Source organism: Hyperolius riggenbachi, chromosome 12 (assembly GCF_040937935.1).
Source record: "Hyperolius riggenbachi isolate aHypRig1 chromosome 12, aHypRig1.pri, whole genome shotgun sequence".
NCBI lineage: Eukaryota > Metazoa > Chordata > Amphibia > Anura > Hyperoliidae > Hyperolius > Hyperolius riggenbachi.
In genome coordinates, this window is record NC_090657.1 from 96,241,390 (window position 1) to 96,359,508 (window position 118,119).

Consider the following 118,119-nt stretch of genomic DNA (forward strand, 5'->3'; position numbering starts at 1 on the left):
TTACAAGTTGATGGCAACTGCGTCTGCGCACCCCGAGCACCCTAGCATGCTGCGCTATTAGCTATTGCGGAGAAAGATGCACGTGGCCCGGAGTGCACAGAGGCAGTAGGTGAGTCTACCGAACTGAAAGCAGCTGGCGGCGGGAGAATAGAGGACCGGCGTGGGACAGGAAGGCTGCAAGGGGCTGGCAGAAGCCCCAGGTAAGGGAAACTTTTTTTTTTTTTTTTCAGTTCTGCTTTAAGTGCATCGGGCTCCATATCCGTTACTTTACAGATCCAGAGAAATAGGATTGCAGTGTTTCGATGCAATTATATGATCTGTTGCAACGCATAGTGGGAAAGGAGCCTTAAAAATTTTGATTAGTCCACAAGCAGCTGAGGTACATTTCAGGCTCAGTGGGTGGGGCTTGCATTGTATTGGCCTATTGTCCAACCTGCAAGGGGGCAGCACGCACTGAACCCCTCAGAGAAGATTGCAGCCTATAGCAGCGACAGGAAGTGGCCAGTGTCTGTGCTGATGACCAGGTACTTTAAAGGGATACTGTAGGGGGGTCGGGGGAAAATGAGCTGAACTTACCCGGGGCTTCTAATGGTCCCCCGCAGACATCCTGTGCCCGCGCAGCCACTCCCCAATGCTCCGGCCCCGCCTCTGGTTCACTTCTGGAATTTCTGACTTTAAAGTCAGAAAACCACTGCGCCTGCGTTGCCGTGTCCTCGCTCCCGCTGTCACCAGGAGTGTACTGCGCAGACACAGACCATACTGGGCCTGCGCTGTGCGCTCTTGATGACATCAGCGGGATCGAGGACACGGCAACGCAGGCGCAGTGGTTTTCTGACTTTAAGGTCAGAAATTCCAGAAGTGAACCGGAGGCGGGGCCGGAGCATCAGTGAGTGGCTGCGCGGGCACAGGATGTCTGCGGGGGACCATTAGAAGCCCCGGGTAAGTTCAGCTCATTTTCCCCTGACCCCCCCTACAGTATCCCTTTAAGGCTTCTTTTACACTGCAAATCATGATTCAGTTTTGTGATTTTTCACTAGATGCTAGGCAACATATGCAGGACCTTTTTTTTTTTTTTTTTTTTTTTTTTTTTATCATATCAAATTTGGAATTGCATGTAGTGTAAAAGAGCCCTAAAAGGGATTTATTTTACATTAATCAAAGTGTAATATATTTATAAAGCAACAACATGTTGCGCAGCGCTGGACAATAAATATATACAATGATACAAGGATGACAGACATAACAAGATTATGCAACATAGAAAAAAAGTTATACATGCAAATTGTACAAAATACATTATCTTCGTTCCTTTTCTCATAGGTAGATATAGGTCCTCAATACTCAGGATGGCTCTATGGCTATCTAATACTAAGTAGCTAGAGGTGCCCTCAACGAAAGGGAGATCTGGTCAATGGAAAGCTGAGACATCTTATTTACATACAATTTGCAACCAAATACTTGCACAGATCTGTAAAACATTTGTGTCTGGAGAGGGGCTTTGAAGGGATCCTGAAGTCTGAGGAGAGTAAACCATTTGCAGTTTATTCCACAGTTGCCTGCTCCGATTACATATAACAACTTAAATATGTGCTGCAGTATATGACTTCAGGATGGTGGCCTCAGTCAGAGCCACAAACAGGAGGGGCCGAGCAGTGCAACGGAGGGAAGCCAAACCTGAGTTTAATGGCCCATAGTCACGAGGGACTTTTGTCGCCTCAACACGCGGCGCGCGTGTTGCGGCGACAGGTCGCCCGTGAGTATGGCCCGCGCGCACCCCGAACTGTCGCCCGGAACGGGCGCGCAACCCGAACTGTCGCCCGTCGCTGATGTCGCCAGGCGATTGAAATGTTCAATCGCCTGGCGACAGTCTCCGCCGCAGCTGTCGCTAGTCCGCTTGAGTACGCGGACTAGCGACAGCAACCTCCATTGGGATACGCATAGCTTCCGGCGGGGGGAGGAGGAACGTCAGCGACAGCTTCCGTCGCGGCCGCTGGTCCCTCTTCCGCGTGTGTACGCGGCGACGAGCTGTTGCCGGCCTGTCGCCCACACGCTCACGTGTGCTGGCGACAGGCTACTTTTGCTGCCCGTGAGTATGGGCCATTAGGCCCTGTACTACATGTGCTGGTGTATGTAGTTTGAGGCTCCTTTCTCTTGCACAGTTACATCGCATTGCACAATATTGTTGCAGCAGCAATGATTACCCTATGGGCAGGCCTGGATTTACATTTCAGGAGCTTATAGACACCAGATGTCCTGGCACCCTACCCTTCACCCTCCATGAACCTACAAGCCCCTGCAATTGTGCTGGCTGGCCCACCAGTCACTTCTTAGTTCCCTTTCTCATAGGTAGATATAGGTCCCCCTTAATACTCAGGATAGCTCTGGCTACCTAATACTAAGTAGCTAGCCGGTGCCCCAACTAAAGGGAAATCTGGTAAATGGAATGCTGAGACCTTCTTTACGCTCACATCGGGACTCTGCATAGGGAAGGAGGGGGAGGGAGGAAGAGGAGAGAGGGGAATGAGACGCCTTTCCATCATCAGGTGCCTGTAGGCACCTGCCTACAGTGCCTTATGGTCAATCCGGGCCCTGCCTATGGGGCGATCACATTGATTGTGGTGCAGCGGGACCTGATGCAGTAACACACTTCACATTAACAGTATGGCAAGCATATTTATCACATGAAGTGGTGACCATGGGACAGAGGGAACTTGTCAGGATTTTGGCAGTATGTTTTTTTTTTTGTTTACGTTTCAAACTCGCTCAGGTTTGCGTTAAATAGTTTTGATCTTTCTGACAGCAAAATAAACCCTACTGCAGTATCCAATAAAAGCCAAGCTATTGGGAGGTGTTTATAACAAGATACAAGATACAAGATAGATTTATTCACCAAGTACGGTGGTGCCGTACTCAGAATTGCTTGTGGTACACATGGCTTGGCAAGTACACGACAACAGTTGTACATACACACATTACATATACAGCAAAATTACACATATTGACAACATTAACAATGCATTTACATCTGCAGTTACCCTTACACAGTATTAACATTACGATAACATCTATGTAAGTGTGCTAGAGGTCTAGAAGAGAGGGCGGAAGGGCAGCACCTATGGCACGCATGTTGATTACAGACTAGGAGAGAGGAGTCAGGGGTCGGTGTTGTTGAGCAGTAGAACTGCCTGGGGGAAGAAAGAGTTCCTGCGCCTGCTGGTCTTGGAACGGATAGTTCGGAAGCGCAGTCCGGATGGGAGGAGCTCAAAGAAGAGGCTGCCAGGGTGGGAGGGGTCTCTGGAGATCTTGGTTGCCTTCTTCCTCATCCTAGCAGTGTGGAGGAGATCAAGAGGTGGCAGGGGCAATCCAATGATCTTTTCTGCCTCACTGATGATTCTTTGCAGTTTGTGTCTGTCGCTGGCCGTCGCGCCAGCATACCAGACGATGACTGAGGAGCAAAGTATGGACTCCGTGGTGGCGGTGTAGAAGCTGGTCAGCAGCTCCCGGGGCATGCCGAATTTTTTAAGTTGCCGCAGGAAAAATAGCCTCTGCTGTGCCTTCTTTTGGATTTTGATGGTGTTTTGCCCCCATCTTAGGTCAGTGGATAGGGTTGTGCCAAGGAACCTGGCTGATGGTACTCTGGAGACCTCGGTCTCACCTATGTGGACTGGTGGGGGAGTGGGAGGGTTTTTCCTGAAGTCAACAATCAGCTCTACAGTCTTTGTTGCGTTAAGGACAAGGTTGTTGTTCTTGCACCAGTTGCAAATTCTCTCTATCTCACTGCGGTAGTCTTGCTCTCCATTGCTGCCAATGAGGCCGATGATGGTTGTGTCATCGGCAAACTTGATGATCTTGACGGACTCCGAAGAGGAGGTGCAGTTATTGGTGTACATGGAGAACAGAAGCGGGGACAGTACACATCCTTGAGGTGCCCCTGTATTGGTAGTTCTCTCGCTGGAGGAGCAGATACCTAGCTTGACCCGTTGTGTCCTGTCTGAGAGGAAGCTCTTGACCCATGCGCAGAGTATGGGGTCAATACCAAGCTGCGTCAGGTTATCGACCAGGGTGTCTGGGCAGATCGTGTTGAAGGCCGAGCTGAAATCCAGGAACAGGATTCTAACGTAGGAGTCAGGCTTGTCAAGGTGCTCCATGATGTAAGCCAGGCTGACATTTAAGGCATCCTCTATGGACCTGTTGGCCCTGTATGCAAATTGGAGTGGATCTAGCAGTGCATCGGTCGTGCGTTTGAGGTGAGTGAGGACTAGCCGTTCAAGAACCTTCATTATGGTAGGTGTTAAAGCCACAGGTCTGAAGTTGTTGAGGTCTGTTGTGCCTGGCTTTTTGGGGACAGGTACGATTGTGGACCTCTTGAGACAGGAGGGGACCGTGCCTTCCGCTAGTGACTTGCTGAACAAAGAGGTGAGCACCGGAGCCAGCTGATCCGCACAGGTCCTAAGGCAGTTCGATGAGACACCATCCGGGCCTGTGGCCTTCCTGGGGTTGAGCATGCGTAGCAGCCTGAGAACTTCCGCTTCCTGTACTTCGACTGGTGCAGCAATATCACGGTCTTTCAGTGTGTAGGGTGTCGCTGTCATTGTTGACCTCGGGGCCCCTAGCTGCTGTGGCTGTTTCTCAAACCTGCAGTAGAACTCATTGAGTTCTTCGGCCAATTGCGTGCTCGGGATCACCTGCTGAGGAGGAGGTTTGAAGTTTGTGACTGCCCTAAGGCCTTGCCATGCCTCCCTCGGGTTGTTGGACTGGAGGCGGAGTCCCAGCTTGTCGGAGTAGGCTCTCTTTGCAACTCGCATTTCCCGTTTCAGAGCGTACCTGGCCTCCTTGAATGCTTCTGGGGAGCCGGACTTGTGCGCCTGCTCCTTGCGTTTACGAAGCTGGCGCAGCTTATTGTTGAACCAAGGCTTGTTATTGGGGAAGACCTTGAAGGTCTTGGAAGGAATGCACATTTCTTCGCAAAAGCTAATGTAAGAGGTGACATTCTCTGACCATTCGTCAAGGGTAGGTGCCTCCAGGGATGACCAGTCTGTGCATTCAAAGCACGCTTGCAGCTCCAGCTTGGCCTCTTCTGTCCATTTTTTGACAGACTTGACAGTGGGCTTGGCAGTCTCAAGGAGCCTCCTGTAGGTTGGGATCAGGTGGATTAGGTTGTGATCGGAATTCCCCAGTGGGGCACCCTGGGTGGCCTTGTATGCGTCCTTGTGGACCGTGTAGCAGTGATCCAGGGTGTTGTGGTGCCTGGTGGGGCAGGTGATGTGCTGCTTATAGCGGGGCATCTCCTGACGCAGATTTGCATTGTTGAAGTCGCCCAGGATGATGAAGAGGGCCTCTGGATGGGCGGTCTCCCACCGAGAGATGCTGTCGCCGAGTGTTCGCAGAGCATCCTTGGTGCTGGCGTCAGGTGGGATGTAGACTCCGACCATAACGAGGGATGAGAACTCCCTGGGGGAGTATTGTGGTCTGCAGTTGATGGCTAGGAACTCGACTTTTGGCGTGCAAACCCTGCTGAGGATGGTGGTGTTGGTGCACCAGGTAGTGTTTATGTAAAAACATAATAACAAAATAACTGCCTCATAGCAACATTTTATTGCACACAGGACTATGCTTCCCATAATGCCTAGTGGCTAAACACAAATATTGAGCTGCACTTGCTAAACCTAAAAAATTGTACTGTTTAACCACTTCACCCCAAAGGTGGTTTTACCCTAATGGACAAGGGTGATTTTCACCATCTTGTTTTTTGGGGTTGATATTTGTTTTCAGTAATTACTTTATTTTCTATGCATTTTAAAGGGAAAAAAACTATGAAAAAAATACACTATTTCTCTAATTTCATCCCCTATAGTTTTAATATACTCACTGCTACTGTGCAAAAAACCTACACATTTTATCTGCCTATTTGTTCTAATTACAAGATTTTAATTATGTCCCTAGTACAAAGTATAGTGACAATATAGTATTTGGAAATAAAGGTGCATATTTTTTCTTTGTTTTTTTTCACGTGCACGGGAATGCACGTGCACAGCGGCAGCAGCAATGTCTGACTTGTAAAAATGTCTTGGATCCATTAAGAGGCTCTACCAGGGTGTTTTTATGTCAGCATGTTAACCACTTAAGGACCACAGTCTTTTCGCCCCTTAAGGACCAGAGCCTTTTTCTCCATTCAGACCACTGCAGCTTTCACGGTTTATTGCTCGGTCATACAACCTACCACCTAAAGGAATTTTACCTCCTTTTCTTGTCACTAATACAGCTTTCTTTTGCTGCTATTTGATTGCTGCTGCGAGTTTTAGTTTTTATTATATTCATCAAAAAAGACATGAATTTTGGCAAAAAAATGACTTTTTTAACTTGCTGTGCTGACATTTTTCAAATAAAGTAAAATTTCCTATACATTTGAGCGCGAAAGTTATTCTGCTACATTTGATAAAAAAAAAAACATTCAGTGTATATTTATTGGATTGGGTAAAAGTTATAGCGTTTACAAACTATGGTGCCAAAAGTGAATTTTCCCATTTTCAAGCATCTCTGACTTTTCTGCGCACCTGTCAGGTTTCATGAGGGGCTAAAATTCCAGGATAGTACAAATACCCCCCAAATGACCCCATTTTGGAAAGAAGACATCCCAAAGTATTCAGTGAGAGGCATGGTGAGTTCATAGAAGATTTTATTTTTTGCCACAAGTTAGCGGAAAATGACACTTTGTGACAAAAAAAAGAAAGTTTCCATTTCTTCTAACTTGCGACAAAAAAAAATTAAATCTGCCACGGACTCACTATGCTCCTCTCTGAATACCTTGAAGTGTCTACTTTCCAAAATGGGGTCATTTGTGGGGTGTGTTCACTGTCCTGGCATTTTGGGGGGTGCCTAATTGTAAGCACCCCTGTAAAGCCTAAAGATGCTCATTGGACTTTGGGCCCCTTAGCGCAGTTAGGCTGCAAAAAAGTGCCACACATGTGGTATTGCCGTACTCAGGAGAAGTAGTATAATGTGTTTTGGGGTGTATTTTTACACATACCCATGCTGGGTGGGAGAAATATCTCTGTAAATGACAATTTTTTAATTTTTTTTACACACAATTGTCCATTTACAGAGATCTTTCTCCCACTCAGCATGGGTATGTGTAAAAATACACCCCAAAACACATTATACTACTTCTCCTGAGTACGGCGATACCACATGTGTGGCACTTTTTTGCACCCTAACTGCACTAAAGGGCCCAAAGTCCAATGAGTACCTTTAGGATTTCACAGGTCATTTTGAGAAATTTCGTTTCAAGACTACTCCTCACGGTTTAGGGCCCCTAAAATGCCAGGACCGTATAGGAACCCCACAAATTACCCCATTTTAGAAAGAAGACACCCCAAGGTATTCCGTTAGGAGGATGGTGAGTTCATAGAAGATTTTTTTTTTTTGTCACAAGTTAGCGGAAATTGATTTTAATTGTTTTTTTTTCACAAAGTGTCATTTTCCGCTAACTTGTGACAAAAAATAAAATCTTCTATGAACTCATCATACTCCTAACGGAATACCTTGGGGTGTCTTCTTTCTAAAATGGGGTCATTTGTGGGGTTCCTATACTGCCCTGGCATTTTAGGGGCCCTAAACCGTGAGGAGTAGTCTAGAAAACAAATGCCTCAAAATGACCTGTGAATAGGACGTTGGGCCCCTTAGCGCACCTAGGCTGCAAAAAAGTGTCACACATGTGGTATCGCCGTACTCAGAAGAAGTAGTATAATGTGTTTTGTGGTGTATTTTTACATATAACCATGCTGGGTGGGAGAAATATCTCTGTAAATGACACATTTTTGATTTTTTTTACACACAATTGTCCATTTACAGAGAGATTTCTCCCACCCAGCATGGGTATGTGTGAGGGCTCGTTTCCACTATCGCGAATCTGCATGCGTCCAACGCATGCAGATCCGCACATGTAATACAAGTGGATGGGCCTGTTTCCACTGTAGCGTTGTTGAGGTGCGTTTTTTTCAGTGTGAAAAAAACGCACAAAAGAGCCAACGATTTCGCCTGCGTCGGGAATCCGTGCGAATCGCCGCTAATGTATTTAATAGTAAAAACGCATGCGTTTGTTACATGCGTTTTTACCCGCGATTTCGCACCTTTTTCAATTTTATTTAGCCCTGGCAGTGTCATGGTTAATTTCGCATGGCACCCTGCCATGCGAAATCGCGGGTAAAAACGCATGTGGAAACGCATCCGCATGCGTTTTTACAAGCGTCGGAATGCGGCCGAAATCGCGTCGCAACAGTGGAAACAAGCCCTAAAAATACACCACAAAACATTATACTACTTCTCCTGAGTATGGCGATATCACATGTGTGACACTTTTTTTTTTTGCAGCCTAGGTGCGCTAAGGGGCCCAACGTCCTATTCACAGGTCATTTTGAGGCATTTGTTTTCTAGACTACTCCTCACGGTTTAGGGCCCCTAAAATGCCAGGGCAGTATAGGAACCCCACAAATGACCCCATTTTAGAAAGAAGACACCCCAAGGTATTCCGTTAGGAGTATGGTGAGTTCATAGAAGATTTTATTTTGTCACAAGGTAGTGAAAAATGACACTTTGTGAAAAAAAAAACAATAAAAATCCAATTTCCGCTAACTTTTGACAAAAAATAAAATTTTCTATGAACTCATCATACACCTAACAGAATACCTTGGGGTGTCTTCTTTCTAAAATGGGGTCACTTGTGGGGTTCCTATACTGCCCTGGCATTTTACGGGCCCAAAACTGTTAGTCTGGAAACCAAATGTCTCAAAATGACTGTTCAGGGGTATAAGCATCTGCAAATTTTGATGACAGGTGGTCTGAGGGGGCAAATTTTGTGGAACCGGTCATAAGCAGGGTGGCCTCTTAGATGACAGGATGTTGTGGGCCTGATCTGATGGATAGGAGTGCTAGGGGGGGTGACAGGAGGTGATTGATGGGTGTCTCGGGGCGGTTAGAGGGGAAAATAGATGCAATCAATGCACTGGGGAGGTGATCGGAAGGGGGATCTGAGGGTTTGGCCGAGTGATCAGGAGCCCACACGGGGCAAATTAGGGCCTGATCTGATGGGTAGGTGTGCTAGGGGGTGACAGGAGGTGATTGATGGGTGTCTCAAGGTGTGATTAGAGGGGGGAAATAGATGCAAGCAATGCACTAGCGAGGTGATCAGGGCTGGGGTCTGAGGGCGTTCTGAGGTGTGGGCGGGTGATTGGGTGCCCGCAAGGGGCAGATTAGGGTCTAATCTGATGGGTAACGGTGACAGGTGGTGATAGGGGGTGATTGATGGGTAATTAGTGGGTGTTTAGAGGAGAGAAGAGATGTGAACACTGCACTTGGGAGGTGATCTGATGTCGGATCTGCGGGCGATCTATTGGTGTGGGTGGGTGATCAGATTGCCCGCAAGGGGCAGGTTAGGGGCTGATTGATGGGTAGCAGTGACGGGGTGATTGATGGGTGATCAGGGGGGATAGATGCATACAGTACACGGGGGGGGGGGTCTGGGGAGAATCTGAGGTGTGGGGGGGTGATCAGGAGGGAGTAGGGGGCAGATTAGAGACTAAAAAAAAAATAGCGTTGACAGATAGTGACAGGGAGTGATTGATGGGTGATTAGGGGGGTGACTGGGTGCAAACAGTGGTCTGGGGGGTGGGCAGAGGGGGGGGGGGGTCTGAGGGGTGCTGTGGGTGATCAGGGGGGGGGGGGGGAATCAGTGTGCTTGGGTGCAGACTGCCCTGGTGGTCCCTCGGACACTGGGACCACCAGGGCAGGAGGCAGCCAGTATAATAGGCTTTGTATACATTACAAAGCCTATTATACATGCGTGTAGCGGCGATCCGGGTGGTAGTAACCAGCCGGCGCTTCCGAACGGCCGGCGGGTTACATCGAACGGTGGGCGGAGCCAGTCTCCGGCGGCTGATCGCGTCACGAATGACGCGATTGCCGCATAGCCACTCCCGCAGCCGCCCCCGCCGATGGGCGTATTGCGGTCGTTTGGGCCCGGACTTTGCCGCCGCCCATCGGCTGGGGGCGGTTCTCAAGTGGTTAAGTGGTTAAGTATTGTAATATATTTGTAATTATTACATAGTTTCAATGACACAAAGACTGTCTATGTGATGTAACATCAGACTTGTTTTTCATAACAAAATTACCAAAAATGTTTTATTCCTGAAAACTACCACTAAGTGCACTCCAATGCCTGGTACACACTTTCAATTATGATTGGCCAATCACCAACCAATTATTACCACCTCCCATGTCAGATACTGAATTCCAGGAGCAGATTGTGTAGGTAAACCTTCATACGATATGGAGGGGGTAAAATTGGTCAGGTATTGGCAGGCCACAAATGAAAGCGTGTACCAGGCTTGAGACTGGAGATTTGTAAACTGCAATGGACAGGTGTGCTCCTTATACACAAACATACACATTAATGCAAAGCCAGCATGCAGCTAGTAAGAATAACACAATCTGTTACAATGCAGAGATTTGAATATGCCCACAGAATTGTATGGGCAGCGAGTTATCATGCAGGATTCATTTGCAATGCAAATGATGCACTGTGACTTCACCCTAAAAAAGATGTGAAAATACATTCACAGTAATATATTTAAACTGACTCCACAAGCTCAGTCATAAAAAAAAGTCCAGAAATTGTTTGTGATAAAGTAAATGAAGCAAATGCTTGACCAGGTGCCAGTTGTACTGCTCAAAAAATAATGGAAACACAAGAATAAGACGTCTTACGCCGGGCATACACTGCTAGATTATGCGCCGGAATCGAGCAAACGGCTCGATGCTGGTTCGTCTCCACGGCTGCCCAGATTCGATTCCCGCTCATCCCCGTGGGCGCTCCTTATCTTTTCATTTTTTGCCATTGTCCGCCCGCGGGTATCGAGGGGGGAATTGATCTGTGCGGTGATCGGACATGTTGGAAATTATCAATCAAGCCATCAGCTGCTCGATTGATAAAAAAAAAAAAACACGAGCTGTGTATGAATGAATATATATATTACTAAATACTTTGTTCTTTACATAGTTGAATGTATTAACAAAATCAAACAAAAATTATCAATGGAAATCAAACGCATCAGCCCATGGAGGTCTGGGTTTGGAGTTCCACTCAAAATTAAAGAGGAAAAATACACTAAAGGCTGATCTTACTTTGATGTAATGTCCTTAAAACAAGACAAATGAGGCTCAGTAGTGCGTGTGGCCCCGTGTGCCTTTATGACCTCCCTACACTGCCTGGGCATGCTCCTGATGAGGTGACGGATGGTCTCTTGAGTGATCTCCTCTCAAACCTGGACTAAAGCATCCAGAAACTCCTGAATAGTCTGTGGAGCAACGTGGCATTAGTGGATGGAGCGAGACATGATGTCCCACATGGGCTCAATTGAATTCAGGTCTGGGGCATGGGTGGGTCAGTCCATAGCATCAATGCCTTTATCTTGCAGGAACTGCTGACACACTCCAGCCACATGAGGTCTTGCATTAGGAGGAACCCATGGCCAAAACTGCACCAGCATATGGTCTCACCGAGATCTCATCTTGGTACTTTATGGCAGTCAGTCTACCTCTGACTGCCAGCAGAATGTTCAGCAGAACGTTCTCCATACCTCCCAACATTTTGAGATCAGAAAGAGGGACACTTAAGCCACACCCCTAGTCACGCATACCATAAATACTTTATAAGAAAAATATATCATTTTATAATTTAGATCACACTGGTCCTTTCTATCCTGGTTCATTTTCCTTCATAACACATGGAAATAAGAAATATGTGAGTTTAAAGAGAACCAGAGACGAAGCACCCTCATGTATTTTATTACATTTATCAATGGGAACATGACAGTAAACACCTACCCTGCTTTTAGTTTAAATCTTCTCTGCTTAATCTGTCTATAATCAGCTGTGATAAGAATCCCTGACTGAGCCAGTCGAGGTTTGACCTGGAATCATTATAGCTGAGTCACTCTTTTGTGGAGTCTTTTCAAGCCCAAGCCTTCCCCCTCCTGGCTCAGATTTCCTGCTTTACATACTGAGAGCTCTGATGACATAGGAGGGGCTTCTGCTGCAGGAAAAATCTCTGAAACAGACAAGTGTGGCTGTGTGATCTGTGTGCTCTGTCTGTGCAGCCAGTCATCATTATTATCTACTGTATGCCGTTTCATTACTATGAGAGATACTTCCTACAGGCAGCCACACAGCATACCAGAATATTAAGTTGAAAGCACACAGATGAAATGCTGCAGCAGCAGCCCTGCTTGTCTATAGTCTCATAGAGGCTAGACAGCACATCCAGAACACCTCATAACCTGGAAGCAGAAGGGATATGAGCCGGCGGCCATATTGGATATTTCCTGGAGCAATAATGGATAAAAAGCCCACAAAAAGGCACACCAGAGTGGCAAAATTATCGGGTAAAATATTTATTCTTTACAAGCTATCAACTGATATGTTTATTTTGTGTGAATCGTTCATCTCTGGTTCCCTTTAAAGGATGAGTATAAAGTTTAGAGTCAATTTAACACATTTTTCACTAGGTCTGTACATCAGTCCTGTAAGAGGGACAAATAAGGAGGAAAGAGCGACAGGGCTCCCAAAGAAACAGGAGTTGGGAGCTATGGGAGAGGAGGACACAGAGCATGTCAGAGGACACTGGAGAGGGGGACACACAGCATGTCAGGGGACACTGGAGCAGGGGACTCACAGCATGGCAGGGGACACTGGAGAGGGGGACACATAGCATGGCAGGGGACACTGGAGAGGGGGACACACAGCATGGCAGGGGGACACTGGAGAGGGGGACACACAGCATGGCAGGGGACACACAGCATGGCAGGGGACACTGGAGAGGGGGACACAGCATGGCAAGGGACACTGGAGAGGGGGACACAGCATGGCAGGGGACACTGGAGAGGGGGACACACAGCATGGCAGGGGACACTGGAGAGGAAGACACACAGCATGGCAGGGGACACTGGAAAGGAAGACACACAGCAGGGCAGGGGACACTGGAGAGGAAGACACACAGCAGGGCAGGGGACACTGGAGAGGGGGACACATAGCATGGCAGGAGACCCTGGAGAGGGGGACACACAGCAGGGCAGGGGACACTGGAGAGGGGGACACACAGCATGGCAGGGGACACTGGAGAGGAAGACACACAGCAGGGCAGGGGACACTGGAGAGGGGGACACATATTATAGCAGGGAACACTGGAGAGGGGGACACAGCAGGGCAGGGGACACTGGAGAGGGGGACACACAGCATGGCAGGGAGGGAAACACAACATGGCAGGGCAGGGGACACACAGCATGGCAAGGGAGGGGACACTGGAGAGGGACACACAGCATGGCAGGACAGGAGGCACTGGAGAGGGACACACAGCATGGCAGGGCAGGGGACACTGGAGAGGGGGACAACAGGGCAGGGAACACTGAAGAGGGGGACACACAGCAGGACAGGGGACACTGAAGAGGGGGGACACAGCAGGGCAGGGGACACTGGAGAGGGGGACCCACAGCATGGCAGGGGACACTGGAGAGGGGGACCCACAGCATGGCAGGGGACACTGGAGAGGGGGACACACAGCATGGCAGGGGACACTGGAGAGAGATTTACAGCAGGGCAGGGGACACTAGAGAGGGGGACTCACAGCAGGGCAGGGGACACTGGAGGGGGGGACCCACAGCATGGCAGGGCAGGGAGCACTGGAGAGAGATTCACAGCAGAGCAGGGGACACTGGAGAGGGGGACACACAGCAGGGCAAGGGACACTGAAGATGGTGACACACAGCATGGCAGGGGACACAGGAGAGGGGTATACACAGCATGGCAGGGCAGGGGACACAGAAGAGGGACACACAGCATGGCGGTGCAGGGGACATTGGAGAGGGGGACACACAGCAGGGCAGGGGACACCGGAGAGGGGGACACACGGCAGGGCAGGGGACACCAGAGAGGAGGACATACAGCAGGGAAAGGCAGGGGACACTGGAGAGCGGGACACACAGTATGGCAGGGAGGGGACACACAGCATGGCAGGGAGGGGACACAGAGAGGGACACACAGCATGGCAGGGAGGGGACACTGAGAGGGACACACAGCATGGCAGGGAGGGGACACTAATAGGGACACACAGCATGGCAGGAAGGGGACACTGAGAGGGACACACATCATGGCAGGGACACAGAGGGACACACAGCATGGCAGGGAGGGGACACTGAGAGGGACACACAGCATGGCAGGGCTGGGGACACACAGCATGGCAGGGAGGGGACACAGAGGGACACACAGCATGGCAGGGAGGGGACACAGAGGGACACGCAGCATGGCAGGGCAGGGGACACTGGAGAGGGACACACAGCATGGCAGGAAGGGGACTATGAGAGGGACACACAGCATGGCAGGGAGGGGACACTGAGAGGGACACACAGCATGGCAGGGGACACGCAGCATGGCAGGGGAGGGGACACTGGAGAGGGACACACAGCATGGCAGGGAGGGGACACTGAGAGGGACACACAGCATGGCAGGGAGGGGACACTAAGAGGGACACACAGCATGGCAGGGAGGGGACACTGAGAGGGACACACAGCATGGCAGGGAGGGGACACTGAGAGGGACACACAGCATGGCAGGGAGGGGACACTAAGAGGGACACACAGCATGGCAGGGAGGGGACACTGAGAGGGACACACAGCATGGCAGGGAGGGGACACTGAGAGGGACACACAGCAGGGCAGGGGACACTGAGAGGGACACACAACATGGCAGGGGAGGGGACACTGGAGAGGGACACACAGCATGGCAGGGAGAGGACACTGAGAGGGACACACAGCATGGCAGGGAGGGGACACTGAGAGGGACACACAGCATGGCAGGGAGGGGACACTGAGAGGGACACAACATGGCAGGGGACACACAGCATGGCAGGGAGGGGACACAGAGGGACACACAGCATGGCAGGGAGGGAAACACAACATGGCAGGGCAGGGGACACACAGCATGGCAGGGAGGGGACACAGAGGGACACACAGCATGACTGAGAGGGACACACAGCATGGCAGGGAGGGGACACTGAGAGGGACACACAGCATGGCAGGGAGGGGACACTGAGAGGGACACACAGCATGGCAGGGAGGGGACACTGAGAGGGACACACAACATGGCAGGGCAGGGGGCACAGCATGGCAGGGGAGGGGACACTGGAGAGGGCCACACAGCATGGCAGGGAGGGGACACAGAGGGACACACAGCATGGCAGGGAGGGAAACACAACATGGCAGGGCAGGGGACACACAGCATGGCAAGGGAGGGGACACTGGAGAGGGCCACACAGCATGGCAGGGAGGGGACACACAGCATGACTGAGAGGGACACACCGCATGGCAGGGAGGGGACACTGAGAGGGACACACAGCATGGCAGGGAGGGGACACTGAGAGGGACACACAGCATGGCAGGGAGGGGATACTGAGAGGGACACACAGCATGGCAGGGAGGGGACACTGAGAGGGACACACAACATGGCAGGGAGGGGACACAGAGGGACACAGAGCATGGCAGGGAGGGACACACAACATGGCAGGGCAGGGGACACTGGAGAGGGCCACACAGCATGGCAGGGAGGGGACACACAGCATGACTGAGAGAGACACACAGCATGGCAGGGAGGGGACACTGAGAGGGACACAGCATGGCAGGGAGGGGACACTGAGAGGGACACACAGCATGGCAGGGAGGGGACACTGAGAGGGACACACAGCATGGCAGGGAGGGGACACTGAGAGGGACACACAACATGGCAGGGCAGGGGACACACAGCATGGAAGGGGACACTGGAGAGGGCCACACAGCATGGCAGGGAGGGGACACAGAGGGACAAACAGCATGGCAGGGAGGAGACACTGAGAGGGACACCCAGCATGGCAGGGAGGGGACACTGAGAGGGACACACAGGCAGCATGGCAGGGCAGGGGACACGGAGAGGGACACACAACATGGCACTATGGCAGAGAGGGGACACACGAGGCAGGGGTCAGAGCACTTATCAGTTGTGTAGCAAGGAACTGCAGGATGTAATACGTTCTGCAGGATCTCTCCTGCACTGTGCAATCACTGTGACAAGGACCATGCCTGGCAGCTGCACTGATTCACTTGCCTCCTCCAGCAGTTTTTAGCTTCCTGCTTCCTCTCTCTGTCTGGGTCATGTGCTCTGCCTGGTCTCTGAAAAGGGGGCGGAGCTAGACGAAGCCCAGTGTCAGTCCACACAGCCAATTAGCTTTAAGCAAGCCAAGCCACAAGTGTGTGTGTGTGATCATCAGACTGTCTCCAGAGCAGGAAGAGAGACAGCAGTTATGGGCATTGAGGCAGAGCAATGTAATTATCCAAAGGGCACCTAGTGTGTCTGCTAAAACGGGACTTGAGGAGTGGGCGGGATCCGGGATGAGGGGGTGGAGCCCGGGATAGTCCCGCCCAAATCGGGACTGTTGGGGACTATGGTTCTCTATAGTATTGCCAGACTGTCATGTCTGATACATGTGCTCATTGTGAACCTGCATTCATCTGTGAAGAGCACAGGGCATGGGTGGCGAATTTGACAATCTTGGTGTTCTCTGGCAAAAGCCAAACATTCTGCATGGTGTTGGGCTGTAAGCACAACCCCCACCTGTGGACATCAGGCCCTCATACCACCCTTATGGTGTCTTTTTCTGACCATTTGAGCAGACACATGCACATTTTTGGTCTGCTGGAGGTCATTTAGCATGGCTCTGGTAGTGCTCCTCCTGCTGCTCCCTGCACAAAGGTGGAGGTAACGGTTCTGCTGCTGGGTGGTTTCCCTCTTACGGCCTACTCCATTCCTCCTGATGTATGTGATGAAACGCGGAAAAGCCGCTGCCTCTCAAGGTGAGGCGGCTGTTTCGGCGTCCAGCATGGCGTCACAACGCGGAAAAAACGCTGCATGCCGCATAGGCAGTGCTGCGGAATTCGCATTGGTAACGGCGGAATCCGCATTGGTAACGGCGGAATCCGCATTGGTAACGGCGGAAGCCGCATTGGAGGCGGCTCCCGCACTCGGTTCACTGGATACATTGCAAAACAGTACTGGTGTGGCTGGGACTGATAGTCCACCTAGATTCAGAGTGACACACGCGCGTGCACAGAGGCAGAGCTTAAATAACAGCAAGAAGGGAGTCAGCTGACCAGGCGGGTCAGCTGACATTTTCTCCTACTCTCATTGGTCCAGCAATTAGGGAGGTCCTGGAGAGGTCCTTGTGTATATATACTGCTGGCTGTTCACTTGCTCTTTGTCTGGCGTTGCGAACACATACGTGGGAGCACTCAGACCCGTAGTCAGATCCTTAAGTGTGCCGGGACCAGCTGGAGCTGTAATCCTACACTTAGCTAGATTCTGTTGATAGCTTAAAGTACTAGTTTGATTGTGATTATCTGTTATGACCTTCTGCCTGCCTGACCATCCTCTTGTATTCTGATCTTGTACCTTGCTATTCTGATACTCTGTTGCCGAACCCCGGCTCGTCCTTAGACTCTGCTTCTGCCTCTTGATCTTGTACCTCGATATTTCTGATACCCTGTTGCCGAACTCTGCCTGTACCTAGACTCCGCCTCTGCCTTCTGAATTTGTACTTTATCTGTCCGTGTGTTACGATCTGGCTTGTCTGACCTCGAGAACCAACCTCACTATTGGAGGCGGTTCCCCGTCCTGTTAGTGACACTTTCTCCTGAGTGTCACTCTCAGACTTACCTTCCTACTCGCAGCCTGACTCCTCCCGCCTTGGAGAGTTCAGGTCTTCGGAAGGAAGCCGTGCAGTACTCCCCACTGCACTGAGGCTCAGTCCTCTTAGTGTTACTGTTACACCAAACACTACACTCTACTCTAGTACAGAGGTTAGCTGGTATATCGGATTATCGGTGATACTGCAGATCACTTATAATCTGGTATACATCTGTATTCCCAGTGATACTGCAGATCACCGGTAATCAGATCCTCTCTGTGCTCCACCGTTCGTTACAATGTACTAACCTGTCTCCTGGTAGTGCCTCCATGCTCTGGACACTACACTGACAGACACAGAAAACCTTGCCACAACTCGCATTGATGTGCCAGCCTGGATGAGCTGCACTACCTGAGGCACTTGTGTGGGTTGTAGACTCCGTCTCATGCTAACATTAGAGTGAAAGCACCGCCGACATTCAAATTGACAAAAACTTCAGCCAGAAAGCATAGGGACTGAGAAGTGGTCTGTGGTCACCACATGCAGAACCACTTCTTTATTGGGGATGTCTTGCTAATTGCCTATAATTTCCACCTGTTGTTTATTCCATTTGCACAACAGCTTGTGATTGATTGATTGATTGTCAGTCAATCATTGTTGCTACCCAAGTGGACAGTTTGATTTCACAGTAGTGTAATTATCTTGGAGTTATATTGTGGTGTTTAAAGGGAACTGTTATAATTTAAGTAGGCCTCAGTTATTCGGACTGAGTTTAGGTAAAAGGCTTGTTCGCAGAATATACCTTGTAAAATAGAGTTTTTTGTGATGTAGGCAGAAGCATCTCAGTGTCTGCTTGAAGCAGATGAATAACAAGCAGATACTGAGAACATGTTCTTGAAGGAAGGCCACAGGCCTACACTGCCCCAGACAAATGGACTACGAGAACAATCAACATAGGCCGTATTTACAAAATACCAAATTAATAGTAAGTGAAAAGTGGTCATTAAATATTAATCGAGTAGGTGTGTATTAGGACACCACGAGGGGTCGAAGCCAATAGCCGGGTCTGGGGGATGGCTAAGATGAGGTCACATTTAACTCTTTCCTAGTCGGTATTAAAGCGCCGGATGGGCTGACGGAGCTCACTCTGATTCCTACTTTCATGCTCTTCTATCTGCTGACTGGAACACTGTGAGGAAACGCGGAAAAGCCGCCGTCTCTCGAGGTGAGGCGGCTGTTTCCGCGTCCAGCATGGCGTCACAACGCGGAAAAAACGCCGCATGCCGCATGGGCAGTGCGGCGGAATCCGCATTGGTAACGGCGGAATCCGCATCAGAGGCGGCCCCCGCACTAGATACATTGCATGACAGTACTGGTGTGGCTGGGACTGATAGTCCACCAGGATTCAGACTTACACGCGCGCGAGCACAGAGGCAGAGTTTAAATAGCAGTTAGAAGGGTGTCGGCTGACCAGCTGGGTCAGCTGACAAATTCCACTGCTCTCATTGGACCAGCAATTAGGGAGGTCCTGGAAAGGTCCTAGAGTATATATACTGCTGGTTGTTCACTTGCTCTTTGTCTGGCATGCGATCACATATGTGGGAGCACTCAGACCTGTAGTCAGATCCTTAAGTGTGCCGGGACCAGCTGGAGCTGTAATCCTACACTTAGCTAGATTCTGTTGATAGCTAAAGTACTAGTTTGATTGTGATTATATGTTATGACTTTTGCCTGCTTTGACTATCCTCCTGAACTCTGATCTTGTACCTCGATATTTCTGATACTCTGTTGCTGAACCCCGGCTCGTTCCTTGACTCTGTTTCTGCCTCCTGATTTTGTACCCCGATATATCTGATACCTCGTTGCTGAACCCTGCCTGTACTTTGACTCCGCCTTTGCCTCCTGATCTTGTACTTTATCTGTCTGTGTGTGTACGACCTGGCTTGTCCGACCTCGAGAACCGACCTTACCGTTAGAGGCGGTTCCTCGCTCTGTTAGCGATCCTTCCTCCTGAGGGTCACTTTCAGATATACCTTCCTACTGTCAGTCTGACTCCTCCCGTCTTGGAGAGCTCAGGTCTGCGGAAGGAATCTGTGCAGTACTCCTTGCTGCATTGAGGCCTTGTCCTCTAAGTGTTACTGTTACACCAAACACTACACTCTACTCAGGTGAACAGAGGTTAGTTTGTATATCGGATTATCGGTGAGACTGCAGATCACTTATAATCTGGTATATATCTGTATTTCCGGTGATACTGCAGATCACCGGTAATCAGATACTCTCTGCGCCCACCGATCGTTACAGAACGCCAGACCAAAATACAAAATGGACGCAAACACTGATTGTCTGGGTGTACTTGCCGCTTCGGTGGACAACATCAATCAAGTACTGGGCACTCACATAACTCTTATTGATGCCCTATCAGGGTCTGTACAAACCCTCCAGACATCAGTGGATCATGTGCGATCCTCTCCTAGCTCTGACATACGTATGCCTGTACCTGAAAGCTTTTCCGGCCACAGATCTGACTTCCGGAATTTTAGGAGTAGGGTGTTGTCCTATTTTGAGTTGAGACCCCAATCTTCGGGTACTGAGACCCAGAGGGTCACGTTTATTAAAACTTTGTTGTCCGGCGACTCCCAGTCTTGGGCGTATAGCCTGCCCGCCGGAGACAAAGCTCTTACCTCTGTAGAGGAATTTTTTAAAGCTATGGCGGTAATTTACGACGATCCGGACCTTGCCTCGACTTCTGAGCGGAAGCTCAAGCTTTTGCGTCAAGGCGAAGGTCCGGTCGAAGATTACGCGGCCGAGTTTAGGAGGTGGTCAGTTACGGCCAGGTGGGACACCTATGCCCTATTAGATCATTTCTTGTCAGGGCTGTCCGATGAGGTCTCTGATTTGATGTTAAGCCAGCCCGAGCCCAGAACAGTCGATGAGGCCATCTCAGCGGCCATCCGAATCGACCGCAGGCTGCGCTACCAAAAACAGACCAGGGGTAGTTCCCGTCTCAGAGGGGTATCTTACACCACGGTCCCAGTGACTCCACCTACTACTATTTCACCTTCTCCTGTCGTGCCTCCTTCCGAGCCGATGCAGATTGCTCGGTCAAAATTAACCCAGGTAGAGCGAAGACGGAGAATGACCGAACAGCTGTGTTTGTACTGCGGTGAAGGGGGGCATATAGTACAGAACTGCCCCAATAAGCCGGGAAAATGCTGCCGCTTAGGAGTGGTGGGGGGTAACACCCTGGGCGTCCGACTTTTACCCCTAGAAGAAAAACGATTGCTTCTTCCCTGTACCGTTACATGGGAAGATAAGACTGAGGTCACGGAAGCCTTTATCGATTCAGGCTCCGCGGCAAATTTTATGGATTCGGAGTTTGCTAAGAGATTGTGTATTCCGCTCACACCAGTACAACCACCCATCCAGGTTACGGCAGTGGATGACTCTCCTCTGCAAGGGAATCACCCACTGTCTCAGACACCAGAGGTGGGGGTCACCATAGGGGTACTGCACTGGGAAAAGTTACAGTTCTTTGTGTTGCATATGACAACCTCCACCATTATACTCGGCATGCCATGGTTGCACCTTCATTCTCCACACATTGATTGGGCCACCGGCCAACTAATTTCTTGGTCAGCACACTGCTTTCAGCGATGTTTAGGGAAGGTGACATTGGGCCAAACCAGGGTTCATGTTCAGGGGGTACCTGAGCAATATGTGGAATATTCTGATGTATTCTGTCCCAAGGCTGCAGACAAGTTACCCCCACATCGCTCTTTCGATTGCCCCATTGATATACGTTCAGGTTGTATGCCCCCTCGGGGTCATTTGTACAATTTATCTGGGCCAGAGAAATTGGCTATGAAGGAATATATCCGTGACAATTTAGCCAAAGGCTTCATCCGGCCGTCCCGATCGCCTGCTGGAGCAGGTTTCTTTTTCGTTAAAAAGAAAGACGGGGGCCTGCAGCCCTGTATTGATTACCGGGGACTAAATAAGATCACGGTAAAGAATCGCTATCCGTTACCCCTGATAGACGATTTATTTACGCAGGTCACCGATGCTAAGATCTTCTCAAAGCTGGATTTACGGGGCGCGTACAACCTGGTGCGCATTAGAAAGGGCGATGAGTGGAAAACGGCCTTTAACACGCCAGACGGGCATTACGAGTATCTGGTGATGCCCTTTGGGTTATGTAATGCCCCGGCCGTTTTCCAGGAACTCATCAACGAGGTCTTCAGAGAGGTGTTGGGGAGATTTGTGCTGGTCTATCTAGACGATATACTTGTTTTCTCCAACAACCTCTCTGAGCACAGAATACATGTGAAATTTGTACTCAACAAATTAAGACAAAACTCACTTTATGCTAAGATTGAGAAGTGTATTTTTGAAGTCACATCTGTCGCCTTTCTGGGGTACATAATTTCCACCACGGGCCTGTCTATGGACCCCGCCAAAGTCTCCGCTGTTTTGGAATGGCCTCAGCCGGTTGGGTTGAAGTCTTTACAGCGGTTTTTAGGCTTTGCGAATTATTATAGAAGGTTCATAAAGGGGTATTCCACGGTTATCGCACCCCTCACCTGTCTTACGAAAAAAGGGGCAGATACCACCCACTGGTCTCCTGATGCATTAAGTGCTTTCTCCACTTTAAAAGATTTGTTTTGTTCCGCACCCATCCTGAGACATGTAGACACCTCTTATCCTTTTATTGTTGAGGTAGACGCCTCGGAGGTTGGGGTAGGGGCTGTGCTGTCTCAGCGGTCAGGCTTGCAGGGAAGGCTACACCCTTGTGCGTATTTCTCTCGTAGGTTCTCTCCGGCAGAGAGAAACTACGATATAGGCAACAGAGAGCTCTTAGCCATTAAACTTGCCTTTGAGGAGTGGCGTCACTGGCTGGAAGGAGCAGAACATACAATTACTGTATACACGGATCACAAGAATCTAGAATACATCGAGGGGGCTAAGAGATTAAGTCCCCGTCAGGCTCGATGGTCTTTGTTTTTTTCGAGGTTCAGGTTCATAATTACGTATACCCCGGGTAGCAAGAACATTAAGGCAGATGCCCTGTCCAGATGCTTTGAGTTGGAGACAGCACAGCCTTCTGCCCCAGAGACCATTGTCCCACAAAATTTGGTGCTGGCCGTAACAGAGACTTGGGAAGACTGGACAGAGACCTTGAGTCCTTTTCAGCAGGATGTCCCTGAGGGGAAGCCTGAGGGGGTTTTATTTGTGCCTCTGCCATTCCGTCTCCGGGTGCTACAGATATTCCATTCACACAAGAATGCGGGACATCCTGGGGCATCTAGAACGCAGGATCTTGTGGCCAGGTGCGCTTGGTGGCCGTCTCTGGCAGCCGACTGCAAAGAATTTGTTAAGGATTGTGCGGTATGTGCTAAAAGCAAACCCTCCCGGCTGGCACCTGTAGGGAGGTTGCAGCCTTTACCCACCCCGAATGAACCATGGACCCACTTGTCCATGGATTTTGTGGGTGAGCTTCCCAGATCAGAGGGCATGTCGGTCATTTGGGTGGTAGTCGACCGCTTCAGCAAGATGGCCCATTTTGTGCCCTTGAAAGGACTCCCCTCGGCCCAGGAATTGGCCGACTTGTTTATCAAACACGTGTTCCGGTTACACGGCATTCCGGAAAACATAGTGTCCGATCGGGGAGTCCAATTCGTATCTAAATTCTGGAGGGCATTCTGTCATCAAATGGGCATGAAGCTGTCGTTTTCATCGGGCTACCACCCACAGACCAACGGTCAGACGGAGAGGGTCAACCAGTCGTTAGAGCAGTTTTTGAGATGCTACGTTGCAGAGGCGCAGAATGACTGGGTCAAATTTCTGCCCTTTGCAGAATTTGCACAAAACAATTTGAAGAGTTCTTCCACTGGATTTTCTCCGTTCCAGGTTGTGTTTGGAAGATTGCCCAAATTTTCACCGTTACCAGTGGCCTCCACTCCGTTTCCAGCTCTGGAGGCTTGGCAAAGGTCTTTTAAAGACATTTGGCGGACGGTGAGAGACAGTTTGGAAAAGGCGTTTCTGAGTCAGAAGGGTCAAGCTGACAAGAAACGGTCTTTGGAGTGGAGATTCCAACCAGGAGACTTGGTTTGGGTATCCACACGTCACTTGGCCCTGAAACAGCCCTCAGACAAGTTGGGTCCCAGGTTTGTCGGGCCTTTCCCGATAGCCAGAAGGATCAACAACGTCACTTACGCTGTTGATCTTCCCGCTAGCATGCGTGGGGTAAGGTCCTTCCACGTATCCCTGCTTAAGCCAGCAGTCCATGTGGGTCCCACTCCTCCTCCTCCTGTGTTGGTGGATGACCAACCTGAGTACGAGGTAGAAAAGATTTTAGATTCACGCGTTGTACAAAACTCGGTACAATATCTCGTACATTGGAAAGGGTACGGCATTGAGGAGAGACAATGGGTACCGGGGAGTCGCATGCATGCGGACGAATTAAGGAGGGAATTTCACGCCTTACATCCCGAGAAACCTGGTAGGAGTTGTCCGGAGTCCACTCCTCGGGAGGGGGGTACTGTGAGGAAACGCGGAAAAGCCGCCGTCTCTCGAGGTGAGGCGGCTGTTTCCGCGTCCAGCATGGCGTCACAACGCGGAAAAAACGCCGCATGCCGCATGGGCAGTGCGGCGGAATCCGCATTGGTAACGGCGGAATCCGCATCAGAGGCGGCCCCCGCACTAGATACATTGCATGACAGTACTGGTGTGGCTGGGACTGATAGTCCACCAGGATTCAGACTTACGCGCGCGCGAGCACAGAGGCAGAGTTTAAATAGCAGTTAGAAGGGTGTCGGCTGACCAGCTGGGTCAGCTGACAAATTCCACTGCTCTCATTGGACCAGCAATTAGGGAGGTCCTGGAAAGGTCCTAGAGTATATATACTGCTGGTTGTTCACTTGCTCTTTGTCTGGCGTGCGATCACATATGTAGGAGCACTCAGACCTGTAGTCAGATCCTTAAGTGTGCCGGGACCAGCTGGAGCTGTAATCCTACACTTAGCTAGATTCTGTTGATAGCTAAAGTACTAGTTTGATTGTGATTATATGTTATGACTTTTGCCTGCTTTGACTATCCTCCTGAACTCTGATCTTGTACCTCGATATTTCTGATACTCTGTTGCTGAACCCCGGCTCGTTCCTTGACTCTGTTTCTGCCTCCTGATTTTGTACCCCGATATATCTGATACCTCGTTGCTGAACCCTGCCTGTACTTTGACTCCGCCTTTGCCTCCTGATCTTGTACTTTATCTGTCTGTGTGTGTACGACCTGGCTTGTCCGACCTCGAGAACCGACCTTACCGTTAGAGGCGGTTCCTCGCTCTGTTAGCGATCCTTCCTCCTGAGGGTCACTTTCAGATATACCTTCCTACTGTCAGTCTGACTCCTCCCGTCTTGGAGAGCTCAGGTCTGCGGAAGGAATCTGTGCAGTACTCCTTGCTGCATTGAGGCCTTGTCCTCTAAGTGTTACTGTTACACCAAACACTACACTCTACTCAGGTGAACAGAGGTTAGTTTGTATATCGGATTATCGGTGAGACTGCAGATCACTTATAATCTGGTATATATCTGTATTTCCGGTGATACTGCAGATCACCGGTAATCAGATACTCTCTGCGCCCACCGATCGTTACAAACACCTAATAATTTCCTTCTTTATGTAATCTGATATAATGTATGCTGTACATAGGTAGTCTAGAAGATGTAACTTAGAATAGACATAAGAGGACCTGATTATCTTCAGCAGGAAGATAATCACGCTGCTGTAACGCAAGATGCAACGCAACATGAGGATTTGCTTGGCTAGGATATGATGAAATCTGTATAGCTGTGTACTTAATAAACTCCATCAAACTTTGAAGAAGCCTGAGAAAGTCTATCTCCTGCTTGCTGTGATGAGTCGTGTGTGCAACTCTCGCTGATGAGTTTGCTGGTGCCGAAGGAAAAGATGATTTATAACAGTTTATAACAGGAACCTGAACCGAGTAAAATTATTTAAAATAAGCACGACGTAGCTGCAAATGAATATTACATACTAACCTCACCGTCAGTTCCTCTCACAAGCTTTTTGTAAGGAAACGCGGAAAGGCCGCCGTCTCTCGAGGTGAGGCAGCTGTTTCCGCGTCCAGCATGGCGTCACAACGCGGAAAAAACACCGCATGCCGCATAGGCAGTACGGCGGAATCCGCATCAGAGGCGGCCCCCGCACTAGATACATTGCATGACAGTACTGGTGTGGCTGGGACTGATAGTCCACCAGGATTCAGACTTACACGCGCGCGAGCACAGAGGCAGAGTTTAAATAGCAGTTAGAAGGGTGTTGGCTGACCAGCTGGGTCAGCTGACAAATTCCACTGCTCTCATTGGACCAGCAATTAGGGAGGTCCTGGAAAGGTCCTAGAGTATATATACTGCTGGTTGTTCACTTGCTCTTTGTCTGGCGTGCGATCACACATGTGGGAGCACCCAGATCCGTAGTCAGATCCGCAAGTGTGCCGGGACCAGCTGGAGCTGTAATCCTACACTTAGCTAGATTCTGTTGATAGCTAAAGTACTAGTTTGATTGTGATTATATGTTATGACTTTTGCCTGCTTTGACTATCCTCCTGAACTCTGATCTTGTACCTCGATATTTCTGATACTCTGTTGCCGAACCCCGGCTCGTTCCTTGACTCTGTTTCTGCCTCCTGATTTTGTACCCCGATATATCTGATACCCCGTTGCTGAACCTTGCCTGTACTTTGACTCCGCCTTTGCCTCCTGATCTTGTACTTTATCTGTCCGTGTGTGTACGACCTGGCTTGTCCGACCTCGAGAACCGACCTTACTGTTAGAGGCGGTTCCTCGTTCTGTTAAGTGACCCTTCCGCCAGAGGGTTACTTTCAGTATATCCTTCCTGCTGGCAGCCTGACTCCTCCCGCCTTGGAGAGCTCAGGTTTGCGGAAGGAATCTGTACAGTACACCTTACTGTACTGAGGCCCTGTCCTCTAAGTGTTACTGTTACACCAAAACACTACACTCTACTCAGGTGAACAGAGGTTAGCTAGTATATCGGATTATCAGTGATACTGCAGATCACGTATAATCTGGTATACATCTGTATTCCCATTGATTCTGCAGATCACTGGTAATCAGATCCTCTCTGTGCTTCACCGATCGTTACAGAACGCCAGACCAAAAATGCAAATGGACGCACACACTGACCGTCTGGGCGCACTTGCCACTTCGGTGGAAAACATCAACCAAGTGCTGGGTAGCCACAAGACTATGATTGATGTCCTATCAGGCTCTGTGCAAACCCTCCAGACGTCAGTTGATTCAGTGCGATCCTCTCCTAGTGCTGACATACGTATGCCAGTACCTGATAAATTTTCCGGCCACAAGTCTGACTTCCGGAATTTTAGGAGTAGAGTGTTGTCATACTTCGAGCTGAGACCCCGATCCTCGGGGACTGAGATTCAACGGGTCATATTTATTAAAACTTTGTTAACCGGTGATTCCCAGACCTGGGCATACAATCTGTCTCCCACTGATACTGCTCTAACTTCGGTGGAGGAATTTTTTAAGGCCATGGCCGTAATATACGACGACCCTGACCTTGCGGCTACCTCTGAGCGCAAGCTCAAACTTTTGCGGCAAGGTAGAGGCTCAGTCGAGGATTACGCGGCAGAATTCCGCAGATGGTCGGTCACTGCCAGATTTGATAATTTTGCCCTGATGGATTACTTCTTGTCTGGGTTGTCGGAGGAGGTCTCCGATTTAATGTTAACTTTGCCCGAACCCAGGACAGTCGATGAGGCCATCACATCGGCAATCCAAATCGACCGTCGATTACGCCATCAGAGGCAAATTCGAGGCAGTCACCGTGTAAGGGCGACATCCTATGCGGCACCTTCTGCTGCACCCTTAGTAACACCGTCTCCCTCTGTCTCATCCCCTCCGGCCTTGCCTCCACCCGAACCAATGCAGATTGGTCGATCGAAATTGACCCGGGTGGAGCGAAGGCGGAGGATGACGGAACAGCTGTGCCTATATTGTGCAACAGCAGGGCATAGGGTGCGAAACTGCCCTAACAGGTCGGGAAACGAGTTTGCCTAGGAGTAGTGGGGGGTGACACCCTGGGCACACAAATTTCACCCCTTAAAGAGAAAAAATTACTTCTCCCTTGTACAGTTACATGGGAGGATAAATCTGTATCCACTGAAGCTTTTATTGACTCTGGCTCAGCGGCTAATTTTATGAATTTCGAATTTGCTTAGGAGTTGGGTCTTCCGCTCACTCCCGTGAGACCCCCCATTCAGGTCACAGCAGTGGTCGATTCCCCTCTGCAACGGAATCGTGCTCTGTCGCAGACTCCGGTGGTGAAGCTCACCATAGGGGTATTGCATGGGGAACAGTTACAATTTTTTGTGTTACACATGTCAACCTCCACTATTATCCTAGGCATGCCGTGGTTGCAGATCCATTCACCACAAATAGACTGGGCCACGGGCCAGTTAACCTCCTGGTCTCCCCATTGTTTTCAGCAGTGTTTGGGGAAGTTAACATTGGGGCAAACCAGAGTTCAGGTGGAAGGTGTACCAGACCAGTATGCTGAATATTCGGATGTATTCTGCCCCAAAGCAGCCGATAAATTACCTCCACATCGCCCTTTCGATTGTCCCATTGATCTCTGTTCTGGTTGTGTACCCCCCCGGGGTCATTTGTACAATTTATCGGGACCCGAAAAAGTGGCTATGCAAGAGTACATCAGGGAGAATCTGGCGAAAGGTTTCATTCGCCCGTCCCGGTCGCCTGCTGGGGCAGGCTTCTTTTTCGTAAAAAGGAAAGACGGAGGCCTGCGGCCTTGCATCGATTACCGCGGTCTCAACAAAATTACAGTAAAGAATCGCTATCCGCTACCCCTGATAGACGATTTATTCACTCAGATCACGGGCGCCCAGATCTTTTCTAAGCTGGATTTACGGGGTGCGTACAACCTGGTACGCATAAGAAAGGGCGATGAGTGGAAAACGGCCTTTAATACACCGGATGGGCATTACGAGTACCTGGTGATGCCCTTCGGGTTATGTAATGCCCCGGCCGTTTTCCAAGAACTCATCAACGAGGTCTTCAGAGAGGTGTTGGGGAGATTTGTTCTAGTCTACCTAGACGATATTCTTATTTTCTCCAAAAATCTCTCTGAACATAGGACCCATGTGAGGTTCGTTTTGAACAAGCTAAGGCAGAACCTATTGTACGCAAAAATAGAAAAGTGTATCTTCGAAGTAACATCTGTCGCTTTTCTGGGGTACATAATATCCACCACAGGCCTGTCTATGGATCCTGCCAAGGTCTCCGCTGTTCTGGAATGGCCTCAGCCGGTAGGCTTGAAATCTCTTCAGCGGTTTCTTGGCTTCGCCAACTATTATAGGAGGTTCATAAAGGGTTACTCTACGGTCATTTCGCCACTTACCAGTCTCACCAAAAAAGGGGCATATACCACTCACTGGTCTCCTGAGGCGTTACAGGCTTTTGCCACCCTGAAGGGCCTATTTTGTTCTGCACCCATCCTCAGACATGTAGATACATCTTTTCCATTTATTGTTGAGGTGGATGCCTCGGAGGTCGGGGTGGGGGCTGTGCTGTCTCAGCGATCTGGCTTGCAGGGTAGAATGCACCCCTGTGCTTACTTCTCCCGTAGGTTCTCCCCTGCGGAAAGGAACTACGATATTGGCAACAGAGAGCTTTTAGTCATTAAGTTAGCTTTCGAGGAATGGCGACATTGGTTAGAGGGAGCGGAGCATACGGTCACGGTCTACACTGACCACAAGAACCTAGAGTACATTGAGGGGGCTAAGAGGTTGAGCCCTCGTCAGGCTCGTTGGTCATTATTTTTCTCTAGGTTCTCTTTCATTATTACGTACACCCCAGGTAGCAAAAATGTCAAGGCGGATGCTTTATCCCGGTGCTTCGAGTCAGAGACAGCACAGCCCTCCATTCCAGAGACTATTATTCCCCAGAGGTTGGTACTAGCCGCAACTGAGACTTGGGAGGATTGGAAGGGGACGTTAATTCCCTTTCAACAAGACATCCCGGAAGGGAAGCCCGCAGGGGTGCTGTTCATTCCGCTACCGTTCCGTCTCCAGGTTCTAGAGATGTTCCATGCACATAAAAATGCTGGGCATCCTGGGGCATCTAGAACACAGGATCTGGTAGCCAGATGCGCCTGGTGGCCGTCCTTGGCAGCAGATTGCAAGGAATACGTGAGGGAATGTGCGATTTGTGCCAAGAGTAAACCCTCCCGGCTGGCACCTGTGGGTACCTTGCAGCCTTTACCCACCCCGAGTGAGCCATGGACTCATTTGTCCATGGATTTTGTGGGTGAACTTCCTAAGTCAGAAGGTATGTCGGTCATTTGGGTGGTAGTCGACCGCTTCAGCAAAATGGCCCATTTCGTGCCCTTGAAAGGACTCCCCTCGGCCCAGGAGTTGGCTGACCTGTTTATTACACATGTGTTCCAGCTGCACGGCATTCCGGAAAACATAGTGTCGGATCGGGGAGTCCAGTTCATTTCTAGATTCTGGAGGGCATTCTGCCAACAAATGGGCATGAAGCTGTCATTCTCATCGGGCTACCACCCACAGACCAATGGGCAGACGGAGAGAATCAACCAGTCATTGGAGCAATTTTTGAGGTGCTATGTTGCGGAGACGCAGAGCGACTGGGTCAAGTTTCTGCCCTTCGCGGAGTTCGCACAAAACAATTTGAAAAGCTCCTCCACCAGATTCTCTCCATTCCAGGTTGTGTCTGGTAGATTGCCCAAGTTCTCACCATTGCCAGTGGCCTCCACCCCGTTTCCAGCTCTGGAGGCCTGGCAGAGGTCTTTTAAGGACATTTGGCGTACGGTGAGAAATAGTTTACAAAAGGCGTTTCTTACTCAGAAGGGTCAAGCTGACAAGAAACGTTCAGTAGAGTGGAGCTTCCAGCCAGGAGACTTGGTTTGGGTGTCCACACGTCATTTGGCCCTGAAACAGCCCTCAGATAAATTGGGCCCCAGGTTTGTCGGTCCATTTCCGGTAGTAAAAAAGATTAATAATGTTACGTATACCGTCGATCTTCCCACCAGCATTCGGGGGGTAAGGTCCTTCCATGTGTCCCTTCTTAAACCAGCAGTCCAGGTGGGTCCCACTCCTCCTCCTCCCGTGTTGGTAGATGCCCAACCTGAGTATGAAGTGGAAAAAATATTAGATTCTCGCAAGGTACAAAACTCGGTACAGTACCTCGTACATTGGAAAGGGTATGGCATCGAGGAGAGGCGATGGGTACCTGGGAACCGTATGCATGCGGATGAGTTGGTGAGGGAGTTTCATGCCTTACACCCTGAGAAACCTGGTAGGAGTTGTCCGGAGTCCACTCCTCGGGGGGAGGGGGGGGGGGTGCTGTAAGGAAACGCGGAAAGGCCGCCGTCTCTCAAGGTGAGGCGGCTGTTTCCGCGTCCAGCATGGCGTCACAACGCGGAAAAAACACCGCATGCCGCATAGGCAGTACGGCGGAATCCGCATCAGAGGCGGCCCCCGCACTAGATACATTGCATGACAGTACTGGTGTGGCTGGGACTGATAGTCCACCAGGATTCAGACTTACACGCGCGCGAGCACAGAGGCAGAGTTTAAATAGCAGTTAGAAGGGTGTCGGCTGACCAGCTGGGTCAGCTGACAAATTCCACTGCTCTCATTGGACCAGCAATTAGGGAGGTCCTGGAAAGGTCCTAGAGTATATATACTGCTGGTTGTTCACTTGCTCTTTGTCTGGCGTGCGATCACACATGTGGGAGCACCCAGATCCGTAGTCAGATCCGCAAGTGTGCCGGGACCAGCTGGAGCTGTAATCCTACACTTAGCTAGATTCTGTTGATAGCTAAAGTACTAGTTTGATTGTGATTATATGTTATGACTTTTGCCTGCTTTGACTATCCTCCTGAACTCTGATCTTGTACCTCGATATTTCTGATACTCTGTTGCCGAACCCCGGCTCGTTCCTTGACTCTGTTTCTGCCTCCTGATTTTGTACCCCGATATATCTGATACCCCGTTGCTGAACCTTGCCTGTACTTTGACTCCGCCTTTGCCTCCTGATCTTGTACTTTATCTGTCCGTGTGTGTACGACCTGGCTTGTCCGACCTCGAGAACCGACCTTACTGTTAGAGGCGGTTCCTCGTTCTGTTAAGTAACCCTTCCGCCAGAGGGTTACTTTCAGTATATCCTTCCCGCTGGCAGCCTGACTCCTCCCGCCTTGGAGAGCTCAGGTTTGCGGAAGGAATCTGTACAGTACGCCTTACTGTACTGAGGCCCTGTCCTCTAAGTGTTACTGTTACACCAAAACACTACACTCTACTCAGGTGAACAGAGGTTAGCTAGTATATCAGATTATCAGTGATACTGCAGATCACGTATAATCTGGTATACATCTGTATTCCCATTGATTCTGCAGATCACTGGTAATCAGATCCTCTCTGTGCTTCACCGATCGTTACACTTTTCTCACAGTGATCCCTTCCAGTTCTGACAAGGAACTGGAAAGGATCAGGAAGTGCATTTAGGGACGTTGTTCCTCGAGCAGTTGAACTGCATGCACAGTGAGCAGTTGCCAGGCAGTAGCAAGCAGTTGTAAGAGTTTGAGAATCTTTTCACTGCCTATCAACTGCGCTTGGAAAAGGGCCTTTACTGGCCCAATTTCAAGCAATATTAGCCATCTTTTCCACGGACTGTTGAGCTGTGTGCTCAGCAAGCAGTTACCAGGCAGCAGTGAGCAGTTAGCAGTTGTGAAAGTTTGAGAGGCATTTCACTGCCTATCAATAGAGATGGCCCGAACGGTACGCCGGCGAACTTCGGTGGTTCGCGTTCGCCAGCGAATGCGAACTTTTTCGGAAGTTCGGTTCACCCCCATAGTGCATCATGAGGGTCAACTTTGACCCTCTACATCACAGTCAACAGGCACATTGTAGCCAATCAGGCTACACTCCCTCCTGGAGCCCCCCCCCCCCTTTATAAAAGGCAGGCAGCGTCAGGCTTTGGACTCAGGGCTGAGACACACCAGAAAAACTCCTGAAACGCTAGAGGTTTCAAAAGCTCTTCCCAATGTAATGCTATGTTTTGTTTTTTTTACAAAACCTCATCGCTCCAGTGTGCATAGACACATAGGATAACATTAGCAGGAGGTTTCAAAAACTCAAAACGCTCAGAAAAACTCCTCTGGTGTGCCCCAGGCCTTACTCGTGTTCCTGCATTAATTAGAGAAGGGAAAGCTGCCCAGACTCTCATAGGGAAAGCTTAGTTAGGCTCTTGTAGGCTTGTTAGCTTGCTCCTTGTTGATTCTTATTGCTAAAAAAGCACCCCTCAACAGCTCTTTTGAGAGCTAATCTTGTTCTTGTGATCTATTTTTTTTTTTTTTTTTTTTTTTTTTTTGTGTGTGTCCCACTGACACTTGTGTTGCATAGACAGCCTTGATAATCCATACTGTGTGTGTGCCACTACCAGGCCCAGCAAATTCAGTGACTACCTGTGTGTGTGACAGGTGCACATTGTAATACCCATCACTGCATATACCTACCTGTTATGCAGGATAACAGAAGCGCCGAGAGGATAAAAGGAAGCTAAATGAGCTTAAAACCACATTTTTGGTAAATAAAGAAGGTAGTGGTGGACTTACCTCCTCCAAGTAGACATACGACTGTAGTAAAGACAGTCAATATATTTTAGGAGTTCATAAATAAAATATATTGACTGTCTTTACTACAGTCGTTGCGTAGCTTCCTTTTATCCTCTTGGCGCCTCTGTTCTCCTGCATAATATTAAGTCCACCCTGGGTGAAGGGTTGAACCCCCTTTTTCTCATCTACAGCGAGCAACTTCTTATTCCTGAGTGGGGTCAGGAAAATCTCCCCACCTGCCTCTACAGTGGTTGCCTAATGGTTACCCTGGTTTGTGAGTATTAATATCTACTCTATCTAGTAACCATTTACCAGTACATATTACACTATTGGGGCTCTTGGTGTTCCTTGTTTTTATACCTACCTGTTGTTCACTTCAGTCAGTGCACCCACCTACCTACACGAGCGCACGCAGTGTCACTGTGCCTGTCCGGTACCTGTCTGTGTGTGACAGGTGCACATTGTAATACCTATTACTGCATATACCTACCTGTTGTGTTCAGTGCACCCACCTACCTACGTGAGTGCACGCAGTGTGATATACCACTCCGTGCATACCTGTTAACTGCACCTGTGTGACTGCACATTGTATTAGTCGTCAGTGCATACCTTTCACTTCATCCCCCCAATATGGACAAAACAAAAGGCAGAGGCAGGCCACCTGGCAGGTCTGTTCGAGGTCGCGCTGTCGTGATTTTGTGCGGTCCTCGACCAAAGTACAGTTTTCAGAAGAAGGCACGTGCCATCAACCCCCAATATTGTCAGGACGTAGTTGACTATTTAACACAAAACACCTCATCTTTCTCAGCTTCCGCACCGAAGGTGACATATCTACCTCCTCCTGCTCTGATTCTAGCACCCCACTTAACACTCAGTCGGCCGCCACCACCAAAGTGCCATCACCCCAGGGCTCAGCGGTGTGGAAATTTTTGTGTGTGTCTGCCTCAGATGAGAGCAATGCCATCTGAACTCTCTGCCACCGAAAATTGAGCCATGGACAGACCAAGACCCGCGTAGGGACAACTACCTTACGAAGGCACATGATTACAAAGCACAAACTGCAATGGGATGACCACCTGAGGAAAAGCAGTATACAAAAGCAAAGCCACACACCGCAGTGGAAGATAACAGGCCGCAATTTTTTCTTAAAAAAGGTGATACTTAAACTGTACCGTGATGTTGAAAGGCAAGTGGTGAAATCTCTGGCACACAGCGTTGGGTCAAGGGTCCACTTGACCACGGATGCCTGGTCTGCAAAGCACGCTCAGGCCTGCCCGAAGACTAAGTCAGTCCCCACACACAGCATCTCTGCCTGCACGCCGTGTGACTGCCTGCCCCAAGACAAAGTCAGTCCCCACACAGCATCTCTGCCGGCAGGCCAGTTGACTGCCTTCTCCGCCACCACCAACAGGGTGCAGGACTCCAGGTGGATTCCTGCATTTTTAAGGCAGCTGCTAGAACAATTTTTCTGGTGCGTGTACATGCCTGCCTATTTTTTCTGGCTGCACTGCAGCTGCAACAACAAAACAAAAGGCATGTACATGTGCCAAATCCCCTTCTTGATCATCACCTTGCCGCGGTGAAGGGGCTTGCGTATCACACACCCACGATAATAAGGTCGTTGCTTCATTGTGGACAGGCAAATTCGATCAGCTGGACAGTCACTGTTCTGTCATTCAGCTACCTCAGCCCGGCAACCATATGGGCTTGAAAACCGCCACGGCCTGCACTCTCGCCATGGTGGGCACCAGTCCAGCACAGCCATCACTACACAAACAGCTGTTTGCGGTGCGTTACACAGTGAGTTTGGTGTGTCAGTGTGAAGCAGTACTCTAATTACACTACCTGATTGATGTATACACATGCAAGATGCTTTAAAGCACTTTAGGCCTGCAATTTAGCATTCATTGTGATTTCTGCCCTTAAAACGCTGCTTTGCGTCTAATACAGATTTTTTCCCCCGGGACTTTTGGCGTCTATCCCACTCCGCCATGCCCCCCTCCAGGTGTTAGACCCCTTGAAACATCTTTTCCATCACTTTTCTGGCCAGCATAAGTGTTTCTAGTTTTCAAAGTTCACCTCCCCATTGAAGTCGATTGCGGTTTGCGAAAGTTCGTGAACCGAAAATCGGAGGTTCGGGCCATCTCTACCTATCAACAGTCTGTGGAAAAGAGGCCTTAAATTTCCATGCAAGCAGAAACTATTTCTATTCATTGCCCATCCCTACTCAGCAGCCAAGAGCATTGGGGCCCTTTTCCCCAAGCAGTTGAACTGCGTGCTCAGTGAGCAGTTACCAAGCAGTTGTGAGAGTTTGACTATATTTTCAATGCCTATCATCTGTTCGTGTGAAAGGGCCTTTAGGTAGAGAGCCTTCAAGGGTGGACTAAGCAGAAATGCTGGGTGGATAATAAGGCCTCTTTTCCACGGAAAGTCGAAAGGCAGAGAAATGCTGCTCATACTCTCACAACTGGTGACTGCTCACTGCTGCCTGGCAACTGCTTCTTTTTAAGAAGGCAACCTTTTGTTTTACATAACATTTTAGTAAGAGGGCTTTTTGGTCCTTTGTAGCCCCTTACACACTCCTAGGAGTTCTGGTTCACCATGGGAAAGTCTGCAAGTTTCGATTATTTCAACTAAGCAGAGAGGTTATGTTCTGTCCGCTGATAAATATACCTTTGTGCACTGTCTGTTGCCCTGTGCGTTCCCCCATGCCTCCACAATCGCTGCATAAAGCCGTTTTGTGAGCGTTTATCGCTCTTCCTATACCTTCCATTATACAGTGGGATGTGAAAGTTTGGGCAACGTTGTTAATCGTCATGATTTTCCTGCATAAATTGTTGGTTGTTAGGATAAAAAATGTCAGTTAAACATATAGGAGACACACACAGTGATATTTGAGAAGCGAAATTAAGTTTATTGCATTTACAGAAAGCGCACAATAATTATTTAAACAAAGTGAGGCAGGTGCATAAATTTGGGCACCACAAAAAAGAAATGAAATCAATATTTAGCAGATGCTCCTTTTGCAGAGATTACAGCCTCTAAATGCTTCCTGCAGGTTCCAATGAGAGTCTGGATTCTGGTTCAAGGTATTTTGGACCATTCCTCTTTACAAAGCATCTCAAGTTCATTCAGGTTTGATGGCTTCTGAGCATGGACAGCTCTCTTTAACTCACACCACAGATTTTCAATTATATTCAGGTCTGGGGGGACTGAGATGGCCATTCCAGAACGTTGTACTTGTTCCTCTGCATGAATGCCTTAGTTGATTTTGAGCAGTGTTTAGGGTCGTTGTCTTGTTGAAAGATCTAGCCATGGCGCAGCTTCAGCTTTGTCTCTAATTCCTGGACATTGGTCTCCAGAATCTGCTGATAGGCCTGAAACACACCAGAGGAGTTTTTCTGAGCGTTTTGAGTTTTTAAATCTGCTGCTAAGGTTATCCTATGTGTCTGTGCACACTGGAGCGATGAGGTTTTGTAAAAAACCCCATAGCATTACATTGGGAAGAGGTTTTGAAACCTCTAAAAGCTCTTCCCAATGTAATGCTATGGGGTTTTTTACAAAACCTCATTGCTCCAGTGTGCACAGACACATAGGATAACATTAGCAGCAGATTTAAAAACTCAAAACGCTCAGAAAAACTCCTCTGGTGTGTTTCAGGCCATACTGAGTGGAATCCATGCACCCCTCAACTTTGACAAGATTCCCAGTCCCCGCACTGACCACACAGCCCCACAGCATGATGGAACCACCACCATATTTTACTGTAGGTAGCAGGTGTTTTTCATGAAATGCTGTGTTGTTTTTCCTCCATGCATAACGCCCCTTGTTATGCCCAAATAACTCAATTTTAGTTTCAGCAGTCCACAGCACCTTATTCCAAAATGAAGATGGCTTGTCCAAATGTACTTTAGCATACCTGCCTCAAGCGGCTCTGTTTGTGCTGTGGGCGGAGAAAAGGCTTCCTCTGCATACAGCATCTCCTTGTGTAAAGTGCGTCGAATGGTGGAACAGTGCACAGTGACCCCATCTGCAGCAAGATGATGTTGTAGGTCTTTGGTGCTGGTCTGTGGGTTGACTGACTGTTCTCACCATTCGTTGCTTCTGTTTATCCGAGATTATTCTTAGTCTGTCACTTCAAACCTTAACTTGAACTGAGCCTGTGGTCTTCCATTTCCTCAATATGTTCCTAATTGTGGAAACAGACAGCTGCAATCTCTGAGACAGCTTTCTGTATCCTTCCCCTAAACCATGATGGTGAACATCATTTGTCTTCAGGCCATTTGAGAGTTGTTTTGAGACCCCCATGTTGCTACTCTTCAGAGAAAATTAAAAGAGGAGGTAAACTTACAAATGACCCCCTTAAATACTCTTTCTTATAATTGGATTCACCTATGTATGTAGGTCAGGGGTCACTGAGCTTACCAAGCCAATTTGAGTTCCAATAATTAGTTCTAAAGGTTTTGAAATCAATAAAATGCCCAAATGTATGCATCTGCCTAATTTTATTTAAACAATTATTGCACACTTTCTGTGAATGCAATAAACTTAATTTCACTTTTCAAATATCACTGTGTGTGTCTCCTATAGGATATATTTAACTGACATTTTTTTTTTATTGTAACAACCAACGATTTATACAGGAAAATCATAATGATTAACAACGTTGCCCAAACTTTCGCATCCCACTGTAGTAAAAACGCCCCAAAAATGGTACAGACACCGCTTTGTGGACCGCAAAGCAGACGCAATGTGCTGATATGAACCTTCTCATAGAGATTCATTGCACAAGCATTTTGTGGGCGATTTTGAAAATCGCCTGCGCTGGAAAAAAGGGGAAGTGCAAGTATATGGCAGTGATCTCACTCCGGCAATTTGCAATTAGCGGCAATGGCGCTACATACAGCATTTGACCGCGATTTTAGAACAATCGTGACTAGAATGCTAAAAAGTGCTAATTGCAATCGCTCAAAAATCGTGAAAGTGTACAGTGATTTTACCGCGCTAATCACAGTAAAATTACCAGTGCAAAACGCTAGCATTTTGCGAATACAAGTGGGAACGGGCCCTTAGAGCCAAAAATACTTTTTTATATGCAACGCTAGATTTTAGGCCTCATTTCCGCGAGCAACTGAAAGCCTGTCATCTGCTCCTATCCACTGGCCGGGTGCCTGGTAGTGCTTGGCACAAGTAGTACCCCCATATAGTCGCCTGCGCTGGAAAAAGGGCAAAAACGCCCTTAGTGTGAACTAGCCCTCAAAGAAATAAAAGATACGTTGAACTGTTTTTCTTAACATCACGCACTTTGGGACCAATAATGACACAGACAAAATCATCAATTTAACATAATAACTTCTATGTGTGTTAATTCAAACCTTACAATGCCCCATTGTACACACACTGAGCACTTTATTAGAAACACCTGTGCGCCTGTTACATTATACAGTAGTCTAATCAGCCAATAATGCGGAAGAAATGCAATGCTTATAAGTGTGCAAATACAGGTCAGAAGCTTTAATTAATTTGTGCATCAAACACCAGAACGGGGAAGAAATGTGATCTCAGTAATTTTGACTGAGAAATTATTGTGGGTGGCAGTTCTGCTGACAAAAATGTCTTGTTGATAAAAGTCTTCAGAGGATGGCCAGTTTAAGCTGAAAGAAAGGCTGTAGTGCCCATGCTTTTCAACTGTGGAGAGCAGAAAAGCATCTCAGAACAGCATAAGAACAGATGTTGAGGCTGCAGTGGATGCAGGCTCACAGAAAAATGGATAGCTGAAGACTGGAAGAACAGCCTAGTCTCAAAATCATGACTTCTGCCTGGTCACAAAGATTGTAGGGTTGTAATTTGGCAGGAGTAGCATGAATCCACTGACTCAACCTGCCTTGTGTCAGCAATCAAGGCTAGTGGTGGCTTGTGGTGTGGTAGAAGATATTTGTGTCATGAATGTGCAGTTGACAAATCTGCACAAATTGCTTGATACAATCATGTCAACATGAACCAGAATCTCAAACAAATTTTTTGAGCAGATAGCGTAGTCCATACGATAAAGAAATGAGGTTACTTTGAAGACAAAAAGAGGCCCAAGCCAGTATTTAGCTTAGTTTAATTTATAGTTTCTTAATACTAAAAACATGTTACACACATAATTATGAGACTTTCGTCCATCAAGTTCAACCAGAAAGTATGGTAGCATAACACTAGCCTTCACCCTTACCTTACTCTCAGTTGACACAGTGCACACTATTCATGGAACGGACCACAATGGACAAAACAAAGTTGAAGGATGCTATGTTAAAGAAAACCAGAGCTGACCTAAAACAAAGATTTGATTCTTACCCGCGGCTTCCTCCTGCAACATAAACACATGCAAGTCCTGTGCCATCCTCCCGCAGTCTGCCGTTCAGTCGCGATCAGCCCCAGTAATAGGCTCAATCGGGTCCAGTCTGGGTCTTCTGCGCATGCACAGACCTCCCACGCATGTTCAGTACACCCAGACTGACGCGACTGAGCCTATTACCGGGGCTGATCGCGGCTGAACAGCAGACCGCGGGAGGATGGCGTGGAACTCAGGCGGGTTTATGCTGCAGGAGGAGGCAGCGAGCAAGTATCAAATCTTCGTTTTAGGTCAGCTCTGGTACACTTTAAACATAGGATCCATTTAGATCTGTGACATGTCCATTCAGTTTGATGCTCACTGTGTCCATTAGAGACAGAATGCAAAGTCCCGACCTGCACATTTTTTCTGGATATCGGACAGAAGTCAGTCATGTGATAATAGAAATGCTATGTATGACATATCCAATGCAACGGACTAATGGAGAATCTCTGAACAAGGGGTTGGACCATGGGTGGTGACTGTGCATGTGCTATCACCCTGCACAGCATAAACCATCATAATGTGGACCAAGTGGTAATGCAGAGTGCCAGCGGTTATGAGAAGAGACTCACCGGCTTTCGTCATTCCAGTGATGATGTTCAGCAGCCGCAGCACGTCCAGCACTGTCTCCATAGCTCTATAGTCTCTGTGTGTGTGACTCGGAGTCATGTAACAGTGTGTCACAAGACTCATCATGTGACTCGCTGTTAGCACCTATAGCTGGCTAACCTATACTGGAGCACCTATATCACGCAAGCCTATATTGGGACACCTATGTCTGACTATCTGTACAGGGGCACCTATAGCTGACTACCTTTACTGGGGGTACCTATAGCTGGATAACCTATACTGGGGCACCTATACCTGGCAAACCTATACTGGGCTAACTCATACTGGGGCACATATAGCTGGGCAACTTATACTGGGGCACCTATAGTTGGCACATCTGACTATGGGGGGGGGGGGGAAGCCCATCTGAATGTCTATGAGGGGTGTGTGGCGGGGTTTAGTGCGCCGAAGCTTATGTCCCTATGGATAACTGAGTATCATTTTAGAAGTTGGGGATTAAATTAGGCTGTACACTGAGAAGGGATGTCACGGTAATTTCGGCTCAGTTTCGTTACTGCACGTTGCCGTCCACTGCAATCATTTTTTTGCATTGCAGGTTTACTTTAAAGGGAACCTGAAGCGAGTAAAATTATTTAAAATAAACACATGATGTAGCTGCAAATGAATATTACATACTTACATCACCTCAGTTCCTCTCAGAGGCTCACCATTTTCTTCTTACAGTGATCCCTTCCAGTTCTGACAATATTTTGTCAGAAACAAAGGCGTATCTAAAGGGGTACAGGCATGGCTTGTGCCATGGGCGTCACAGCTCAATGGGCGCCATTCCTACCCCTGTTCTGCACTGCCATGCCTGCCCATATGCTGTGCCGCCATACCTGCCTACATGGCTCCCTGTCATTCAGACCTTAGATCAGATTAATGTGGATATCTGAGGAACATGGCTACTTAACTATGTAGGGTGCACTTTGCTTAGTGTTAGAAAAGAGGACAGAGAGTGAATAAGAAGAGCCATTTCCAAAAAAAACCTCAGCAAAATCCTGAGCCCAAAAAATACAGGCCACCATAACACATTTACAGAGCAAGAAAAGTTTTTAGAGAAGGGGACTCTGACTTAAGGGGGGTGGGGGGCAATTACAGTGCTTGCCATAGGCGCTATATTACCCAGATCCGTCTCTGGTCAGAAATGAAATATACCAGTGGCTGCCAGTTATATATCAGTAGCTGTCCGTTACAACTGAATGTGCAAGGTAATGTCCATGTTTCCCTATGGCTCAAGTGGGTGATATTACAGTTTAACAGTGTGCTGACCAGGAAGCTGTTATGGGGTAATGGCCAATTTTAAAATGGAGGAAGGAGAATGTCATTGATCACAGTGGACAAATGGGACACAGGAGAGGAGAAAGAGATTGAGGAGTAGACTACACAGGAAGTAAGTATGACCTGAGTATGGTTATTTTGGCTTTTTACTTTCAGTTCAGGTTATCTTAAGTAAGCTGAACTAGTTTCCGATAACCTTGCAGGGATTGCTTTCTCCTTTTGTGACTACCACACACCCATTCATGAGGCAGAAACTCATATAGTGTTGCAGTTGACTATGCAAGTGATACACCGTACATCCCACGAGCTAAGCCACTGCCAGGTTTGCCGGATTGCCGCTACAGGACCCCACTTGACCAAAATACTCGGCCGTTTCTCCGAGTGTGACAGAGAAGCCACGCCCCCGACAGAAAGATCAAAGTCACAAGCCCCGCCCACTCACTGGTGTTCCTCTCCTGCGTAACGGAACGATCTGAAGGAGGTTTTGAAGCTGCGTCATCCGTGTTCCCGGAGAGTGTTGTGTGTTTGTGTTCAGCTTTTATCCCGTCGCCAGTAAGGGACCCTGTCATCCTTGTGGCTGGCTGTTTACAGATGACCTAGTAGGCAGCTAGTTGGGTGGATCACTGCATATACTACTTACTTGTTCTATGGATGGCAGTGGGTGTGGAGTGGACGGTTACATGAGATCATTGCTTTACTGGTGAACAGGTGTTGACAAACATGACCCAGCAAATCGATCTATGTTTGTTTTTATATAACAATTATATCCAGTATAACATGTCATACAAACTAGATCTGCTGCAAATAGTGTTGATTGGTGCTGAATAGAGAAGGTCGTTGTGATGCAAATAATACCAGCTTGCTTGCAAGATTGTCAGATCGATGGGTTGTATCGATATTTTCTAGAAGGTCCGGTCAAGTGTTTGATTTTTGTGCAGATGTGATTGGAAACTTGATTGGACCTTTCGTTGATTCGACCCATGGATCTGATGGAAAATTACACAGTGTATACCAGTATGCAGCTTGGATTTGGGCTCATCAGATTCAGCAGGATGTGAATCTGATTGATCCAGTTTTAAGCTTCATACAATTTGAATGAAAATTGCATGCAAGCCGGTATTGCATCTCACTGACTTGTGCTAAATATACGTTTCATTATGTAGTTGTGAGACTTTACTGTGCATTTATGCAGTAGGATCACTGCCATTCCTACTGTTAGACATTGCAGTCTTACCTGCAATACATGCAGAGATCATAATTCGCAACCTTCCGCATATGACTGTACTGCTGTCAGAGCCTTGGCAGAAGTGGCCAAAGTCAGCTGACCCTAGCCCCCATATGAACCAGAGCTGTGGAGTTGGTACAAAGATCATCCGACTCTTCAGTTTATGAATCCACTGACTCCAGGTACCCAAAATGACTCCTACTCCACAGCCCTTGCATGGCTATTGAGTGAGTACAAAAATCAAAAAATCATCCGATTCCTCAGTTTATGAAAACTCTGACTTCAGGTACCCAAACATTTCTCCGACTCGACTCCAGCCCTGATATGAACTCAGATCCATCAAATGCTATCTATCAACAATAATGATAGTAATAGAAGGTGGGCAAATGACTTGTTAACACACTTCAGCTGGTACATATTTTAAGTGCTTCTAGCTGATAAAAAAAAATACATTGTATATACAACAAGACCCATGGCACACAGATAACAGATGTTATTTATGAAGAAACTCAATCCAGTAGTTTTATTTCTTTAGACTGGGGAAGTGATAATAACCTGTTGTTTTATTGCTGTCTTTGGCCCAGTGCACACCACAACCACTAGCAGATCCACAAAACGCTAGCGGTTTTGGGTGCGGAGTGCAGATAAATGGCGCAGTGCACACCGAGCGGATTTGGATGCGATCCGCTGGCCGCATCCGCCTGTTAATCCGTGTGGCTAATGTATATGAATGGACTGGTCCACACTGGCGGTTTGAGGTTTTTTGCAAACTGCAAATGTGCAGCAGGAGGCATGTTTGCGATTTGCAAAAAACTTCAAACCGCCGGTGTGCACCAGCCAATTCATATACATTAGCCACGCGGATTAACAGGCGGATGTGGCCGGCGGATCCACTCAGTGTGCACTGGGCCTTAGTTCCCAGTGTAGAGCATGGCTTTACACTTTCTGTCCAAGAGATACAATTAAAAAAATAATAATACAATTCTCGCCAAAGCAAGGGAAACCCCACCCCCTGATATAAAGCACTGGAGAATGTTTTTGCTTGGAGCAGAGCTGGTTAATAAGATGCAAATAATTTTGGCTTGCATTAACATTTCATTTAAATTGTATGCACCTTGCAATTGGATCAAAATAACTTTCTGACAGTATTATTTGAAGCTGCATACTGTCTACATCAAATATGAAAGCAAGTCAAAATTATTTGCATACCATTGACCATAACAACCCAGTACCCCCCACCCCACCCGAAATCACTGCAAAATTACTTCAATGCGATTTTGCAGCGTTTCTATACATAGCATTGAGCGCTCAGAATGTTAGGGCGGCCGTCCGTGTGAACCAATCCTAATATCAGCACTCAATGCAAAGCTATATGTAGATCCGCAAGCTTTTCTTTGAGTCATTGTTGAAATTATTAAAGGACACCTGAAGTGAGAGGGCTATAGAGCATGCCATCTTTAGTTCCTTTAACCTCCTTAGCGGTAACCCCGTGCTGGGGTAAGCCGCCGCGGAGGATTTCTCAGGCCTTGCTGGGCCGATTTGCATAATTTTTTTTTCAAACACGTGATACAGCCCCCCCCCCCCCCCTGGATACCCCTTGCGCAGCCTGGCCAATCGCCGCCAGGCTGCGCTATGGGGTGGATCGGGATTCCCTATGACGTCATGACCAGGGCTGTGGAGTCGGTACAAAAATCTTCCAACTCCGACTCCTCAGTTTATGAAACCACGACTCCGACTCCGGGTGCCCAAAATTTCCTCGACTCCACAGCCCTTTCATGACGTCGATGTCACTCCGCTCGTTGCCAAAGAGACGGGGGAAGCCCTCAAGGAGATCCCGTTCAGAAACGGATTTCCGGATGGGCAGGATCGCCGGCGGCGATCGGACGGTACGGGGTTACGCCGCAGGGAGGGGGGAAGCATGTAGCTAGCGCTAGGCTAGCTACATGCTAAAAACAAAAATAAGTTAAAAAAAAAAATCATACCGCCAGGGAGGTTAAACAATGCTAGTTGTCTGGCTGTCCTGCTAATCTTTCTAATATCAGCAGTGTCTGAATCACACATCTGAAAGAAGCACGCAGCTAATTACAGTCAAACATCTGATCCGCATGCTTGTTAGGGGCTATGGTTACATTTATTAGAGACAGAGGATTTGAAGGACAGTCAGGCAATGTCCATTGTTTAAAATGAAATAAATATGGCAACCTCCGTATCCCTCTCGCTTCCGGTGTAATGAGCTCCTGCTTCTGAGGTGAAGGTTCTGCTCTTTCCTCTCTCTCAGCCAGGGGTCACACTTGCTAGATTTGCATGTGTTAATTCACACCACCACGATCACCATTGAAATCAAAGGGTCACTTGGGAATAGAATTTTTTTTTGTGCCACTTAGTTCCTCTTTTTCAAATAGTACAGCTTTCTGCTTCTTTCAGCACAGTGCACGTGTTTCCAATTGCATTGTATTTTGCCGCAATACAGAAAATCGCAAATGAACGTGCACAATCGCAGATGGAGTAACTGGATCGCCGAGCACTGAAACCCGAAATTGCACAGAACACACAGGCGCAAGTGTGACCCCTGCCTCAGTGTTACCAGCAGATAATGTAAGTTTTCCTCTCAGCATATTAGTTTTTAACCGGAGATGATCATGCATCTTTGTTTTACTGTGAGGGCCTGTTTCCACTATCGTGAATTCGCATGCATTTGCCGCATGCAAATTCGCATAGCCAATACAAGTGGATGGGACGGTTTCCACTTGTCAGGATTCCTTTGCGTTTTTCTGTGCAGAAAAAATCTGCACGGCAGAGCCATCAGAATTCGCATACCGCTATGCAATTCACATACAATGTATTTAATAGGGAATTCGCATGCGGTTTTGGTATGCGAATTTTCATGCGAATTCGCATACAATTTCGCATGGAATCAATGGAAAAGCACACAGGCACTGCCATGGTTAAATTCGCATACATCGTCATCCATGCGAAATCGTATGCGACTTTGCATGAAAATTTGCATATAACCGCGTGCAAAATTTGCAACCGCATGCAAATCTTTACCACGGCGATTCCCACCGCACAAGTGGAAACGGGCCCTAAAGGCAAAATAGCCTGTGCTTACATCCTTCAGCAATTATATACCTTTGGCAATAATTGCTGAACAATGTGAGTAATATGAAGGCTGCCATATTTATTTCCTAATAGACTTCCAAGCTCCATCCCAACCTGTTGACAAATCCACAATGGTATAAATAATCCTTTCTAAAAATTGTACAATATACAGTTTAATAGGTAGGTAGATTTGCCAAGTAGAATTGGACTTACTATACGAAATACAATGTCACCATTGCTGAGCTTAGCCGTTATTGCAGTATTGTGGCCATAATCCCTTTTTTTTCTAGCAGATGGGTTTATCCAGTTCCAATTAATTTTTTTTTTATTTTTTTTGCTCCTTCAATTTATAAACACTTTTTTTTTTTTTTTTGGCAAGAATGATCAGATAGTCCCTGGTTTTATGCAGAGGTAGTTGTTGACTAAAACATTGCGGGATATAGAGCGTTAACTTACTATGATCATTTCAGCTGTGGAAAAATCTTAAAGGACACCTGAACTGTGAGGGGTATGGAGGCTGACATATTGGTTTCCTTTTGCCAGTCTGTCCTGCTGATCCTTTGTCTCTAATACCCTTAGGCCCCGTACTCAGGCTAGATTAAAGTCAGCTGAAGGCTGATAATGACCGGCTCAGCTGATAATCCAGCATGTGTACAGTGTCCCCTGACAGCTGCTCGGCAAGCGATCAGCCAGGTGGATCAGTTTGCTCAAGTGACGGCCAATACCTTTGTGCACGCCACACCCGCTGCATGATGTCAGGTCTTGTTCGCCATCCCTCCATTGCCCCTCCGCCTCCCGCATAGCAACAGAAAGCATCATCAGCTATACAGCTGACTCCGCATGTGTACAGCATCGGCCCAACTATGTCGTCCAGGGGAACGGCTTCTGATGCCAGACTGGCAACATTAGTCACCTGTGTGTATGGGCCTTTAGCCATAGGCACTGAACAAGCATACAGATCAAAGGTTTCTGACTGAAATTTGACTGGATTTGCTGCATGCTTGTTTCAAGTGTGACACTACTGCAGCCAAAAGATTAGCAGGACTGCCAGGCAACTGGTATGATTTAAACCAGAACAAATATAGAAGCCTCTATATCCCTTTAGTTCAGGTGTACTGTAATGCTGGGCATACACAAGTCGATCCGGCGGCTCAATTAGCCGCCGGATCGACTCCCGCCGCGTCCCCGCTTGTCCGCGCGTGCGCCCGGATCGATTCCCGCTCGTCCCCGCCGGTGCTTCTTATCTCCCGCTTGATTCGCCGCCATTGTCTGCCTGCGGGGGTCGAGCGCGGAAACGATCCCCGCGGTGATCAGACACGTTGGATATTATCAATCGAGCCATCAGGCGGGGACGAGCGGTAATCGATCCGCGGGGACGCGGCGGGAGTCGATCCGGCTCGACTCGTGTATGCCCAGCATTAGTGTGTACTTAGCTTTACAGTGTACATAGCCCATCTTTTTATAATCTATTTTATTTACTTGATTGTCCTCAAGCACTGTAATTACAGCACAGGAGATTTGGGCGCAGCCTGCGCCACCATAGACCGTAATACGAATTACGGCTATAGCGGCGCTCAGTGAGTAACTTCAGCGCCGTCAGAAGACGGAGCTGAAGTTACTTTTAAAACGCTGTAATTTGCCCTCCAGCGATAGCTGTAAGCCGAATTACATCATTCCCCACTATCCACGTTGACCTAGAGGGGGAATAGTATTTAACGCCTCCGGGAACTTGTGCAGCAGCAGGATAAGCCATATCCTGCACCCAAGTCTCCCGGCAGCTAATTCATATGTATGCGATTGTCCTAAGAAAAAAAAAAATGCAACTCGCTCAAGTGCTTGATCGAGCTGTTGGAGAAATGTATAAGTTGTTGAAAGTTGAAGTGTGTTTTTGTTTGAATAATGCTTTTTCAGACAACAATGAATGCAACTGGTACAGGATACCCTCTGGCCTCCCTCTATGTAGGTGACCTGCATCCAGATGTCACGGAAGCAATGCTTTATGAGAAGTTCTCGCCCGTAGGCCCAATAATATCCATCAGAGTCTGTCGGGACATTTCAACTCGGCGATCCCTTGGGTATGCTTATATCAATTTCCAGCAGCCTGCTGATGGTAAGCTTGCCATGTTTCCACTACAGTTTCAGTTGTGTTGTACTCTAGAGGTCCATTAGTAAGAATTAATGATAACTGGTAACAAAAAAAACCCTTATGATATAATTGTATGTGCAGTACGCATAATGAATAGAACATTAGTATCAAAGAAAAGAGTCTCCTATTTTTATTTTCAGATAGTTTTCTTTCTCTAATTGTCATCCGGGACAACCTGAGATCCGGTCCCGCCCAGGATCTGGGGAAACACACCAACAAGAAGTTTAAAAGCCCCCGCCCACCCTCCATCCTCAGTTCATCTGTGTTTCCGTGACGGAAACACCTAAAGGAAGCAAGCTCCCGTTTGTTATTTTTCTTGTACTCACCAGAGGGTGAGTCTTTTTCCCAGAGGAGGCAGAGGACGGTGGCGAGGCGTACAGGAGGTAACGCTAGCTGCGGACCTCCTCTAAGATACATTTCAGCCAGGTATTTGGTCTCCGTGCGGAGTGTGGCCAGAATACCCTCCCTTCCTCCGTCAGACGCCGGCCCTGCAAGGCGCATCCAGTCTGACAGCCGATCCAGCCAATCCAGAGAGGCGGAAGTGATGCGGCGGAAGTAGTCACGCGGCTAGGGGAGGAGGCGGAATTCGGAGAGCCATGAAGTTGAGCCAGCGTGTTCCTGGCGTCTCCACGAGTGCACTGCTAGCCAGAGAGGATGTCGCAACCTCAGCCGCAGCAGCAGCAGACACAGCGGGAGGCAGATGCGGCGGCCAAATCCTCTTCCCAGGTGCAGCCATCCGGGTCTGGGGTGGTAAGTCCTCCAGTGGAGGATATGTTGTGACTTTACTTATCACCTCAATATGGCATATCTCAGTGGATGTCTTGTCATGTGTTTTTTTCCAGGCAAAGACTGAGCCCAAAGTTACTGCACCACCTAAATATAAAAGATGTGGTTTATGTAACACAAAAATTGCCCTAGAGACCCCTAGGAATATATGTCAGGCCTGCACTGACGCTATTGTGGTTTCAGAGACTTCTAATATTTTGAAGGGAGTAATGGAATCAGTAAATAAAAACATGCAGGAAACTTTGGACAAATTTAAAGAAAGTTTTGTGCCACCTGCTAGGGATCCTCTTCCAGGTTCTTCCAATATTGCTCCCTCTCAACCTTCCATTATTCCCGACATTTTAGGGGTTGAGGAGGAAGAGGAAGATAGAGAGGAGGAGGAGGGGGAGGATTTATCAGAGAATATGTCACAGGAGGAAGGAGAGCAGCCCAGATCAGAGGGAGAGGAAACAGTTAAAACTCCCAGATTTTTAATTTCTCCTGTCTTCTGAATTGCTTAAAGCTGTGTATGTTACAGAGCAAAATAAGGAGGCAGTTCCTGAACTTACCCCTCAGGATCAGGTGTATTCAGGTCTGGGTCAGGCCACGGGCAGGGTATTTCCTATCCATAAAACTCTGCAGGAAATTATTACATCCCAGTGGCAAAATCCAGAGAGACCCTTGTTTATCCCAAAATCGGCAAAAAGAAAGTTCCCTTTTTCACAGTCAGAAATTGATAAATGGACTAAATGTCCTAAATTAGATGCGTCCCTATCCAAATATTCCAAGGATTCGGACTTATCCTTTGAGGATGCTGGAGTCCTTAAAGAGAACCCGAGGTGTGTTTAAAGAATGTTATCTGCATACAGAGGCTGGATCTGCCTATACAGCCCAGCCTCTGTTGCTATCCCAAACCCCACTAAGGTCCCCCTGAACTCTGCAATCCCTCATAAATCACAGCCGTGCTCTGAGGCTGTGTTTACATCTGTAGTGTCAGTCTCAGCTGCTCCCCCGCCTCCTGCATAGCTCCGGTCCCTGCCCCCGTCCCTTCCCTCCAATCAGCAGAGAGGGAAGGGATGCAGGCGGGGACCAGATTTCTGCAGGAGGCGGGGAGAGCAGCAGACTGACACTATAGAGATAAACACAGCCAGCTCTGACAAGCTGTTTGTCAGCAGCGTGGCTGTGATTTATGAGGGATTGTAGAGTGCAGGGGGACCTTAGGGGGGTTTGGGATAGCAACAGAGGCTGGGCTGTATAGGCAGATCCAGCCTCTGTATGCAGATAATATTCTTCAAACCCACCTCGGGTTCTCTTTAAGGATGTGATGGATAAAAAAGTAGATTCACTTCTCAGGAAAGCATGGGAATCTGCTGCGTTTGGCTTCATCCCAGGTATTTCGGCCACCTGCATTTCCCGTAATCTTAGAATATGGATGGACAATTTGAACAAATTTCTAAAGGAGTTCCACTAAAAAATTATGCAGCCTCTCTTCCAGTAGTTCTTAAGGCGGTAGCCTTTTTAGCCGACGCAGTTACAGAACTTATTCGTGTATCAGCCCGTATGACAGCACTTATTAATTCGGCTAGGAGAGCAGTGTGGTTGAAAACCTGGGAAGGAGACCAGACATCCAAAAACAAATTATGTGCCATTCCATTCGAAGGTAATCTTCTTTTTGGCACAGGTTTAGAGGAAGTACTTTCCCGGTCAGCCGAAAAGGGGAAACAATTCCCAAATAAGAAGAAAAGCTTTAAGGGTAAAAGGCCTTTTGTCCCTAAAAGACAAGAGCCAGAGCTAACCAAAAACAGGAATGTGCAGAGGAAATGGTCCTTTCCAAAGGGGAGAGGTAGAGGGGGATTCACTCTCGGGAAGACTGATCCCCCCCCCAAACCAGGTAAATTACTCTCTTCCAGTAGGGGGCAGACTTCTTTATTTTCGGTTAGAATGGGAGAAATTGAATCCCAATCAGTTTGTTTTTCAGATTATAAGTCAGGGTTATCGCCTGCAGTTTTCTGTCAAGCCCCCTCAGAGGAGATTTGTGAATCCAATTCCGAAAAATCTGGCGAAAGCCAGGGGTTTGGAATTGGAAATTCAGAGACTTCTAGAGAAAAGAGTGATTATTCATGTTCCCCAGGAAGAAGTATTCCAGGGATACTACTCCCACGTATTTCTGGTAAAGAAAGCCAACGGGGAGTTCAGGTTTATTTTGAACCTAAAGTCTCTCAATCCGTTTCTGACGTACAAGAAATTCAGGATGGAGAGTATATATTCAGTAAGGTCCCTATTGCAAGGCAAGGAATTTCTTGTCTAAATAGACCTTCAAGACGCCTACCTGCACATTCCGATTTTTGCGGCACATCAAAAAATTTTGAGATTCGCAATCAGAGCTCCCTCCCACATTCGTCACTTTCAATTTCAAGCTCTTCCATTTGGAATAGCGTCAGCTCCGCGAGTATTCACCAAGGTGCTAGCAGAGGTGATGAAGGGATTAAGGCTTCAGGGAATTTCGATTGTCCCTTACCTGGACGATCTTTTGATATTTGCGGAGACAGAGGATCTAGTCAAATCCCACAGGGATATTGTGATCCACACACTGGGTCAGGTGGGCTGGATTGTGAATTACGCCAAGTCGTCTCTAAATCCGACCCAGGAAATTACTTTTCTAGGCTACAGAATAAATTCTTTAGAAAAGAAGATCTTTCTGCCGACAGAAAAGATTGTAAAGATACAGTCAGAGATAAACATTTTGATCAGCCAAGAGACTTCGTCTCTCAGGCAGATTATGAGAGTGTTGGGTCTATTTTCAACAGCAATCCCGGCAGTCACTTAGGCCCAATCGCACGGGAGAGAGCTTCAGTCTCTCCTTCTTTCAAATTGGGACAGATGCAGGGAGTCCTTGGATCTACGAATTCTGATCCCAGACTCAGTCAAAATCGACTTAAGATGGTGGCTGAGCCGACAGAACTTGGAGAGGGGGAGATTCTGGAGGCAAAACGATCCAGTAAAGATTTTTACGGACGCAAGTTCTTGGGGCTGGGGAGCAACGGCATTGGGCAATCATGCCCAAGGAAGTTGGTCCCAGGCTATCAGCAGGAAGTCATCCAACTTCAGAGAGCTTCTGGCAGTTCAGAGAGCTCTTCTATTTTTTCAGTCCCTAATAGAAGGGAATCACGTTCAGATCTTTTCGGACAATGTCACGACGGTGGCGTATCTCTCAAAGCAGGGGGGTACGAGATCAAGCGAGCTCATGTCTCTCTGCGCGGAGATTCTCGTATGGATAAAACCTCGGGTTCTATCACTGTCGGCAGTCCACATAAGGGGGATCCTCAATGTGGAAGCGGACTTCTTGAGTCGTCAGGAGGTGAATCAATCAGAATGGGAACTTCATCCAGAAGTTTTTCAACTGATAACAGAAAGATTCGGGATCCCGGAGATAGACCTCTTCGCATCCCCAAAGAACGCAAAAGTAGCGAATTTCTTGTCGCTACACAGATGCCAGAGGTCTCTGGGGTTGGATGCACTCAGTCTCCCATGGAAGTTCAAGCTTTGCTATGCTTTCCCTCCAACTCTGCTTCTTCCTCAGGTACTGGGAAAGCTTCAAAAAGAAAAAGTGAAATTGATTCTAATAGCTCCCCAATGGCCAAAAAGACCATGGTATGCAACAATGTTGAAGATGTCAGTGGAACCTCAATTTCCTCTGCCACTTCGTCCAGATCTTTTGATTCAGGGGCCGCTCTCGCACCCCAAGCCACAATTATTCAATCTGGCAGCCTGGATCCTGAAAGGGTAATTCTTAGGCAAAAAGGTCTTTCAGAGAAAGTGATCGAAACATTGATGAAATGCAGAAAGCCGATAACTCAGAAGATTTACCATAAGGTTTGGAAAGTTTATTTATCATGGTGTGATGCTCATAACAAGAACCATACGCTATCGAGCTCAGTTCTGGATTTCCTCCAGGACGGGTTTGACATGAAGCTGGCACCAAGTACTCTCAAGGTACAGTGTTCAGCTCTATCCATTCTGCTAGACAGGCATTTAGCTCAGGAAGAATTGTTCAGAAATTTCTTTAAAGCTTTACAGAGATCAACTCCGGTGAAGCAAAAGATTTTTCCACAATGGGATTTATCTCTAGTCCTGAATAGTCTTATGAAAAGCCCTTTTGAGCCCATTGAAGATATTGATATTAAATTTTTGACGCTTAAAAGAACTTTTCTCATTGCAATCACATCAGCTAGGCGCTTAGGTGACTTACAAGCTCTTTCCATTAAAGATCCTTTCCTAATTATCTGTCCTGACAGTATTAGACTCAGGTTAGACCCGGCCTATCTGCCAAAAATGTCTTCAGAGTTCCATAGGTCTCAAGAAATTGTCCTTCCCTCTTTTTGTGCTAAACCTGCGGGGTCCAGAGAGGAGGGGTTCCATTGTTTAGACGTCAGACGTTCCTTACTAACCTATCTTGCCAGATCAAGAGAATTTAGGAAGTCTAGCAACCTGTTGGTTTTATTTGCAGGGAAGAATAGGGGCCAGCAGGCATCCAGACAAACCATCGCAAGATGGATTAGACAGATGATAGCTTTGGCCTATGAGGGTAGTGATTGTCCCTTACCTCCTAACATTAAAGCCCACTCAACCCGATCTTTATCCACATCATGGGCAGAAAGGGCAGGAGCTACCATTCAACAGATTTGTCAAGCGGCAACTTGGTGGAGTGCATCTACTTTCATCAAACACTACAGAGTGGATGTGTTATCTCAGCAGGATCAGTCGTTTGGCAGAAAGGTGCTCCAGGCAGTGGTCCCTCCCTAGGTGAGATGTTTGTCTTGTTAAGACTTCTTGCCTATCTCTCAGGTTGTCCCGGATGACAATTAGAGAAAGACTCCTATTAGACCTACCGGTAATGGCGTTTCTGATTGTCATCCGGGACAAACATCTATAACCCTTCCCTTCTCCTGTCTCGCACCTTTCTCTGTTAATTTCAGGAGCACAGGGTATTATCCTAATAGTCACCTTTAGGTGTCTAGTTTTTTTTCCTTCATCTTGGTGTTTCTAGTCTGTTTACTTTCAGACGCACTGAGGATGGAGGGTGGGCGGGGGCTTTTAAACTTCTTGTTGGTGTGTTTCCCCAGATCCTGGGCGGGACCGGATCTCAGGTTGTCCCGGATGACAATCAGAAACTCCATTACCGGTAGGTCTAATAGGAGTCTTTTTAGAACATTGTATCATTCTGTCATATTTGCAGTTTACAAACCACACTCTATTTTAAGCTATAAAACAGAGCTAAGCTAATGACCCTTTGAACTTTCCCACAGTAAAATCTTATCTCAAGCTGTCTGTCAAGACTCTGTTTGACCCAAGTTGGGTCAATAGCTCAGAGAAGCTCTTTTGCATAGATAACTGAAGTTTAACGCTTCCTGTGCTGGAAAACAATATGAGACACTTTTTTTCTTTGCTAATAATGTTCTAATTCTTAGCTGTAACACTCATACAATTCATTGTCTCATAAGTTTAGTTTAACTTCAGATTTGTTTTAAGTGTATTTTTGACATAAGTAGAAATCCAACCAGATCTTTTTGGTTAAGGCCCCGTTCACACTGCATGCGTTTCCAGCCGCGTTTTGGAAACACGTGCAGGTGGCCGACACGCACGACATCAGACATTGCATAGAGTGCAATGTCTGATGTTCACACTGCATGCGTTCCGGACCTGTGCGGTCCGGGAACGCATGCTGCACACATTTTTTGTAAAAACGCGTGGCTGTCCCATTCACTTTCAGTAAATGGGATCAGCCACGCAACGCACAGAGACGCACATGACGTGCGATCCTGTGCGTTGTGTTCTGAACGGAACGCGCCTGCGTTCTGTGATGTGAACGGGGCCTTAAACTGGAAAGGCTTTTATATTTTACTCTGTAAACCTTTGTGAGTAGGTTTGCTTAGCTGTTCTGTCAAATCGCTGGATCAAATGGCATAGGAAGAGTCAGATGCATAGAAAGTCTGAGCAGATGGTTTAGTTTTTGTTTTATTAGCATTCACCTTTTTTCTTACTCAAGTTTTACAAAGAGACTCTCTTATTCCTCCAGAATTGTCATCAGAGGAAAATGATATTGGTGAAAATGATGAAAAAGGCTGTATGAATTCTGAAATCACTTTAGAGGACCTCTGTCGCAAAAATCTTAAAATGTAAAACATATGTAAACATACAAATAAGAAGTATGTTTCTTCCAGAGTAAAATGAGCCATAAATTACTTTTCTACTTTGTTGCTGTAACTTACAATAGGTAGTAGAAATCTGACATCACCAACAGATTTTGGACTAGCCCATCTTCTCATAGGGGATTCTCTGGGTTTTCTTTATTTTTAAAAGCACTTAGTGAATGGCAGTTACTCCATCCAACTGCCAAAAAAGTGTGCAGGGAGGCTGGCCAGCATCTTTGTATAAATCAGGGAATGTCTTTAAAGTGGTCTGAAAGTCAGCATTTCTACTTTGCTCTAAAAGATTCCTCACAGCTTTAAAGCTACTATCCCAGACATTTTTTTTTTTAGCAGAACATCACTGAAATGGTTAAACAAAGCACTTTCCTGCTATTTAGCTTCAAATCTGCATCCAAACTGGAGATAACAGTATCTTTGTTTACATTCCAATGTTGATACATTTGTCTGTAACAAGTAAAAAACACTTTTGTGAAAAGCTGCCTCTGCTTCAGGCACACACAGAGCTCAGAACAACTCATTAGAAGATTTTAATATATAATAAAAAGCAGTTGGAATAAAATGCAATGACAGTTTTCAGGGCAAGAAAAACTACACTTTGGAAACTTGTAATTTGTAGACAGACAATATTACTTGTGCACAAACGCAAATCTAACTGTATGAATAATACAAAGTAGAAAAACACATTTTTATTAAATGTTATGTCAGAGTTTCAGAAAACTTTAAAGAATAAAGGCCATTCTGAGAATCCCCTATGAAGAGATGGACTAACCCAAACCTATCATTAATTTCAGATTTCTACTACCTGCTGTAAGTGACAGCAACATAGGATAAAAGTAATTTGGCTCATTTTGCTCTGGAAGAAACCTACTTATTTGTATGTGTTTTAAGATTAGTAGCCTATACCCCCTTTCCCACAATAAATCTTTACCTGTTCTCTAATAGTTCACCAGGGACAGTGAGACTGGTTATTATTGATTTATAAAATGCCAACATATTCCATGGTGCTGTATAAAGTAAGAAACAAGAATGGGTACAAACAGTACAGACAATGGTGTACACCAGGGGTCTCAAACTCAATTTACCTGGGGGGCCGCAGGAGGCAAAGTCAGGATGAGGCTGGGCCGCATAAGGAATTTCACAATCGCGGCGCATCGCCGCCTCTGCCCGACCTTCTCACTCTTCCTTCACAAAGAGGGGCGGGGAGAGGCGATTGACGTTAGGAGGGGCAGAGCTGAAGCTGAAAGCTCTGCCCCTTCCAGGAAATGCCGGCGGATTGCCCCCCGGGCGATTTGGGGGCTCTGTAGCCCTCGTTTAGCGGCGGGAATGCAGCGGATTACTTGGGAGCACTGAAGCGAACTATAAGGAAGCTTTTGCCAGCGAGGGCCACAAAATATTGTATCGAGGGCCGCAAATGGCCCGTGGGCCGCGAGTTTGAGACCCCTGGTGTACACCATTATACAAAATACAGAATTGGTGCAAAATACAGAATTGGCAATTACAGTGACAAAAGTAACTCGATGACTAAAATGTGTAACAAATTGCAAGACACAAGATGAATAACAAGTTCCAAAACCCTAACGGGTTAGAGAGCCATGCCAGTCTAAAGGGGTTAAAGGCCTTCCCTCCATAGACGGGAAATTGACATAGTCATGGCTATGACCGTTTCCTTTCTATGAGCCTCAAAGTGGGAGTTGTGATGTTGCCAAGCACGCACTACCTCCCTCTGTGTAGGGAAAAAAAAATTAAATTCTCACATTGTTAGTAGGCGTGTTTATAGATTAGGGCAGGGGTCTCAAACTCGGGGGGCCATTTGCGGCCCTTGATACAATATTTTGTGGACCGCGCCAGCAAAAGCTTCCTTATAGTTTGCTTCAGTGCTCCCAAGTAATCCGCCGCATCCCCGCCGCTAAACGAGGGCTGCAGAGCCCCCAAATCGCCCGGGGGGCAATCCGCCAGCATTTCCTGGAAGGGGCAGAGCTTTCAGCTTCAGCTCTGCCCCTCCTGACGTCAATCGCCGCATGGATCGCCGCCTCTCCCCACCCCTCTCTGTGAAGGAAAAGTGAGAGGGGCGGGCAGAGGCGGCGATGCTGCTGATAGTGAAATCCCTTATGTGGCCCAGCCTCATCCTGACTTTGCCTCCTGCGGCCCCCAGGTGAATTTAGTTTGAGACCCCTGGATTAGGGCATTTTGTGATGTTGAGTGTTTTTCATGCCTGCCAGCACTAAAGATGCAAACAACATTTTGTGCTGTAGGTTTTTTCCTGCCTGCCAGTGCTTATGATGCTGACAGATAGGCTCATGGAGGATCAAACAACATGAACAAATTACACGGCCTTTGTCAATCATTTCTTAACCGCTTAAAGGAAAGTGAGAAGGATATGGAAGCTGCCATATTTATTTTCTTTCAAGCAATAACAGTTGCCTGGCTATCCTACTGATCTTCTGCCTCTAATACTTTTAGCCATAGACCCTGAACAAGCATGCAGCAGATTAGGCATTTGTCAGATCTGACAAGAGGTAGCTGTCTGCTTTTATTAGGTGTGATTCAGACACCACTGCAGCTAAATAGATCAGAAGGGCTGCAAGGCAGCTGGTATTGGTTTTTCTCCAGCCCCTTGCAGCCGCCTGTCCCACGCCGACCGCTCCCTGCCGCTGTCCCGGACTCGCCGCTGGTTTTTCGGCCTTGCTGCGCTAAGCGCCGCTGACAATCACGGGCACGTGGGCCACGGCAAACTGCGCAGGCGCAGAAATACTGCCCTTGCGCAGTTCGCTGCGGACCACGTGCCCGTGATTGACAGCGGCACTAAGCTCAGCCACAGTAGGTCCGACCCCGCGGTCAGCCTGAATATCGAGCGGAGAGACTGGGACAGCGGCTGGGAGCATAGCGGTCGGCGTGGGACAGTCGGCTGCTAGGGGCTGGAGAAAGCCCCAGGTGAGTAAACCTCATTTGGCCTATTATGCCTGATAACTCCTTTAAGTACCAGCAGCCTCTGGCTTCCAGAGACTTGCTGGTACAAAAAAGGGGTTCAGGGACCCGCCGTTCGCACCACTCTCCCATTGCTGAAATCCACTTGCTCTGCCATGGCTATGACAGCAGAGCACGTGAGCCGGTCAGGAGCAGATTTCATTGGCTCCTAACCCTGTGATCAACAATGCATTGTGTCATGTGTTTCTATGTAACCCAACAACCCATGTATTGCTGTAAATAAGACTTTAGTAAAAACGGATTACACTTTATTAGCAGTTAAGGTGCACTTTTGGACATTAAAATCTGCCTAAAGTGATATTATATGTGGCCTGTTGCTGATAATATTGCCGTGCGCAGGCAGAAGTACCCAGTGTCTAGTACCCCATTACTAAGCAGAGCGTTGCCATGGCAACATGTTGCTTGCTTAACACGCTTTGCCATAACAATGCTCACATTACTCTTGTACCGTGCTATGTGTGGTACTCTGTTGGTGTTGGCACTGGTATGCAGCGCACGGCAATGTTACCAGTGGTTTGTGCATCAGGCCCATGAAGAAATAAACAAGTATTTACATAGAATTTGCTTGTTCCCTTTTTTTCACTGTTGGGTTTAACAGCCAAGGCTGTAAGTCCATTTTTCTGTCCATTGTTCTTCTGGCATAACTAATTATAGGTTATAAAACTGCTGACAGATAAAGATTGGAATGTCATTATTGCTCTGTGGGGTCTCAATTACGGCGAGATTCTTGATCCTTAAGGGTCTATTTCCACCGCTGCAAATTCGCAGTTTCCTGCATGCAATTCAGAAATTGAAATGCAGCCTATTGAAATCGATAAGCTGCCATCTGAATAATATGCGAGGAAAAAACTAACAGCATGCTGCATAATTTTGTATCACGTGTGTGATTTCCCTATAGCTATGCATGGCACGGCCAGAGGGAATCACACGCGTACATACATTGTAACAAGTGGCGGCATGCAATTTGGAAATGCATGCCAGGCACAAGTGAAAAAGGGCCTTAAAACCAAAATTGGAATCTGGGGGTTGGGGCTGTAATTCTATAGGTGCAATTGTATATCTTGACTAATTATATTTTCAATTCTGGTTCACTTGGAAAGTAGAATCCATTCATGTGAATGCATCCTAAGGAATTAAAATGATAGCACACAGTAATTTCAAGGGAATAGAAGTAACTGCTTTGATGATAATATGAATAGGAGCAGAACTGGGCAAACCTTCATCAACGACATAGAAGAGAGTAATTGTAAATGTACTTTGTTAACAACTTTCCACAGCTGAGCGAGCGCTGGACACAATGAATTTTGATATCATTAAAGGCAGACCAATTCGTATTATGTGGTCTCAGAGAGATCCGGGCCTCCGAAAGTCTGGTGTGGGTAATGTTTTCATCAAAAATCTCGACGACTCCATTGACAACAAAGCATTGTTTGACACATTCTCAGCATTTGGAAATATTTTATCTTGTAAGGTAAGTGATTTGTTTTACCTTTTCTACGAGTAAGCGAGCATAAGAGGGGTTTGGGCTAGCTAGGTCTGTTTTTTTTTTTTTTGGCTTAGGTTTTCATACCCAGGGGCCAAATGCGACCCACCAAGCCCTTTGTTGTGGCCTTCAAAGCTCTCTACAGATGTTAAATCCATGCAACCCGTAGGCCATAGCTGTAGTACCACATGCAGAGGCCAGCTTGTATAGTCGTTCTGCCTCCCCCTCTGCTCACTGCCAGGTTATCAGTCACCAGTGTAGCAGTAGCATCCACTGATTAGCAGCTGCCATCAGCCGTAACAGCCAGTGATTAGCAGCTGTTACTGTGCCAGTAACCCTATGCCTGCATACTGAAAGGACGAAAAAAATAGATTGGGATGCGCTACAGTCAGGATGCAAAGTTACTAACCCCTAAGGGGAGCCACTCTCTGTCACAATTCGCACAACAACAAAAAAGACTTGCAGAGAGTGTCTTCAAAACAGTATCAAAATTTTATTGGATATCTTGAACAACCCCCATAAGTGTACCCTTATCCCCCCTTAAAAACACGGCCGTGTTTCTACTGGTCAGCTGACTTCACACAATCACAGCACTCATCAGACATTACAAAACTGAGATGTTTTTCCTATAACACATAGGACTTCAAATCAGTGTTCTTAGCTACTTCTAGGTGCTGATCAGTAGCTGCATGGAGCACAATCCTGTCACTAAATTGTAACAAGTCACCAGCTTGAGTGTGAGAAACAGACACAAAAGGTAAAAAATGGAAGAAAAAATGGAGAACTTGTTAAAGCAGCTTATGAAGTTGGGAGTCGATTTGATTAATGTTCGTCTCATGCATATACAGATACAGATATTGCAGCAGTCTTTCACCAGCATCCAGCTAGAAGACTTATTGATGTTTCAGATTCAACCAATCACATAACTTCAATGATGCCAGCATATATCGTATGCACCGAGATCCACTGTGGAATCAAAGTCCTGGAAGCCAAGCAAAAGCGCAGCTATTGCAGGTGGTATCAACTACCGCAACTTCAAGCCACTACATAGTCCATAGCCACATTATGCATGCCATGCAAAAGCGGACATATGAGCGCAAGATTTTGCCCAGCGGGCTCTCGCCACCGCTTCAGGACAGTCTCCGTCTGCCTCGTTGTCCTTTTGTGATTGCAAATCCAGTTTCCGCCGTCCCACACTCCTCACAGCCGGGGCGCCCCACTGCAGCCACTCAAGGTGGTGTGTCAACGTACGCCGATGTCGGTGTTCCGGTCAGCTGATCGTGACAGGTTTTCTTTAATGGATGTTTAATGTAACTTACATAAACTTTAGGACCACTATCACAAAAATCATAAAATGTAATGTGCATGTGAACATATACAAATAAGGAGTACATTTCTCCCAGAGTAAAATGTGCTATAAATTACTTTCCTTATATGTTGCCGTTTCTCACAGTAGGTTGTAGAAATCTGGCAGAACCGACAGGTTTTGGACCAGCTCATCTTCTCATGGGGGATTCTCAGTGAATGGCAGTTGCTCCATCCAACTGCCAAAAAGTCTACGGTGAGCAGAGCCTGGCTGGCATATTGGTAAAAATCCTTTGCAAGGAGTTTCTTTATAAACCGTAAAGGCCATGCTGAGAATCCCCCATGAGGAGATGAGCTGGGCCAAAACCTGTCGGTTCTGTCAGATTTCTACTACCTACATTAAGTGACAGCAACATAGGAACAAAGTAATTTATGGTAAATCTGACTCTGGAAGAAAAATACTTCTTCTGTGAGGGGAACAAAATTTCTTCCTTTTCACTTGGTTTTATCATTGTTGATTGCATTACTTTTATAACAATTATTTTCCAGACAATTGCACCAAGAGAACTGCTCCCAGTATAAACTATTGTTAATGGGAAAACCTAATGATGGGTTTAATGACTTCTGTTTACCAAAGTTTTTATGGCATGTCACCTGAGGTAAACACAATTCTACATCATTCCTTCCTCAGATATTGTTTTTCTCTGATTAAAGGCCAACACACCTGCAGTGATGGTCTTACAAATCAAATCGCTTTGTGTATGCTAGACTTAGAGTTCCCGAGTCCAAGCTTGGGTACTAAATTAGATACAGTACTCACCTAAAGAGAAGAAAGCCTCAGGATCCTATTGATGCTTCCCTTCCTGCTCAGATGTCCCCCATCTGCCGCCTGAAGATTAGCAACAAAGCATTGTTGCTAATCATATTGGAGACGCGCAGCTCTTCTTCCTCCAGCATGACCGCGCAATAGCAGATTAAGCCTGGCTGCGCATGGCAGTAAGTCAGAGCTGTGGGCTCCATGGTAATGCGCATGCGTGGGTGGGCTCATGCAGCTACTGCTCGCCCACGCTTCAGGAAAAGCAGCTGCGCAGCCCCGATATGGAGGGGGGCCGCGCTCAGCAACGAGGGACAATGGAGTAGCAAGGGAAGCCTCAATAGGATCCCGAGGCTTTCCTGTCTTAAGGTAAGTATCTGATATTGATCCAGAGCTTCGGCTCAAGATCAGTTTAAAGTGGGATTATACTCCCAAAAACTAAATTTCATTTCAGTAACTACTCGTAGGTACATAAAACAGCATTTGAAAGCGTTCTCACACATTCCATGTGTTTAAAAACCTTTATTTTAATTGCAGAGAGCAGGAGAAGCTTTCTTATCTCTGGTCATTGGCAAATGTAATCATTGCTGGTTGAAGCTCTCTGAGACATGTCCCTCTGCCCCTCTCCTGTTTTGCTGAAGTGACTCAACTGTTGCCAGGGCAATATGTCTTTTCATCAGAAAAGGAGGGGGCAGAGAAAAGACACATTCTTCAGAGAGCTTCAGTTGGAAATGATTAAGTTTGCATTTGCCAATGAACAGAGATAATAAAGCTTCTCCTGCTCTCTGGTGTGAAAATAAAGGTTTCTACATACAGGGAATACGTGGGAATGCTTTCAAATGTTTTTATGGAACTAAGAGTAGTTACTGAAATTTTAGTTTTGGGAGTATAATCTCACTTTAAGGCAACACAAATCTAGCATGTGTAAATTGTTTTAAATGATTATGGTCGTCTTGGGTGCAAGTGTAGTATGTGTGTACAGGTGCATCCTTATCAGTTTTCCACTGAGCTAGATTATACTTGGCCAACCACCACTGTATTGGCTGATTCAGCTGGCTACTAGCTATCCTTAGTGGCGTAGCTAAGGAGCTATGGGCCCAGGTGCAAGTTTTACATGGGGGGGCCCCCAGGGCACTCTATATGTAACAATTGATACGGCACACCAAAACCTGCCAAGGATTTCCACAGTGTCAGAGGTGCAAGCAGGGGATGGGAAACAGTTAATGATTACTACTATTTAGAGCATCTATAGAAGTGATTCTTACTAGCACAGATCCAATAAAGCACTTATATTGTGCTTGAGGGAGGGCCCGATGCGGTTGCTACCTCTGCAACACCTATTGCTACGCCACTGGCTATCCTCTTATCTGACCCCACAGATTGCCATATAGGGTGTCTGTACAATGATCTTTAACGTTTGTACGTACAGTGGGATGCAAACGTTTGGGCAACATTGTTAATTGTCATGATTTTTCTAAATAAATTGTTATGATAAAAAATGTCAGTTAAAGGAATACTATCGATTCACATATTTTTTTCAATTGACACAGGAATTGTTTGGGAAGTGCTGCTAAGTACTGGTGTATACATTTTAGTAGCAACCTCTTTGTTTACTGTTAGCAAAATACTTTCAAACTTTACTGACACCAAAACTGACGGCAGACTGAGCCATGAGGAGAAATTCCCCCTCACACTTGATCAGTTAAAGGGATACTGTAGGGGAGTCGGAGGAAAATGAGCTGAACTTACCCGGGGCTTCTAATGGTCCCCCGCAGACATCCTGTGTTGGTGCAGCCACTCACCAATGCTCCGGCCCCGCCTCCAGTTCACTTCTGGAATTTCTGACTTTAAAGTCAGAAAACCACTGCGCCCGCACGCCCGTGTCCTCGCTCCCGCTGATGTCACCAGGAGTGTACTGCGCAGACACAGACCATACTGGGCCTGCGCTGTGCGCTCTTGATGACATCAGCGGGATCGAGGACACGGCAACGCAGGCGCAGTGGTTTTCTGACTTTAAAGTCAGAAATTCCAGAAGTGAACCGGAGGCGGGGCCGGAGCATCGGTGAGTGGCTGCGCCAACACAGGATGTCTGCGGGGGACCGTTAGAAGCCCCGGGTAAGTTCAACTCATTTTCCCCTGACCCCCCTACAGTATCCCTTTAACTCTGTGTAACTCTGTGTGTGACAGAGAGAAAGCTCCCAACAGCTGCAGCTTCTGTGTCTTGTGTTTCTGACTGAGGTGTCTGAAGAGAGCAGAGGAAATGTAACTAATTGTCACAGCTTTTCATACTGTTTTTGCTTTCAGAGTTTGATATGTTTGATATTTGCTTTCTGTAGTCTGATATGCAACTCTGGCTGTGCATTGAAGCAGACACCCCTTCTGCAATTGATTTGTCCCAATATAGCTAAATCCTACCCTCAATAAATTACAGCTTTTGCCTCTGATATTTACAATGAAAAGTAGGAAAATGTTTACACAGCTACTTAGACATTATTTGTACATTGTCATTTTAGAACACGTGGGTATTGATAGTATTCCTTTAAATATATCATATAGGAGTTGCACACCGTGATATTTGAGAAGTGAAATGAAGTTTATTGGATTTACTGATAAACCGAAGCATTTAAACATTTAACTGACATTTTCCAGCATAACAAACCAATGATTTAAACAGGAAAATCATGACAATTAACAAAGTTGCCCAAACTTTCGCATCCCACTGCAGGTTCAGGTGTGTAATACTCTGTAAAAGTATGTTGTGACTTAACAGCTGTCAAGATACTCTAACATTTCCTCTAACATTTCCTGCTTTAAAATGTAAGCTTATTTTATAATGTGGAAAAAAGAGAAGGTCCTTTTAAATACAATTTTTGCTCAAGATCAGAAACACCTTGATATCTACTTTGTTCCAACAGGTGGTTTGTGATGAAAATGGATCTAAAGGGTATGGCTTTGTTCACTTTGAGACACAGGAAGCCGCCACTCGTGCAATCCAAACAATGAATGGCATGTTACTCAATGATCGCAAAGTGTAAGTGCTCTTGTTAGTTTTATCATTTATTTTCAATACAGTATCTGGTTTTTAGATTTAGATCATCAACCCTGATCAACCTTAAAGATTGCTACGTAGGGATGAAATCCACCAGCCGATGGGGATGAAGTTTGCAAACTCACATTCACATCAGCATGGGCTGGTTCGCAAACACCAATGGCCCGAAGTCATGCTGGGCATTATGGGATGGATTTTGCCATTGGCAAACCCATACCGCAGTAAACTCTATCTCTATTTGGCATGTGCATCCCTAAAGCACAAATGTCAAACAGGTGATTTAAAGCGAATAGAAGACTGGAAACTGCACTTGTATCATTTACTTTACCAAGTAGGCCAGTGCCAACAAGTTAGGGTCTGCTAGTGAGACTGAAAGTAAGTAGTGCTCTGATGAGTAAATGGTCTTTTCTCCTGTAGGAAAGCTCACGCTTTAGCTTGTCAGATACGTTCACAGTCTTCCATCTATTTTAGTCCAACTTTGCAGAGGAATACAGGAGACAGGTCCAGGTACATAACCTATAAAGTATAATTCATCTATATTGCTTACAGTAATCTCTTGGCAGCCAAGATGAACCACCAAGTGCAAATCGCTAAGCAGATCAAGCCTGGAACCGCATATCTAACAATGAGAGCCAAACATTGCTACCAGGAATGGGTTCTTTGAGATCTGCTTCTCCTCTTCTCAAAACAAGCTACTGCCTGATTTCCACTTGAGGCCATATTCTTTGGCCGTAGTTTCCTGGATGCATGTAGCTCACTTTTCCTGAGCAAACTGCTCCAGCTGCGTCAGGTCTGGAGGCTGCCTTTTCCAGAGAGCATGCTTCAGTTCTTTCCATTGATACTCAATATGATTCAAATCGGTGTGCGTAGAAAGCCACTAATCCCTTTGATCTCAGCCATTCTTGGGTGCTTTAGGCTGTGTGTTTAGTTTTCTGTCGTTTTAAAGGAATTTAAAATAGTGTGTTCTCAGACTGAACAGTGCATTTTTCTCCAGAACTTCTTGATAGTCTTCAGATTTGTTTCCTGAATAGTGTTATATCCTGTGAAAGGCTAAATTCATTTTTGTTTTGTTTTTCAGTTCTTTAAGTAGTGAAGCTGAAAGGGTGGGGGTTCAATGAAAATGGGAGACATTTAAAAATGGAAAAAAAATACTATTTGATGTTAGTCTACAGCCACTATGGAAGGGCCTTCCCCCATCTGTATCAGACAGAGGGACAGCCCACTGTAATGACTGATGGTCATGTTTACTAAGTTACTTCTGTGTGATAGTTTAGGATTTTGGAACTAGCCCATTTTTACTTCTTTCCTGTTTACAGATTTGTCGGTCATTTTAAATCACGGAAAGAAAGGGAGTTGGAATATGGCTCAAGAGCGATGGAATTCACAAACATCTACATCAAGAACTTTGGTGAAGAAATCGATGATGAGAAACTTAAGGACATATTTTCCATTTTTGGTATATACCAACCCCTCCCCCCATCTCATACCTGTGCCAGTGCTTAACTGAAGCCACCATCTCCACATGATTGAGTCCTCTGCATACTTTGTCCTGTTAATGAAATGCAGCTTATGTTGGTTCAGTGCTAGCAGGGGCATAACTAGCAATCACTGGACCCCCCTGCAAAACTTTGGATGCCCCCCCCCCCCCCCCCCAACTGTTGCTGGAGGGAAAAGCACTGATTGTAGCCCGAGGTGGTGTGTGGGGGTGGGGGGGGGGGGGAGTTGGACCCTGCTTCTGTTTGTTCCTGCTGCTCCCCCTTCCTGCGCTTCCTACCTCCTGTCCCTAAAAAAGGCTTCTTAACTTAAGGGCCCCCCCTGCAGCTTCATCTCTTGCAGAGGCTATTGTTACGCCCCTGCATGCTAGAACACCTTTCTACATTTTCTGAAGCTGTTACAAAAGCTTTATGGTAGTGATTAAGAAGACACTTCAAATGCAAATTGGTCCTAAAATATTTTTTAGTTGCACTTGAAGGAATACTGTAGCAAAAGGGATATGTAATTTACTTAAAAAAATGCTCATTCGCTTCCAACTAATTTAAAGTGAACCTGAAATCATAAGCGCTATTTCATACAAATGTTTATTTAAAAGTTACGTACATAGGCTAGATCAGTGATGGCTAACCTTGGCACTCCAGCTGTGACAAAACTACAAATCCCATCGTGCCTCTGCCTCTCCGAGTTATGCTTAGAGCTGTCAGAGCATTGCAATGCCTGATGGGACTTGTAGTTCCACCACAGCTGGAGTGCTAAGGTTAGCCATCACTGGGCTAGATTTTTGTCATTAAAGCTGTCCGGGCTAGGACCCTGCCAGCAATCACTGGAAAGCAAGGCGCTACAACAGTGGATCCCTATGAAAGTGATTGCACTAATGATACTGCAAATAGCACTTTACAATTCGCTATCTGTCTGCTGCATTTTTGGAGTGAGGACCTACTAGCAACACTCTTCTAAGCTCTTGTCATTTGCAAAGCTCTTGCTATTGTAGTTCCATGGGTGATTTTTTTTTTTTTTTTTTTTAAATCACATCCGGTGGAATCACACACATAGCATTACATAAGAAATAGCTTTTCAAATCACAAGCTTTAAAAAAAAAAAGTGGGTCCCGGGCCTGATTGTGTTTTGAAGGAATGCAGAGTGAAGTTGCATTTTTTTCAAAACTCTCTGAAAATTGCGCAAATCGATGTTTTTTTGTGTAACAGATTGCAAATGCTAGAGTTTTTGGATTGTGGGGTGCAATTTCTAGTGGGACCCAGATCTCATTCTTGGCTGTTGTGGAAAAATCGGGCATCAGTACAGCTCTTATGGTGGCCACTAACGTTCCAGCGATCAGATAAGTTTGATCGGAAGAAAAATCGTTCACTACACCATCAACAAACCAGTCTTTGCTTCCTACAATCACAACCAACAAGAAAATCCAAATTTTGGTTTGATGAAAATCCAATCGGACGACTATTTTTTATAATCGTTTGTAATCGATTGTGCCCATCAACAGAGATTATTTACAACCAATCAGATTAGGATTTCTCGGTAGAAATTGGACCGTTAGTGGCCACGTTTACACAATGTAGTCTTATGATTTATGGCAAATTGTTAAATGAGCAAGCGCTATTGTTTTTATTTGCTCTTCCCGTAGCGAGGAGCAGCTTCCTTGTTTACTTATTTTCCCCTCTTTTCTCCATAGAAAAGAATGTTTTGTAGCCTTGCAAATTACCTGTACGGCTGTCATTATGAATAATCAACAATGATCATTCCAGATGGCAGTAGTCTAGGGTAGGGATGGTCAGTGAGATGTAAAGAATTTCGAGTTGATGCAGGATTATCCATTTAACTACTGAGCACCATATCTATCTATCTCTCTCACACGGCAGTCAGTTCTCAGCTGCAACGCCGTAATTATATGGCGCTAGGAAGTTGCAGCTGCCCGCTCCCCCCCGCCGCAAGTATCCCACAGGACCCGGCAGTACACTGTAGCCCTGTCCTCGTGGGTAGTAGCAGAGTGGCCAATCGCCGCTCTGCACTCATCTCTTCCAATCACCAAATTGCAGTGATTATGTGATCACTGCAGTCATGACAATAGAGGAGATGCTGCACGGACATCTGTCCGTGTGCCTCTCCTCCCGGCGGTATACTACGGGACCTGGCTCTGTACTGTAGCCGGGTCCAGTAGCTAGCAGCAGAGCTGACAATCTGCTCTGGGGGTCACATGATCACTCTGATCATGTGATCATAGGGATGCTGCAGCCTGGAAACTTTCAGTTCTCTATATAGAGAACAGATTGTTTCCAGTTAGTAAAAAATACAAACTAAAAACACAATTAAAAAAATATGTATATTAAAATTATATAAAAATAAAAAAAGTGGAGCTGAACTTCTTGCACAGGACAGAAGGAAAACATAGAGAACTCCACCCTGTATGTATTTAGAGAGTTTAGCCTGTTAATTTTCCCCTCATTTGTCTCTAATCACAAGTTGTAATTTTATCTCTCCCCTTTGTCACCTGACTGCCACGGCAGAGATGGCAGATAAGCTCATTTGAAAGCACAGGCTTTTAGTAATGTCTGCTTCCATGAAAGCAGGAAGTAGAAACAGTGCAGATTTATTGCAGGATTTGTATCAGCTGTAACAAAGAAATATTTTTATTTAGCTGGTTACAACGTCCCCTTGATGGCGGTCGTCAGCGACCCCTCTTTCTGCCGGAAGGTGTGCACGATGTCGCGTGACGCTACACGCCGGAAGCGAACGAGACTTCAAGTGATCGTGGTAATTTTACCAATCCACCGTGATGGTCGTTATTGCGGCGCGACGTTTGTGTGGTCATGCACCTGTACCCAGGTCACGATATCACAGAAATGACTGGTGGGCTCTCAAAAAATCGTCAGTTTTCGGGAAATTTGCGACGTGGATGCATAATTTTAGAGCAGAGAGGAAGTTCTGAGTTCAGGCCAGCTTTAAAAAATTTTTTTGAAATAAAATAAGCCATCAGACGACTTGGTGGCCGATCAACCATCCGATTTGATTATTCTAATCGAATTGGATAAAAGTCGGTGCCGCCAAGTGCATGCCCGATCGATGATGCGACCAATTTTGTGCCTTGTCGAATATGTTGGGAGGGTCTAATTTTCTAGATGGGGTCATTTTAGGGAATATACAATGGTCTTGAATCTTTTAGCCCTGCTAAAAATTAAGTATGGTGCTAAAAAAAACTTTCTTTACATTTTTAGTCTTCCGAAACCCAAATACATTTTTTTTTCCTGTGACATACAATAATACCAAATTGAAAATAAATACACAAATTTGGTGTCTCTACATTCAAACATTGAAAAATCGTTTTAGGAATACGTAAAAATACATTTCAACTCCCCTTAAAAAAAAAAAAAAATTTTGTATTGTCAAAGTGAAAAAAAGTCTTGTTTTCAAAATTTTGTGTTGTCTTTATGGATTTATTGTTATGTGTGGGATTAAATGTTTTTAACATTAGAATTCAGCCCTATCCGTTCTGAAAAAAAAAACAATGCCAAGGTTGTCTATTTTGCAAAAAGTAGAGAAGAATGATAAGCTGTGGAAAAACTCCCAAAGGCAAAAATCGGTACTGAGAGCTGCTTTCACTGAAGGTAGCAAAGTGGTTATGCAAATTATGCATGCAAATTTATGCAGCTTGAAAACGGACCAATCGAATTTTACCTCAGCAGGATTCGATTGGTTCATGTTCAAGCTGCATACATTTGCATGCAGAATTTGCATAATGCTACATCAACTTGAAATTATTTGCATCTCATTGTCAGCTTTGGTCAGTTAAGTCCGGTCCACACAGACTCTTATAAGACATTTACCACCGGCTGTACCGCTCATCGTTAAGCGTTGCCCATATAAATGAATGGACAGCGCCTTTAACGTTTTGTCCAAATGCCCTGTTTTGATCCCTATTTTACCTATCATTTGAGATCGTTTTTCGAAGGGGGTAGGAGGCGCCCGTATAGTATATTCAGTGTATAAAACATAGATGCAGACATATGGTAATATCGATGTTCTTAAAATAATAATAAAATAGGTTACAACAGCAAACCATTGAAATCCATGGAATTCAGCACTATGTCGTAGTGGTATGTATATAAAAAAGAACAAACAAGCAATGATCGTAGCGAGATAGAGATTAATTGATATTAGCTAAAATGCATCTGATGGTATAGTGGATAGTAGGTGGAGGGGGTGTATATGTGGGAGTGGGAGAGTATAAGCTAAAAGCTATATATACAACAAAAGGGGGGTGGGGTACATCCATATGCCTATTAAATAATATGGGGGAATCCTTTCCCAGGGTTACTGGGTGGGTAGAATTGGGTCCGGCCCTATATTGTAATTTGACTGTCTGTGGCGTGTGTGTGGACGCCCCAGTGGTAGGTCCTGGTGAAAATAGTAGGGAAGCCAGGGGTGGTATAGGGTAAGCAGGAAGGGTCACCTAGGACCAAACCATGTATCCTCTTCAAATGGGTCCCTGTGTGAAACTCTATGTGGGAATCTATGCCGTTATATGGAAGAGTCTTATGGGGGCAGAGGGCCTGAGTGGGGACCCCGTGTGGGTATATGGAGGTATCATACCTTGTGGCGGAGCCTGGATAGCCTGAGCGCCAAGCCGAAGGCTCGGCTAATGAGGGTTTAAATGTACGTCGGATCCGGAGGTGGAGTGGCTAGGCGGGGGGCGTGTGAGATGGGAAGGCCTATCGGGTAGGGGAGGGGGCGTGGTTACGGTCCGAGCTTCAAGTCTATTGGAGAGGCGGCCAGGATGGAGCCCTGTGCGTATCAAGCCTCGCATTCAAAGGCGGGCAGACGGCGCCGCCGGACGCGAGGCTGCACGTCTGGGCTGAGGGCGGGCGCATGCGCGTGGTTTAGGATCCGCCATGTTGGTTATGGGTAAGGGAGCCTATAGTGTTAGGGGGGCCATAGCGAGGAGCTAGATGGACCAAGGGAAAGGTTATAGTGTATTATAAATATTGTAATTATAGGCAAGAAGCGTTGGTGAACGTATCTAAGATGACATTTGAAACACTTAGTTCTAGGGGAGTGTATATGCCGAAGATACGTGGGGTAGGTCAGATCTAATATATTGCTGCCATCTAGTGGCCAATTTAGGAGCTATTTGAAAGATGTCAGCTCTATGCCTTATTAGCTAGCTGGAAAGGTTGCAATCACAACATAGCATGAGACATTAGGAAAAAGACAATTACCACACATTCTATATTAAAGATATGGTTAAGATTTCAAATATATATACAAAGTACTAATATAAAGTACTAATCAAATCCAACAGTGTAATGGATATTTTATCATGCCAATGCTAATTCATAAATCCTGAGTGTTTTAAGAGTGTGGATATGATTAGGCAGCTAGTATTCTGAGCTGTTGTTTAAACCTTCTTATCAGAAGGTGAGGGATGGGAGGAAAATACCATCTCCTAGTATGTGTGCAGTCCATATATTTCTGGGGGACTTCAATAACGTTAATGATGTAGTGGATGGAAGGAAACATGAGATAAGGGTGGGGGTGGGGGAGGGGAGGGAGGGCGGTGGGGGGGGGGGAGAGGGGGAAGTGTGGGGGAGGGAGTGGGGGGGGGGGTTGGACAGGGAAGGAAAGGGGTGGTGGAGGATACGGGGAGGGAGGGGGTGGGGGAAAGAGGATTAGGGTGGAATAAGCATCTAGGGTGGAAGATAAGCCGTGTATGGGAAATTATATTATAAATTATGTTCGAGGCAGATGTTCAACCCCTCTGGGTGTAGGGTCCTGAGTTTGAATACCCAGTACATCTCTCGTGCTTTGAGTCTTTCTTTCCTATTCTGGATATCTGGGGGTATGTATTCGATTGGACAGACTTTTATACCTTTGTGGTCTTGGTTGTGTATTTCTTTGCAGTGCCTTGATAGTCCATGTTTGGTGAATCCCTTATTGATGTTTCGCCGATGTTGTCCCCATCTTGTTTTCAGTTGTTGTGTGGTTCGCCCTATATATTGCAGGCCGCATCCGCATGTAAGTAGGTAGATGATGTAGTCTGATGAGCAGTCCATCCTATGTGTGATGTTATAGATATCACCTGTAACCGTGGACTCAAACGTCTTTTGGTGGTTGTGTATCTGACAGCAAAGGCACATCTTTTGTTTACATTTTTGGACTCCTGGATCATCTTGTTGTTTGGGGGTCGTTTTTAATTTGGTATTTTCAGTTTGCTTGGGGCCAATTCATTTTTCAGGGTTTTGGCCCTTCTAAAAATGCAGTGTGGTTCCTCCTTTATTTCCTTCTTCAGATATGGATCGTCCTTTAACCCTCCTGGCGGTATAAAAAAATCCGCCAGGAGGGAGCGCAGCAGTTTTTAAAAAAAAGTTTTCCTATATCATGTAGCGAGCCCAGGGCCCCCCGCCCTCTTCAATCGCCTTCGGCGATCTCCGATCAGGAAATCCCGTTCAAAGAACGGGATTTCCTGGAGGGCTTCCCCCGTCGCCATGGCGTCACCGACGTCACTGACGTCGGGACGTCATTGGGAGTCCCAGGCCACCCCTCGGCGCTGCCTGGCACTGATTGGCCAGGCAGCCCACGGGGTCTGTGGGGGGGGGGGGGGCGTGCGGCGCGACGGATAGCGGCGATCGTGCGCGGGGCGGCGGCGATCAGTGTGCTGGCGCAGCTAGCAAAGTGCTAACTGCGTCTAGCAAAAAAAAAATTAAACAAATCTTTTTTGAATCTGTGGGGTTTTTTTTCCACTAGAAGTGTTGATCTCTCTGTGTTTCTTGCTCTTTTTCTGGCGGCTGTGATGAGTCTTGTGGGAAAGTTTTTCTCTTTGTATTTGTTTGTGAGTATTTTTGCTTGTGTGTCAAATGATTTTATGTCTGTACAATTCTTGCGAATCCTTAGGAACTGGCCAAACGGAATATTGTTTTTCCATGGTTTATGGTGGTTGCTCTTATAATTGATATATGCGTTGGAGTCCACAGATTTGAAGTAGTTCATGGATTTTATTTTGCCGTTTTCTGTGTATAGGGTTACATCTAAATATGCGATCTTTTTCTCATCGTAGTTTGAGGTGAAGGATATTCCCCAATCATTATTATTTAGATAATTGACAAAGTTATCTATTGATGTTGTGTCGCCTCTCCAAATAAGGATCAAATCATCTATATATCTTCGATAGTATATAATGTTAGATGTAAAGGGGTTTCTTTGCTCTATTAGTAGAAGTTCCAAGAGGCCCATTGTCAAATTTGCGTAGCTAGGAGCCATGCTCGACCACACCCACTCTACCCACCCAGTAACCCTGGGAAAGGATTCCCCCATATTATTTAATAGGCATATGGATGTACCCCACCCCCCTTTTGTTCTATATATAGCTTTTAGCTTATACTCTCCCACTCCCACATATACACCCCCTCCACCTACTATCCACTATACCATCAGATGCATTTTAGCTAATATCAATTAATCTCTATCTCGCTACTATCATTGCTTGTTTTTGTTCTTTTTTATATACATACCACTACGACATAGTGCTGAATTCCATGGATTTCAATGGTTTGCTGTTGTAACCTATTTTATTATTATTTTAAGAACATCGATATTACCATATGTCTGCATCTGTTTTATAACTCTGAGCGCTTTTATTGTTATTGATTTCATTTATTTTGTTTTATAAGCACCTGTAATTGACCTGAGGAAGCGGCTTGGACCGCGAAACGCGTTGTCTATCGTGCAAAATAAACCCTTTTAACCATTCATCAAGTGGAGTCTCTTTGTATAAAGGGAACACTGAATATACTATACGGGCGCCTCCTACCCCCTTCGAAAAACGATCTTGTATCACCCCACCCGTGGGTTTCTTCACAACTATCGAGAAGTGAAGCCTTTTTTCTAAGGAGCAGCGACCAACTGGTACAAAGACCGAGTGGGGACGGGACTTCCCTACACGCCTGTACAAGTGGTTGCCTTAAAGAGAAACTCCGACCAAGAATTGAACTTTATCCCAATCAGTAGCTGATACCCACTTTTACATGAAAAATATAATGATTTTCACAAACAGACCATCAGGGGGCGCTGTATGACTGATTTTGTGCTGAAACCCCTCCCACAAGAGGCTCTGGTACCGTACGGTACTCTGGGCAAACTGCCACAATGTAACAATGACACACACAGGAAATGGCTGTTTACAGCTGTCTGTTAAAGCCAGAACAGCTACATAATCTGCCCACAGTAACAATGTCACCATGTAATACATGTCAGAATGTGAATCTGGGAGAGGAAAGATTTTACAATGAGCAAACTCTGACTAAATCATGTATACATAATTATTGTAAAAATTAAGCACCTTTTTATATTAAATTATTTTCACTGGAGTTCCTCTTTAAAGCAACCTACACTTGTGAGTATATTTAATTTTATTCCTTTATCTGAAGATAATACACCATAAGGGCTCCTGGTACCCCTGCGGGTTTTTTTTTTTTTTTCTTTTTTTTTTTCTTCTTTTCTTTTCTCTATACTGACCCTATCATTTGAGACTACCCTGGAAGCGACAGCCAAATGCTTTTCTGCACGCTTGCGGAATAGCGTCTGAGCAAGATGCCGGGTGGCCGGTTCAGATGCCCCTCTGAACTGGCCTTAAGCTGAGATGACCCTATTCAAAAAAGGCACAACGGTAATTAGAGTGCTTGAGAAAGCTGCTAATGCAATATCAGTACTTTACCAAACCTTGTTCTCACACAAGCCCTCCTACTGAAGCATTACCATTAGCGATCCCCCTCCCCGCCTCATAATTCCCGAATTTTCATGCCTAACCTACTCTCACACGAGCCTTCCCTCTACCGACGCCTAATCCTAACCGATCCCCAGACCGCAAAATGCATTACCCTAACTGACCCACCAACTGATGCCTATCCCTAGCCATCCGCAAATATCCTTCACAGTAATTTAATAGCCTTAATCAGAGGTTAAAAGTTAAGACAAATATACTGTCGCCGGAGCGATAAGTGGTTAAAAGGTAATAAATATGGCAGCCTCCATATGCCTCTTACTACAGTGTCCCTTTAAGTGATCATTTGAGATTAGATTTAATAGGTTAATTACACTACCAAATGCTTTAGGCCAGCATACACTATTAGATGTTGTAAATGGTCATTATCTACTTGATACTAATTATTTACCACCATGTTCCACTTGATATTAGATCAGATTTTAGTAGATGATTTAATACGGATAGTGATACTGCTAGCCTTGTACTGCCCAAGCAATACATTAATTGATTATCGTGTACCACTGCCTCTCACCAGCCCCCTCCTACTTTCCAGCTCCTCAGTGTGATATGGAACGGTACTTCCTGATCTATGTTCAATTACTAAAACATCTGGCCAACAATTAAGAGTGCATTTTGTTTTCTATACATTTTCATTAGATTTGACTTCTTCCGCAGCGCTTTAGAGTATATGTAGTCATGTCACTAACTGTACCTCAGAGGAGCTCACAATCTAATCCTTAATATAGTCATATGTCCATCATAGTCTAGAGTTAATTTTTTGAGGGGGAAGCCAATTAACTTCTTTGTTTTGGGGATGTGTGAGGAAACCGTGGTGTCTGGGGGAAACCCTTGAAGACACGGGGAGAAAACTCTGTGCCCTGGCTGGGATTTGAACTTGAGACCCATCAGTTGAATGTAATGTCTTATCTAATCAACGTATGATGGCCAGAGGCCAAAAAAGCATGTAACACATTCAAGGTAAATGCTGTATGATGGTAACATAGATCACCTTGGCATGTTGTGTACATTTTTTGTAGGGAACACACAAAGCGTGAAAGTAATGGTAGACGGTAGTGGGCGGTCTCGTGGCTTTGGCTTTGTGAACTATAGAAAACATGAAGAGGCACAAATGGTAAGTTAAATATCTTTGTTATGGGCCTGTAAGTTGGTACAAATTTGCTAGAAAAACTAGATGATATTCTAAACAACTATTATCAAAACATTTCCTAAAAGAGTACCTCAAATGACCACAGGAACACGTTTACTTTCTTCTTCTTAAAGGGAACCTGAGGTGAGAGGTGAGGTTATTTCCTTGTAAACAATGCCAGTTGCTTGGCAGCCCTGTTGACCATCTGGCATAAGTAGTGTCAAAACCCTGGAACAAGCATATGGCTATTCCAGTAAAACCTGAGTCAGAGTACTATGGCTAAACGTATTACAGACACAGGATCAGGAGGACTGCCGGGCAACTGGTATTGTTTAAAAAGAAATAAATATGGCAGCCTCCATGTTACTCTCACCTCGGGTTCCCTTTAAAACAGCTGTATAGAAATTCAGAGAAGAAATTGCCTAAAAAGCATTGACTTAAAGGATTTCTGAGGTGAAAAAATAAAGGTAACGTTGCTCATCTGGGGCTTCTTCCAGCCCCTAGAAGTCATTTCTGTACCTCACCGCAGCTCCGATCTTCTCCTGGGTCCAGCTAGCAGCCTCTGAAGGATCTCTGACCTGCGATGGTTCGGCGGCTTCTGCGCGTGCCCCGCACGACAAGGTGCCTGTGTCACCAGGAGCAGCCTCAGGAGATTCCCTTCCCTACCAAGGCTGCTCCACAAATAACTTCAGTTCCTTTCCTAAAAAGAGATAGATTTACTCTCAATAAAATTAATAAACCTCTTATTTGCTCTATTCCCCCCCCCCCCCCCCCCCTCACAGATTTCACGTGAATAAACTGTCTTGGCTCATTGGTGCTTGCATGTGGCTGCGATGGAGGAAATGCATAGCACGGTGCCCTTTATCTTTAAAAGACCGCTTTCATAAATGTATAATATTAACAATACATATACCATATTTTTCGAACCACAAGATGCACCTTTTTTCCCCACAATAAAAGAGGGGGTCAATTGCGTCTTATAGTCCAAATAATAAAAATTCAGACCAGTGCCAGGTGAGCTTACATCACTATCACCCTGGCGGCCACTCCCCCCACTAAGTCTCCAGCAAATCGATCACCTGATCAGAAGATTTATGCAAGTAGCATGACCGAGTGTGTGCAGAAAGGTCATGCATGGAGAGGATGTCTGCAACAAGCTGGAACGATGACGGAGGGAATCAGTTGGGGAGCTCAGCTTGGCTGGTGGGTGAGGAGAGATGAGGCTTCCAGAACCCCCAGATCATCCACATCTTCACCAGCCGCACCGGCCAGCATTCTGCACAGCACGTATGTTCTGTAAGATCACACAAACAGAAGATGTCCGCTACAAGCTGTGAGAGAGCCTGGCTGGGAGGGAGTTTGTTAGGGAGCCGTGCATGGCTGGAGGATGAGGAGAGCATCGGCGGCTTCTTGTACTCTGGATCAGCCGCTTCCTGTACTTACCCCACAGCGTGACTGCACCACCTAACCCTCCAAGACCTTCCACAAGTGCTGCACCTCTTGAGCACTTCCGCACACCCCTAAGGCGAGATAGAGGTACTGGGGGTCACTTCCAATCTGTGTCTTAATATGTAGATTGCTCTCCCCGTACTGACATCCCAGCATGTCAGTGTAGCTTCTCCAGATTAATGTAGGTGGTTTGTTACAGTAGCCGGGAGGCAGTGGGGAATAGTGTAACTTGAGGGGTGGTGGGAGTTACTTTAGCTGGAGGGCAGTGAGGATCGGTGTAGGTTGCACAGCATCCCTGCATCCAGGCTTAATATTTTTTTCCCTGGTTTTTGTCCTCTAAACCTAGGTGCATCTTATGGTCTGGGGCATCTTATGGGCCGAAAAAAAACGCTTTAAGAAAAAAACATTTGTTGCTGAATAAAATACACCATGAAATTGCTTTTTTCATGCGTCACTGGCACTTAAACAAAGTAGTTAAAATTTGATTTTGGACTAGTCCATCTTGTCTTATAGGATTCTCAGGTTTTTATCTTAGCTAACATTCTGGAAAAAGCTGGAGCCAATTTCTGTTTGGCTGAGACACAGCACCAGTCTCACCTTCCTGTCCTTACCTTGTAATGTAGTACCTCCTTCCACTGAAGATTGTGTATGTTACTGGCCTTGAGTTTACGGACGGAACTAGTGCCATGATATCCCACACCTGACTGACAGCAGTGACATTAGGATCTCTGCTGATGACCTTTACCTTTGACCACTTGTGGAGCAGCATATCACGTAAACGTGTAGCTGCAGAAAAAGAGGATTTTTACCAACAAAGGTAATTTTGAAAGCTTTGTGAATTTAAAGATGTGGTATTCTGAGGCACAATTAAATCTCTAGTGATAGTTGCACATGAAGAATTTGGTTCTGTTACTGTTGCATGAACTAGTGGAGTCGCAGGATGTTTGCTACATTTAACGCTCTGATATTCAGGGGTAAGCACAACCGACTATGGACCTTTATTGCTTGCTTGGTATTTTAGACATTTTGTTGCGCCTGTACATGTTTATAAAGTATCAGGCATATCTTGCACACACACAATGGTTGGGCCAATAGCGATGTAATAGTGTGCTCAAGATTACATATGGCTGGATGATGCCACCCTCCACATCAAGTCTAGAATAACTGGCACTTTCTAGATAGCAGTACAGCTGCATTCACGCAAAAAGATGGGCGTGGCCAGATGTCTGACAAGCTCTTATCAGATATGTTCCAGGGGCCCACGAGTGGCAATGGTGGGGCCAGGGGGATGTGGGAAGCCTCTGTAGGATCACTAGGAATCTCCCTAGATACCCTAATATAGGGGGCTCCATAAATATGCTCGTTTTGTTCTTTTTTTTTTTTCTCTTTTTTTTTTTTTTTTTCTTTGTAACCAGAGGCTTCCTTCTTGTTCGTTTTTTTTTTTTTTTTGCCTTGGTTACGCTTTAAATATGCAGTTGCGTGTATCTGTACTGCATCCACTGACGTAGTTATCTTTGCTCTGACAGGCAGTAGCTGAAATGAATGGGAAAGAGTTAAATGGGAGAATGCTTTATGTAGGAAGAGCTCAGAAAAGGATTGAACGACAGACTGAACTGAAGCGCAGGTTTGAACAGATCAAACAGGAGAGAATGAGCAGATATCAGGTAAGAGGTGGAAGGACAGTGTGTTCTTTTTTTATTTTGCTTCTATGTCTGTTAAATTAACTGCTGAACACTTTTTAACAGCAGTTTTAGTCTATTTATGTGTTTCTTAGCAACACACTTTACTTTAGTTGAGCAGTGCGATGTTAAAGGACCACTATCACGAAAAAAGTAGGCAGTTAAAAAATGTGACAGATGACAGGTTTTGGGCCAGTCCATCTTTTTAAGGGGGATTCTCAGGGCTTTTTTTGTTTTCAACAGCATTTTCTGAACAGCAGTTTAACTGCCAAAATAGCAAGATACCAGCCGGCCTCCCTAATCACTTGCACACTATTATGTCAGTTAGATTTTGCAACTGTTGTTCAGGAAATGCTGTTGAAAACAAAGAAAGCCCTGAGATGGACTGGCCCAAAACCTGTCATCTGTCACGTTTTTTTAACTGCCTACTTTTTTCGCGATAGTGGTCCTTTAGGCTGCTTACACACCAAGACGTTACAGGCGCACGTTAGTGCGCCTGTAACGCTCCCCCAACGCACAGCAATGTAACACAAGTGGGCTGTTCACACAGCCCACGTTGCGTTACATGTAACGCTGCACGTCCTGTGCAAAGTGCAGCATGCTACGGCGTTGGAGCGGCTATAGCCGCGTTAGACTGTTTGCACATGCGCAGTGGGGGGCGGAGAGGAGGCGGGGAGAGCCAGCTTCAGTAGCCGCGCCCGCGCACATGGCTACTTAATATTCACTGCACTGGCGGGCGCTGATTGGCCGGCGGGACCACGTGATGCGGAGTGTCTCGCTCCGCATCACGTGGTCCCGCTGGCCAATCAGCGCCACTCTGGGAGACATTATAGGACTCGAGCCGCCTAACGCGGCTCACTCTACCGTCGGCTCTTGCAGCACCATACGTTGTGTTAGGTGCACGTTATGCGACCTTAACGTGCCACCTAATGCAACGTCTTGGTGTGCAAGAAGCCTTAAAGATTTTATCCACCCAGAAATTTGAATGAGGAACCGGCAAATAAAGTGGTTGAGTGTTTATGCAGATTGGTGTTTACAAAACAGTTTCTGATTACAAAAGGAAGTTATGAAACCTGGGCACCATATTCTCACCATATTCATTACACAGCATATAGATTTTTTTTTGTAAGCCGTTAGCTAGTTTGATTCCTTTAAACGTTCAAACTTATACTTTTCTCATTTCTAAAGCCATGTAATGTTTTAATTGTCTATTTTGTGCTTGTAATTTAACAGTACACCTGTACGTCCCTTTTATTGCAGGGAGTGAACCTGTATGTTAAGAATCTGGATGATGGCGTTGATGATGACAGGCTGAGGAAAGAGTTTTCTCCATATGGTACCATTACCAGTGCCAAGGTAATTTGACACTGAAATACTCTTCACTAGGGATGGGCTCTGCAATTTGGATTCTGAATTTCAAATAAAACGGAGCCTTTAAAGGGATACTGTAGGGGGGGTCGGGGGAAAATTAGTTGAACTTACCCGGGCTTCTAACGGTCCCCCACAGACATCCTGTGCCCAGGCAGCCACTCACCGATGCTCCAGCCCCGCCTCCGGTTCACTTCTGGAATTTCAGACTTTAAAGTCGGAAAACCATTGCGCCTGCGTTGCCATGTCCTCAATCCCGCTGATGTCACCAGGAGCGTACTGTGCAGACACAGACCATACTGGGCCTGCGCAGTATGCTCCTGGTGATATCAGCGGGATCGAGGACACGGCAAAGCAGGCGCAGTGGTTTTCAGACTTTAAAGTCTGAAATTCCAGAAGTGAACCGGAGGCGGGGCCGGAGCATCGGTGAGTGGCTGCGCGGGCACAGGATGTCTGCGGGGAACCATTAGAAGCCTCGGGTAAGTTCAACTCATTTTCCCCGGACCCCCCTACAGTGTCCCTTTAAGCATGCAGCCTGCAGCAAGATAGGTAATGTGATGAAACAAAAAATAAGGGGTAGGGAAGTGTCTTTACCACCCTATATAGAAGAACCCAAACCACAGAGTTAATGTAAAAATATTAATTTATTTAGCACGATTAAAAGGACAATGCGTTTCACGGGTCTCAGCACGCTTCTTCTTCAGGTCAATACAAGTGCCTTTAAAATATGGTCACAAGCATGGACGCCAGAAATACACACACACACACACACACACACACACACACACACCCACACACACCCCCCAGTATAGTGTGGTATGCACTGGTAAATGAAGGTGCGTGGAAAGAATATGTGCAGTATACTCACAAGCCAGGGTTACCTCGTAGGCAACCACTGTAGATACAGGTGGGGAGATTAGACCTGTCCCCACTCAGGTTTAAGAAGTCGCTCTCTCCGTAGATCAAGAAAAAGGTGGTGGACTTGTACAACATAGTATGGATACAGAGGCGCCCGAAGGATAAGAGCCAAAAATGTTTAAAATTGAGGAGGTAGTGGTGGATTGATCGGCATTTTCTTGTCTGCTCGGAGGAGGCAAGTCCTCCACTGCCTTCTCATTTTTAAACATTTTAGACTTTTATCCTTCTGGCGCCTTTGTATCCATACTACGATCTGCAAATCTATAGTGTTTTTTTTTTGTGACTAATATAAAGATTTTTTTTCTCTGGCCAGCTGATCACTACCATAAATTCAAAATCGTAGCACAAATTTAGGCAATCCAAATTGGTGCAACTGTAAAATCAATGCAAAAATTGGTTAGCAATAATGGTATAACGCACCCAAATTGTTACTGTCCCCAACTGCGCAGAAAGATGATTTAATATATGTCTGACGTACATGAGCAGTAAATCCGTTATCCTTTCTGGATCTCAAATTATATCTAAGTGAGGGGCAAATTATGACCTCCACGTATCGAAAACCGACCACTGGAAAAAGGCTATTCTGTGCCATTAGCAATCTCTCCCTGTTCTTAGAAGATCAATTCCATACAGTCAGTTTTTGCCGCTGCACAAAAAACGGCTCAACAGATGACCAATTCAGAGTGGAATCGAAAGATTGCATGCCAGATTCAGAGATCGGGGGTATCCTCATAGGACACTGCAAGCAGCTGTCAAAAAAAGCATGAGACAATGCGAGAACCGAACTGTTGGGTCCAAGACCAAAAGAGAAAGCACAACAAAATTTGTATTTGAGGATTATAACTCCATATGTGACTCACTGGGAAGACCTAAGAAGGCTTCTGCAGAAACACTTGGAGATCCTGCAAGCAAGCCCAGCAATTAAGTGTTGTGGGTCCAAGACCACTAATTACAGCTAAAAGAGCACCTATTTACTAGATATGCTATTCAGAAGTGAGTACCCTGCTTCCTGAAATTGGCATCCCTTGAAAGTAAGCCCTAGCAGGAATTTTGAGCATCAAAGTTATCTAAACTGAACTTTCTGAGCTATCAAAGAGAACTAAAATTCTAAATGACACATATATTTCCAGTAAATACTAGCAAATAGCAATACAAAGGCGCTTTTTCATATTTTATATGAAGAAAATTACATTTACAGACAACAGTTCTCACTGTGGGCATTATTATGGAGGACTGGGCCCAGCACATCCAGTATACATAAACAATCTTCACTGGCTCTAATACTGTGACTGGAATCTGTTTAGAATGATAGAAAGCAGAAGTTTAGCTTCAAATTTGTGTAAATAATCATCAGCTTACAGCCAGTTTACAGTTACAGCCTCCCCTGATGCAGACACAATTGTAATAAAACAGCTGGTAAATCTTTTTTTCACACATTCTGTGCTTAGAGACCTCTGAAAAGCATTCTCTGCTGGCTAAAAGCTCTATAGGTATGTGGGGTTTACAGAAAAAAATGTTTCTTTGATAGTTATGCTTTAAAGAGGAGCTGTTAGGTATAAGGTCTCAGAGAACAAAAAACACATATCAGTAGCTAAATATTGGCTGTACTTACTTTACATATGCATTTCACTGTCCACGTTTTGGATTTCACAGAATTTTTATATAGTATTTGCAGAGAATGATGCTCCTGACAGCTCATGGCAGGTTCCATGTTTGTCTGTCTCCTATGAAGCCAATTGTGTCGTCATGTCCTCCCTGCTTCCTGATGATTCCACTCACAAAAAAGATCGTAATGGTCAACACTACTTTGCAGTGAATATTAATTAGCCATGTGGCTAGGAACAATAGCGGACTCATGCAGTATACTCTAACGGAACATATGCCGTGATTTTTCAGTGCTGTGAGCTGGGCTGAGTTACAAGCTGCTGTAACTTGAGCCTGTAACTTCTCACTAGCAGCCGAGGGGAGGACCCAAGGTGGGAAGAAGCAGCCCCAGAATGCTTTGCAGTATTTTATGCGGCCTCTCCTACTTTTAAGAGCTTGGGAATAACAGCCTTGCTGTTCAGCACACATCAAAAGTAAGCGAGATTTTTAACTTCAGTATTGCCTTTTTGGCTTCCTTCTAAACTGTTTAACACAGGAGAATAGAGGTTTAAATGAGCTTTTGCAGCCTAACAGTTACTCTTTAAAGAGAATCCCCTGTTACTAAGGACACACTGTATTAACTTGCTATACTGGCAGTGGCCGTACACTGAATACTATGGGTGATGTTATGAAAAGAGGCAATACAAAGTGTCAGCCTCTGCCTGTTGTAGCGTGTACTTCCTTGATGCCCCGCCCTGATCAAGAAGGGAAATGCTTAGGAGGGAGGAGTTACCATCCATGCAAGCCGTGTACGGGAGTCTGATGTCCCAGTCCGTTTAACAGCGCTCTTTTTGAGTGACTGAATGGACAGTGGATTACAAGTGGCCTCCAGCTGCTGACACCTATCTGAGGGTTACCAGCGGAGTGGACTGCTATTGATGCTACTCTCGTAAGTGTAAGTTTATTCCACTTCCACTATTGTCAGCAATAGCAATATACTGGATAGAGGCTCTCTACTGGCATTTGACATACACTTTCCACTTGACTGTGGTACTTTGGTGAGCAGACAGCTTAGTTGTTGGAATCGCCCAATAACAGCGAATTGGCCTTGTATTGCACCTAGATATTGAAGACACTTCTATAAATGCATCGGTCACAAAAGATGGACCGTTATTCCTCTTATGGTGCCCATACATGGTACAATTTTTTCATACAATCTTACCATTTCTATGTAGTATAAGGGTAAATTAAGTGACTATACTGAAAGGATAATTTAGGCAGTTCCCCTCTACTACATAGAATTGGTAAGATTGGATGAAAAAATTGTACAGTGTATGGCCACCTTAAGAGGGATACAGCTGCTGTAAGCATGGCAATAGTGTATGTCTGGATCGATGGTGTGGTAGTATGCGGGCTCTGGCCGGCCAGATTGAGCGAGCGTGATAATCCTAGCCAGATCTATGATAACGATATGGCCTAGTCCACTCATGGGCAAACTTAGCTCTCCAGGAACTACAAGTCCCACAATGCATTGCAGGAGTCTGACTTCCACAGTCATGATTCATAAAGGCAAATGCATTGTAAGACTTGTAGTTCCTTAATAGCTGGAGAGCCAAGTTTGCCTATCACTGGTCTAGTCAGACTAGATGGTACGCCTTTGTTTTTAAATCTTTCTGAGAAGAAATGCTTTTATTACTTTGCATTTTCAGATGATGTGTGTTTATTCAATCAATGTGTATCATTTTTGCTAACCATTGGGCATGGAGAGGGACTAGTTATTAACAATGTTTTTGCCCACAATGCTGCTCACTGACCGCTCTGGTACCAAAGTGATCAATACGGAATCACCAAGGCAAGCTTGTGCGCTATATAGCCACTATATAGCCCTGGATTTTACAGCTTGGTAAGTAGATTGCCTAAATGTGTCAAAAGAAGGTTTTGTAGCTGAAGCATTGGACTAGAAGCAAGTGTTGGGACCAAAACAATTATTGGTGAGAACAGGATATCCTCACCTCTCTGGCAGTGTAAATGCTGACAGGTCCCTTCATATTGCTGATAGCCATAATCTCCTCTATATAAATTGCACTGCAATCCCTACACCTCTCCAATCAGTCTAAAGGCTCATACACACATCAGACCATAGTCTTTGGAAAATGAAAGATCACAGACCAATTTTACCCCCTTCCATGTAGTATGAGAGCCATACCTACACAGTCTATTCTATGGAGCTGAACTCCCCATCAGACAGAAATCTTTGCAGGATGCTGCACACAAATATGCTGTAGACATTCAAAAGATCAGTATCTGCAAAAGATCTGTTCCTGCAAAAGATCCGTTCCTGCAAAATGCATTCATAGTCTATGATATCTGCAGATCATGATACACACCTTGCTTAACAGACATTCATCTGCAGATCAGATCCACCAGGATGGATTTTCAGATCTGCAGATGATTGTATGATCTGCAGATGAATGTCAGTTAAACAAGGTGTGTATGATGATCTGCAGATCTCATAGACTATGAATGCAATTTGCAGGAACGGATCTTTGACAGGAACAAATCTTTTGCAGATACTGATCTTTTGTGTCTGTACAGCATCTTTGTGTGCAGCATCTTGCAAAGATTTTTTTCTGATGGGGAGTTCAGCTCCATAGAAAAGACTGTGTAGGTATGGCTCTCATACTACATGAAGGGTGGTAAGATAGGTCTGTGATATTTCATTTTCAAAAGACTATGGTCTGATGTGTGTATGTGGCCTAAGGCTAGGTACACAAGATGCAATTTTCTGACCAATTTACTGTCAGATCGATTATTTCCAACATGTCCAATCTGATTTCCGAACGATTTTCAATTCACTTCTAAGTTTTAAGCACAGATGGCTAGTGCAGTGGGGTGTATCGGTCCCTACTCTAAATTATTTATAGTAGGGGGTAATGGGTTGATGTAGGACTTTGTCTACCTTGGTAGATCTAACTTTTCATGGATTTAAAAAAAACCTCTGCCATCACTCGGAGCCAGGGAAGTATTTGTGCCTTGAGCTCTCTACGTCATAGTCTTTTTAATATACTTGTCTTTATGAACATTTATCTCAATATATTTTGCCTGATGACCACAAATTAGACCAATCTGTAATCCTTTATTGTGAAGGCTGAATATGATCATATTGTGGTGGACAATAAAAATGGAAATTCTGAAGTTTTCTTTTATATTACTGTACTTGTTTACTGTTTGTTTTACATGCAGGAGGTGTAGCTATTTACTTTCATCCATTCCTCAGGTGATGACAAATGGAGGGCATAGTAAGGGTTTTGGCTTTGTGTGCTTTTCTTCCCCGGAGGAGGCTACTAAGGCGGTAACAGAGATGAATGGGCGGATAATAAGCACAAAACCTCTATATGTAGCGCTAGCTCAACGGAAACAGGAGAGGAAGGCGATTCTTACTAACCAGTATATGCAGAGACTGGCGACATCAAGGGCACTTCCTGGTCCAGTGCTCGGTTCATTCCAACAGCATGCAAGCTACTTCCTGCATGCTGTTCCTCAGGTAATACATTTAAAGTTTGTAACCTCTGTGCAATGGATATGTTACTGCTAAGTAGATTTTTGCTACATTGTTATTTAGTTTATTTGGAAGGAAACCATAGTGCCCAAAGGAATTCCACGCAAAACATAGGGGGAGAAAATACAAATTCTAGATAGATGGTCCTGGCTGGGATTCAAACCTGAGACTCTAGTGCAGTAAAGTGCTATCCACTGTCTCCATGCTGTTGGGTTGTTAAGATCAAAGATCACCTCCACGGCTCAACTGCTGATGTCCTCTGCAGGCACTTTTCAGGTCTCATTCTGCAGGCTTCTAAGTTAGATCATGAAGTGATGCCAGCATTCACTGAAACATGATTGGGTTAATTTGCTAAGATAAGAGTACTGTGGGGAATACTAAAGTACATTAGAATACCCAGATAGCTCTTGGTGCCATTAGAGTATAAAGGGCTAAAAGGGACCAAAAAGCCCTCCTACTAAAAAGCAACGCTAAATATAATTTTGCCTTCTTAAGACAATAGGCTTACACCCCCCTCGTGACCAGACTATTTTTTTTTTCAATTTAGTGCTCTGCAGCTTTAAGAGCTTGCTGCAGAGCACTACAACTCTGATGTGGGCTCTGATGTGCTGCAGACTGTTTTGACTGTTTTGGTGATATATATATATATATATATATATATATATATATATATATATATATATATATATATATATATATATATATATATATATATATATATATATATATATATATATATATATATATATATATATATATATATATATATATATATTCGACTATTTTATATTTTCTCTTTATTTCCTCCCTCCCCTCAGCAACCAATCCCAGTGATTGGCTCTTATAGGCTGATCGCTCAGTGAACCTCCCCAGGGGACTGCCAAGTGACATGGCTGTCCCCAGTACAGCGCTGCCCTAGATCTAGATCGCAGCACTGTAGAATGTGAATAGATGGCAGTTTCGCCGCTTGTAGACTGATGACGGGCAAACCATGCCCCAATTGCCGTTATGCGGTCCTGGGGAGCCGCCGCGTTCACGCCTGTCGGCGTGATGTGGTCTTTAGGTGATTAAAACAGAAGGCATTTGCAACAATTCAGCTTTGAATGAGCATCTGTGGTTTCCCATGATGTATTACATCCGAATATGCGAATCATCTCTTTATGCCCCTAAAGCTATGCACTTGTTGTGCGCACTCCCCCCAGGGCTGTGCAGGAGCCTCGGCTGTGTGCATTCTGGGAATGTCAGATTGCGAAAACTTCCAAACCGTTCATGCCTAGAAGACTCCTGGCCGCGGCTGCTGTGCTCAGCAGAGGGCGCACAGAAAGGACAGAACATGCTCTATTGCTCCTTTGGGGTTCAGTCTGAGATTTGAACGAAGGACACAGCACCAAAATGGCTGTAAAAGTTGAGGGTTCACAAAGCTTGGGAAGGAAAAAATGGAGACAAAAAGTGCAATATTTGGGCCCTCTATATAAAATTCTGCCTACAGTCTCCCAGTGCAAAATCCGGATATGAGGGCCCCAGCATAAATCTTGTACCTGCGTCCGTGGCTCCAGCTATGCCATTGTCACTTTTCTTACTCATGCCCTACCCCTGTTTAGTGTGCCTATTTAACTGCACAGCATTACTGTATGATCCAATTTAATTTGGGATGTGACGTTAGAGAGACCTTGAAGCAAAAAGAAAGACAAAGCGCCCAAAATATAGCACCAGACTAATTATAATATGTAAATTATCATCAATTTTATTGGGAAAACATAATTCCTAACATAAAAACAATTAAAATCACCAAAGGTGAAATAGTGGGGTATACCAATTATTATGAATAACAGCAATGTATTAATCTAGATTGATCCGCCAAACCTCAAAGATCATGTATACAGTGCAAAAGCATAGGAATAAATACAATTATAAGATTTTCACACAATTAAGATAACTAATAAGTCCAATCTTTGTACACACAATAGTGAAAAATATATATACAGTATGTGTAAACCCGAGTAGGAAAAATGCCTAAAAATACTGCTGCAAATACATCAACCCCTATAACATTCAAGTGGGTTGAGAGACTATTGAATAGATAAGGCAGAGAGTACACCAGTGCAAAAATAGTATGAACTAGTGCAAGAGAGACTTGCGTGTCCAAGAGAGGAGGAGAGGACATCAATACCAACCGCCTTAACGCATCTCACAGATCCACCGGCTTCTGAGAGAGGGTGGACCCACGAGATGCATTAAGGCGGCTGGTATTAATGTCCTCTCCTCCTCTCTTGAACACGCAAGTCTCTTGCACTAGTTCATACTATTTTTGCACTGGTGTACTCTCTGCCTTATCTATTCAATTGTCTCTCAACCTGCTTAAATGTTATAGGGGTTGATCATGATTTGAGAAAGGACCTATAATGGCCCGAAACGCATGTGCGTCATCATTTGATATAGACCCGGATATGCTTTTGTACTTTTATATGATGTTTTAATAGAGCTGAAATAAAGGAACCTTTTAGATGGTGCTTATCGTATGGAGTGGATTGTAATATACTTGTGACTCCAAAGAGTGATTTGAGCACATCTCCTTCACCATTGGTGCAGTGGCAATTACGTTGAATAGGGGGTATTTGCAGCAGTATTTCTAGGCATTTTCCCTACTCTGGTTTACACACACATATATATTTTTCACTATTGTGTGTACAAAGATTGGATTTCTTATTAGTTATCCTAATTGTGTGAAAATCTTATAATTGTATTTATTCATACACTTTTGCACTTTATACACGATCTTTGAGGTTTGAAAGACCTATCTATATTCACCTCCTTGGCGGTAATGATGAGCTCAGCTCGTCCATTACCGCCGGAGGGCGCCGCTCAGGCCCTGGTGGGACGATTTTCTTCATTTTTTTTTTTTTTAAATACGCAGCTAGCACTTTGCTAGCTGTATGTTAAGGACGATCACCGCCGCTACCTGCCGAAAGCTGCTACCTGCCGCGTTACAGGGACCCCCCAGGACCCCGTGCGCAGCCTGGCCAATCAGTGCCAGGCAGCGCTGAGGGGTGGATGGGGACTCCCGATGATGTCTTCAAGATCGTCGCCATGGCGACGGGGGAAGCCCTAAAGGAAATTCCATTCAGAACGGGATTTCCTTATGGGCATACGCACCGGCGGCGATCGGAGGGGTGGGAGGGACGCCGCAGGGAGGGGGGGGATCATGTAGCTAGCACTAGGCTAGCTACATGATTTAAGAAAAAAAAATGCTGCGCCGTCACCCTGGCGCATTTAATAGAACGCCAAGGTGGTTAGTACATTGTTGTTGTTCAGAATAGTTGGTATAACCCACTTTTTCACCTTTGGTGATTTTTATTGTTTTTATGTTTGGAATTAAATTTTCCCAATAAAATTGATGGTTATTTACATATTTTAATTGGTCTGGTGCTGTATTCTGGGCGCTTCGTCTTTCTTTTTGCTTCAGTATGTTTTGCCCATTAGCACAGGTTTGGTTTCTTTAAGTTGGAAACAGGCTGTCTACATGTGGGGTTGGTGTGGCTGTGTAATATTTTAAAGCTATAGGCTTGCTTTACACCAGTGGTTCTGGATGCTTGCCTTGCTTACAAGTGTGAAAAGGGATAATTTGCATATTCATTAGTGGTGCATTGTGGGTAACCACAAATGTTCACTTATAGCTGAATTATTGCAAATTTCTTTCTGTTTTAAGAAGGCAAATTCCACCAAGCATTGCTTATTCGTAGGAGGGCTTTTCGGTCTCTCTTACTCCCCTATACATTTCTAGTGGTTTTGGTCACCCTGAGCTGCTTGCTTACTGTTCTTCAGTACCATAGTAGCCTATCCCTAGGATGTTTATTATTCTGTTCATATTTTTATGGTGCTTGTCCAAATCTTTATTTCAAGTCAAAGAGACTATCTGGACTTGAGGTTGATAAACAATAAGCATGTATCACATGACCACTATTCCACTTTAAATTCAAAATTCTGCTAAGCACCTCTTTTCGCAGAGTGACATGGATTCAGCAAATCTTTGCTTTTGATCCTAGAAGAGGTCATGAAGGGGAAATTACCATATATGCTTAAATATAAACCAATCCGAATATAAAATATGATCCTTATTTTTTTCTTTGAGAAGCTAGAAAAAATTGTTTAATCCTAGGGTAGAAACTCAAACCGCTATTTTTAACATTTCTATATGTTAAATTAACGCACAAAGGTACACATTAAGGAGCCCAACTTTGGAGGGTAGAGAGGTAGCACGGGGTCTGCTTCAGGAAGCATACATTGTATACCTGTAACGCCTGCCCTTACTCCTCCCCCATAGAAAACATGCATTGTGCCATTGGGTACCTTCCATTGTATACCCAGGTATAGACCAGCAAACAAAGCTTGGCGTATACCTAAGTATATACAGTATGCTTTAACACCACTGTATGTACAAACCCTTTTGTAACTGTTGAAACCATGGCTGGCAAAAGTATATAACTCTTGATTAGTCTGTTGTAATAGAATGGACAGCGCGTTTAATTTGCTACAGTAGGCTTATATTGAACAAGAACATCCAGAAAATGATTTTGAATAGTAGTAATAACCTTATTTTTCACCCCAAGCCACCAAACAGAGCCTTTTACAGTACAAGTCCCATAGCACCTGTGCGCCCCACATCTCATTGGTCAGCACAGCAGTCCAGACCTGCACGTAAGTCGATGACAGATTTTTTATGTATGTCCATTTCTCTTATAGGACTGTGTTTTAAGATCTCCTGAAAGGTTTCCCCTACTTGCCGGCATAGGTACACCGTGCATAAGTAATGTATATATTTGCATTTTTAAGTTTTGCCTGTTTTGAGAAAACATACAATCTTGTCTACTTATCATTTTATAAGCTTTCTAGCCCTCCTTAAATACTTACCTCTGCTTTCTTTTCCATACTGGGAAACCACTGCAGTTAGGCTCAGTCCACACTTGTGATGGTTCACTAATGGCGAGCTGGAGTGGACAGTGCAGTGTCTGCTCCGTTTAGAGTCCGGAGAGGATGCGTTGCCAATTTTAACTTTTATCAATGGCACTGATAGCGATAGGATGTACACATCAAGAATACAATTGGGGAGGTAGAGAAAAAAAAGGGTAAACGGACTGTAGACCATACATGTCAAACTCTGGTCTGTGAGCCAAATTTAGCCTGCAGAGCCATCAGATTTGGCTTGCTAGTGGTTTCCTCACTTTGCATTATGTTTAGACCACCAGGGAAGCTATATTGGGGGTGAAGTTTTAAAATACCAGAAAAGCCATATAGGGGAGGGAAAAAGCACTAGACACCAGGGAATCATGGTGGTGGGGTGTCACTAGACACCAGGGAGCTGTATAGGAGAGGGGCACCAGATACCAGGGGTTGTATAGGGGACATAGAGGACCACTAGACACCAGGGAACTGTATAGGGGAAGGAGGGGGGCACTAGATACCTGGGAACTTTATAAGGGAGGTAGGTGGCCACAAGACATCGAGATTGGTCTGAGACTTGGTCCCAGTGTTCAATGTCATCCCACTTTGTATTTGAATTTGACACTCCTGGTTTTGACCAAATATATTCATAAAAAATTATTTTAAATCGGGCATGTAGCAAAAAAGAGGAGAGATCAGCTGTGAACTCTATGCCTGCACTTCCCCACAGTGCCTATTAGTTCTTACACCAGGCCGAACAGTCACAGGTAGCAGACCCGAAGGCAGAAGAAGCGAGGCACTGTTTCCTATTGATGACTGCCTGCCCTGGGAAACCAATGTAGTGGCCAAGGTTTCACAGCTGATCTCCCTTCTTATTTACTTAATGTTCGATTTAAAAGGATTTATTTTGTTATTTTTAGAGAAGTGATAACTTTGGTTCACACCATCAATGCGCTCTTTTTCCTCTACCCTCTTTTGTCTTTCAATCTGTTGCCCAACAGATCTATATTGGAAACCCATATTGGAAACTTTGGGGGGAGTCTGAGATGCAGTACTTCACATTTACTTTCCAAACCCTCCTCTTCTTTAATCAACTTAAAAAAGTTGGGGAGTTTGGGGAGGGGAATTGGTTGTGGATTATTATTTATATTTCTGGTTTTGCCATAATTTCCAGTTATCTGTAAAGACAAGCCAGAGGATTCTACACACTTGTGGATCCCTGAGGATTACATCATGTAAACTTAATTGTGTTGAATAACAGCTGAGCATCCCCAAAGCTATCCATATAAATGCAGGCCTAGGGATAATACTTGTTTAGCAAGCCCCCAGGCTTGCATTGAAAACCCCATAAAACCATTTTTTTTTTCATATGAAGGTGGCAAGATCTAGTATGACTTGCTTAGCTCTACTTATTCACAGCTTATAGTTGTGTATGTATGCAGTTTGTCAGGATAAGAGGCCAAAATTCAAAATCCTGGACAAGGTCAATAGCCTAACCCCCAGTATTAAGCAGTTCTCTGGTTGGATGGTGTAAAGTGGCTGTTCAGTAAGCCAAAAGTTAAAGAGAAATCAAGAGCCCAATATGGTGTAGTATGTCAAAATTGATTGGATAAATGAAACCGTGAGATGGTAATACTCACAAACACGGGTTACCACCTAGGTAACCACTCATTAGGCAGGTGAGGAGATTAGACCTGTCCTCACTCAGGATTAGGAAGTCGCTCTCTGTAGATAGGAAGAAAGGGGGTAGATCACCCCTCCACCTGGGGTGGACTTAAATATATTGGTAGGTGAACAGAGGCGCCAGAAGGATAAAAGTACTCTGGTGCTCTGCTGGCTATAACTGAATTGCTGTTGTTTATCCCCTGCTTATTGCCTGAAGAAGTGGGCTGTGCCCGCGAAACGCGCTGCATCTTTGGGGTATTTTCAATAAATGTGTAAATCTATATATTTACAGTCCTTGGTGTCTGCTTTAACTGAGGCGAGTCCACCACTTCCTCCCAGCAATTTTTTACAAATTTTATGTACTTTTATCCTTCTGGCGCCTCTGTTCACCTACCAATATGTTCAGTAAGCCAGCACCTATTCAGTAGGAGACCTTGGGCAAGACTCCCTAACACTGCTGCTGCCTTTAGAGCATGTCCTAGTGGCTGCACCTCCGGCGCTTTGAGTCCGCCAGGAGAAAAGCGTGATACAAAGGTTGTTGGTCTTTGTCCCCTGTTTAGATAGTCAGATGTGCCCCCAGTATAAATAGCCAGATGTGCCCCCTGCATTAGGCAGCCCCACCCCCTCCCCCAAGTATAGATAGCCAGATGTTTTTCAAACTTTACATGAATACAATTCGTACCTGCACAAGAGAGAAAACATTCCCATCAGGGCTGGGATAGCCAGATGTGCCCCCAGTATTAGGCAGGCCCCCCCAGTATAGATAGCCCTTTGTGCCCCCAGTATTGGGTAGTCTATCCCCATATGCAGAACGGAGTGTGCTTCTCTCACCTGTCGGCACCATCTGTTGCACTGCATGCCCCCTTCTGACTCCCTTGGCGCATGTAATAAGACACCACTAAAGGGGGGGTCATAGAGAGGAGATGCTGTGCGACAGAGGCTGATGAGCGATCCTCACAGCCACAGCACTGACAGGTGGGGAAGCGCGCTCTGCTCTGCATGAGGACGGACAAAACGGCACTTGGGGAGGCACAGACATGTCCTCAGGGCTTGGCACCCAGAGGCTGCTGCCTCCCTTGCCACTTCCTCAGCATGGCCCTATCTTCTGTGTTCCACTCCATTTGATTTCACATACGTAATGTTTTGTGTCCTGTGTGACTGCAGATTATCATCCACCTACACCACTGATGCGGACAGTTCCTCCCAGACGTCCCTCGTCTAACATCAGTACAATGAAGCAAGCTTCAACCCAAGTGCCTAGAGTCAATGCTCAAAGCCACAGAGTAGGTAAGAGATGAAATATCTGAATACACATCAAGTGCTGTTTACATGTCCCAGAACATTGTGCAAGACACAAGTAAGCATGAGGGTCCCCTCATCTGTCCTCTTGGGAATGGGAGAAGGGCCCTCCTCCTCACTTCTCCCAAATGTCTTTTTTCCCAAAGAATGGGTTAAGGAAAGTCAGACCAGTATTTTTCAGACTTTTTCCTTTTGGCAGTCTTATAGCTGTGCAGGAGCGGTGTGCAGGGTCAGCTGTTTAGTGAAAGCCTCTGTGTTCGAAGGTGAATGATCTGGAGGTCCAAATATTCAGTTTCATTTCCTCAAAATATGTTTCCTTGTAGCCCGCCCAGCAAATGACACAAGACACAATCACAACACTCTCTCTCTCTCTAGCCAATTGGGTGTCGGCACAGAGGTGGTGGGCCTGTAGGGGAACCTGATTCACACTTACAGGCACTGCCCCATAGAGCCGCCTCCTACCTCCTACACGAGCCAATGACATGCCACTTAGATGGGTTTCAAACGTAGCTGAAGCATATTATACCAACGGTTCTAATGCTATGTACACACTATGAGATTTTCTGGCAGATGTACTGCCGGATCAATAATTTCCAACATGTCTGAAATAGATCTGAAAATTATCAGACATCGATCAGAAATCAGATCAGACATGTTGGAAGTAATCGATCTGACAGTAAATCTGCCAGAAAATCTCAGAGTGAACCTAGCATAGGGGTGATGGACCTGATGGGAGAATTGATTACAGCTCACAGGACCACTCCCACGGTGCCACTCTCACCTACCCTATTGGTTGCCGCATAATATTCAAAATCCCAAAGCTCCTTTACATATTACCTACTGTGTGGGCACCCCGGTGGTCTCTAACCTGCACCTATGCACTTTGTATAGCCTGGGTGTGAGTATCTATTCAATTTTGTTAAAATCGTAACATCCTAAAAAAAAATACTGGGGCCATGTCCTGAACCTTTAAGGTGCCCTGCCTCTAATAATGATACAATCTTGATTGTACAATCTTACCAAATCTTTGTAGTAGAATAAACTAAGTGAATAGACTTTTACATGGATACTTTAATTTTAAATATATATTTTTTAATAATACACACAGGTAGGAAACCATTAGGCACCATTATTTATTTCAAGCTTGAACCACTGTGAAGGGTTGGTAATTAGAAACATTTGAAATAATGCAAGAGAGTATACAACCTTCAGGCATAAGTCATTATTACATTTGAAAAGTTAAACCATATACAAGTGCCTCGACATTGGTAAACAAAAAAAACTGAATCGCCAAATGTGCATAAGTATATACAGTAGAATCCCTTTATAGTAAACTCCAAGGGACCAGGAAAAGTAGTTTAGTTTATCAGAAGTTTATTAGAGCAAAATCGGTCAATGTGGAAAAGTAGTTTACTATATCAGAATTGGTCATACATTGAATATTTAAACAGTCACATTTTCTGGGACCTGAGGACTGAGTTTACTATATCCAGAGGTTTACTATATCAGAGTTTACTATATCAGAGTTTACTATAACGAGATTCTACTGTAATACCAGTCAACTGACAATGCAAAAGGTGGTTAAACATATAGAATAAATGGGTTAAATCAAAATAAACCATGTACCTTAAAGGGAACCTTAACTGAGAGGGGTATGGATGTTTCCTTTTAAACAATACCAGTTGCCTGGCAGTGCTGCTGACCTATTGCTGCAGCAGTGGCTGAATCACACACCTGAAACAAGCATGCAGCTAATCCAGTCTGACTTCAGTCAGATCACCTGATCTGCATGCTTGTTCAGGGGCTGTAGGTAAATGTATTAGAGACACAGGATCAGCAGGAGAGTCAGGCAACTGGTATTATTTTAAAAGGAAAAATCCATATCCTTCTCAGTTTAGGTTCCCTTTAAGCCCACATTGTCAGCTTGAGAGATCCAGGGGTCCCAGGTTTTCTTGGAGTGCAGCATGCAGTCATGAGCGATAGCTAACATACATTAGTAGATTATAAAAGGATGAACTCTCTGAGCCACTGGTGTAATGGAAAGTTTAGAAACCTTCCACTGAGAGCCCAGGTACACTTTCGCTGCCATGACAATTAACTGTACCAACATATGAGCAGGAAATTTAGTGGGGCCATCTTGATGCCACATTAGTAAAGTGGCAAAATTGAGGTGTAGCATAGACTGGACGGACGGATGAGATGATAACCATGTCCCTCCAGAAGGCAGCAACCACTGGATGTGTCCATAACATATAAACAAGGGTCCCTACCCAGGAGAACGGGAAGGCAGAGGAAGATGGCATGGGAGCAATCAGTCTGGAGGGGGGCTGGAGGATGCCCCAGGTATGTATAAATATTTTGTATATAGTCGTCTCAGGTTCACTTTAAGCTGGCCACATGATTGATATGTGTGGCCGTGTACTAGAAAAAATATCCCCATTCCTCAAACAGGCATTACTCTACTCTCAAACACCTTTTTGCTCTCCAAAGGCTGTTTGTGTTTTTACTAAATAATTTTCTCCAACTGCTGTCCATCATTAGAAGGTACCACTCCTCACTAGTCGCCTAGTTACCACCCATTCTCTTTGGTGCAGATAATAGTGGAGAACCTTCATTTTTTTTCTAGCTGTCCTACAGTATGCATGATTTCTGAGAATTGGATTGGGAATTTTGGCTGCAACAAGTAAAAGCCATCCTGAGAGGTTCCAACTGAGCTTCAAATGTGTTCTATATCCCTCAATCCAGACAGAATCCTAATGCTGTTTAGTCAAAACATTTTTTCTCTTTCCATTCATTCGGGGACAAAGTAGACCACTGAGATATACGCCTTTGCCATAGAAAGTTCAACCTCAACAAAGAAGCCCGGCCTCTAGGCCATTTTCCCTGGGATACCCCCAGAGAACTCAGTTGTTGCTTAGTGTTTTTGGAAGCAGTGTGTGGAAACCATCTGTGTTTGCATTTAAAAAGAATTGCACCCCAAGCTACTCTTAAACTACCCTCCCCCTCTAATCCTACTTTTAATATCTACATAGGAACCAGGCAGGGATGCCCCCTCTAACTGGCCCTATTCGCCCTTGCCATGGAGCCATTAGCTATTCATATAAGGCAAACCTCTGAAATCTCGGGTTATAAAATCAACGAATCCCAATTCAAACTTAGTATGTTTGTGGATGATATCCTCATGACTGTCCAGAATCCACATTCTACAATCCCTGCTCTTCTTTCTCTCCTATCTAAATTTGAAGAGATCTCGGGTCTTAAAATTAATAAAGAAAAATCAGAGGCCATATTCTGCAATACTTCAACCTCTGAGGCCCAGCAAATCACTTCATCATATGGTTTCCAATACCAACCACATTATTTACAGTATCTAGCAGTCGATGTGTGCAACAAGAGTGAGGACCTCTATCTCAGAAACTATGCCCAATTGATCCCGTCTCTTATAAGAGACTTGCACACATGGAACACATATTCATTAATCAGCGGTGAAAATGACCCTCCTCCCAATCCCTATAGTGAGAAAAGATATAGAGAAACTTCAAAAGGAAATATTCCTATTTACTTGGGCACATAAAAAGCCAAGAATAACAACCAAATGTATGCATTGGCATAGATCAGAGGGAGGGCTCTAAGTTCCCAATTTATATAAGTACTTTACCGCATCCCAAATAGCACAGCTTCCTCTTATCTACGTGAGCAATCGCTCTCCTATATGGGTCACCATTGAGAACCCAATTCTAGCCCCTTAATCCTGGAAGGGCCTTCTTTGGGCCACCTCAAAAGCTCATAAATCAATCAAAAAATTATCCCCTATTACCTCCCACTTGCTTTCTATCTGGACCAAGTCACGGTTAAAATATAACTTCCAATCCTTTACCTCACCAGCTTTACACCTCTGGGGTAATCCAGATTTTCCTAGTGGTCTCGATATAAGAGCATTTAACTGGTGGACCTCCCGCAATCTGAATACGATTCGTGACTTCTTAATAGACTGGAAAATACCTACATTTGCTCAGTTATGCCTCACACTACAAGTTCCCACTGGTGAATACTTCAGGGCACTTCAGATTTATCATTTTATTTCCTCTATCGCTCCCCCTTCCTTTGTACCCCATAACACATCATTCGAATCTATATGCCTTCATGACCCCCTTCATAAAGGGCTGATTTCTGTACTCTACACAGACCAAAACCATCCTCCCACTACACCAAAACCTGTCTTTATCTCTAAATGGGAATCTGATTTGGGGTCAAAGCAAGAGCAGGAAAAGTGGTCTGAGGCCCTGGAGACCCTATCCAAACATCCTGTGCTTTCAAATGAACTTATCTGCCATGGCAGTCAGGTGACATATAGTCATATAGAGTACTCATATAGAGGTCTCTCCACTGTACCTACCTCACACCCTGCAGAATACACGCATTTGACCATACGGTGTCGGCTGACTGCTTTAGAGGATGTACCACTTAAGGCACCTTTTTACATACATGGTGGTCATGCCGTAAGATTTCTCGTTTTTGGAACAAAATAATTCAAATTATTTCAGCAGTATTCAAAAGGGCAATCCCGAAGGATCCCTGGGTAGTTTTATTAGGCTATAAACCAACATCCACCCGACACCCTGAGCACCGTCTATTGCAACATATATTTAACGCTGCCATAGTTCATGTCGCCACAAACTAGCGCTCTAGAGTTTTGGCAGTAACCAACGTCATCAAAAGGGTTGATGAAGCCATGATCTCTGAAAAAAATCAATGCTAGATTAGCAGACAAACTAGAAAATTTCTTGATAGCATGGACCCCTTGGATAGATTATAGAGGATGTTCTACCCTTAACATTGTGTCATAGTCTCCCTGAGCAAGTTTGCCCTCTAGCATTGTGTTTACCTAAGATAAGCTACTCTTTCATGTTCGATCCCTTGACAAATTGAACTAAACCCAACTCCTATCCATTAGCTGAACCCGAACGGAGACCAGTGGACACCCCCATATTCTTCCATTAGATACTCATTTTCTTCAATATGATGTTTAAGTATACATGTACTTGCAATTTTGATATCATATCTTGGTAAGATGTAATTATCTGTAACATGCTTCTTATGCAAAGTTCGTTTTCCTGTTATTACTTTGACCACACTGTTCTACTACATATGCCTCTTCTAACAATGCTGGTCTATTCCATGTTTGTTTAACCTGACTTTTTTGCCTTAATAAAGAGATGTCTGAAAACTAAAAAGAATTGCATGCCTGGATTGCATTATGCAGTCCATGCAATATCAGTCTATTCCTATTAAGCTCAAAATGAAGATACGAGGAGAGGTCAGCCTCTGTAGAAGAGCAGTGTGCGCAAAACGGCTGTAAGGCTCCAGTGCCCTACACCCACAGCAACCGCCCGCCTGCCTGGATCGGTATGTGCACATGAACTCATAACAACTGTGGTATTCAAAAGAGTCATGTATTGTGTGTAGTGTATCTCTCCATAGGTTGCACAATAAACTAGCCTATGCAGTATGCAGCAGTGCCGACCTCTTCGAGTATCTTTATTTTGAGATTACCACTGCATATGGTCCGAGCACGCTGAAGCAGCCACCCAGCCTGGCAGACATTAACTGCTTTTCCAACTGCTCCACGCCTATTGGCGTGAACTTGGCGGCAGCTCCAGGACCACTCCACGCCAATTGGCGTGAAGTCCAAGGGGCGGAGATAGCAGGGGATGTGCGCGCATCCACATTGTAATGACGAAGCTCCGCGTCATCATTGGTGGTGGTCGTCACTAGGATACTGTTAGACGACGAAATCGGCGTCTAATAACACTGTACAGCGCTGCGATCTAAGGCAGCGCTGTACTGGGGACAGCCGTGTGACACGACTGTCCCCCCTGGGGGAGAAAGGAGCGATCCGCTGTCATAGGCTGGCAGAGGGAGGGAGGGGTATACATTTTTTTAAAAAAAGCTTTTTTTATTTAAAAAAAACAACAAATAAGTATTTATAAAAAAAACAACAACATCCTGGGAGCCATCACAGCCCAACAGAAAGCTCTGTTGGTGGGCAGAAGAGGGGGGGGGGGGGGATAACTTGTGTGTTGAGTTGTACGACCCTGCAGTAAGGCCTTAAAGCTGCAGTGGCCCTATTCATAAAAAATGGCCTGGTCACTAGGGGGTTTAAGACTGCGGTCCTCAAGTGGTTTAACACCTTCCAATAACTGCCTGTAGCTGCAGTGGCAATAGTTCTCCAGTATCTTTCTATTAAGCCCTGTACACGTGGGGGATATTCGGGTGACCTCTGTTGCCCTGAATTGGACGGAAACTGGACAGAGTAAGGCCGATACTATACAGAGAGGGTGGTCTCTGAGGAAGCCGGATGTTCCAGCGACACACGTGTCAGACCTAAAAGGTGGCTGCGACAAGTTGGAGTGGTGCAGTGTGCAGGTAGTATGGCGGTTTGATTTTCACGCCGTTATCAGATCTTTGTGGGACTGACTGACTGGGAGCGCTTTGTCATATATACATACGTTTCTATATCATAATATACATACTGGCGTTATATTGTCCACATTGCACTTTGGCTTATGCATCGCACTTTGCACCTTATTGGGATTAGCTTACTGATTGTATCTAACGATTGATTGTATATGTATTGGGCTACTGTGGACTTTGGTTTGGAATGGTGATTTCTGTATGTATTATACAATATTGCACTTGTCACTTTGTAAACTTCTACCCTTTTGATCTTAGCATATGTGTATATATATTTTCTCTAGCCGTCATACGGGACACTTGGAGATGAGGCTCCGCCCATCCAATTAGTGGAAACCACCTGAAAGAGTAAAAAGAGTATTTATAGCCCCCACCCTCCCCTGGCTCCTCAGTTTCATTTGGTTTCCGTCCCGAAAACGCCGAAGAGGAGTAGCTCCCTTAAAGTTTATTATTTTTATTTAGCCTCACTAGGTGGTGAGGCCAAGAGAAGACCGGGTGGCTTGGGTGATCATTGTGAACGGTAGTGGCGTCACTTTACTCACACGGTTTTCTGCCGAACGCGGTGTTCGGATTTCGATCCCTCTGCCCTCCATACGCATTTGTGCGGGCAAGGATCGTGGCACTCTCCCACAGCTGCTGAGTTTCTTTCGCCGAATTAGCATCCTCTTGGCAGCACTGCACATGCAGGAAATCCCTGGGCCACAAGCGATGGTTGGGAAGCTGGCGCTGGTGGGGGAGTCCAATACAGGAGAACTAGGCAGCATAAGAAATGGAACTGCTCCTGTTGTTCTCCCCATGATGGAAAGATGGGATCACAGGCAAGAGGCTTCCCAGTCTGTTCCAGCAGCAGAGGTGAGTGCATTGTCCATGCTGGAGAGATGGGATCACAAGCAAGAGGCTTCCCAGTCTGTTCCAGCAGCAGAGGTGAGTGCATTAACCTTGCTGGAGAAATGGGATCACAGGCAAGAAGCTTCCCAGTCTGTTCCAGCAGCAGAGGTGTGTGCACTGATAGTGCATTTTTGCAGGGATATACACTCACATGATGCAGTTTAGAGTGTGATTTCACCTGTTTTATCCTTTCCCTCTCTCTCTATATCATAGCAAGCTAAAAGTAAAAGCGGGGGAGGTATAAGATAGTGTTTGGAGAAGCCAAAAACTAAAAAGGTTGCTATTGCAACATTGTTTCCCCAGTATTATAACGAGATGATTTGTCAAGCCTGCACTAAATCTATGAGAGCTGTAGTGATTGACAATTTATACAAAGAGGTAATGGAGTTTTTCAGGTTAAGGAAACCCATGAGCAGTCTTGGAGTCATTTGTTTCCTATGCTAGATGCAGAAACTGACTTTTGTTTGCAGGGATGTGCACTCATATCATTGAGATTAGAGTGTGATTTCTTCCCCGTATTTATTTTTTTCTGTTTTCCTATCCCTTGTGTCCATACAATCTAGCTAGGAATGCTAAGAAGCAGATGGGGTGAAGATAAATTGTTGCCATAGCAGCAATTGGCTTCCCCAAGAATACAACAGGATGATTTGTCAAACCTGCACTGGAGCGATGGTGATTGACAATTAAGGAGTAACGGAAACTTTCAAGGCATGAATCTCTGGGTAGTTTTCAGGGAGTCCCTTGTTTCGATTTTGACTTTCGATTTATGACTTTGAGTCTTTCGATTATGACTTCGAGTCTTTCGATTATGACTTCGAGTCTTTCGATTATGACTTCGAGTCTTTCGATTATGACTTCGAGTCTTTCGATTATGACTTCGAGTCTTTCGATTATGACTTCGAGTCTTTCGATTATGACTTCGAGTCTTTCGATTATGACTTCGAGTCTTTCGATTATGACTTCGAGTCTTTCGATTATGACTTCGAGTCTTTCGATTATGACTTCGAGTCTTTCGATTATGACTTCGAGTCTTTCGATTATGACTTCGAGTCTTTCGATTATGACTTCGAGTCTTTCGATTATGACTTCGAGTCTTTCGATTATGACTTCGAGTCTTTCGATTATGACTTCGAGTCTTTCGATTATGACTTCGAGTCTTTCGATTATGACTTCGAGTCTTTCGATTATGACTTCGAGTCTTTCGATTATGACTTCGAGTCTTTCGATTATGACTTCGAGTCTTTCGATTATGACTTCGAGTCTTTCGATTATGACATGACTTCGAGTCTTTCGATTATGACATGACTTCGAGTCTTTCGATTATGACATGACTTCGAGTCTTTCGATTATGACTCCGAGTGTTTTTCGATTAGGACTCCGAGTGTTTTTCGATTAGGACTGTGAGTCTCTTTCGATTAGGACTTCGAGTCTCTTTCGATTAGGACTCTGTCTGGTTTGATTACGACTTCGACTTGTTTCGAGTGGGTCTTTGAGCCTTTTTCAGATTGGTCCGGCCTGTACATCAGACCGGTTTTCAATTGGTCTGATGTACAGGCCGGCATTTTACCTATGCTGGCTGTGGAGATTGACAATCTTGTAGAAAGGGTATAAGTGAATGCAGAGTAAAGGGTTTCGAGATGCTGAAATCTTAGAAATGTATTCAGTAGATTTTTTTTTTATCCAGGATTTTAATGGGATATTGCCAATCCTGCTCTGAGGGCCAGTGCTCAGTTGTGTGGCAGAATTATTCTACATGAGAATTCACTGCCTATACAATTATATGTACCTGTGCATAGTACTGTGTCGTTTTGGCAGAGTAGTGCTCCAGGGTTGTAGCCCTCCCTAGGTATGTCTTTTCAGACTACTTGGTTATCTCTCCAAGTGTCCCGTATGACGGCTAGAGAATGTTACAGTTAGACTTACCGGTAACTGTATTTCTAGACATCATACGGGACACTGACCCACCTCTATTCCTGTCGCACTCTCTTATGGCTATTGGATTGGGGGTTCATGGGTTACACTTCTTTTAAGGTGTCTTTTATTTCCTCCCCTCTTCTCTGTGTTTTAGTTTGAGGTACTTTCATTACACTGAGGAGCCAGGGGAGGGTGGGGGCTATTAATACTCTTTTTACTCTTTCAGGTGGTTTCCACCAATTGGATGGGCGGAGCCTCATCTCCAAGTGTACCGTATGACGTCTAGAAATACAGTTACCGGTAAGTCTAACTGTAACATTTATGGGATCATGTTTACTTTCTACTGCCTGCACAGCCTCTATAACTATTATACATGTATATTGAACTTGCCCACATATATTGTATTGCTCCTACCACTTAAAGAGAAACTCCGACCAAGAATTGAACTTTATCCCAATCAGTAGCTGACACCCCCTTTTACATGAGAAATGTATTCCTTTTCACAAAAAGACCATCAGGGGGCACTGTATGACAGTTTCTTGTGGGAGGAGTTTCACTACAAGATCAGAGGACGGTGGTACTCCTGGCAGTTTCCTGGCAGTTTCCTGTCTGTGAACCTTGTTGCATTGTGGGAAATGGCTGTTTACAGCTGTTTCTAACTGCCAAAAATGCATGCAGCAGCTTCATCACCTGCCAACAGTAAAAATGTCACCATGTGATAAATGTCAGAATGTAAATCAGGGATTTAAAAGATTTTTCAATGGGCAAACACTGACTAAATCAGTTATACATAATTATTCAGTCTTAGTTGTGACAGCGCTCCTCTTTGTATAATCTGTAAATTCAAACGGAAAAACTCCACATAGGCTATCATTCATGAAAGTGCTGTTGGTAAAATAAATACATGCGGGAAAACACAACTGTCGGTATTTTAGACTTCTGGCTGCTCATTCATAAAAATGTTGCCAGTTGCGATAGCACTGAGGAGATTCCCCGAACTAGGCTGGCGGTAGGCAGGAGGTAGGCTTGCGGAAGCACAGGAAGCTGCCGAGTTGATACATTTCCCCGTGTTCCGCTCTACTGCAGCTGTCTGGGAGGTCTGTGTCTCCATTCACTTAACATTATCGCCACATGCAAGGGAGCGGCACTTCCCGACCTCACACCGCATGCGGAAATCTTTATGAATTAACATTTTGCTACATTTGTTACGATAGTCACCGCACAAGGCGATGATTTATCGCTCTGCTCGGTAATGTCAGCTTTTCATGCGGAAAGAGCCTTTATAAATGCAGAATTTGCTATGTGGTCGTTACAGTCAGCTGTTTTAAGCATTTCTGCATGCGGAACTGCTTTATGAATGATAGCCATAGTGCGTTACGATTATAATTATAATGCAATAGCATGCAACCATCCTCACGTGCACTGTGATCCACTGTGCTTCACTCAGCGTAAAAACTCCACACAACACCCCTTCAGTATAGCAGCTCACCAGATTGACACCACCTCAGAATCCAGGTGGGTCTAGCGTATAAGCTCCAGAACAACAGATGGCAGTACTCCACTTTTCCAAAGTATAAATCCAGTATTTAATCCGTAGTATGCACAGAAAAACAGATAAAACATGACTTGGCATAATACAGGTTTAAAACTGAGCAACAAAGGCCTGCGCATATATGCGCACTCACTTAATCCAGGTGAAGATAAGGCCTATCGGGCTATACAGCCCAGCAGTGTCTGATGTCACTGGGCAGTGCGAGCGGAGGATTCGCCGATCCAAGGAGTACCCTAAGCAGCAGAGGTTCGGGACGCTGGCACCGCACGGATAAACGACACTGCTGGGCTGTATAGCCCGATAGGCTTCATCTTCACCTGGATTAAGTGAGTGCGCATATATGCGCAGGCCCTTGTTGCTCAGTTTTAAAGCTGTATTATGCCAAGTCATGTTTTATCTGTTTTTCTGTGCATACTACGGATTAAATACTGGATTTATACTTTGGAAAAGTGGAGTACTGCTATCTGTTGTTCTGGAGCTTATACGCTAGACCCACCTTGATTCTGAGGTGGTGTCAATCTGGTGAGCTCCTATACTGAAGGGGTGTTGTGTGGAGTTTTGACGCTGAGTGGAGCACAGTGGATCACAGTGCACGCCGAGGGTGGTTGCATGCTATTGCATTATAATTATAACAGTAACGCACTATGTGGAGTTTTTCCGTTTGAATTTACAGATTATATAAAGAGGAGCGCTGTCGCAACTAAGACTGATTTGTAAACCTGGAAATGTGGTAGCGAACGCTCTATAAGCAGAAGCTGTATCTGAATTACAATTCTTTTGAACTCCTTTTGTGAATTTCTGTTAGTATCAATTTGAGACCTTATTGATTCTGGGTGTGTATTAGGTAGGCGCAGTTTACATAAGATTGCATTATACATAATTGTAAAAATGAAGCACTTTTTTTTATTACATTATTTTCACTTGAGTTCCTCTTTAAGTATTCCCCGTGGCCACCCGTCCCTATTTTTGGATTATAATTGTTTTTTGTCTCCCCTAGTTTTGTCTCCCCTGGTTTTCCTTATTGTGTGTTTTTTTTTGTCTTGCGTAATTTGATAATGACGAATAATAAAAACAATACATTTATATTTTCATATATTTGGTGCATTGTGAGATCTTTTTCTCTTAAAGGTTCATAGTTTCTTTCCTTAGACATGCACATTTGTATATAGATTATATTAAGATGTATGTTTGCTGTGCTCTCTGGACCCTTTTTTTTTTACACTGTACAGACGTGTCATCCGCTGCTGTGACGCTGCTGTTGCTATGCGGGAGGGATGGAGAATGAGCAGCTTGCGATGGAGCGCAATCTCAGGGAGAGAGGGGAGAATAATGTGATTGGGCATTGGGGTTCGCCAAAGATCCATCATGCTAGATCTATAGCAGACTTTGTGTGCCGGTGTACATAGCTCTACCCTAACTGGAGGCTTGAGCCCTAACCACGGGCTTAATAAATATATATATATATATATATATATATATATATATATATTTTTTTTTTTAACCCTCCCTTCTCCCCCCCCCCCCCCCCGCCAGCCAATCAGCGCGATTGGCTGACAGCGGATCGCTTCTTTGCCGCCCAGGGGGACAGCTGTGTCACACAGCTGTCCCCAGTTCAGCGCTGCCGTACAGTGTAAATAGATGGTGGTTTTCAAGCGGAGATGCACACGCAATCTCCTGCAAAAAACCTGCCCCAGGACTTCATGCCAATTGGCGTGTAGCAGTCCTGGGGCTGCCGTCGCATTCGTGGCAAGGGGTTATAGGCTTTTATAGTTAGTTATACGCTGGACCCCAATATCCACAGACTCACCTCCTAGTATGCCCCGCTAGGTCGCAGCCTGGAGTCTATTTTTCACATCAGGGTAAGGGCACCTTTTATTATCACGTGGGTTGTTAAAATTGAATTCTGACTTTATTTTTTCCAGCAAATATTGGCACCCAGACAGCTGGTGCTCGGGCCCAGGGAAACTCGTCAGTCATGCGGCCAGTTCCAACACAGTACAGGTATTCCAGCTCTGTAAGGAATGCTCATCAGGGAGGCGGCAACTCACACCATCATCAGGTACTGGAATGAAAAAGGGGCTTCATTGGCTGTGTACACACGTGTGCTGCTGTCTGAATCGGCAGGAGAGGAAATGTATTGCTAGCATCAGTGATAATAGAGCGCTGACAACTTCACTGATAACCTAAAATTAGGTTGGGATACAGGAGGCATATATAATGCTTTCTCTCCAGTAAAAATGCAGCTTATCGCTTTTAGTTCCAGATTGTGTGTATATTCCGTGATATACATGTCTGTGATATGTTTATATTCTGTCTCCTCCATAGGTGGCAGAACCTGCAGCCGTAAAGCAAGGGCAAGGCCAGCTTACAGCCTCAATGCTTGCAGCCGCTCAACCACAAGAGCAGAAACAAATACTTGGTGTGTACAGTTTACATGTTCATATGTGCACTTGCATTTTTATTAGTCAGGAGTGTCACTGAAACATTTCTGGGTTTTGTATAAAAATAATGGTTCAGCCAGATAAGCTAATAATGTGCATGTGAAGAGCTGAGCAGGAATGTTAATCACACGCAGCAAAAGAATTAGTTCCATTGGGCTTTTCCTTGTATCGGTGGATATGTGGACCAGACACTCTCTCCTTACGTTGGAGGTGTCATGTGTATCCGCTAACTTCATTGATTCTCCATGGCAGTGTTCAGCTTTCCGATACCTAACTTAAAGGACAACCGAGGTGACATGTGACATTAGATGGACGTGTGTATGTACAGTGCCAAGCAGACAAATGACTATGCTGTGTTATCTTTTTTTCTTTCTATGCCTGAGAAAAAATTTAAAAAAACAGGTATGCAAGTGACAGTTTCTTTCCAGGTCAGGACTGGGTCGGACGATAGCTCAGCCCCCACTGATAAGTAATTACAGCCATAAAATTTTTTCATGGCAGTAAATGGCTTTTGAGAGCAGGAAAGAGAGAAAAGGGGTCAATAGTTCATAATTAGAGCTCTGGCATACTTTAATGAAGGTGTCATTGAGCAGAGACGATGAAACGGCAAAAACTTAAAAACTAGTTTCAAATATAAAATAAAACTGGGAGAAGCAGGGTAGATACTATTGTTTATCTCATCAGTTTATTTACACCTCGGATGTCCCTTAAAGAGGAGCCATAAGGATTTAACTTCATCCCAATCAGTAGCTGATGCCCCCTTTCCCATGGGAAATCTCTTCCTTTTCTCAAACGGATCATCAGGGGGCTCTGTATGGCTGATGTGGTGAAACCCCTCCCACAGTGTGATCTCAGTACCAGGGTGCTGACATCACACTGTGGGAGCCTTGTTGCATTGTGGGAAATAACATCTCTTTCCAACTGCCAAAAATGCATCATCTCTTTCCACAAACATCAACTGCCAGCAGTAAAACTGTTGCCATGTGATAAATGTCAGAATGTAAATCCGGGAGAGGAAAGATTTTACAATGGGCAAACACTGATTAAATCATTTATACATAATTTTTTGTAAAAATTACTGGTACGTTATTTTCACTGCAGTTCCTCTTTAAAGCAAACCTGAAGCGAAAAAAAAAACTTATGAGATAATGAATTGTATTTGTAATATAGATAATTAATAGAACATTAGTTGCAAAGGAGAGTCTCATAGTTTTTAATTTCAGTTATATATTTTTTTTTTTATTGCATTGTATCATTCTGTTGCAGTTTTAAAATCATACTCTGTCTTTTAACCTATAAAACAACATAGAAATGAGCCGTTAAACTTTCCTGCAGTAAAACCTTATCTCAAGCTGTCTCCCTGTTTCTTGGTTGTTTAAAGGGATACTGTAGGGGGGTCGGCGGAAAATGAGCTGAACTTACCCGGGGCTTCTAATGGTCCCCCGCAGACATTCTGTGTTGGCGCAGCCACTCCCCAATTCTCCGGCCCCGCCTCCGGTTCACTTCTGGAATTTCTGACTTTAAAGTCAGAAAACCACTGCGTCTGCGTTGCCGTGTCCTCGCTCCCACTGATGTCACCAGGAGTGTACTGCGCAGACACAGACCATACTGGGCCTGCGCTGTGCGCTCTTGATGACATCAGCGGGATCGAGGACACGGCAATGCAGGCGCAGTGGTTTTCTGACTTTAAAGTCAGAAATTCCAGAAGTAAACCGGAGGCGGGGCCGGAGCATCGGTGAGCGGCTGCGCGGGCACAGGATGTCTGCGGGGGACCATTAGAAGCCCCGGGTAAGTTCAGCTCATTTTCCCTCGACCCCCCCTACAGTATCCCTTTAAGTGCATCAGAAAACAGGACTGTATTTGACCCTCTTTTGTATAGATAGCTGAAGTTTTTTTTAAACTCTTTCTGTACAGGAATACAACATGAGACTCCTATCATTGCTTCTAATGTTCTATTTCTTAGCTGGACTACACATACAATTCAGTTGAATGCTGCGGCTTTTCATTCGGGTAAGGCGGAAATGGCCAAACCCGATCGTATACACTCTACTGCGCAGTTGCGAGTCCTTTTGCGCCTGCGCAGTAGAGCAGATACCATCAGACTCTATTTCCACCTAGCCCAAAGGAAGAGCTACTGCAGCTGTGCAGGACCGTGGAGAGGTAAATAAATCAAGCCTTGTCGGGGGTGGATTCGGAGGCACCAGCGCTATATTGCCTGCAGCTACAGGGATGGGGGAAGGGTCGTTGGGACCCTGAGGCTTCCCCCTCCCGAGAGAAGTACCCCCCAGGGGAAGTTTTTTTTTTTTTTTATAGTACATAATCTCTTTAAATTGACCTTTTAGCAAAAGGCTTTTCCTGGCAAAAACATTTGTTACAAGCACCAGACAACGCATTTCGTGGGTCCAGCCTGCTTATTCTGCTATAGGCACACATGTGAATGCCTGTTAACAGCTTGGTCCAGGGGGTGTTATTGTGGCCATACACGATGCAAGCTTTTATTTTAACAATTGAATCAGAGCTATTGGTAGTGAAATTGTTATATCCTGCTTAGTAATCTTGCATAATGTGTCATTTAGAACTATACCTGGTGTTGGATGGTACCTGTGGAGTCTGTGTTCTGATAATTGCTGTATTGATCTGTTGACAGGTGAACGGATTTATCCTCTGATACACAGCATGCATCCGAACCTTGCTGGAAAGATAACTGGCATGTTGCTGGAGATTGATAACTCTGAACTATTGCTTTTGCTGGAATCTCCGGAATCCTTTCAGTTGAAGGTACAGGAACAATCTGTCTCCATATTACACTTTGTTTGATATGACTGGCATTGCGGTGGATAAAGGTACCTAGACATTCTTACCAACGCTTATGCTGCAGTGTCTTAGAGTACATTCGAACAAGTTCACTGACTTTCCATCAGCAGATTTCACATATGGATAAGGTCTGTTTTCTTTGGGGTATCATTGATCTACTGGTATTAGTAGGTCTTTGGGATGTCTAGAAACCGAGAACTTACAAACTCCATGCAGAAAGTGCTCAGTGGACATAATTAGAATGATTAGGACTGGTTCAGATGGCTGCCAGCAATTTTCCCAGTCTTAGCGGGGATGAATGGAAGCCTTTATCTCACACCAGTTAGTTTGTGAGGGGATCCTTCTGCAGGTTATGTATTGAGACCAAACATGGTCTAAACATGTCGGGCTTTAATAATATTCAAACTTTCAAACTCTTACTTTATTCCAGTTCTGCCTTCCTCTTTCTAATGTATGCTATTTTTCTTTCATTGGTAGTTGTCCTGTATAGGAGCAGAACATTATTGCATTTTATTTAACCACTTCATGCAATGAGTGCATGTACATGTGCTGAATGGATGTTTATATAAACGTCCTATTTGCAGTAAAGGTGCACAAATGGAGCATCTATAAATGTCCATTTTGCAGGAAGTGGTTAAAATAAAAGTTTGATACTTTCCTCCGTAAAGACAAGCCACTGGATGGTTCAGAGGCTTCCCTGGTCTCCCTACACCCCTCATGTACTGCGTTGGGATCCTCTAAACCAGTGCTGTCCAACTTCATAGTTGGCTCATAGCTAGCACCAGATTTTTTTAGTCTGGAGGGGGCTGAGCATCAATGTTCCGGATTTGGCAAGCGGAGCCAAGCGCGAACAAGAGAATGGGCCTGCCAGAAGAGGGCTGACAAAAAATAGTCCAGGCAAACAAGTGTGGCATGCGGGCCAGTTGGACAGCACTGCTCTAAACAATCTTTGACGTTATGAAGTGTACAAGCACGGCCGCATTGCACAGGCCCAAAGTACAGGCTGCATAGTAGCTCAGAGCCCCTCGTGATTACCATTTTCCCCCTCAGTGCATGAGTGGCTCCATGCTACTGCACAGGCTTGAACCCACTGGTGCCTGTGAAGTGTGTCCGCACTTGAACATGAAGGGAAGTGCAGCTGCGCAGACGAGGAGGGTCCCAGCCAGCAGCAGAGTGGTTGCAGGTGATCGAGGAAGCCTCTGGAGGATCCAGAGGCTTCCCTCTACTGCTGTATGTATGTGACGCTTTTCTTTCCTTTTTTAGTTATAGATCTACTTTAAAGTGATTTTTTTTTCCATACATAAATGTTTTCTTGTCTGAATCCATCTTCATAAAGGTGGAAGAAGCCCTTGCAGTCCTTCAGGCCCACCACTCAAAGGAAGACTCATTTAGACATGGTTCCCAGGTTCTCATGTGATGGTCTTCAAGCTGGACGATATGTAGGAGGTCTAGTAACTGTTGTACACTGTATGTACGTTATGCACGGCGGAAACGTGGAAGTATTCCCTGAAGATACCAAGATTTAGTTTGTGTGTGTTTGTCAGTATTGTGTAAGATAATGTAAAGTACATTTCATGACGACTGTAGGTATTATTTATATATTTAATTTTCATGTTTCTTGGTTTTTTAAGTTTTTGTTTTGTTCTGTAATTATTTTCTGCACTAAATAAAAAAACTTGCACACGCAAACTTTAATTTAAATTTTTTTTTTATTGTTCGAATACTTTTACTGAATTATCCTGGTTTCAGCCTCAGAAACGCTTCCTATATCTATAGCTGTATATTGTTTATGTAAACCCGCCCTCCCTGTGATGTTTAGTCTCCACTGTTTAGTTATGCAGAATTCACCTCCGAGACCATTCTGGGATTTCAGGTGTTGTTTCTGCTGCTTTCAGAAGACACGCTAAACAGACATTCCACAGTGATACACCTACTAGCAGTAAAGATGTTGCCACCTGTAATAAAATTACGAATGCAAATTGGGGAGAAGAAAGATTTTACAATGGGCAAAAACTGAATTTATGAAGTAGTATTGTTAAAAATAAACAATTGTATACTTTAGAGTGTACCAGAACTGGCATAAACGGAAGAATTAATATTTGGGGCTTCCTCCAGCTCCATAAGCACGTGTGAGGACCTCGTGCACATGCGCAGAAGACCCAGACTGGACGCGACTGAGCTGTTACCGGGGCTGATTGCGGCTGAATAGCAGACCGTGGGAGGACAGCGTGGGACTCGGACATGCTTTTGGGGCTGGAGGAAGCCCCAGGTAAGTGTCAATTCTTCAGTTTATGCCATCTCTCGTACACTTGTTCTACTGACCCTGCTACTAGTGGTTGCCAAGGGTTCACCCCAAGCATAGTATGTAAGTGGTCACCGGACTTCACCAGAGCACTCCACAAGGGATGACTGACTACTACTCTTAGTGACTGACAGATTCTTTACTGCTAGTGACCACCAGGAGTGTCCCATTAGAGGCAGAAAAAACAGGGGATTCTTCAATGTGTGGAGCAGGATATGGAGGTGCTCCTTCTGGCTCGACACAAAAGGGGTTACTATTTTTGGTCTCTGGACCTGATAAGATGTTCAAAAGAAACACCATAAAGCTTTGTTGTGCAGTAAGTGATCTGCAATCTTGGTATCATTAGCTGATGCAATGTAAATTGGCCAGATCAATCTGTCAATGCATAATGCTACCTATAAACATTTGACCAGATCTCCAAGTTAGTAGACCCCACTATCGGAGGAGATCCTGTTTCATCACTACCAAGTCCAGATACTTTCAAGCATTACAACAAGTATTGTAAAGCCTTCCTTAGCCATCTCCTTTTCAGTACAGGTACCTATTGCCACCCTTCCAATGCTGCAATCCAGTCTTTCTTTTCAACCTGGAGGAAAACTTGAATACATGGGTTCCCCAAGATCCCAAAATTATTTAGTTTTACTCCTAGGAGATTTTTTTTTTTTTTTATCTTCAATTTAAAGTAACTTTTCAGCACTTTACAATGGAAAAGTACAAAAAGTAGGTAAAAAAGCACTATCAAAATGTATTTAGAGTATTTGTTTGCTGGTGGTTTAAATGGCATTTTTTGACAAGTTTTAAAATATCACCTAGGAGAAAACTTAGAAGAAAAAGTTAATTGCATATGGGCCATGCTCTCTTAAATAGAGGACTACCTGGTTCACCCTTACAAAATGATAAGTTCTGTGAATAGAAAAAGATTAAAAAAATGATTTTGAGAATCAACCTCTTCTATATGGCATTTATATGATCTTTTGTACACTGGAAAGAACTTTCTTCATTTTTGGAATTTTTTTTTTTTTATTCACAGAACCTTTATCATTTTTGAAGCAATGAACCAGGTAGTCCTATATTTTCTAAGATTGCATGTGTTGTATATGTGTGACCTAGCGGTACCGCAATACATGAAAATTGTGATTTGATGAACCTAAGGAAATTTATTGTCGTCAAATTGCAAATCCAATTTTGCTATAACCTAGCACTACTATTTTTAAAAAATGAAAAACAATTTTTTTTATGTATAAGCACCTGAGCGATAATAGGCCTCGGTCACATCATAAATCGCAATTGCTGATGCATGCCAGCGGTTTGCATTTTTTTTTATTTTGCACCTCCCGGCACTTACCTGCGCATTATCTTTTTTTGTAAAGCACATTTCTAAGCGATTTTACAGAGCAAATCGTTTTTTCACTTCCTGACGTTAGGAAGTGAACTCTTTCACCTGGAAATGAATAAATACGCTGTAGTTATTCATGAAAGTGCTGGGGAAATCGCTATACAAAGTGCTTTTTCAAGCGCTTTGTGATTTCCCTATACCTTCAATTGAGGCAAGCCGCCCCGAAAATGGTACAGGCAGCACTTTGGTAAGCGGATCGGAATTAAAACTCTCATAGGGAATCATTGCATAAGCACTTTTAGGGCGATTTTAAAAATCGCCTGCGCTTGAAAAACCCGAAAATGCTCTAGGCGTGAACAAGCCCTAAGTAAGTTAAAAAGGAAATATATCAGAAAGAGGACAAGTACATTTTTACATCACTGTATAAAGCTCCACTGCCGTGACTATATTGTGCAGGACAAGCCAGGTAACAGGTTGTGGAATGTGGAAGTTAGTATTAGCACATCATAAACAAGTCTAATCAGGACTTGCTTGTCAGCTAGTCATAGATGCATGAGAAACCGCTTGCCAGTTCCACCTCTTCAAGATAAGCCACAAAGTGCATCCCTACAGGGCATACATTTCCTCTTTCCTGTCTCAGTAAATGGGGACAACCCTGAACTGAGAGGAATGTGGAAGGAGCCAGTGTTGACGTCTGTATTAAAATGCTTGTTAGATGGACCTATAAGTTTAATACTCCCTGAATCGATGACCCTCAGTGTGTTTGTAGATCAGGTGCTCTAACGTCATTGGCTACATGATTGCTCCAGGTGTGGCTCACATACAACTGAAGCCAGCAGAATAGTATCCTAGCCAGGCAACTGTCAAATCTCAAAAGTAAATAAAGTGGCAGACTTCCGTATTTCACTCAGTTTTCTTTCCTCTAAAATGGTTCTGGAATATGTGCCCTTATCCTTATGGCTGACATTTTCATTTTTTTCCCTCCCATTGCAAAAGTTCCTTTTTCATGTTTTTAAAATGCTACTGTACTTTGACTCTGAAGTCCCCAAAAAATGAGGTTTTTACTTTAAAAACCTCTAACATTATTGCCCCTCTTAAATCGCCGCATCCCCGCGGCTGAAAACACCCTAAATCACACCAAACTCTCTGGGGTACATTGCGGGCTCCTTCCGCATAGAGGCAGAGCATTTGGCAGCAGCTCTGCCTCTATGCATGTCAATCAGCTCGGATCGCTGCCTCTCCCCGCCCCTCTCAGTCTTCCTTCACTGAGAGGGGCGGGGGAGAGGCGGAGATACGCGCTGATTGACGCGCATAGAGGCGGCAGCAAAATCCACAACCAAGAAAGTTGTGGATTTTGCAGGGCGAGTTAGGGGTGATTTAGGGTGTTTTCAGCCGTTGGGATGCGGCGGTTTAAGAGGAGCAATAATGTTAATAAGGTTTTTAAAGTAAAAACCTCATTGTTTTGGAGACTTCAGAGTCTCTTTAACTTTATAAATTATTAAAATACTGTATCCTAAAATGGGGCCCTACCATGATGCCAACGTAATCAAGTGATTTGGGGCAGCATTAGCTTTACACCCCGGCCAATCTTTTTCAGTCTCTCCCTCTGCTCTGCTGCTTCTGCCTGACTCACTGAGCATAGAGCTTGCATGCTGCTAGGGCATGTTTCCATTTGCGAATGGGAGCCGATGTGGCTACACGTCTCTTCCACAGCGGGAGATACGGAAGTGTATTGGAGGAGACGGCGGACGGATGTGGCCGTGCAAGAATCTGCAGTATGCTGCAGATTCTCGGATCGCTCCGCACAATCAGCATGCAATGGAAACTTCCGTGCATTGGTTGCAGTGCGATACGTCTATGTAGCCGCATCGCACCGTGTACAGTGGAAACGGGCCCTTAGTCTATTTGTGATGGCACACTCCTTAAAGGGGTTCTTTCGCGAAAAAGTAGGCAGTTAAAAAATGTGACAGATGACAGGTTTTGGGCCAGTCCATCTTTTTAAGGGGGATTCTCAGGGCTTTCTTTGTTTTCAACAGCATTTCCTGAACAACAGTTGCAAAATCTAACTGACATAATAGTGTGCAAGTGATTAGGGAGGCCGGCTGGTATCTTGCTATTTTGGCAGTTAAACTGCTGTTCAGGAAATTCTGTTGAAAACAAAGAAAGCCCTGAGAAACCCCCTTAAAAAGATGGACTGGCCCAAAACCTGTCATCTGTCACATTTTTTTAACTGCCTACTTTTTTTCGCGAAAGAACCCCTTTAATTAAATAAACATGGCTTACAGATAGCCCTGCCTAATCTCCAATCTCCAACTGCCGCTCTGCCTTTCCCTGCTGTGCTGGTAAGCTGCAGTTTATTGCTGTGCATGTATGCCTGAGAAAAGCATGCTGTCGTGTGTGGAGAAGTTTGCTTGAGGCAGCAAAAAGTCTAGAACCTGCCCTTTCCAGCATACGACTACATACTGTATATGCTCAGTATAGTGACATACTTGTAGTGATCACAACCCAGTTGCAGTGTGTAGTGATAACTGCTTAAAAAGTGTGGTTAAAGCAAATTTGTTAGAAAAATGGCCAGTGGTAACTGAATGTATGAAAGATATGAGAGGTTATCCCCATGTTAAACGGATCCATAATTCTGGTTGCTGTTGTCAAATGAAAGTAAAAGAAATTGAGCTCTTAGCCTTTTCTGTTTTCCAAGGAAGTCGCCTAGCATGCGCAAGTTCTGAGCTGGGCGTGCACAGCAAAATTAAGCGCTTGTCTAAAAGTGCTTTATTTCACTGTGCAAATGTAATTCAGAACTCGCTCATTCACGGTTCACAATCCCTCTTTACTGCTGGTAGGAAATGTCCACAAGACTGGTGAGATAAGAACATTGGGAACTGGGTATGAGAGGGACCTGGAAGACTAGCAGTATCAGACTTCTCTGGGTAAGGTAATCTAACCTCCATTAGCTTAATTCAGGGACAGAGGTGCTTGGCTCTTCTACTGTCCACATATGCTATTGCTCCGTTGCTATTGCCTGCTGAAGCGGGATCAAACCTGTGAAACGCGTTGCATTGTCCCCCGGAGTATGTAAATAAACTTGTTGTATTTGACAAAAACACATTAGCAATTTTTGTGCCTGCTTGGAGCAGGTAAGTCCACCACTGCCTCCCCATGTTTTAAACTTTTTAGATACTTTTATCCTTTTGGCGCCTCTGTTTCATACTACGCTTAATTCAGGGGTTCTTTAAATGATTTTTTTTTATGTATTGATGCCAGATACCATTGAACATTTTCAGAGATCTTGTGGTGTCCATGCCTCAATGGGTCACATATGTTCAGATGGCATAAGCGGGATCTGTTGGTTTTAATGTTTTGACTGGTGAATGTATATCAGAAAGAGAAGTACCAGAGTAGAGTTCATACCCTTTAATTTATTGAAATTGGACCACCTATTCAAACCATTGAAAACCATACAAGTCTAGAGCAACTGCTACAACTGTCTGAAGACCATTTATGATTGGTCCACTGACTACAGTAGTTTTGGATACATTTCCTTGATAAAGAGATCTATATGGTCTTGAAACGTTGGATTATCCTGGTTAAGGTGGCCACGGACACCATACAATTGTTTAAATATCTGTTCCATTTAAGAATTGCAATCAATTTTTCTGACTGATTAGAACATTTCAAAAATATGACCAATGTACCACACACATGTTCAATTGTTG

At 45.3% G+C, this 118,119-nt stretch overlaps 1 protein-coding gene across 9 annotated transcripts; it reads left to right on the forward strand.

Moving 5' to 3' along the window:
- The first annotated feature begins 42,153 nt into the window (after positions 1-42,153).
- Positions 42,154-112,461, forward strand: PABPC1L (poly(A) binding protein cytoplasmic 1 like). Of its 9 annotated transcripts, none has more exons than XM_068263726.1 (16): positions 42,154-42,290; positions 45,434-45,558; positions 47,974-48,172; positions 59,445-59,638; positions 64,685-64,800; positions 66,135-66,274; positions 76,117-76,211; positions 79,202-79,339; positions 80,615-80,710; positions 86,502-86,768; positions 91,524-91,587; positions 94,551-94,673; positions 107,436-107,572; positions 107,839-107,932; positions 110,602-110,732; positions 112,105-112,461. In XM_068263726.1, exons 3-16 carry the CDS (start codon positions 47,980-47,982, stop codon positions 112,183-112,185), a joined length of 1,869 nt encoding a protein of 622 aa, XP_068119827.1. In that variant the 5' UTR covers positions 42,154-42,290; positions 45,434-45,558; positions 47,974-47,979; the 3' UTR covers positions 112,186-112,461. The 9 variants fall into 9 exon arrangements, with proteins under 9 accessions (XP_068119827.1, XP_068119828.1, XP_068119822.1 ...); XM_068263727.1 differs by having other exon boundaries at positions 91,524-91,572; XM_068263721.1 differs by lacking the exon at positions 91,524-91,587 and adding an exon at positions 91,391-91,478 and having other exon boundaries at positions 42,155-42,337.
- The last annotated feature ends 5,658 nt before the right edge of the window (positions 112,462-118,119 follow it).

What these genes read in the sequence shown, in the direction of transcription:
- PABPC1L (XM_068263721.1), top strand. Translation starts at nt 47,980, where the DNA reads ATGAATGCAACTGGTACAGGATACCCTCTGGCCTCCCTCTATGTAGGT. An exon ending in TTTCCAGCAGCCTGCTGATG is followed by an intron (nt 48,173 to 59,444) that starts GTAAGCTTGCCA and finishes AACTTTCCACAG; the next exon opens with CTGAGCGAGCGCTGGACACA. An exon ending in ACAGCAGTCCAGACCTGCAC is followed by an intron (nt 91,479 to 94,550) that starts GTAAGTCGATGA and finishes GTGTGACTGCAG; the next exon opens with ATTATCATCCACCTACACCA.